Source organism: Phocoena phocoena, chromosome 16, assembly GCF_963924675.1.
Source record: "Phocoena phocoena chromosome 16, mPhoPho1.1, whole genome shotgun sequence".
Taxonomy (NCBI): domain Eukaryota; kingdom Metazoa; phylum Chordata; class Mammalia; order Artiodactyla; family Phocoenidae; genus Phocoena; species Phocoena phocoena.
The window spans coordinates 9,208,463-9,352,641 of NC_089234.1; the positions used below are offsets into that span (position 1 = coordinate 9,208,463).

Below are 144,179 nucleotides of genomic sequence, written 5' to 3' on the forward strand. Positions count from 1 at the left end.
GCCCGGGAAAGTTCCCGCAAATTGCAGAGTTGGGGACCCGCCCCGGCCGCGGGAGGGGCCGTTGCCCAGACCCCGGGCGGTGGCACCGCCTGCCCCGGTCACGCGCTCTAGAGGAGGAGGACGAGCACCACTCTGGAACTGACCCCTGTGCTCGGCACGCGCGACCGGGACCGTGGACCCTGTGCAGCCCTACGAAGAAGGCGGGGCCCGCGGCGCTGGCAGGAAGCCAGCGCCCAGATCCACGGTTAAGTGAAAAAAGCAAAGAGCATAAGTAATTAGAATATAATCGTTCGAGTCAGATTCTTTTCAAAAGTTGTTATGGGCAGGATGCGTGCTTGTACATGCACAGAACAGCTCCTGAAGGAGAAGCGAGAAGCTGCTAACGCGCGGGGTGGGGGGAGTCTTGGGTGGGAGAGAGGCTTTGTACTGTTTGAATTTTTCACCACATGCGTGATTCTCTCAAAACGTTGTTATTAAATAAAAGAGCTCGCCTTTGATCTTCCACTTGAGAGTCTAAGGTGAGCCATTTGGGACAGACGCCAGTCTAGGCGTCGTCAGGAGGAGCAGGGACGACCCTGAGGTGGGTCCCCGTGCCCTGGCGGTGCCAGGCCAGCAGGTGGGCAGAGCTTGAGCCGGAGGACCCTGTAAGAGGCGGGCTCACGCAGCCCTGGGCCCGGCCAGCCGGGCAGAGGCTCCCAAGGGCGGGTGGGTACGGGCCTGAGATGACCGGCCTTAGGGGGGCTTAGCGACTTTTCACTATTCTTCTGTGTTTGGGTTGTTCCCTTGGGCACGCGGTACTTTTCCAACAAAAATAGTTTAAACGTAAAATCCAAATATGTGTAACCTCCGCTCCAAGCACCTCCCAAAGGTGAGGCATGTTAGCGTCCAGGGTCCAGAGGGGTCCCTGGGACCAAGAGCCCGGAAGCAGGAGGTCCAGGAACCCGGGGCATGACAAAGATGTCTTGGTCTCCAGCCTGTGTCCCTAGACCCCATGGCAGTATTTCCTAAAACCAGAACCTCCTTCTTGTGGGAACGGAGGCCTTCACTCAGAATTCACTCAGCCCTGGATACCAAAGGAACGTGATACCTCTGCTGATTAGAGGCCCTGAGTGCCTGGCTGGCTGTGATTACCCAAAAAGGGGTTGGGCGGGGTGCAGGAGAGGAATAATTAGCAAAGTCCATCAGGAAATGAAAAGACTCTCCCCACTGCAGGCCAGTGAGCACATGAGATAAACAGGGCCTGCGGTAGTGGATAAATTGGTGAAAACTCCTTTTCATCCAATACTTGTATTTTACAGATGAGAAAACTGAAGGCCAGAAAGGGTAAGTGACTCCCCAGGTCACACCACAAGTTAAGAGTGATGGAGCCAGAGCACCTTCTAAACGGTCTGTGCCTGCAAGTTCCCATCCTCCACCCTCCAGCCAAGTGACCAGACTGCAGAGTGAACTAGATGATTCAAAACAAAACATGACCACAACTTATCCGAGCTCCCTTCTTGTCAGAGAATAAGTCCCTGAGGGTCCCACTGGGTCCCCATCACGCTCGCACCCCGTTCTCCACTCCGTCCCCCTACCACACACACTTTGCTCCCCCAGAGTTGAATAACTTGCATTTTCTGGAACATACCTTCCTGTTGAAGGTTTCTCTGCCTTTGCTCGTGCCCTCCTCTCTACCTGAAGTGCCTCCCCTCCAGTGTGAGTTAGTGTGACCTAGTGAAGCAGGCAGGAGCCATGTCATCTGATGGGCTTGGATTCAAAATCCCACTTCCAGCCCTTAATTCTGTGCTTTCTGTAAATCGCTTAAAGACCTCAGGGACCTTCACCAGGAAAATGGCCGTGACAACGGGTCTCCCTGGGGTAACTAACCTAAGAGCGTTTTTGGCAATGGAACCACTCCTGTGATGGTTCACAACCTAGAAGAGTTGTTTGTGACTGTGATGATCAGCAATGCAAGCCACATAGGCCACAGGGCTGTACTACTAGGGAAGGAAGAAAGCACCTCCCTGCTGTTGGAAGCCATGCTGGTGGTTTCCTCAGGAGGAGTCAACTGAGGGAGGAATGGAAGACGAAGCAGAATTGGAAATGCCCAAGGTTTCAGAAAGACCATGATCGCATCACGATCACCCCCCTGCTCTGAGGATAACGCGGATCGCCAAGGGGACAGCTTGATCCAGGGGCCCCAACAAGTCCACAGACTCTGAGTTAGAAAATTAAAGTCCCACTGAAAGGATTATGGGGGCCCTGAACCGTCCACTTGGGAGGGTGTTGTGTGTGTGCCATGTGTGTCCACGAGAGGGCACGTGTGGAAGAACACAGAATAAATCAGGTGAAACCTGGCCTCAGGGGCCCAGCATTGACCTTCCCTTTGTCCCGGCATCTCCATATCTAGAAATAATGCTTTTGAACTGAAAGGGTTACTCTTTCTCTCTTTTATTTCTTCCTCCTCTGCTGTCACTTATAAAGACAGTTTCTTAAAAGATGCATTTTTTGAATACATCATGAAAAGTCATTTCTCACTCACCAGGTCTTGGCATAGATTCCTAGAGAGGATTTTTCCAGAGAAAAGGGGGCAGTTCTGAAGCCACACAGGCGAGTTCCCTGCCATCCCCTCTGCAGGCCAGATCTGCAGCATGTAAGCTTTCATTTTGAACAAAGTCAAGCCTATTCATGAAGAATGAACAATGAAACACCATGGCTGCCAAAGCCTGGGTTTGGAAATGGGGCTTCTGAAGTGGAACCATGGCTGTGCTTCTCCGAAGGAGAAAGATCTCCCACGGGGTCTCCCAAGTGCATGAAGGACCCAGAGTGGTGAGAGCCCTATTGCCTTTCCTCATCCGCAGGACCAGAAGCTAGGGAGCAGTGGTAGTACTTTTGACTCTTCCTAAAGTCTTGTCAGTCCCCTACCCCCTAACTTCCCGGTCTCTCCGCACTTCACGCCCCATGCTCTCCCCCAAAATGCCCTCAAACCAGGCTGCCCTGTGGCCCCAGGGCGGCAGGTATCCTGAGTTATTCCCCCATAGCGCCCACTCTCACTCTCTCCGTAGTAACAGAACCCTGGCTGGCACAAGCCACCTCTGAGCTGGTTTGCGCTCCCTTCCTTCTGAGTACCAGGCACGCTCCCATCACCTCCCGCCACCCCACCGTCAGAAGGTGGTGACCTCCTGTGACAACAGGCACACCCTGGTCCTGCTTCTCTGAAGACAGTCTCACGTCCGATCGGTTTGGTTTGGTTCAGGAGAAACTTCCTGAGCATCTGCCATGGGGTGGCCATTCTACTGCCCACCGGAGATGTGGTGTTGAATGACGCAGCCCCTGCCCCGCAGGAGCTCAAAGTCTAGAATTTCCTGCCGTGATGGAGAGGCTCTCTCTACTTGTGCTGCCCCAGAAGGTCGCCACCAACTAAACGTGGCTGCTGAGCTTTTGAAATGCGGCAAGTGAGGAACTGAACTTTACTCGTCTTTCATTTTAATTCATCTAAGTGTAAACAGCCACGTGAACGCACTCTGTGAGGCGCAGGAAACTAGTGCCTGTTACTCCGGAGAGAGAGGGACAAGGAAACAAATGCAGGGGGGTTGAAGGACTTCCGTGAGGGGAAAATTGGGGCGTTAGAAAGGTGCTAACAGAGCTGCATCTTGAGGGACGGGGCACAGCAGGAAGCACATCATCCACGGGGGTGGGAGGGGGCGTGATATTACGAGTGCGCCTAGTTGGGAAAATTCTAGTGTGGCTACAGGCAGGAAAGGGGTCCCCGTGGGCAGGAGAGGCAGCAGGAGTAGGGGGCCAGGTTGAGAAGGGCTCCAGCTGTCCGTCTAAGGAAGTTGGGCTTACACTGATGCTGATAAGTTCCACTAGGCTTTTAAGGAGCTGTGTTTTGGCAAAATCACCCTGCTGCAGTATGGATGCTAGACTGAAAAAAAAAAAGTGGATTCGGTAACAGACATTTAAAACTATAGATACATTATTCGATTTTAGGTGAAGGAGAACTTTGAATCACATTGAAGATGCAGTTAGCATAACCCAATAGGATAAGAAGCCAAGAGATTCCATTAGCTTTGTAACAGTTAATTCATTTCAGCAACGACTTCTTCAGTGCAAACCCCTCCTTCAGAAATAGTGCAAACGGTATGGATGTCTAAAATATTTTGGAGAACTTCTGAAGCGCTTTAGGAATATTAGGATTTCTGATATCAAGTCACAAAACATTCACGGCTGTTAATTAAAGAAGGACCCCCTGGAGAAAACAATCCCAGACCTGGCTATTGCTCTGTTTCCTTTCAAGCCCTCAAGATCTCTAATTCAGACCTTTCATTAATTTAGACTAACCTGTCGCCTAAATCAACTGCAGAAGACCAACGGTCCACGTTTGCACTAATTAGCTCGTTCCAGTATATTTGCTTTAGAAAACTAAAAGGTGTGTGACCAGTTTTTCCCACTCTCAATGACCAAATAGCAGACAGACACAATTTCAAATAGACCCACAGGCAGGCACCAGATTGTAATGAATGACAGCTTGTCGGTTTTCTGTTATTCGGGAGCTGCATGAAAAGCTGGACAAGGTCACATGTAGAGCATGCCGCCTTTTAGGCAAGACTGTTCGCGTTTTTTCTTTTTTTTCTTTTTGAGGAGAGGAAGGGAACAAGCATTTATTGAGCATCGGCAGATTCCCAGCAGTTTGAATATACAAGCTTGACAACAACCCTGTAACGTAGGTATTATTATCACAACCTTGCTTTTGAAATAAGGAAACTGAGACTTGGAAAAATCCAGTAACTTATCGAGGTCGTGAGTGTTAGAGGTGAGATTTGGTACCCAGGTCACTCTGTCTCCTCCCAGTTGTGTGTGATTAACTCTCCTGGCCACATTGGAAAATGCTTCATGGAGGAAGTGACATTTGAAAGTAGGCACAAGAAGTATGTCTAAAGACACAGAACCAAGACAAGGCTGTTTAAAGAGCAATGAGGGGCTTCCCTGGTGGTGCAGTGGTTGAGAGTCCGCCTGCCGATGCAGGGGACACGGGTTCGTGCTCCGGTCGGGGAAGATCCCACGTGCCGCGGAGTGGCTGGGCCCATGAGCCGTGGCCGCTGAGCCTGCATGTCCGGAGCCTGTGCTCCGCAACGGGAGAGGCCACAACAGTGAGAGGCCCGCGTACCGCAAAAAAAAAAAAAAAAAAAAAAAAAAAAAGAGGAGCAGCGAGGAGCCCATTTTGTCTAGATAGGTAGGAAATAAGCATGGGAAGGGAGCTTGGGGCAAGACTGTGGAAGTTCATATGCCTTACTAAGGAGTTTGGATGAGTCAACACAAACCAGCACCACGTCACAGAAAACAAACCGAAATGCAAACCCTGTTGGTGGTGGTTTGATGATGTCATCTTTAGGTAGAGAAGGGCGCATCCTGCTACCCCCTTGGGTTAGTCACAAAACGAACCCTGGAAAATATCATTCAAAAATCAGTTGGAAAAAGCACTTACTGGGAAAAAAACCCAAAAAAACCTGCCTTCAGAAAAGGGTTTTTTGTTTTTTAAGAAAATATCTTTTAACATTTAAGAGGTTTTTCTAGAATGTGTAGTCTTTTTAAGGATATTTCATATTTTTATGGATATATTTATTTTGGACCTCAGGTACACAGGATTGAGTAAATCATACTTTTTATATTTTTCCATTCAAGGCCCCTCTCTTGTTTTCTGTATTTATTTGTTCTCTTTTACTCCTCACCTATCCACCTCTCCACCTCCATCCCACTCTCATTCATTCTGATGGTTCATTGTGTGTCTGTTCATTTGCACGTATTAGTGCAAACAGGCATTGGTTTGGAGGCATGCATTTTTACTGAGGTGTTATTGACATATAACATTACATTAGTTTCAGGTGTACAACATAATGATTCGGTATTTGTATATGTTATGAACCGATGGCCACAGTAAGTGCAGTTAACATCTGTCCATCCTCATGGATAGTTACAAAAATTTTTTCCTGTGATAAGAACTTTTAAGATTTATTCTCTTAGCAACTTTCAAATATGTAATACAATACTATTAACTGTAGACACCATGCTGTACATTACATCCCCAGGACTTATTTATCTTATAGCTGGAAGTTTGTACGTTTTGACCCCTTTCACCCATATGTGAACCATATGTGACCCCTTCACCTATATGGGAAAAAGTTCACATATAGAACATGCTGTCTTTTAGGAAAGATTGTTCAACTTTGACTCAAGGAAATTATAAGCCGGAATTTTAAAGGTACTCGTAAAAAGACTTTTTAAAAGGGAGGGGGTGCTTCAACCTTTGAGTTATCTCACCATCTAGTTATATAGACACTAAAGTATCCTCAAAGTGCCGAAGTTCTATAAGCGTTAAAAAGCATTCACTAAGTTTATTTACCAATAGGATCTCTAAGGTGCTTAGAAATCAAAGTTTAAACCAACTTGACCTAGAAGGCCCAGATTCTTCTTCTACAAACTTGAATTGTTTTCTTACATATACCGCCAAGTGTTTTTTCTTTTAGTTTTTTTTTTTAATCCTTAAATCAATGGGAACCATGAGATGTGTAAAGCTGTGAGAATATAAAAGAATTATGCAGCTTTCTCCATGTCTACTCTAAAAACCTGGACCAGAAGTTGCTGACAGCTGAGGTCTCTGCTCCCCTCAGTATAACCCCCCAAGACAAGGTTGCCACCAGCTCAAGGGGCCGCCCAGATGGCCTTCCACGGGCTTTGGGATTCCCGTCACCCAGTCACATTCTCCCACCCACGCCATCTTTCCTGTTTCCTTTGTCTGGCACAGAACATGTTCATTGGAAATATTTGTCAATATTCTTGATTCACCAGCTGTAAAGAACGTGTGCTTTGAGAAACTTGAACCAGAGAAGGGCTGGTCCTGCCTGGACCTCCCTGTGACCATAGCTACTAGGCCAGGGGGTCTCAAACCTGAGCGTGAATCAGAAGCTCCTGTACGGCTGCTAAAGACTCAGGTAGCTAGCTCCACACCCCGGGAGTTTCTATTTTGTAGACCTTAAACAAAGGCAGGGAAGAGCAGAGCAGAGATGGCCACTGCTCCCATTTATTGAGGATGGAGGAACTCAGGCTTCATCTAGGGATGGGGTTTTAATCAGGAATGGAATGTGGTCAGATTTGTGTGTTAGAAAGACCACCAGGACCAGGGTGGAAGCGGGCCTGAGGGATAGGGAAGTAGAGGGAGGGTTCTGGCAGGAGAGAAGAGCGTATGGTAAATAGAGTTCAGCTAGGATTTTAGCAGCTGGGCTCACGTTGTACCACAAAGAAAGAGTCTGCCGCTCTGCCTGCAGTCACTCTCTCTCCTCCCCTCTCAAATGTCAAGCGCAGACTCGCCAAGGGCGGAAATGAAGGGTACACATCCAACTAAGCAGAACAGACTGGCTGTCCCAGGCCCTCAGGAGGCGGGCCTCTCCCCCCACCCCCTCCTCCGTGGCTACAGCCAGTCCTGGATGGAGAATGCTCCGTGTGCTAGGTGCAGGGGGTGTAACGCTGTCTGCTCACCAGCCGGCTGCCCACCTGGGTCAGCTCTGGGAGAGGTGTCTTTTCCCAAGTCACACAAAGGTGCCCCAGAGGATGGGTACCCTGAAAACTCTTTCCTAAATCATTAATGACCTGAGGGAGGACATTCTCCTCCCTGGCTTTAATGGTCCTCCTCGGTGAGAGGAGGTGACAGAGATCCCTGTTGTCCAATAGAATCACCTGGGGAGCTTTAAAAAAAAAAATACTGGTACCCAGGAATTTGGCAAAAGTTGGATAAATTCAGTAACCGACAGTATTGAGTCTGTGCTGATTTCGATCATTTTACTGTGGTTGCAAAAGGGAAAGTTGTTTTTTGTTTTTGTTTTGTTTTAAGAGAATACACACTGAAATGTTTAGAAGTAAAGAACCTTCATGTCTGCAACTTAGTCTTAAATGTTTCAGAGATAGAGAATGATTAAGCACATGTGGTTAACACTTGGGGAATCTGGGCTAAGGGTAAATAAGAGTTTTGTCCTATTTTTGCAATTTTTTTCTAAACCTAAAATTATTTCCAAAAAAAACAATTTTTAAGGAAAAACAATAAGCACCAGCAAGCCCGTGAAAAATTCTCAACATCGCTAGTCATCAACAAATCAACACCGTAATGAGATGCCACTTCACATTCAGTAGGGTGACTAGAATCAAAAAGCCAGGTGAGGGCTTCCCTGGTGGCACAGTGGTTGAGAGTCCGCCTGCCGATGCAGGGGACACGGGTTCGTGCCCCGGTCCGGGAGGATCCCACATGCCACGGAGCGGCTGGGCCCGTGAGCCATGGCCGCTGAGCCTGGGCATCCGGAGCCTGTGCTCCGCCAACGGGAGAGGCCACAACAGTGAGAGGCCCACGCACCGCAAAAATAAATAAATAAATAAATAAATAAATACATACATACATACATACATACAAACCCCTCTAGGGGGTATGGTTGAGCATCCCTGGTGTCTTGTTTTAAGGGCTCTCCAGGGACTGCAATGGGTAGCCGGGCTGAGAACCACAGGCTGTTCCTATGTAGTGATGCTATGTGAACACGTTTAAACCATCCAGTTATTCTATAACCAGGGTAATGTCCTTAGAGATCCAAAATTTGGTGGCACTGGGAATTCCATTTGTCTAATCCACAGCCCTTATTTAGTCAACCAAACCGTGCTTGGATGGCTCACCCCATGCCACCCCCCAACAGCTTCAGCAGGCTGGGAGCTGCCTGGACCAGCCACCTGGCCTGCCCATTGAGCGAGACGGTGCCAGCCACAGAGCAGACACAAGTCGCACACTAGCTGAGTTAGCGATGCTCGCTTGCAGCAGAAGCCAGGAATTGCATTGAAGTAATACATTTTCATCTTGATTTTCATTTACTTTCTTCCCTTCAGCTTGGTTCCGTTTTTGATATGACCTCTGCTGTCACTGTCAGTACTCCCGGATGGTGACGGTGGGGCACCAGCAGCACGTTATCCGTGATGAGTCACGGCCGAGGTACTTTTCCACTGGGCTCACAGCCACAGCCCTTCTCCATCCTTCCATAGAATCACCGCACACCACGGACACTTGCCTCTCTCTCTCCTGCTGGACTCTACTTCTTAGCTTCTTAGGGACAGTTTCTGGGTGCTCAAGCCTATCTCAGTGCCTAGCACCCAGTTATTAAATTGACTCTCTATTCCTTTAAAAAAAAAAAAAAAAAGGAAGAACCACCACTTTTAGAAATCAGACTGAAAACTCAGTCTCTTGCATTTACACTAGCCTTCCTGACGTGAAGACCTGTAGCTTGATAGGAGTGGAGGGAGAAAAAACCAGAACCCTCAATTTCAGGAAGACTGAGCCCAACCCCTGTGATCATTCAAAGAGATTTCAGGAAATCCTCCACTAACGGCCCAATTTCCCTGGCTTGAGATTCGAGAGGAAACAGGAGAAAGACCCAGGGGGTTACTTATACACCGAACAAGAAATGCAGGATATAAAACTGTGCATGCTGTTTGCTCCTGATTGTTTAAAAAAATAATCATCAGACTTAAACCTGGAAGGAACAAAACCTGAGTGTTAACAGTGGTTCATTCTGCGGAGAGGGGTGATGGGTGATGGATGATAGTTTCTGCTGCTTTTTATTTTTTGCACTAACCATTAATACTAGGGGAGAGAGTATTAAAATGAAGGAAGGAAAGGTCAAGAAAGCCACAGCCCTGTTAGGGGGCAACCTCCCCAGTCGTGCTCTCCTTAAAGCCAAGGCCCCCTCGCCTAGGGCCCCTTAACCCTGGGCTGTGCTCCTTCCTGGGGTCACTCCTAGTCCCTTAGGCACTTCACACCCACCTCTTCCCTCCTCTGAGCTCAGCATCTGCTCCATCCATGACTGCCTTCTATTCACTGGGCACATGGCAGAGTGTGTACCAAGTACTTAGCACTGAATGAATACAAAAAGATTACAGATTGTTCCAAATCTATATTTTCTGACATTTTAAAATGAGGATGCTTTTCTATGTTTTTTAATCCACCAAGATATCTATACATCTTTAAAAAACAAAAAACCCTGAAGTCTTTAGATAAGCTCTTTTGGTATCTGGACGTGGCTTATCCACTCCCTTTCTGTTTTCCCTGTTTCACCGTCCCCATCCCTAGGGGCCAGTTCTCTGTGTCCTGGCACAAGGAAATGGCCTTGCAAACTCTACAGAGGTGGCAACTCTCAGGATACCCTTGAAGATGGTGTTTGGGAATCACAACGTAATTTAACAATAATCAGGACAGCTGGGTATTGGCATATGGATGAAAGTATAGATCAATGGAACAGGAAGGAGTCCAAGTCAGACTCATACAGACAAAAGTCACCTGATTTCACAAAGGCATAACTGCAATTAAATAGGGTCTTTTCAATAAATGGTGCTGGATTAATTGGCTATTCATATGGGGGGGGGGAAATGAACATAGGTCCCATACAGACATCAACTGTAATTAATTCAAAGTGGATCATAGACCTAAATTTGAAAAGTAAAAATGAAGAGTCCAGGGACCCTATGGCCTGCAGAGCCTAAAACGTTTACTATCTGGCCCTTTACAGAACAAGCTGCCAACCCCTCATTTAGACAATCAGTAAAAGAATAAATCAGGCCTTAATTTGTAACTTCCAATTTGCCAATTTCTGTGGTGTAAATGCTCCCCCTGTGGGCACGTCACACTGCCAATATAACATCACTGAACACTGAATTGGAAGGAGAGGCGGGGCGCACAGCATCACACAGTCCATCAACCACCCAGGTCCAGTAGACGTAAATAACCCCTAGAGCATGGGTAATAGTTAGATGCAGTAAAACAACTAGGAAGTGATGAGTTTTGAGTTTTTTTATTACCTTTGTTCCTAATGTAATTTATGTAATTGTAAGTTTATGTCTAATTTTCAATAATGGCTGTTTGACAACCAGCTTGCATGATTCCCCAAAATTCAACAGTTGACTCTCCTGAGCCAGCCCTCAGCACCTCACCAACTGAAGTGACCAATGGCCTGGCAGATGTCAGTTTTGTGGCTTGTGTCCACACCGGGTTCCACAGAACTGGGGGGAACACCCTTCTCTGTGCCCACTCTGCCACCTGGTCCTAAAGCAGGGGCACTTCTTATCATCCTATCTCCAAAGGCACGTTACTCACAGCCTTCTCTGTGTTCAGAGCCTCCACCCAGCCATCCTCTCCCTCCACGCACATGGCCTCCTCTCCGCAAATCTCCTTCCCCCAAATGCAAACAGCTACCAGGAAGATCCCCAGTGGGGAGACCCCCCTGCCCACAGAGTCACCTAACACAGCTACTATCACATCTCAGTTGTAACAGGAGCACCTCACAAAACTACAAACGACGTAATTCCAATTTTTAAAAAGTAAGATATTTTGGAACTCCAAGATAAAGATTCAGAGTTTCAAAAATTGAATAGAAAAACATTTCTGTGATATTAAAATATATTGTTAACTACAATTACTCATATTGTATGATTCTGGCAGAGAAATATCCATATTCATGTTATAAGAAGTTCAGAAATGGACTCCACTCTGAGTGATTACTGCCTGAGTGCTATAACCTTAATGTCTGTGTCTCCCCCCAGATTCATATCTTGAAACCTAACCCCCAAGGTGATTGTACTGGGAGGTAGGGCCTTGGCAAGGTGATAAGGCCGTGAGGGCTCCACTCTCACCCCATCAGAGACTCCCGAGAGCTCCCTTGCCCCTCCGCCACGTGAGGACAGAACGAGAAGGCAGCTGCCTAGAACCAGAAAAAGCGTTCTCACTAGACGCCGAACAGCTTGATCCTGGACTTCTCAGCCTCCAGAATGGTGAGAAAGACATTTCTGTTGTTTATAAGCCACTCAGCCTACGGCATTCTGTCGTAGCAGCCCAAGCTAAGACACTCATAAAAGTCTTATTTCAAGTCAGTCGGAAGAAATAAATTTTTAATACTAACAGCTTAGAGAAAACTGGACAGACTCCTGTGCTAGTGTTAAGGACGTTGATCCCATCTTACTCAGTGTCCCTTGTAACACATCCATACAACAGAAGCTTCTGAATATTCAATGCCAAAAAGGTTCTCTGGCTGAGTAAAGGTGACATGCTTCTTTGCATCAAACAACAGACTTACAGAACTCTACATCTGCTTCTTCCATTGCCAGGAGGCTCAGAGTTAAATGGTATAAGCACCTTTCCTAGATTCCTGATAAAATTCTGTCTCTATAGAAGATATCAAATAAAGAAAACTTTTTATTCTTATCTGAGTGTAATCTCTCAAAGCAGGTGGATGCAGGCAGCCTTTCTCAGTGGGGTTCCTCAACTGAACCCCAGAACACAGATGGTGATACGGGTGACCATTTTCTCAGCTCTCCTAAGGAGATGCATAGGAGAGAATTCATGACACGCAATGGATGCTTTAGGGCAGCGGGTCTCAGACTTTATGGGCACCGGAATCACTTAGAGGCGTTAAAACAGATTGCTGGTCTCATCCCCAGAGGCTCTGATTCAGTAGGACTGGGGAGGGGCCGATAACTTGCACGTCTAACAAGTTCTCAGATGACGGTGACACTGTTGGTCTCCGGACCACACTTTGAGAGCCACTGCTTTCGGGAATTAGAATTTACTTTCTCCCACTGCAGGCTCAGAAGAGCAATGGGGCAGTTATGGGTGCTCCAAACTTCAGTGTAAAATTGAATGTGATGAGCGTGAAAGGGACCCTGGACCTCCAACAGCTGTGAGTGACTGCTGAAACCACGCATTCTCGCAGTACTTTCACAGAGCGGCCAACACTACCAGGATCTGTTTAAATTTTGTTTTCTCTCTTATGTACTTCTCTTTTGGGCCAATCTAATCAACAAACTGCTAGACTGAGGCTGTTTCCATTTTCTAATCTCTTTCAAATTTTGAAGTCACTGGCTTTTTGAAAAGACTGCAGCGGTGAGAGAAGAAGCTATACAGTCAGCCCAGAGTTCAAGCACAAAATCTTAAAATGCATTCCAGTTCCAATTAACTGAGTTGAATGTTGGCACAGGAAGGGAGAGGGAATCGGGTATTTTGGGGCCATCGTGGCTTGTGTTGTGGGGAAGCTGAGAAAGCAAGTCCAACATCTCAAGGAGGAAGTTGCATCTTAGCGGAAATGGAAGGATGAGTGGGATTAAACAGCACAAGGGATCAGGAAAGTGGCATTCAGGCAGAAGGACCAGTGCGAATAATGACAGGGAGGTAGGAAAATCAGGAAACAAAAGAATGGTTCCCTGGAACTGGCACGTAGGATATACAAGGAGCACTGTGTGAGAAGGTGGAAATGTAAGCGCCTGGAGCTAAGAAGTTTAAACACTTTCCATAAGGAGACTGTTTCTCAAATGGGAAACCCAGACTTGTTCTCCTGGGATCACTGATTCTTTATGATAAATTATATATGTCACACTTGAATTTTAATGTTTAGACGACCCATACCTTTGGTTTAGATGGCCTCCTTATACCTGAATTGCAGCACTTTATTCTGGTGCCCACGTTCGTGTTTATAATCATCTTGGTGCCAAGGAAAAATCAGATATCACAACTTGCCATATAAACAAAGTGCTCATGTTAGTTCATCTGAGTCGAAGACAAAGTGAGTTCTTGCACAGTGTGTTTTGCTCAGCCCCATGCACATACATTTGAAAACTTAGAATGTATACTTTTCTAGGAATATAATTTATTGAAACTGATTCCAGGGACTTCCCTGGTGGCGCAGTGGTTAAGAATCATCCTGCCAATGCACGGGACACAGGTTCAAGCCCTGGTCCGGGAAGATCCCACATGCCACGGAGTAACTAAGGCCGTGCGCCACAACTACTGAGCCCACACGCCACAACTACTGAAGCCCATGCACCTAGAGCCCGCGCACCACAACATAGAGTAGCCCCCGCTCACCACAACTAGAGAGAAAGCCCGCGCAGAGCAACGAAGACCCAACGCAGCCAAAAGTAAATAAATGAAGAAATAAATATATACATACGTAAATAATTTTTTTAATTAAAAAAAAACTGATTCCAGAAAAGATAGAAAACCTAAGCGCATCAATTTTCATAGAGGACATGAGGAAATAAGTTGTTAAATGTAGCCCCGTAAAACAGGTCCAACAGGTTTCACAGGGAAAGTTCACCAACTCTTTAGAGGAATAATTCCAAGTCTTTTTCAGCTGTTCCAAAACAGCTTAAAAGAAGAAAACCTTCCAAGTTCTTTCCACGAAGCTAGGTATAACACCACAAAGTCTACAAAGACTAGATCCACACAGAAGAAAAATACAAACCAGTATCACTTGTATTTATGCCGAAAAACCCAAATAAAGTTATAGCAAACAGAATCAAGCAGTACATTTTTAAATAATGCATCCTGGGCTTCCCTGGTGGCGCAGTGGTTGAGAGTCCGCCTGCCGATGCAGGGGACGTGGGTTCGTGCCCCGGTCCGGGAAGATCCCACATGCCGCGGAGCGGCTGGGCCCCTGAGCCATGGCCGCTGAGCCTGCGGGTCCGGAGCCTGTGCTCCGCAATGGGAGAGGCCACAACACTGAGAGGCCCATGTACTGCAAAAAAATAATGATAAAATAAAATAAAACAAAATAATGCATCCTGACCAAATGGTACTTATTCCTGAAATGTAATGATAGATATTAGGAAATGGATTAATGTTATCCACCAAATTAATTGATCTAAGGAGGGAAACAAGATTATTTCCACAGATATTGAAGATATTTGATAAAATTCAACTACCCTTCTTCATTTAAAAAAAAAACTCAATGAAATACGAATAGTTGAATACTTCTTTAACCTGATAAAATATTCCCACCTCAGCCCAAAGGCCAGTACCATGCCCTTCAATGGGAACCACTAGAGGCCTTTCCACTAGTCAGGAGCATGACAAAAATGACTGCAGTTGCCTGTTATTTAAGACGGTAATTCATGATCACAGAGCTCAAGTGTTGCCAGGATGTCCTCTAGTTCCGTAGTCCATTCCTTTTCCACAGTCCGAGACAATTCACACTTTCTACTCTCTCCTCAAACCTCTAATACCGTCTTCCCCATCTCACCGTTGAGGATTGTTTCCTAAGTGCTGAGACTGAGGCAAGCAGACTTTCAGAGACTCCTTCCCTCCACATGCACCCACTTACTCTGCCCTCCCACCGACACATTGAATAAAGCCAAGCCCTCTACTGGTGTGCTAGATTCCATCTCATCTCCTCCCGGACTTGGTTCCAACAAGTCTCCCCACCTCCTACATCATCAATCCTCCTTTTGCTATTGGGTCATCCCATCAACGAAAGGCCACTATTTCTTCTATCTTAAAAAAACAACAAAAAATTCTTGAATCCGCTTTGGCTACCAGCAACCATCCCATTTCTCTGCTCCTGTTACAGCAAAACTCACAATAGTTCTGTTTGGTCCACTCCACCAAAACTGCTCCTATTAAGATTTCCAATGGCCTCCACACTGCCAAACCGAGCAGTCATTTCTCAGTCGGCCTCTTACTAGACCTGTGAGCATCGTTTGACACATCTGAGCCCCTCCTCCTTGACTCATTTTCTGTCCTTTGCTTCCAATTGACTTGTAGTCACAACTTCCCATTTTCCACTGCCAGCTCCTCTCCTGAGCTCTTAATGTTGGAGCACGCTGTCCGTTCCTTGGTCCTCTTTTCTCCTTTCTTCATCTCTATAATCCAGCCTCATAGCTTTGAAGAGCACCTAGTATGTTGAAGGCTCCCCAATTTTTATCTCCAATAAAGATTTCTCTCAATTCCAAATTTGTATATCCAACAGCCTTCCTGACCTTTCTCCTTGGTATCTAATAGGCATCTCAAGCCATCACACTCAATACTGCAATTGCAACCTTTGCCCTCCAACCTGCTTTACCTGCAACCTTTGCCACCTCAGCTCAAGGGCTCTCTGTTCTTCCAGTTGTCCAGGCCAAAAAACTTGCCGTTATCCTTGAAGCATCACTTCCCTTCACTCGCCATTTCTAATCCATTAGGGAATCTTCCACTCTGGAAATACAGACAGGCAAAAGGAGAGTGAGAAGAAAGGGTAACATGAGTGATAACATGAACCATGACAAGGAGCACAATGCATATGAAAGTCACAAAGGAAAAGATGTCACTGGGACCAATGGCCTCTACTTGGAAATAATAAGGTTCCACAGGGAAGAGATTAAGTCCACATCGTGAAGGTACCAAAGCCAGGCAAAAGTGAGTTTTGATGTGGTTAAGTTCCTAAATCATGGAAAGATCCCCACGTTTCCCACCCACTCTTTCTCTCCTGCCCCAATGCCGACCAATGCTGAAGAAAACCAGTATGACAGGTAAAAGTACTCTCATTTCGAAGGGAGAAAGAGGCAATGAAACTTCAAGAGAACAATTTAAATTTTATGCACGAATTTGGATACTTCAAATTCCAAATCATCATTTCCAAATTTATTGTCATGTCACATAGCTTTTACTTATAAGGACCTTTTTCTCTTCTGGGACCTTTCCAAATCCCCTCCATCACTATGCTTCTCTTATTACCCACTCCACCATTACCATCTCAGTCTCTGGATGTGTAGTTTTCCATGACCGATTTGATCACGTATTACACTTTATATTTCTTTTAGCAAATTCCTTGTGGGTGTCATCTTTTTCTTAGGTTTCCTGTGCACTGCATATTGTAACACTGGACACCCATTTGGCCCAAGACCTCATCAGAAGGTCAAAAGTTTCTTCACATGGAAAAACACCTCACTCTTACCCTATACCCAGTGTATAACCAGTTTCTGCAACTCCTTCCAATTCCAGAATCTGGCAACCTAAAATAAAGCTATTTTAAAATCCTTATTCTGATAACCTTATTCATTTACATGTCAAATGTCAGGGTTAAAAACCTCTCAGGGAGGTTACGATCAGGATATTTATCTACTATCGATTCTCAAATGTTAAATTTAAATGCATGTGTAAAGAATATCATTTAAAATATTATAGTTCTGAAAAATACTGAAAATAGATTGAATGAAAATTCAACTCATTTAATAATTTGGAGATGGTACAATATAAACAAAGAATGATTTTCAAGACTTCTACTGAGGCAGCAGTACCATAATGGTTAAGAGCCCAGACCCTGAAATAAAAAAGATTGGATTGTCAACCTAGTGTGATTTTAAACAACTGACTTTTATTTCCAAACCGGTAAAGTGGGAGGTAAATGTGATTCTAAAAGGGCCACAATGAGAGATCCTTGTGATGATGGAATTGTTGTTTCCTGACCATATCAGTATCAATATCCTGGTTATATTATTTTACTATAGTTTTTCAATGTTATCATTGGGTAAAACTGAGTAAAAAGGGTATACAAGAGCCCTGTATTATTTCTTAAAATTACATGGGAATCTACAGTTATCTCCAAGTAAAAGGTTTATTAAAGAAGTCATTCACAAATGTTGACTTAAGTTTTATATTAATTTCCAAACTATCCTACGCAATTACGTATCTTCTCTAATTTTCTGAGTGAAATAGTGAGATTTCAAATTTAACAATGATGTAACCAGAAGGTGGCGCTATTACTTCATGAATATACCATAGTAAGGCACTATTCACGTTGTCATAAAACGCTAGGATTTCGTCAGTCAAAATTGTAAATGTTAACTCCAATTCAGCAATATTTTCAATACATGTCTTACGTGAGGTCTGACAAAAATACAATTTTCGTTAAGTCATTAAAAAATAACATACACAAATAACCAATTCTGGATCTGCTTAACAGGGAAGTTTGCAAATGGAAAATACGAACCCATCTAAGTGTATTTTTCGCTGCGTCACATGTGGACTGTCAAACCTCCCATGACAAGGAAGATTCTTACCAAGTCTGGTACTAAGCTGGTATGTCATTCCAGTTTTATACAAACACTTCCTGCCTCACCAACTGTTAGAACTTCTGATAAAGACACAGCACTACTTTAACTAGAAGTAAAAAAATGGCTGAGAAAGGGATCTTTTTCTTTTTTTTTTTTTTTTTGGTGAAAGCAACAAAGTTTAGAACTTCCACACTTTTAAAAAAAAAAAAAATTTAAAATACTTTTCAGGGAAAGAAAATTAAGTTGCACCAGTTAATAAAAATTACCAACACAGATACCCAGTTGCATTATTACTAGATGCTGGATACACAGTAAGTGTGGACTACTTGTTACTAATAGTGGGTTTGCAAGAAGCAGCCTCTAATACTTAACAGGGCGTTTTTATGAGTGCAGGTCTACAGCTCACCTGGGGATCAGTATGTCCTCTGCACTCATCCTTATTTGTGTCATACTGATCTAACCAATAACCAAACACCGCAAAAGCAGCCTGGATGATTCAAACAATGCTTTGAAGCCAGAATAATTGATTTTGCTTTTGAGAACACGTTTTCTAATTAAGCAAAATAAGCTCTTTTTCCCAAAAAGACTCATGTTTCCTTGTGCAATTTCATATCAAGTTATACCCTTCCAAGTCTACCAAATAATCTGTCCTTAAATTCAAGTCAATTAACCAAACACATTTTGTACTTGTTCTGTTTACTTGTTCACACAAGAACTGAACCAGACCAAATGAGAAATAAGTTAGAATTAATTTTGAGCAATTTATTCTCAAGTCATTACAGTGTTCAACCAGTTTGATGTATAAAGATGTCAGACATAAAAGTAAACAATGGGAAGCACACATATATTCCCATTCTGAAAGAAGACATGTTATATACACAGAAAAAAATGCAGCAAATATTAAGGTATTCAAAGTAATTCTTTGACAATTCAGATGTGACATATTTACAGGAAAAGTATAAGTTTTAAAATAATTAAATAATTTTCATAGAATTATAAAAGTATTGAGATAAATATTAGGAGACTCTGACAATCACAAGACCATTTCCCTGTGCTATTTTATACAAGGGTAGTTCTATAAAAAGTCCCAAAATAGAGCTAATATTTTGCCACTATGGAATATATCAAATTACCAATACCAAAATATGAACATGCAATGTAAAAGCTGTACCAAAGAAAACAGCATTAGGCTCCTGAAATGGCCAACTGTCTACACAAGATTTCTTAGGTGTGTTCATGAAAAAAGAGCTTTCTAAAGGAGCTGCTGTAATGGATGTATCTGCAGAGAAAGTGATAACTACTTAAAACCTTTTCATTCTATCATTCTCAAATGTAGCTGCAAAAAAGGAAAAATCTAAATACAACTTCTAAAAATATTAGCTTATGAATAAAAATGTTGAGTGGTGCATTCTTGATGCATTCGGATTTTTAAAGTGATGCTATGATAATTCTAGTATAATAGTAACCTCTGGACCCCACCACTGTAATAAGAAATCCACCCTCCCCTCTCTTTCTCAAACAAGAAGTCATCTTAGAAAATGAAAAGGAGAAACAGTGACATTTACGAATTCAAAACAACACAGTACTGTAATAAGGCAAAATATCATAAAAATAGCAGCATGTGAAATTCAAGACTATTTTCTTAAAGCAAATGTTTAAGAATGAACGGTAGAAACAGTACTTGGTCAAACTGGTCTATTACTCAACACCTGAAACTAACGATCTTTTAGAGAGGTGCTTATATTTATGATAACCCCATGATTAAATGTAAAGTCAAACATGTGTTTTAAAACATATATTGCACAGATAGTAGAATAACAACATTCTGGTATCTCTAACACAAAATGGTATGTTATTTAGTACATTAACCTATGCTACTGAAAATTAATTTTACCCTAATTGTTTAAAACCAATCATGTAGGGGTTTTGAGCACATTAATCTCAAAATATTCCTAAACAAGATGAAAAAACACAGGCACTTGAATACAGGTTATTAGTGACAAAACACAGAGGTTACAATCGCATGACTAAGGGCAGTATGTCTTTACACATAAACTTGAGGTCTTTCACTGATCCAAATATAGAAATAAGAACCATTTTACAAAACTCTGACAAGAAAACCAGATCTCCAAGAAATTTCGTATCAAATAATTTTCACTGAATAAAGCAATGACTGCTGCACGTCTTGATTAAGCTTTTACAAATAAATGTCCGAGATACGGTTGTTTGAATTCTAATTCTCCCCTTTTCTCCACCCCAGTACAACACACGACCCTCACTAACTGTCCAATAATATCCTCTATGCAAAACTCACAGCTCACCTTGAGATCCAGAGCATCAAACATGGCTATCATTTCAAAACTGTCCACACTGCACTATAAATTTTACAGCACCACAGACGTCATGAGTTTAGATCCTTTTGTCTGGCAATATTCCATTCAATAATATTAACCGGTAAGAACGTGTAGAGATTGAACATTTAATTGGAAGTCACAGTAGCATTTTTAAAACAACCAAAATAATTAATAAGCATTTTTCATGTTTTAAATTGTGAAACATTTAAATTGTCAAATTCACCTGGAAAAAATGTCACACACACTTTTATCATCCCAATGAGAACAAAGCTTCAGACAGCTGATACTGAGATACTTCGGGCTTTTCTTTCTTTTTTTCTCCTTTTTAAAGAAACTGCATTGAGTTTGGCCACACCCTAGCTTCTTGGCTTACCAGCTTATAAAGAGAACATCGATGAGGCAGTATACTATATGCATTAAAGCCCCTTTCCCCTTTATCATCTTTGGCGAGAAGCCTCTTGAAAGGACACTGAGGGCGGATGAGGCGGGTCAGGCTCCACGTGCTTCCATCTCACACATCGCTGACTGGAAGGCTTGCGTCATCCAAGTCCACGGGGTCACAATCTTGTTCCTGAGGGCCATTTTCACTTTGAGGTTTTAGCAGAGCTTGTTCAGTCACTTTGGTAGCTGGTTCTCTTGGAGAGACAGTCTGGACCTTGAAGTTCCCTGGCTTGACCTTGGCAAGAGATTCGTAAAATCCTCGCTTCTCCATGGAAAAGCTTGAGACCAGAGAGTCGCTGCGAGAGGCTGTGGATCGCGGGGTGGCTGCTGTGGCACCGGCAGAGAGGAGAGCGTGTTTGGGTTCGGAAGGACAGCGGGAATGCTCCTGCAAAGAGGGGTGCTGATCAGACACGGGCAATCATTAACGGCAAGGCTAGTAACTCAGTGTGAGACTTTATTCTCTGAAAAACAAACAGAACAAAACACACACACACACAGAGCAGAAGCATGAGCCATGCAGCATACATGTGCAAGTTCCTTCCCAAAGCAATGCATTTTTAGGAGTGAGTTTAGAGCGATGACAGCCAACAACCACTCCCAGTAAGAACACCAGTTCTTTTTTCTGAAGCCAAAGTTCGCAGCTCTGACGCTGAAGACTCAGCCTAAATGGGAATGCAGTGTGCCAACTGCAACTGAACTGTGCTTAACAGGGGGCCTACCAGCTTTAACATTTTATTTAAGAGTTTATTCTCAATAAACACTAGGAATTATCCCCCACATTTTAGAAAGATTAAAAAGTGAAAATGCAGAATATAAAAATAAAAGGCCATTATCTCTTTAATAAGCAAAACTCAACATTTTTCAAACCTATTATTTTGGCTGGCAGCCTCCGAATTTAAGTTTTTGGTTCCCTGAATTTCACTGCAACCAATAATATCATAGTCTTTTCACTTCTTATTTAATTGCATTTATTTATTTTTGCATATGGCATACATTCATATGGTTTAAGATTTTAAAGGCAGAGAAGGGTACATATTTAAGCATTTATTAAAACTGTGGTGAAATAATTTCAGCTGTGAATATTAATTTCAATACGCTTCTAACTAAACCAAATCTGAAGACAGCCTGAAATATGACCATTCCAAATGCATTGCCATATAGTTCCTAGTATATTGTGTTCATTTGTGACATTAGTGGCTTTGAAAACAAAGTGCTACAAAACACTCCAGATTCCCATTAGATGGCTAAATTTCACCTGAGATTTAATACACCATGCACACTATACTAACGTAGAGTTTATCCAATGCATGTGCACCTGTGAGTTTGAGCAAACTGTTACCACAAAGGTGCATTTTAAGTGGTGTAGTATAAAAAATTTCAAAATACACGAAATACAGAAATTGTGGCAATTCAGTAAATTAAGCTTTAGTAGATATGACTTTTTAAATTAGTAAAGTTGTCTCTTTTTTTCATTATTTATTTATTAATATCCGTATCCAACTTGATGACTGTAGTGAAATAGTTTGCGTTAGTGTTGACAAAGTCAGTTATGATAACTGCAGAAGGCAGTTTAGTTAACTCAACTTTCCAGAATCAGTTGTTAAGTAGTGAGTAAGTCCGGGCCCTCTAGTAAGAAGGCACGTTTGCGTGAGAGCCCACATACGTGCTGCATTCCCCAGTTCTGGACGTATACCTCTGTATACAAGGATTCGACAGCCTTCTGGCCTGCCGCATCTGGAACACAGTGCAAAGCTAAGATTAGAGTTAACCTGTACTGGAGGAGGGGAAGAGAAAGTTCCGCTGATGGTTACAGCTTAGAGAGTCCAATCTGCCCCCACCACAAAGCACAAAACACAAACGCCCTTCTCCAACTTTTCCTCTTCCCAACAGACATTGTTTTTGCAGAGAGTCTCATACTTGACTGCTGAAAAGGTCACATAAAACACAGGCAGTTACAAAATTAACACCTATGAAAATAATTTCTGAGACATTCCAAACAGGATACAAGAAGAATAACTTTAAAAGTGAGGAAAATGGATTTGTATTTACTGATCTAGAGTCGTTTCTAACAAGAAACGATTAAAAGACAATATTACTGCAATACTAGAAATGCAGGAAAATACTGGAAGTGCAGACTACCCAGCATCAATGAGTCTAGATACTAAAGGCTCTCATGCTCCACGTTAGACCACCTTCTGCAGACCGATGTGCTGCATTTCAAGGCGCCTGAAAGTTTTTCATTCCTTAGTAGAATTTGTATTTTCAGATCAGAGATCAGTGACCAAAGTATTCCAAAGCTAAATCTTATTCCTGTGATGAACTTGTACATGATAAATTAAAAAGTAAAGACATTTTCCTTACTGAGAATGTTTAGCTGTTTTAATTTTATTATTATACTACCAAAAAGATAATTAAGATAGTAAAAAGCAGCCTTTTAAATTAACCTAGTAAAAAATGAGAATGAAATGGAAAATACTGACTGAGAACACTAGATAATATTTAAAGTTCCAGCTGCTCAACTGTCTTGCAGCACTAGTGAGGCAAAAACCTAAACTGAAATTATAGGAAGCAAAAAGGAAACTGAGACCTTCACAAAACTGTGTAATGCTACAACTAAAGGTGCCTTACACGATTAGGCCAAATACCATACTAAGAATTGGCAAAATTATACCAAATCTGGACCTACTGACAAGTAAGAACTCCTAAAACAAAACAAGGAAATGTTCATTCTTTAGTTGCCCTGCTTGTGCATTTAAGACAATACAATGCACAGAAAGTTATGTATACATAACACTACAGGAAGCATTAAATTAGAAATGCATTATTTTTTTTGCAAGTCCAATTGGTATGAAAGTCAACATGCAGATAAATCTCAAAACAGAAAGAAACTGAAAGGATTAGGGGGAGAGGAAGAAAAATAACTTGACAGGATCAGGGGACCCAAGGGAGTATCACCCCAGAGAACAGGAAACATACAGAAGACGCTGATCTGCCAGGTCCCCGCTGTGCTACAATGGCACCAGAGACTGCTTTAATCCAACTGTGCATCTCTTCAGGGCTATCAGCCTAAGGGGAAGGAAGGATTCATTCAATTTTTCCTCAAAATCAGCTCCTACGTCTATAAATCCAATGTATTCATTTTGGTAATTAACAGTGTCAACAACAAAATCATTCTACGGCAATGGTTTCCAAAAACTTTTAGAAATCACTTTTTTAAACCAGGTTTTGCTGGGTAACTCACAGAGATGTAAGTTGGGCATGTAATGTTTTAAGATGAGACACATCAAAAAGTGTCAATATGAATAATTATGGAGAGAAAACAAGAAGAGGAAGAAGTCAAAGAAAGACCTTCTCATTTCTACTGCTATATTGTTTGAATTTTCAAGATGAATATTTATGTAATCGTGCAGTTAAAAATCCACTGTGACATCATTTTATATGTTATTTTTCTAAAAATAATTTCTAGGGCTTCCCTGGTGGCGCAGTGGTTGAGAGTCCGCCTGCCGATGCAGGGGACACGGGTTCGTGCCCCAGTCCGGGAAGATCCCACGTGTCGCGGAGCAGCTGGGCCCGTGAGCCATGGCCGCTGAGCCTGCGCGTCCGGAGCCTGTGCTCCGCAACCGGAGAGGCCACAACAGTGAGAGGCCTGCGTACCTCAAATAAATAAATAAATAAATAATAATAATAATTTCTAACAGTACCCTAAATCGTCATATTCCAAAGCATCATCTTCCTTGATAGGACCATGACTTCCAATGTGAATTAAAAACCTTACTATGACTTTAATCCAATTAAACAAGGCCCTCAGAGGGGTGGAGAGGTACTCCCCTTTACTTCTGGATTCTACTATCTAGTAGTTTAAAAATTTTAAAGATACAAGTAATATTTTTGAACCAATGATATTAACAAAGAGTTTTTAAAAGGAAAAACTCAAAGTAGGCAAAGGTAGAGTATACTTTCATTCACTACAAACAGGAGCCCCAGTCTAGAAGTCAATTTGGCAAAATAAAGAGGTTTAAAAAAGCTCACGCTCTGATAGTTATCCTCGATCTAAAAACGTATTGTAAAGAAGTAAGAAATTCAGGCAAATTTATGCACAAAATGTGCACTACCACATTAAATCACAGTAAATGTACAAAAACTATGTAAATGAGTGATCAGTAACAGTACAGTAGAGAAACAGTTTAATTGTGAAACATTCATATAAGAGAGCATAGTTCTAAAAGGTTTTCAGAATTGGTTTTTTTTTGTGTGTGTGTGGTACGCGGGCCTCTCACTGTTGTGGCCTCTCCCACTGCGGAGCACAGGCTCTGGACGTGCAGGCTCAGCGGCCATGGCTCACGGGCCCAGCTGCTCTGCGGCATGTGGGATCTTCCCGGACCGGGGCACGAACCCGTGTCCCCTGCATCGGCAGGTGGACTCTCAACCACTGCGCCACCAGGGAAGCCCAAGAGAATTTTCAACGTAGAAAAAAATGACTATAATATAGTAAACAAATAGGATATAACACTATATTGATATCATATAATCCCATTTGTTATAAAAAGATATGCTCTAATAAAGGGGAAAAAAAAGAATGGTTGCCTGAATGTGGAATTCTATATGGTTTATAAAACATTTTTTCTTCCTATTTCTGTATTTTCTAAATTTTCTGCAATAAGCATATGTAATAACTTTTATAAAACAAAACCAAATGTTCTTTTAAAAAACTTCTAATCTAAATAAATGTGTTAAGTAAAAAGTGTATTTTAAACTTAAACATAGGATACTATCTACCATTAGTGAAATGATAAGATATACTGTGTACGTTTATTATGGATATTTGAGCCCCCCTTCTTATAAAATTACCAAAAGGTGACATAATTAAAATTCCAAAATATGTGCAAAAATAATCCAAATTGAAAGTACACTTAGCATCTAACTTAAATAGCATTTCCCTTCCTCCAAATAAAACTTAATTCCATCAAAGAATACCCCTATTGGCTGAACATATGACCTGCCAATAATCTTACATATAACATTTTTTATTAAATTGGCAATTGTATTTGTCATATTTTTTGCTTATTTTTATGAGCAACACATTTATTTATGTTTACTTCACCTCTAAAATTATTTATTTCTTGTTAGGAGGATCTATAATCTCCAAAGAAGTATCCTACCTGCACATAGAAAGTTCGAGACGATGTTACAATTTCAAAGAGGTTGTCTCTCATCATTATGTCACTGTTAACAAAAAAAATTTTCCAATTGTACTTTAATAGCAGTTGTTTGATAGTTTCCTTTCACTTCTTTACCCAGTACCAAATATGTGTCAATGAGAAAATAAATATGAGAGATAAAATACCGATTTAATTGAGAAATACTAAGTGATCGTTTTCCAATTTATTTTTGCATTAAGTTTTACATATTTTATATAGTTTTTGTATGTATTTTTAGAAAGGTTCATAAAACAACTTTAAAATTCAAAGTTTTCAACTGTGAAGAAATCAGTTTGCTCAAAGAAACAATGGCACAGTTAACATTCTTATAAAGCTCTATTCTGCAGCAACCCTGAAATACTAGAATTAATAATACATCAATTTGTCAAATATGATAGCTGTTCACTTTAAATTTTGTCCTTTCCATTAATAAGCTTGAGAACTGTTTCCTAATTTGTAGTTTTCAAACAAAAAAATCTCAATACTCTGTTTCATCTGAAGGTTCTGAAAGTTTTAGCATAACCCACTAGCAATAACACAGAAAAATATCATCTGTAAGTACATCAATTAAACTAAGGAATTATACATTGTGTAATAAGTTGTGCCAGGCACCGAGTCAGAGGTGGTGCTTACCTCTGCTTACATTCCTGGACTTTATGAACCTCTTTAAGTGGTATTACGCGGAGAGGTTCCTTTTCCTGTCAAAAAAAGCAAATAAACAGATACATGACATATATTCTTAAAATGCTTTTAAGCATTAGTTGTTTTATTTAGAGGTCTATGCGAAAATCATGCTTCTTTCCTGAAGCACATCTAAGACATAAATCTACCTTCTTGAACCATCCAGCATCAGAATAGCTCAAACACTATAATCTGATACACACTGTGATTTGAAACAAGGAAACTGGCATATAACCCATGTTCACAGTATTTATGTGCTAAATGACAGTGTAGCTTATGAAAAACCATTAACCACCAGGCTTTTCCTTGGTGAACCCCTATATACCCAGTAAGTGGAGTACTTCCTATTTTGGAATGTTATTTTCATACAGAGGGTACCAGAGTAGTGAATACCCAGCTTCTTTGAGTTAAATTTGTCATTTTAGGAATATCACTTTTATATGAACACATCATTTTAACAAGCACAATTTATTAAACATTTACTAAGTGCCAGGACATCTGCTATGTTTTAAATGTGTTATCTCACTTTCCACAACCCTAGAATACATGCACTATTACTCACCTGAGGAAACAGGATTAACCATATTAAGTACCTCACCTAAGGTTACAAAACTAGATATAAGGTTCACACATAAGATATAACTAGCTCCTAGTTAGCACAGTACTTACAGTAAACATTTCATGAAATACTATACACTGTATTTCACTGAAAACGACACCATGAGTTTAAGACATACCATTACTTTATGCAAGTACTAAGAAAATAATTAAACCATGGCTGAACACTTTTTTAAAACCAAAATCTATTGTTTAAGTTTTAGAAAATAACTCATTTACAGGTAAGCTCTAGGATGGCCTCTTCATCTGCGTGGCTCTGGCCGCCCACACTGGCTGCCACTCCAGACACTCCTTCCTGCTCCTGCACCACCACCAGGGACACCTGCACTGATGTGCCTCGCCTAGAAAATTTACATCTGAATTGTAAGGAACGGATGGGAGGAAAAGAGGGAAAACAGGGTGACGAAGGATCCCCCAATTTTTAAGTTTCTTTACATATTACAGATATTAATGTTTTATCTGTGATATGTTATTAAATATTTTCTCCAGTTTTTGTCTGCTGAAATCTTTTATACCTACTGAAAGAAACTTAAATTCTTATCTTTCAGAGAAACATACAAAAATATTTACAGATGAAATGATATGCCTAATATTTGCTTCAAAATAGGAAGGGAGAACTAGGTGGTGGTACAGAAGAAACAAAACTAGTCACGTGTTGATAATTATGAGATCTGGGTGATAGCTATATAGGGGTTCAGAATACTATTCTATTTACTTTATGTTCAAACTTTTCCATGATCAAAATGTTTTGTAAAAGAGCCCTTTTATACTTTATACATCAACTTTTATCATATATTATCCTTGAGCATATATAAAAATATATAGGCAAAATAAATGGGTTAAGGTTTTTTAAAACCTCACATTCAGATCCCAGCTCACTTTCTGACTAGAAGCCATCAATCGCAGTGTTTTTCACTCCATACTATTCTCTGGGCCAGAAAAAACACTGGTGATACTACAGCATCTCCTAAGAATCTCCCACTGTGTCCCTGAGATTTTCTTCCAGCTGCCAGCACCCTTTTCTGCAGGTTTTGATGCTGGTGTCTTCTGGTCTTACCCAAAGGTGCTGTGCACACACAGGCAATGACAACACAGCACAGCTGCTGCCTGGCTCCCTCACCTTCAGCATCCCTAAGAGACCTGAAGATTTCAGAAATGTTAAAATGGGGGGAGGGGATGTGCATCTTAGTAACTGATAAAGGTCAATAATTATATTTAAAGTGTTCAGCTTTATCTGTGTTTGCTAAATACTTAACATATTCCTGAATACACATAATTTCCCTACCTCCTATGATAGTTCAAGTATTCTTTCATCTCAAACTTTATAGCATAATATCCACATGCAGGTTTTCAAATTATAGTAAATATTTCTATAATAGTTCTTGTCTCATTATAACTACTGTGGATGACAAGGGGACATGTCAATTTCTCTGGTAAAACTGAACTCCTGAAGGCCAGACATCACTGACTGCCCTCTTTATTCCCAGTTCCCAGTGCACCAGGGCCATGGAGAGCTCAATGAACGTCTGGTGCAGGAAGGACTCCTCCCAGAGGACTGGCATTAACCGAAAACAACGAAATCAACCTGCCAACCAAGCACAAGGGTAGCTTCTGAGACACCAAGGCTGGTACTTTTTGAACCAAATAACTACTGCTTCCAACTGAGGCTCTTAGGTTTTGAAGTCTAAGAAAGGGTCCCATGCTAAAATGGCTATTCTTGTTATGCTATGTCATTTTTTTATTCATTCAAAAACACTTATTATTTTCTAAGTACCAGGTGCTGTGTTCATAAAAGGGTGCAAAAGAGAATCTTTGCTCTCAAGAAGCTCATGCAATTAACTGGTAAAGACAAGTATGCAAACAATTACAAAACGCAGTGGGAAGTATCATGACAGATGTGGGCATCAGCTTCCATGTATGTAAAGAGAAGCCGCGAAAGCCAGAGTCCAAAAGCCTTCCAGAAGAACAGACGCCAGAGATGAATCTGAAAATATTCCCTTCCTATTCTCCAGTGCTCTGTCGTCCAATAGAGTAGCCACTAGCTATGTGCAACTACTTGAATTTAAATTAACGAATACCAGATACAACCGGCTTTCATTTTAAAGTTAAATACAGTCAGGCTCCTCAGTCACACTAGCCATAGTTCCAGTGCTCAAGAGCCACATGTAACCAGCAGACGTGGCCAATGCAGATAATGGAACATTCCCGTCAGTGCAGAGTTCAGCTGGACAGTGCTGTTCTGGTACCGTCATTCAAATAAAACATATGGTTCCCCCCTCAAATGTCCCATAAAAAGAAGAGGTAGAATCGCACTCAATTTATCCAACAATCTATTGCAGAACTCAGTCACGACAGGAGTATTTTAAATAAGGATGTTACTCAAACAAGTGAAAGACGGACCTTCAATCTTTGATTCCACCTTCAGATAGGACAAAAATATCTTATATGAAGAAACTTAAAAGTCAATCTGAAATAGGAAAAGAAAATATCAAGAGAGGGCAGGGAAGAGAAGGCAGAAATCAGAGGGTCAAATGTTGACTTTCAGAGACTTAATTCTTTCTACCACCTCCTCCAATGCCGTCAGAGGAAATCTGGAGACTGAGGGGTTCTGATATGTTTAATTCTTTCAAGTTAGAATGCCTTTGAAGATACACTTTTATTCAAGATGTATTTAACAAAAGTGTCATCAACCAAAAGCATCACAACGAAATGAACTGAATTGCACATACCTCTCGAAAGCAGAGTTCAGTTATTTTAAAAATAGGAAACAGGACAAGAAATCATACAATCACCACAGTGTAACACTCGTCAAACACTTTTAAAGCAACATTCATGACTCAGCAACATACCAGTTCAGATTTGAAGTAGCCTATTGTGTTTTCATCCAATTGAAAATATCTTCTCTTCCAGTTTTTCATCTATCAGAGATGAACACAGACATAAAACTTCTGTTTCTAAGAATGTCAAATGTTAATAACAACTTAATTATTCTGATATGAACCCACAATCAGAAATGTCAAGCACTGGAAAACCTTACTACCATCCCTTAGTGAGGAGATACAGGAAATTTCATCTCTTTTGCTACTCAGGCCTTGAACTCCTAATTCAACTCTGGTGGCTGGCTTTCAGCTCTTACTGTATGATTTTATAATATGGTCTTATTTTTTTTATGCTCTAAAAGTTAAAAAAAAAAAAAAGCACTTCCCCATCCCCCACAAAGTAAATGCTACCAAGAGTTCAACAGCAAGCACAGGAAATGTTGTTAAACCACAGCAAGCTTCTCATCTGTAAAATGCATGAATCCTTCTACAGGTACTTTATAATACTAAGAAGGAAAGCAACACATATTTAATAAAGTGAATATGCTTTGTACAAATATCTTCTGTCAATGAAATACAGCTTTTGTGAAAGTACTTCAATATCTCTAAGGGTTAGTTAGTATTTTGGATTTAAGAGTAAAACAAAAAGAAAGGAATGTCTCTTTAAAAGCCCTAATTAACACTCGACCTGATGAGAATTCTGATTTTACCCGTAGACATGCTGGAATGAAAAACCTTCAGCCCTTACCTTCATTTCCCTTAGCCTAAAGAAGATCACACAATTAGGGCTGAAAGAACCTTCCTCTGTCTGACCTAAGCTAATCAGACTTGCCAGAAGCGATGTGAGGTCAAGCAGAACCGCCAGGAGACATTTAAGTACCTCTTTACTCACAGAAATTTTTAAAATTTTATTTTTAAACTTTGAAGTTTATTTTCTCATGAAAGTCTATAGATTTAGTTCACATTTTAGAAAGGTATTCTGGATTCATAAACACTGGTAAATTTACTTGCTCTTCCCACAATTCACCATTATGGATCTGGTTGTGTGAGAATATCTGGGCCAAGACGTAATAGCTCTTACTAAGGACCAGGTGCTATGCTAAGTGCTTTCTATTTATATCTTTCAAAAAAGACCTCTGGGTGGTAGGTTTTATAATTTTCCATAAAAAGAAACTGAGAGCCTGAGAGGTTAAGTAAGTAGCCCAAGGTCTCAGTGTTTTCAACTGGGGTCGCCCAACCCCGAATCAAGTAAGTGATCCTTCCACACCCTGCTCCCCTGGTCTCCCCTTTCCTGCCAATCTCCCTACTAGAGCTCCCTTTCCCTGACCTATTCCCAAGGGGGGTAAAAAAATCAACAGAAAAACTTTCTGGAATAAATTTAAGCTGTTAGGAAGCTCAGTTAAAATTGAAGGTTAGTGGTAATAAGCATTAACTTATCCAGCCACCCACAGACCAAGAAAATAATAGCACTGAGTTTTGAACACAGAATAACCCCTATTCTATCCGAGGACTCCTGGTCAGTAAGCTGGTCTTTCACTTTGGATCTTTCAAAAAACAAAGCAAACCCTAACCCTAACCCATTTTGAGAGTTTACTAATATATACTCATTTTTCATTACTTCACATATTTTGTTAAACTACTCACCACTGCTCCTTGTTTTACACAATATCCAGCTTTGATAACGGCACTATCTGAAGATGGTTTAGGAGTAAAGTAAGGAAGATGGCTTTGTGACCGCTTCAAATTATTTCTGTCAATACTTTCACCACATTCATTTACTTCTTCTTTCTAAAATGAAGCAAAATAAAGATATTCCTTTTTTGCTTGTTTACCTTCAAAGCATACTTGTAGTTCACGGTGTCATTCTAGTAGAATAATCTTAAAATCTATCTTAGTTCAGTTAGAAACACGGATCTTGGAGTAAAGAGTTTTCTAATTAATTTGAGATACTTAATCATAACTTTCAATACCACTGATTAAACCACAGATTTCTATTTCTCTTTTTCTGCAAAAGTCCTGCCACCAGTGTTTTTTGGTTTTTGTTTTGCTGGGGGGGGGGGCGCTGGATTGGGGGGGTATAACTTTTAATTTTGAAATAATTATAAAGATTCACAGGAAGTTGTAAAAAAACAATGTACAGGAGGTCCTATGTACCCTTCAACCAGTTTCCCTCAACAGGGAAACTGTATAACTATAGCACATTATCAAAACTGACACCGAAACATTTCGCAGACCTTATTCATATCTCACCCGTTTTACATGCATTCATTTTCTCTGTATATATCCTTCTATGCAATTTTATTGCCAGATCTGTGTAACCACCACCAGCGCCAATGTACAGAGTGTTCACGATATGCTCCCCTGGGCTACCCCTTTAGAGCTTCTATCCCCAGTTCCTTGGCAGCCGCTAATTTGTTCTCCATCTTTATTATTTTGACATTTAGAGAATTTAATATAAATGGAATCATACAGTAGGTGAGCTTTTGAGATGGTCTTTTTTCACTCTGCATTCACTTTGGAGCCAGGTTGGTCCTTGTACCAACCGTCTGACCCTTCTCATTGAGAGTAGTATTCATGGTTTGGACGTACCACTGGCTAATTCACCCCCTGAAATGGGACTTGGGCTGTTACCACATTTGGGCTATTAGGAATAAAGCTGCTGTGAACATTCATGCTGTTTCCGTGTGAACATAAGTCTTCATTTCTTTAGGATAAATGCCTAGGAGTGCAAATCCTAGGTTAATACACTGATTGCAAGTTTACTTTTATAAAAAACTGCTAAACTCTTTTCAGAGTGGCTGTACAATTCTACATTCCCACCAGTTATGTATGAGTGATTCAGTTTCTCCTCATCTTTGTCAGCATTTGTGTTATCATTAATTTTTAGTTGAGTCATTCTGATAGCTATATGGTGATATCTCATTGTGGTCTTAATTTGCATTTCCTTACTGGCTAATGATGGTGAATATCCTTCCTAGCACTTATTTGCCACCTGTGTATCTTTTATCTTTTTTTTTTTTTTTTTTTGCGGTACGCGGGCCTCTCACTGCTGTGGCCTCTCCCGCTGCGGAGCACAGGCTCCGGACGCGCAGGCTCAGCGGCCGTGGCTCACGGGCCCAGCCGCTCCGCGGCACGTGGGATCTCCCCAGACCGGGGCATGAACCTGTGTCCCCTGCATTGGCAGGCGGACTCCCAACCACTGCGCCACCAGGAAGCCCGTATCTTTTATCTCTTGATGAAATCTCTGTTCATGAATTTTGCCTATTTTCTAACTGGACTGTTTGGTATTTTTACTATTGAGTTTTGATATAGTTCTTTATATATTCTAGATACAAGTGCTTTGTTGTATATGTGATTTTGCAAATATTTTCTCCCAGCATGGTGCTTTTCTTTTCATCCTCAACAAACAAAACATTTTTAATTTTGATAAGGTTCAATTGATCAATTTTTCCCCTTTATATAGATTGTGCTTTTGATGTCAAGTCTAAAAACTCTTCACCTAGTCCTAGATCCTCAAGATTTTCTCCTTTGCTATTTTCTAAAAGTTTCGCAGTTTTAATTTTTTTTTTTTAACAATTCAGTCCAGTGCTTTTAAAAACCTAACTATACTCAGGTTTTCATGTTCCCCAAAGCATTAGCCTCCTGTTTATTTATAACGTACAACACAGGTGACAATCTATTCTACAAATCAACCAAAGGTGTATTTTCAAGAACTCCTAAATCTCGAGAGAAAAACTAAGTACTCAAGTCATATCTTAGGGAATTTTCAATCTGTTCTACCTTTAGACAGGTCAACAGCACTAATTATGTACTTAATTTTGTAATCCTAGCACTTAACCTGCTAAACCAATAGTTACTGAATAAATTAATCATGCAAATGAGATGTCATTTTGTTACTGTTATCTGAATACTTTTATAATGAGTAAATACTACTTTAAATAAACTATATTGTAAAATGATAAAGCAATACAATTCTTTGGGACCTTTTTAATATTGCACCTGCCATACGCTCTTAGAACCTACTGAATAATCGATACCAAAATTAAAACACAAATCTTAATTCTATACAAAATGAAGACAGCCACAGATACAAACAACTACAATATCTTAATACAACTAAAGACAAACTGTCTTAGCTCTTCTATCAACACAAGACATAATACAGGTGAAAGCAGCTTAGTCTAGCTCTATCTTAACCAGAAGTCTTACAGGTTAAAATCATTACTTTTTTAAAAAAGTAAATACACACACACACACACACAAATTCCTAGTTCATTTTTTATCCAACTTTGGTGAAAAATGTAACCTCCCATTAGGGCAGGGAATTTTTGCTCATTAATACATATATCCTCTGTCTAGCATAAAGAAAGCACTCAATAATTAATTAATAAGTCTTTTAAGTACAAAAAGGCACACAGGTAATGAAAATGCCTAACATTGGCAATATCAATTAATTACCTTAAAATTCTTAGTTTCTCAACTGCTAGTAATTTAATTTGCATTACAAACTCATTTACTTAAGAGCAACCCAAGAAATTTAAGTGCATACAAGTTTTAATTTCATCAAAAACTTTTAAATAAATTTATATTTTCCATAATACCCAAGAGTAAGAATTAACTCAGCATACCAGTACTTTGGGGATAGAACTGACTTAAAATTCCAGTCTTCTGTTTAGTTCATCTAGGCCAGGTTGTAAAACAACAGGTTTAAAAAATTACACATATTTACAAACACTTTGACGTGGCAATTTTCTCTCCAGGAGTTTATCCTTTAAAACATATTATCTATGGCTCTATAGTTTATGCTACAAGCATGTTCATCAAAGCATTTACGAGATAATGGAAAATATCTCATTGCCCCCACCTGCCCCACACTTCCTGGCACAGGGCTCCTAAAACCCTTGTAATTTCCTAAGTGATAAGAGCACTAGAAGCATCTTTTGTGCTAATATTTGGTCTTTGACCCTGCTTCCTGACAAAGAGTTCATAAATCCCTTGGAATTTCCTGGGTGACAGCATGTCTTTTGTTCTAATAAGGTGACTCTTGGTGGACTCCTGAATGGGGGATAGTCACCAGAAAGACCAAGTCATGATTAAAGGCTTGGAATTTTCAGCCCTATTCCCTACTCTCTAGAGAGGGGAGAGGGGCTGGAAATAGAGTGGATGATCAATCATGCCTACGTGATGACGCCTCCATAAAAATCCCTACAATATGGAATTCAGAAAGCTTCTGCGTTAGTGAATTAACGGAGGTACTGGGAGAATGGTGCACCCAAAGAAGGCATGGAAGCTCCACACCCCTTCCCACATACCTTGCCCTACACACCTCTTCTATCTGAATGTTCATCTGTATCCTTTATCATATCCTTTTACAATAAACAGGTATACAGTAATTAAACTGTTTTCCTAAGTTCTGTGAGCTGCTTTAGCAAACTAATTGAACCCAATAAGGGGGCCACAGGAACCTCGAATTTATAGCCCATCAGTCAGAAGCACAGGTAACAATGTGGACTTACGACTGACATCTGAAGGGGGTGGAGGGGCAGTCTTGTGGGACTGAGCCCTTCACCTGTGGGATCCAGATAGGCAGTGTCAGAATTGAGATAAATTGTCGGACACCCAGCTGGTGTCACAGCATTGCTTGTGTAGGGGGAAAACCCCACTCATTTCGTGTCAGAAGTGTTGTGAGTGTAGCAGTGTGAGAGTACAGGAGAAACACAGGAGGAAGAGTGGGTTTTTCCTACTTCTGTTAGGGGAGCCACAGACCAAAACCGCCCACTCTGGCCAGGCACGATAGTAACCACTTGCATGAGTTCTTACAACAGGAGGTCCTGGTATGGAACATAGAACTAACAAGCTACCACCAACCAGAAGAATTCAGGAAATGTCAAAAGGACAGAGGAGAAGCCAGTCCGTATACCCTACCAACCTCCCAGAATCCTTCTCACTGGAATTCATCTTGGCTGAGCGATGCACGCGCCTCCAGGAAGAACCCTGAGTCAGAGTGATTGTCCAGAGACCACCCCGAAAATAACCCCATCACCATAAACCCTGAGACCGCGAGCCACGTGCAGAGCAGTTCTCCTGGGTTCCGTTACCCTGCCACTCTCCGCCTGGGTGCCCCTTCCCAATAAAGCTTCTTGCTTTGTCAGCACGTGTGTCTCCTCAGACAATTCATTTCCGGGTGTTAGACAAGAGCCTACTCTTGGGCCCTGGAAGGGGTTCCCCTTCCTACCACACTTAACATTGTTTGTAAAAGAAAAAAGGGAAGAGAAAGGAAAAAGATCTCTGTCCAACAACAGAGGGTTTGTAATTTATAGTAAATTCATGGCAAAACTACTACACAGTCATGAAAAATGACATGAAATAATTTTTGATGACTTGGAAAATGTTTGAGATGTAAGTGAAAAAAGCTGTTTACAGAATATCCCCATTTCTAGGGGCAAAAGTACAAAGAAAGGCTCAGAAGAAAACATGAAAAGTGTTAAATGTTGTTTATCTATGCTTTCCAGATATTTTACAATAAAAACATACTTCTGAAATAAGAAATAAATATAAAATTTTTGTGTTAATTATTGCATTAATTCAGTAAAGATGTACTGTTTGACTTTTGATAGCAATACAAAAATCAATATGCAGTAGTTAAACCATCACACAATAGAAGAATTAATTTATTACCTGAGTTGGGGTAATGATGGGCACACCACCAACAATGTCAGTTCTGTAAGACACTTGCTTCTTCCCACATTCACCTTGGCGACTTGCGTTATCAGAATGAGGTTGTGAGTCTGACTGCTTTGGTACCTAAAATAATAAGTCAATGAGTCATTTTGCAACAAGCATTATATATGAGACCCTCTTTATCACAGAATTTCCAACTGATCATCAATTTATATATAATTAGCATATATAAAAATTATTTTTAGTATATGCATATACCCCTTTAAGTCCTCAGACTAACTCTTCTTTTACGGTATTACTTTATGACACAGCCATCATTTACTGAGTGCTTACTTGGACAGGTACTATTTCATATATTTTCCCATTTAACCCTCCTGTCAACCCTACGCATAGGGGGAGCATCGCCACCGTAGCAGTAAGAAAACAGGCTCAGGGGCATTAGGGAACATAAGTTTTTTTTTTTAATTAATTAATTTGGTTGCGCTGGGTCTTGGTTGCAGCAGGTGGGCTCCTTTGTGGCTTGCCAGCTCCTTAGCTGCAGGACGTGGGCTCCTTAGCTGCAAGACATGGGCTCCTTAGTTGCGGCACACAGGCTCCTTCGTTGTGGCATGCAAACTCTTATTTGCGGCATGCATGTGGGAATCTAGTTCCCTGACCAGGGATCAAACCCAGGCCCCCTGCATTGGGAGCACAGAGTGTCATCCACTGTGTCACCAGGGAAGTCCCAGGAACATCAGTTTAGATCCTGGCTGTTCCACTTTCTAGCTAAGTTCGTGTAACTCTCTTCCACACTTAACCACTATACTACATCCCTAGTTTATCAGAGCACTTGACATTGTATTACCTCTCTGTGCTGTTACCTTTCCCTTTCCTCCATTCCTGCCCAAGATTTTGCAACATCCCGAGGACAGGGGATCTTGTCCCGTTAGATGCTTCCCCTAATGACTCTCTCCCCCAGGCCTTAGGCCAACCCTCCACCCTCTCTCCCTATTTAAACTACAATACCAGTCGTGGGCAGAAACAAAAGAAAGGGGGCTTCCCTCGTGGCGCAGGGTTAAGAATCCGCCTGCCAATGCAGGGGACATGGGTTCAAGCCCTTGTCCGGGAAGATCCCACATGCTGCAGGGTGACTAAGCCTGTGCGCCACAACTACGGAGCCTGCGCGCCTAGAGCCCATGCTCTGCAACAAGAGAAGCCACCACAATGAGAAGCCTGTGCGCACCGCAACTAAGAGTAGCCCCCACTTACTGCAACTAGAGAAAGCCCATGGGCAGCAATGAAGACACAACGCAACCAAAAATAAAAAACAAATAAATAAAATTTAAAAATAAAAAAAACTTTAAGTTAAAAAAAAAAAAACGAAAGAAGGAAAAGAAAGGCAGAGAAGATAAATGAATTCTGGAGGGGAAAGCCTGAATTCTTCTAAGACTTTTTTTCTAAGAGGTTGCACATTCTGGAGTGCTTTTTAAAGGCAATATGATAATGGACAGAATTTTACTTGACGAGATTTGCAAAAATACTTTAGAATGAAAGGGCTATAAAGTTCACTGCCCCCAGAAACAACGTGCTAAGGAAGTCCCAGTGTTTTCTAATGAACAGCATCATGTATTTCAATTATTTTGACAATGTGGCCAAGTTATCCTTAAGAACAGAAAATGGCATTAAAGAATTTGAAACCAGAGACAGAATTATCTATTCAACTTATGTATTAGCTGAAATGTGCTGTTAAAAGGTGACCCATATAAAAAGTGGCTATTCTCTCTCAAGAAGTTGAGGACTTAATCATACATGAGAATATCCTAAAAAACACCTTTAATATCACCCTAAAAATATACTAAAATTTACATTGGTTTTTCCATTTTTCTTCTAGAAATGACAGTATATTAAAAATCCTTGGGCTTCCCTGGTGGCGCAGTGGTTGAGAGTCCGCCTGCCGATGCAGGGCACACGGGTTCGTGCCCCGGTCTGGGAAAATCCCACATGCCGCGGAGCGGCTGGGCCCCTGAGCCATGGCCGCTGAGCCTGCTCGTCCGGAGCCTGTGCTCCGCAACGGGAGAGGTCACAACAGTGAGAGGCCCACGTACCGCAAAAAAAAAAAAAAAAAAAAAAAAAAATCCTTCCCTATGCTGTTAAACCTACTGCTTCTCATTTGTCCTTATAATAAAATAAAATGCTAAGTATAGCGTAATTCCAATGTTACAGTTCAACAATTAACTTAGAATTGCATTTTTTTTTTTTAAAGTGACCTCCCTAGACAGATGGCAAATGTCAAAGACATTGAACATGCTTGGTTTCGTTGCCTATTGCCTTTTTCCCCTCTCCCTTGCTTCCCTATCCTTTATTGTTCTGACTGGTGTTTTGTGAGAGATTTGAATGTATTTTTGGCAAACATTTGCACATGATCCTAACAGTAGGAAATTCTAATAGTAGAAAAAAGAAAAGGTAAAGATGACTAGAGAACAGATGAGCAAAATGGAGAATAATGGCAGGGCTTAAAGACTGAAACATAAAGCATGCAAGAACAAACTCTTGGGTGTTAGGATCTTTCTGAGGGCTCTACCCATGACCTGCAGGCTTTGGGGCACACACTTCTGTTAGGACTAAAGTCCTGTATTCAGCTTATTCTGTCTACCCCCAGTTGTCAATTAAAAAAAAAAAAAGTTTAGAATTTTGGCCATAATTTAAAAACATTAATTTTTAGGTTAAAATCTAATATTGAGGGCTTCCCTGGTGGTGCAGTGGTTAAGAATCCACCTGCCAATGCAGGGGTCACGGGTTTGAGCCCTGGTCCAGGAAGATCTCACATGCCCTGGAGCAATTAAGCCCGTGTGCCACAGCTACTGAGCCTGTGCTCTAGAGCCATGAGCTACAACTACTGAGCCCGCGAGCCACAACTACTGAAGCCAGCACGCCTAGAGCCCGTGCTCTGCAACAAGAGAAGCCACCGCAATGAGGAGCCCGCACACCGCAACGAAGAGCAGCCCCCACTCGCCGCAACTAGAGAAAGCCCGCGCGCAGCAACAAAGACCCAACATAGCCAAAAATAAATAAATAAAATAAATAAATTTATTAAAAAAATTTTTTTGATTTTCCAAAGTCTAGTCAATACTTCCTTCAGGGTTGTTCCTCTACTATTGCTCTTCCTCTCTTTTTTTTAAATAGGGGGAAAATTTTTTAATGGTAGCCACCAACACACACTCAAAAAGACTTCATGAAAGTAAGGAAAGTCATAAACTATGGTGTTGGATGATGGTCCATTAAGACGGCATGGTACTATAATTAATAAGTAGATAAATAATCACCATTCCCTTACCCACTGCCCTCTAATCACCTCTGACCTACCTCCAAAATCTAATTTTGGATTTCCGAAACTTTAAAGTTTACATATTACATTGTACTCAGCAGACTACTAAATTATATAGGTTCACCAAAATGTCATTTGGAGTGACTCCACAAAAAGGTAAACGGCACATATATTAAAAATGTAAACTTGAAATATTCAAAGAAATCTACACGTAAATCACCAGCAATTTCCATAGTAAAGTATGACAAATTAAAGATTCTGCACTGAAATGTGTAAAATGCGTATGCAATTAAAACTGGTAAGATTTTTTAAAGAATAAAGTTAAAAATATATCTTATTAAAGCATGGGAAATTCTTTCATTGCTATTCTATGAGTTAGTGTGTATCTATATAAAACTGATTTTTAGTAAGTGCTATCAATTCTATACTCACTTTAATATAGTTATAATCACTTTGTTGACTGGCTACGGATTTCTATATCTTAAATATATATTCTCTAAATGTGAATTATAAAAACACAAATATCAACAGATTTATCTTAAAAACTATAAAAATTTCAACATGTAACAGCTGCAAGACCACAAAAGCTATTTAAAAGTCCACATACTTTGAAACATTACCCAGGTCCTAATCAGTTTCTCTTGCATTTGAATAAGCTTGAAGTGTCACTTGTATAAGATGGTTTCATACCATTAATAAATTAGATATAGCAATTCATGAATCTCCCAAATGGTAAAAAGCCTGAGACCATTCACTCCTTTTTCTCTTAAAGCTCTAAGAAACCACTGCTGCTTATCATTGCAAATGTAAAAAAAATAGATTAATTCAGTAAAGTTACTACATGTTGTCGTTCTAAAGAAATTTTCCAAATAGGGAATATTTATTTATTAAGAGTCAAAAACAATCAGTTAAAACCTTTTAAGAAAATGAACTTCCGAATCAGTTTAAAATTGCTTTCCTGAAACTGCACAAGCCTAAAATAACTGCTGCTCCACGTACAGATCAGATGCAGTGCGTGGCTGTTTTCTGTCATGTGGTAACAAGCTGTTCTGGTGCAAGATAAAAAATCGACTTAACTCTGAGAACAGCTTTAATTATATTAACTCTTTATTGTGTTGTGATATAAATATGGAATCACTTGTTTAAATGGAAACGAACATATGCTGTCAGGGCATATGTTTTTAAAGAGTAAGTCATTTAGGGTCAGTAAATAACCTCATTTTAGTAAAAATACACTTCAATTTACACAAATCTCACACAGGACCTCCTTGCCCACACTTCCCATGCGGGCCTGCTGTGTGTGTTTTCTCCACTAGTGTGTAAAGAGGAGAAAGGGAAGGAGAGGCTTCATCAGGGAACAGTTCCTGCCTACTTGCTCACCAGCAGCAGTAGTAAACTCTCCCCCAAGTTTGTTTTCTGCTTCAGGGTCAAAGAGTAAGGAAGGAGGCTCTTTTTTTTCAGGAAGCAGTGAGGTGCTGCACTTCAGGGTTAGGTTCCAGAGTCAAGCAGATGGGGTGGCTCATGGGTCCACAACTTACCAGCCATTTAACCCATAAAAGTTACTCAATCCTTCTAAGTCTCACTTTTCCAGATACTTTATGTAGAACCTTCAGTGCAAGGCCTGGCACACTATAAATAATCAAAACATATTGATTTCATCAGAAAACCAAGAAGAGAAGCCCAGGTTGGCAGCAGGAAGCTACAGCACAGGAGGAAAGTGCCCGGGAACTGGAGGGAAAGAAGCGATGCCTGAGACAAACCCCTCAAGGACCACGCAGGCAGGACCCTCTGGGTGCCACAGCTCTTCCGATCGTCTCTATCCTATCCCCATATGTCATTTCTAAGCCCTTTGTCTGCCTTGTCCCACTCCTATCTTCAACTCCTACCTACCTAACGCCAGTCCCAGTCACAGCTTAGAGGAGAGACGGAATGCCACTCCTATTCCCTGGGTAGGTGGCAGGAAGTCTCTTAATCTTCCCTGGGTGGTAAAAACATATCCTCAAGGTAAAACTCTACATGCATTTTCCCCTAGAAACACTACTGTAAACAGTGGTTAAAATCTACAGTAAGGGGCTTCCCTGGTGGCGCAGTGGTTGAGAGCCTGCCTGCTGATGCAGGGGACACGGGTTCGTGCCCCGGTCTGGGAAGATCCCACATGCCGCGGAGCGGCTGAGCTTGCGCGTCCGGAGCCTGTGCTCCGCAACAGTGAGAGGCCCGCGTACCGCCAAAAAAAAAAAAAAAAAAAAAAAAAAAAAATCTACAGTAAGGGACTTCCCTGGTGGTCCAGTGGTAAAGAATCTGCCTTCCAATGCAGGGGACACAGGTTCGATCCCTGGTCGGGGAACTAAGGTCCCACATGACGCGGGTTAACTAAGTCCAAGCGCCACAACTACTGAACTTGCGCGCCTCAAGCAGAGAGCCTGCATGCCGCAAACTACAGAGCCTACATGCTCTGGAACCCTCACGCCACAACTAGAGAGAAGCCCGTGCGCTGCAAGGAAAGATCCCACATGCCTAAACGAAGATCTGGCATGCTGCAACTAAGACCCGAAGCAGCCAAAAATAAATTTTTTAAAAGTTAAAAAAAAATAATAAAAGTATCATAAATAATTTTTTTTAAAAAACCTACAGTAATATAGACCCTTATTAGGTACACAATGGGTTAAAAAGGCATCTATGGGCTGATTTTAAGGGCCAATAGTTACCATGTACAAGAGAATTCATTCACATTATAACCTGTCTTTTAAACAAACTCTGAGTAACTCTGGGACAAACTGTTGGTAAGCTGAAGACACTCAGTAAGTATCATTACAGACAGTAAAGATCACATCCACACATTAAAATTTTTTCACACAAAAAGTACAAATACTTACTGTAATTTTTATAGCTTTGTTCAACACATTTACCCATTCTACTAGGTCCTGCTGATCATTGGCTTGTAGGAAATATTTCCTCATCCCTGCATTCATAACTGTTGAGAGACAGAACAAACTACAACATATGAAATTTTGCACTTGTTACCTCAAAATTTATGTCTGCAGCAGCTGAAAAACCTTGCAAGCTTCAGTATTGTGACTCTCGAATTTGACAAAATGTTAGACCATATATGATACTTCTTTTATCACTCAATAACATAGGTAAAACTCTCATTTTTAATGGCCACGTTTTTCAGTAAATGTAAAAATACCACAATTTATTTAGCCAATCCTCTGTCGATGGACATTTAGGCTATTTCTGATTTTTGAAACTATATAAAATACCCCAATGAAACATATACATATACTTCCCCGCGCCCGGGATAGCATTAGCACAGGATAAATTTCTTAACGTAGGCTTACTGGGTCAAAGAAAATTCACATTTAACATTTTTATCGATATTAGTAAATTGTCTTCTCCAAAGGCTGAATCCATTTACACTCCTACCAATAGTGTATCCAAAGGCCTATCTTGTCTAATAGTCCTCACCAGTACCTCTTGTTTTCAGCCCCAAGGCTCTGTGACATTATTTCCTAGACTTCCTCGCCAGCACGGGCCATGTTCTGCCGATGGGAGCTCCTGGCGGGAGCCTGGAAGGTGGGAGGGAGGTGGCGGAGGGGACTCCCATGCAGAGTCCTGCTCTTGCTGGTCTCCCTCCAGCAGCAGCCAACACACAACGGCCACTGCTCCAGGCTCTTCTGCCGCTCCCTCCCTCCATCAGCCTTGCAGTCCCCTCAGAAAGTCCTAGGTTCTGGTAAGACCAGCTCCTCCCTTTCCTCTCTCCAGCCCTGGGGATGGTAGCTGCTTCATGCAGGTTCTAATTTGTGGGTTACTTCAGCATTCCCTTTGTGCTCCTTCAGCCTTTCAACATCTGGTTATCCAATTCCCTGTAACAAATGCCCTGGGTTTGAAATGCCAAGTGTGGTGTGTTTTCCTGACTCTCTGTCAACCTAACTGGTGAAAAATTATACCTTGTTTAAATATGAATTTCTTTGATTAATGAGACAATTAGCTTTATATGTTTATTGGCCACCTGCATCTGTTTTGTGAGCTGTTTATTTTCTTTATCCATATTTCTCCCGAGTTGTTGATTTTTTTTTACTGATTTATAAGCACTTTTGTATTATTCCTTTGTTTTATCTCAAGTACTTTTCCCAGTCTATCATTTGTCTTTTCACTTAGTTCATGGTATCTCTGATCAATCAGAACCAGTCTATCAATCTTCTTCTTTTCCTTTTCCTTTAATGATTCTAGCTTTCACATCATATTAAGAAAGTCTCTCCAACTCAAGATTATAAAAATAAACAGCTTTATTTTTCCAGCACTTATGCATTTTCTTTATGTTTATAATCTTAACACATTTGGAACTTTTTATGCAATTTAATTTACATACACCCCTTTAGTGACTACCGACTTCTATAAAGCAAAGCACACCTGCATATAGTTGCTGACAAACCACTAGTCAATGTTCAAATTAAAGCTTATTAATTATACATCACACGATTTATTTTTAAAAACAAACATTATTCTAGGAGATAAGGCATCTGAATAGCTACAGTGTTGCAATTTTTTTTTTGTAAATATACAAATAACTTCCAAAAGTCTCCATCAAAATTTTAAATGGTATACTAACAGCTGAACGTGACTAAGGGAAGCGGGTAATGAAAACCCTCAAGGGAAAAAAGCTTATTTCTCAAATACACAAGATTATGAAATTGAGACTGAGACCAAGACACTAAACAAGAGCTTTCTTGTATTGATATGAGAGTCTTATCTTGTGAAGTGCTATAAAACAATTAGTTTGGACCTAAAGAAATTTAACACACTATAAATCTGTTCTTTTATACCTTACTAGAGATTGGAGAAATTATAAATGCCATAAATATAAATTAAGATAAATTAGTAACTCACTAGGCTATTATATATGTCAGTATATAGCTTCTGTTTTTAATTTCTAACAATCAGTAAAGCATCCTTTCACAACCTTTTTCCAGCTCTGGCTAAAGCTGAGCTCTCCTCATAACAGCTATTTTCCCCCTCAATGTTGTTTTGGCAGCTACCTAAAACATCTCAAGAGTTTAAAAATCTAAGCTCTTGGTAATACACTACACCTGCTATAAAGTGCTTAATACACATATTTTTGAATAAATAACATTTATATAAGGATCTCTTTGAAGGGAAAGAAGAGGGGCAAATACACCTCTAAAAAGACTCTCAGCACACTTTGCAGTCTCAATAAAAAATCATGTGATTTAAGCATTATTTAATGGCAGGAAAAGGCACAGCGATATGACAGGGGGGAGAATCAGAGCCTGGAGTTGGCAGACCTGACTAGCTCATGCACTTACTAGCAATACCATCTTATAAAATGTATTTAATCTCTGACTCTTGTTTTCCTCATCTATGAAGTGGAATGCCACCCATCCCTGCCTTGGGGGGTGGAGGTGATCTGTGTAAAGAAACGAGCACAGTGCCTGGGATAGAACAGATATTCTTGTTCACCATCTTCATCACCTTCATCATCTTCATCATCACCATCATCATCACTTGGAGGTTTCCAAGTAAAGCAGTATTGTGGGAAATGTAAAGCAAATTACGAAAAACTTATATTAGCAATGCTGGGGGAACAGTGGACAGGGAAAGGAAGGAAAAAACTTTTAATAATAATAATAATAATAATAATAACCTGTATGAAACCTGTAAGTTTCCATGCTTTTAAAGCAAGGGTTTCATTGTGTATAATGAATGCATAGCAGAGGCTTATGTGCTTACTATCTTTTCACTTAAGTACTCCCTTATTTCATTTCAAGTCTTTACCATCAAAGTGAATGTACCAAATGGATAAAACCTGAAGCATAAACATTAGCTTGACTCCAAACAAAAATCATTTCACAACCTAGGATCAACTGGTTACGGTTCAAATATGGTTATGGATCAAACGGTTATGAGACATTTTATTATATTTCTTTGCCAATTTTCTACCGTTTTCTCTATCTCCACTCTTTCTCCATCCTTTCCTTCTCTATTAGTCAGACGTTGGCTTTCTTAATGGAAACTCTAATTTTCTTATTTCTCTCCTACTATCTATCTTTGTTTTATTTTTAGCTTTCTTTGACTTCTTCTTCGGAGTTTTGCATTGTCTCATGTTCTTTTTCCTATGTGACAGTTCTTTCTTCTCAAATGTCACGCAATCCTGGACTGGCCAAGACCAGGATTGCATTTTGGTACCATATTTAAAAACAAGGTAACAAAAAACGGATTGGAAGCTCTCTTGAATATATGTAGGGTTTCTGACTGGTGGGCTTTGCTGTACAGCAAGCTCCTCTGGTAGAAATGCCCAGCTGTCAGTACCTATGGCTCTCTTCTCTGGGGTGTTCAGATTCTTGCCCCACCTCCACCTGGCTGCCTGGTGCTCTGGGCCTGGACACAGGAAAGAGTTGCATTCAGTGTGCAGACTTTTTCATTTAATCCTCCCATTTTCTGTTTCATGCCTCATCCCCCCACTTCTCTGAGACTACTGTCCCCATGCACACAGACTCACTGATTCTATTTCTGGAGATACTACACATGCCATTCCTCGCTGGGATGGGGGAAGGGTGGCTGCCTGCCGGAGCCAGATGGAGGTAGGGACTAGAGGTTGTTTCTATGTAGACATGCAAACAAAGTCCCTGTGTTGGGTACCTCCTCCCTGTTGCCTCCCCAGACCAGAGCCAACACCTAGTCTATCCAGAGCTGGCGTGGGGGCAGGACATGGAAATAGCTACCTTCCACTGGTCTCTTCTACTCTGTCAAGTCATTTATTCCTCCTCCATCCACTTTCCATCTTTATACACTGTGGATTACAGAAATCTGCTAGTTTCAGCAAAGATGGTTTGGATGTTTCTTGTTCTCACTGTTTGGGGGCAATCTGAGAGGAAACAGGGAAGGAAAGTCTTTATGTTGCCATTTTGAATGGAAGCTGTAGTTCCATTTTAGAAGCCAGTGCCTCTCTCTGAAGGCAAACATTTTATGAATCTTTACTCCCTCTTATAGTAAAGGACCAATAAACTGCTGGCAGACCAATAAATAACTGTTAATCTCTGATTTCAACTAAAATCACTCATTCTAAATACCCCAATAACTGAATAGCAAATCTTTTACTGTATATTGCTAGCCCTTCAAACTGTATGTTTGAGATTTTACATTAAAGACCTGTCAAGAGTATGCACATGATACACTCTAAAATATAAAGTTCTCTATCACTTGACTTGCCCCAGTAGCCTTCCATTCAACAAGGTTCTGAGGCATTTTCCTATTTAGCAACCAAAAATTATAAATTTGTAATAAATACATGACTTTTTATTAGTTTCTTAGTGGCAATAAAAGCATTATAGAGGATTTTCTGAACAGCTATACTACATCTTGCTGATATCACATTTTCTTACTGGATATATATGATTGCCATCAGATGCTATCCCTAACATACTGCCTACAGAAGAAACCTGCTCTTTTCAAGCAAAAGAAAACAAAGAAATTTAACACCAATTCTACCCCAAGAAGTATCTTTTTTACTTTAATGTAAAATAGTCCCTATTGATGTCAGCTGGAAACTCCTAATTTTCAACCCTTTCATCACTAATGTCCACTAACATACGCTCTAACAGCATATCGATCCTCCCAGCTTCAAGTACACCCACTATTTTAACAGATTCTAAAGTTTTCCATTCTTGATCTTCAAGCTCCATCTAGTCCTCAATTACTGTCACCAGAATATTTCCATTTGGACGTTTCCCCACCGTTCAAACTCCTTACCGAACATTTCACCCTATCTAATCTGCTCTCCTGGATCCCTCATTTCTTTCCCTGAAGCAAACCTACTGGACACCTCTCTCTTCCCTTCAACTCCCACATAGCCAGTCACCGAGTCTTTGTGCTTTTCCTTTTGATGTTCTTCATACCTCCTCTTTCCCCCTAATTCAGGATCTATGTTAGGAACAGCAGTTCAAAAGCCACTTAACTAATGTACTTGCATCAAGCTCTCCAATCCATAAGAAAAAAAAAAACTTCCTTCACCTTATATCTACTTTCTAGATGCTCTCTAATTTCTCTTCTCTCGTTTTCCAGAAAATAAAAGAAACAAACAAGAAAAATCACTTGTCGGGCTTCCCTGGTGGCGCAGTGGTTGAGAGTCCGCCTGCCGATGCAGGGGACACGGGTTTGTGCCCCGGTCCAGGAAGATCCCACATGCCACGGAGCGGCTGGGCCCGTGAGCCATGGCTGCTGAGCCTGCGCGTCCGGAGCCTGTGCTCCGCAGCGGGAGAGGCCACAACAGTGAGAGGCCTGCGTACCGCAAAAAAAAAAAAAAAAAAAAATCGCTTGTCAACACATTACACCCTGGCTCCTCTCTTTTTACTTTTCAGTCTCTCACCATTCTCTCCAGCTATACTGAGTGTTCAGTTCTCTGCACACACCTTGTTCTTCTCCCCTACACGCCTCTGTCCTCCCATCTTTTCTCCCCAGTGATAAAGGATGATCAGGTTAGTCTCATCCAGTGTGGCTCCCTTCACTCCCAAGATGTCCAAAAAGGATCTGAAGCTCTTCCTTGAATAGACTGTACATTGCTTTATCTACCGCCTGTGATAAATGCAACGATAACTCCCTGGTACGGTATCTGCCTGTGACACAGCCAGCCCGTGAGATTCTTAAGGGCGGCAATAGCTTCTTACTACTCTCATAGTCCCATGGCAAGCACAGTGCGTACACCGGACATTCATTACATGTTCACTGAGCACTTAATCCAATACCCTCAACTACCCTTGCTCCCAAACCGTAAACTTCTCATTACCCATAAGCTGCAAACTAAATCCTTTCTGTTATTTAAGTATTGAATATCAAATAATATCGGGTAGAGCGTTTAAAATTAATCTCGCTGGACGTGATCACTATAAATGTCTAGATAATGATTACACATGGGCTGAGTGGGAGGAGGTTGTGACTGGGATGGGACACAGGAAAGAGGCTTCAGGGGTTGGGGAGCAGTTTTATTTCTTCACCAGATGATAGCTTCAAGGGAATTTGCCTTAGAATAATTCATTACCCTGTAAGATTGTGTTGTGTGGTTTTCTGTGACTGTTTTTTCTTACAGTATGATGAAATGATATTAGCCTAACTTAAAATAACTAACGTATAAAATATGGCTACTCACCAAAACAGAACTCAGCCTTTGGCCTTAGCTTAGTTGCATCGCTAACCTAACAAGAAAGAGAGATGAATCACTCACTTCTTCATGTGCTACTATAACCAACCTTAAACACTACGTGAATTCCACATGTATGATTTCCCAGTAATCATACACATTTAGCACACAGATCTAAAATTAAACTTTAAGGCAACTGTAAAAGAACCGTAAATTAAATTTAGAATATGGGTCCCAACTTTAAGATGTTTAAAACAAATGATACTTCCATGCTCTCTTTGAACAAAATTGTTTTTTCTTCAAAGGAAGTGCAAAGAAATTGAAAATAAACCATTAAGTTTTATGTCACACATACACATATTTTTGGTTTAATGTACTTTCCAAAATACCCTCAATGAATACTCCACAGAAACTATGAATTCTTGCCAAATTGCATATTTCTAAATTAGCTGTGAACTGCATGAGGAAATGGTGGTGGGTAAGGGAGAGATTGTATATTTAATAAAGTCCAAAAATCCAGAAGGCATTAACCTGCAATGAGGAAATCAAAATGGCACTGGATTCCCACTTGTACATTAAAATACTCTAGGATAATGGGCCCCTCCTTTACTAAAAGCAGCACATGGTTCCGTTTAGAAGGTGAAGCAACTAGTTGCACCTGGTTGCTGCTAGCCCTTTAAATAAAGTAGCTCACATGGAAGCCCATTCATGCCTGTTGCCATGCTGTTGCCCAGTGTTAGAACTTACAACTGTAGCATCTGTTCTGTACCTTCAGAAGGAATTCTAAGTCTGGGGTTCCTGACTGATCTCAACTACAAATTGAGCACTGAGTCACAATGAAATTTGTTCCAGGAATAAATTCTGAGGAAAAAGTGGCATGTCTAAAGTAGAGTACAAGGTGTACAATTCAAACTTCAGTAAGCTATGGGACAGAGATGAAACCTAACAGAACTACACAGGGAAGGTTATATTTTAAAAAGGAAGCAATGGAGGAGGGGAATGCAGCCGGCCAGTCAGTCTGCCTGCTTTGCTGAGTTAATACCTTAATTTTTAAAAAGACCAGGCAACAAGCAATTGAAAAGATACAGGCACATGGGCAATTTCTACCTCAAATGCCTGTTCCAAGAAAACAGGCCTTTCCACATCACTTCATTAAGAGTCAAAGGTCCCTGGCAGCGTATTTACATTGTAGTATACCTTTACTGTAGGCAATCAAGTAAAGGGGAGGGGGGGGGCCAGAATTATCTACAATTTATTCTACAATGGAATTCTACACTTGCTTCCTAATGATAGTCTCTATAGAATTTAAGCTGTAAGATACCCTGAAGTATTACTAAATGTCTTAAATTAACAGGAACACTTGAGATATACTTCAACAATATTTGTCTTTTGCAAATTTACATAATATGGCTTTAACATAAAATGGTTCCCTTTAAATATGTAATTTTTTTGGTCAATGAGAATGAATAGCTCTATTATGATGCTGATAACAGCTTTTTTAAATCAAAATATCTTTCTTTTAAATAGAGGCACACTTGCAAATTGTTCTTCTGTTGAAGACCTTTGCTAACAAATCTCAGTGTATGCATAATAGTATGTATACATATTAATCATACTGAGTTGCTACTTTTCATATCTCATTTAAGTCATCATCAAGCTTATTACTTTGTGTAAAACAAAACTAGTTCCTCAGCATCTCTCTATCTCAGTTCCCAAAACACTAAGAAAAGACAATAAGAGGGAAAAAACTACCTAATACCAAATCTAAATTTCTGAAAAGAAAAGAAAAACAGTATTGCAAAAATTCCAGAAAAATCAACAAACAAGAAAACAAGTTAGTAGAGACAAAGTCAAATGAGGGAAAAAAACCCATCTTTTTTCATGAAGATGGTTCATATTTTCCTCAAAGTAAAACATAAAGGAACAAAGGTAATGAGATTAAAAATTACAGTTTAAATAAATAAATACAGACTTAGAAAAATCTTCTCCAGATTTCCCAAAGACAGAACCTAATTGTTAACATACGAATCTCCCCTTCTGACGTTCACATACCTGATCATAAAAGTTAATGTTAACTTTTCAATTTGCCACATCCTGTAATTTAACTCCATATTCTTCCTAATTTTATCAAAGAACTTCCTAAACATAGTAATCAGGTACTGTTTTCAATGTAATATGAACCAGAACATCATCTTAAATGGCAAAGAGAGGAGATGGCTCCTTTTATTCACACTCTCATTCTAAGGGATTTTAATTCATGCATGAATGTAAGACAATACAGAGAGACTACCTTTGAAATGTAGGTAAGTTTAATGGCTCCAACACGTGATGATCCAGAAGGCAGGTTCTATAAACAGATTATTAGTATATAATTATTATCCAACATTACAAATTTATTTCATATAAAATGTTCTACACACACCAAAAAAAGTTAAGAAATCAGATTTTTTTAAATGTCACACTTTACAAATTAACTTTCCAGTTCAAGTATTTACTAAGTCTGAAATCAAGTGGACAACATGGATAACAAAACTGAACTCTAGTCTGCTCCACCACAATGCATTTTATAACTAAAAGGCTATTTTGTTAGCACTGTATCTAAACTTTTCTTTTTCATAAACAAGATCAGATTTTACTCCAGAAAGCAATGGGGAAAAATATTTAGACATAAAACAAACACAAATGTAAGAAATTTCAAAAGAGTATACATGTAATTTTGTTTTATTAAAATTTTTAAATCAAATATATCTCTTGGGGCTTCCCTGGTGGCGCAGTGGTTGGGAGTCCGCCTGCCGATGCGGGGGACGCGGGTTCGTGCCCCGGTCCGGGAGGATCCCGCATGCCGCGGAGTGGCTGGGTCCGTGAGCCAATGCCGCTGAGCCTGTGCGTCTGGAGCCTGTGCTCCGCGACGGGAGAGGCCGCAACGGTGAGAGGCCCGCGTACCGCAAAAAAAAAAATATATATATATCTCTTGAAAAAGACTGAATTTTCCCTCATTTAAATTATATTAGTATTTATTACACCATAACTAATCTACATTTATACCATTTTTCCAAAAAATTATTGATACTTTAAAACCATATTCAGGGAATGTATATATTGGCACTTTCATAAAAACTATTTTTATTCTTCCCTTAACAAGTTTAAGATGTAGTTTGTGTCTTAAAAGAGCTAAGGGTAAATTAAGAAGAAGGAGAATCATTTCATGCTGAGGCTATCAGGAAAGACTCAGTGAAAGAATGAAGGGCTTTTAAGCTGTACTTTATTAAAGAAAAATTCTGAAACACAAAAAGCAGGAGACAGAATATTCCAGGCAGAGAAAACAGATGAGCTACATACAGCAAGCAGATGAGGATGTCCAGAGGCTCTCTACTGAAATGGGAAAAAGGCTGTGTTGGGCCGTAATATAGTCGTATAGGGCTGAAGAAAGAAACAGCAGTTTAGGAACTTGAACTAAGAACCTAATTATACAGGACCTAAATAAGAAACAAACTAGCAAGGAATTTATACTGTTAAGAATTTGAAAACATTAAAGAAGGCTTTGTGAGCAGTTCTGTAATCAAACTGTGTTTTAATTAATATATCTTATAACAAACTGGATGGATTATATAAAGGGGGAAGATGAAGGTGGGAAAATCAGATAAAAGAATCTGGAAAAAAGTAATAAACATAAAGACTGACAGATTTCAAAAGTAAAAGTAAAACAATCTTGATTTTGAATGTTTCCTCCACTGTAGATTAAGAATCAACCTTTTGGGACCTTCAAGATGGCAGAGGAGTAAGACATGGAGATCACCTTCCTCCCCACAAATACATCAAAAATACATCTACAGGTGGTACAACTCCTACAGAACACCAACTGAATGCTAGCAGAAGACCTCAGACTTCCCAAAATGCAAGAAACTCCCCACGTACCTGGGTAGGGTAAAAGAAAAAAGAAAAAACAGAGACAAAAGAATAGGGATGGGACCTGTACCTCTAGGAGGGAGCTGTGAAGGAGGAAAAGTTTCCACACACTAGGAAGCCCCTTCACTGGCAGAGATGGGGGTGGGAGGGGGGGTGGGCAGGGGGGAAGCTTCAGAGCCATGGAGGAGAGCACAGCAACAGGGGTGCAGAGGGCAAAGCGGAAAGATTCCCGCACAGAGAGGATCGGTGCCAACCAGCACTCACCAGCCGGAGAGGCTTGTGTGCTCACCTGCCGGGGCAGGTCAGGGCTGGGAGCTGAGGCTCGGGCTTCGGAGGTCAGATCCCAGAGACAGGACTGGGGTTGGCTGCGTGAACACAGCCTGAAGCGGGCTGCGCCACAGCTAGCTGGGAGGGAGTCCGGGAAAAAGTCTGTACCTGCCTAAGAGGCAAGAGACCATTGTTTCAGGGTGTGTGAGGAGAGGGGAATCCTTCCCTGTCTGCCCACAGAAGGCAGAGCACTGCCTTAATGAGCTCCAGAGACAGGCGCAAGCCACAGCTATCAGCTCAGACCCCAGAGATGGGCGTGAAACACTAATGCTGCTGCTGCAGCCCCAGGAACCCTGTGTGCGAGCACAGGTCACTATCCACACCCGTGCTCAGGAGCCTTTGCAGCCCGCCACTGCCAGGGTCCCACGATCCAGGGACAACTTCCCTGGGAGAACACACAGCACGCCTCAGGCTGTTGCAGTGTCACGCCAGCCTCTGCCGCTGCAGGTTCCTCCCACAGGTTCCTCCCACGTTCCAACTCTAACTACCGTACCCCTCCCACCCCCTAGCTTGAATGAGCCAGAGCTCCCTAATCAGCTGCTGCTTTAACCCCATCCTGTCTGGGTAGGAACAGAAGGCTGAGGGCAACCTACATGCAGAGGTGAGGACAAAACCAAAGCTGAACCCCAGAAGCTGTGCAAAGAATGAAGAGAAAGGGAAATCTCTCCCAGCAGCCTCAGGAGCAGCGGATTAAATCCCCACAATCAACCTGAGGTACCCTGCATCTGTGGAATACCTGAATAGACAACAAATCAAGCCAAAATTGAGGCGGTGGACTTTAGAAGCAACTGCAGACTTGGGGTTTGCTGTCTACGACTGACATGTTTCTGATCTTTATGTTTATCTTAGTATAGTTTTTAGTGCTTGTTATCATTGGTGGATTTGTTTATTGGTTTGGTTGCTCTCTTTTTTTTATTACTTTTTTATTTTAATAATATTTTAGAATTATTTTATTCATTTATTTACTTACTTTTTTTTCCCCTCCCTTTTCTTCTGAGCCATGTGGCTGACAGACTCTTGGTGCTCCGGCCTGGTGTCAGGCCTGAGCCTCTGAGGCGGGAGAGCCAAGTTCAGGACATTGGACCACCAGAGACCTCCCGGCCCTATGTAATATCAATCAGCAAGAGCTCTCCCAGAGATCTCTATCTCAACACTAAAACCCAGCTCCACCCAATGGCCAGCAAGCTCCAGTGTTGGACGCCCCATGCCAAACTAGCAAGACAGGAATACAACCCACCTATTAGCAGAGAGGCTGCCTAAAATGATACTAAGTTCACAGACACCCCAAAACACACCATTGGACATAGCCCTGCCCACCAGAAAGTCAAGATCCAGCCCCACCCACCAGAACATAGGCACCAGTCCCCTCCACCAGGAAGCCTACACAACCCTGAACCAACCTTACCCACTGGGGGCAGACACTAAAAACAACAGGAACTATGAACCTGCAGCCTACGAAATGGAGACCCTAAGCACAGCAAGTTAAGCAAAATGAGAAGACAGAGAAATATGCAGCAGATGAAGGAGCAAGATAAAAACCCACCAGACCTAACAAATGAAGAAGAAATAGGCAGTCTACCTGAAAAAGAATTCAGAGTAATGATAGTGAAGATGATCCAAATTCTTGGAAACAGAATGGAGAAAATACAAGAAACGTTTACCAAGGACCTAGAAGAACTAAAGAGCAAACAAACAATGATGAACGACACAATTAATGAAATTAAAAATTCTCTAGAAGGAATCAATAGCAGAATAACTGAGGCAGAGAAACAGATAAGTGAACTGGAAGATAAAATAGTGGAAATAACTACAGCAGAGCAGAATAAAGAAAAAAGAATGAAAAAATTGAGGACAATCTCAGAGACTTCTGGAACAACATTAAACGCACCAACATTTGAATTATAGGGGTCCCAGAAGAAGAGAAAAAGAAACGGACTGAGAAAATATTTGAAGACATTATAGTTGAAAACTTCCTTAACATGGGAAAGGAAACAGTCAATGAAGTCCAGGAAGCACAGAGAGTCCCATACAGGATAAATCCAAGGAGAAACACACCAAGACACATATTAATCAAACTATCAAAAATTAAATACAAAGAAAAAATATTAAAAGCAGCAAGGAAAAAGCAACAAATAACATACAAGGGAATCCCCATAAGGTTAACAGCTGATCTTTCAGCAGAAACTCTGCAAGCCAGAAAGGAGTGGCAGGACGTATTTAAAGCGATGAAAGGGAAAAAGCTACAACCAAGATTACTCTACCCAGCAAGGACCTCATTCAGATTCGATGGAGAAATTAAAACATTTACAGACAAGCAAAAGTTAAGAGAATTCAGCACCACCAAACCAGCTTTACAACAAATGCTAAAGGAACTTCTCTAGGCGGGAAACACAAGAGAAGGTAAACACCTACAAAAACAAACCCAAAACAATTGAGAAAATGGTAATAGGAACATATATATCGATAATTACCTTAAATGTAAATGGATTAAATGCTCCAACCAAAAGACACAGACTGGCTGAATGGATACAAAAACAAGACCTGTATATATGCTGTCTACAAGAGACCCACTTCAGACCTAGGGACACATACAGACTGAAAGTGAAGGGATGGAAAGAAGTATTCCATGCAAATGGAAATCAAAAGAAAGCTGGAGTAGCAATTCTCATATCAGATAAAATAGACTTTAAAATAAAGACTATTACAAGAGACAAAGAAGGACACTACCTAATGATCAAGGGATCAATCCAAGAAGAAGATATAACAACTGTAAATGTTTATGCACCCAACATAAGAGCACCTCCATACATAAGGCAAATGCTAACAGCCATAAAAGGGGAAATCGACAGTAACACAAGGGTAGGGGACTTTAATACCGCACTTTCACCAATGGACAGATCATCCAAAATGAAAATAAATAAGGAAACACAAGCTTTAAATGACATATTAGATAAGATGGACTTAACTGATATTTATAGGACATTCCATCCAAAAAAAACAGAACACACTTTCTTCTCAAGTGCTCATGGAACACTCTCCAGGATAGACCATATCTTGGGTCACAAATCAAGCCTTGGTAAATTTAAGAGAATTGAAATCGTATCAAATATCTTTTCCGACCACAACGCTATGAGACTAGATATCAATCACAGGGAAAAAACTGTAAAAAATACAAACACATGGAGACTAAACAATACACTACTAAATAACCAAGAGATCATGGAAGAAATCAAAGAGGAAATCAAAAAATACCTAGAAACAAATGACAATGAAAACACGACAACCCAAAACCTATGGGATACAGCAAAAGCGGTTCTAAGAGGGAAGTTTACAGCAATACAATCCTACCTCAAGAAAAAAGAAACATCTCAAATAAACTACCTAACCTTACACCTAAAGCAATTAGAGAAAGAAGAACAAAAAAACCCTAAAGGTAGGAGAAGGAAAGAAATCATAAAGATCAGATCAGAAATAAATGAAAAATATGAAGGAAACAATAGCAAGGATCAATAAAACTAAAAGCTGGTTCTTTGAGAAGATAAACAGAATTGAAACCAGTAGCCAGACTCATCAAGAAAAAAAGAGAGAAGACTCAAATCAACAGAATTAGAAAAGAAAAAGGAGAAGTAACAACTGACGCTGCAGAAATACAAAGAATCATGACAGATTACTACAAACAACTATATGCCCATAAAGCAGACAACCTAGAAGAAATGAACAAATTCTTAGAAAAGCACAACCTTCCAAGACTGAACCAGGAAGAAATAGAAAATATAAACAGACCAGTCACAAGCACTGAAATTGAAACTGTGATTAAAAATCTTCTAACAAACAAAAAGCAGCCCAGGACCAAATGGCTTCACAGGCAAATTCCAGCAAACATTTAGAGAGCAGCTAACACCTATCCTTCTCAAACTCTTCCAAAATACAGCAGAGAGAAGAACACTCCCAAACTCACTCTATGAGGCCACCATCACCCTGATACTAAAACCAAAGATGTCACAAAAAAAGAAAACTACAGACCAATATCACTGATGAACATGGATGCAAAAATCCTCAACAAGATACTAGAAAACAGAATCCAACAGCACATTAAAAGGATCATACACCATGATCAAGTGGGGTTTATCCCAGGAATGCAAGGACTCTTCAGTACACGCAAATCAATCAATGTCATAAACCATATTAACAAATTGAAGGAGAAAAACCATATGATCATCTCAATAGATGCAGAGAAAGCTTTCGACAAAATTCAACACCCATTTATGATAAAAACTCTCCAGAAAGTAGGCACAGAGGGAACTTACCTCAACATAATAAAGGCCATATATGACAAACCCACAGCCAACATCATTCTCAATGGTGAAAAACTGAAACCATTTCCTCTAAAATCAGGAACAAGACAATGATGCCCACCCTCACCACTATTATTCAACACAGTTTTGGAAGTTTTAGCCACAGCAATCAGAAAAGAAAAATAAATAAAAGGAATACAAATTGGAAAAGAAGTAAAAGTGTCACTGTCTGCAGATGACGTGATACTATACATAGAGAATCCTAAAGATGCTACCAGAAAACTACTAGAGCAAATCAATGAACTTGGTAAAGTAGCAGGACACAAAATTAATGCACAGAAATCTCTTGCATTCCTATACACTAGTGATGAAAAATCTGAAAGAGAAATTAAGGAAACACTCCCATTTACCACTGCAACAAAAAGAAGAAAATACTTAGGAATAAACCTACCTAAGGAGACGAAAGACCTGTATGCAGAGAACTATAAGAAACTGATGAAAGAAATTAAAGATGATACAAACAGATGGAGAGATATACCAAGTTCTTGGACTGGAAGAATCAACACTGTGAAAATGACTATACTACCCAAAGCAATCTACAGATTCAATGCAATCCCTATCAAACTACCAATGACATTTTTCACAGAACTAGAACAAAAAATCACACAATTTGTATGGAAACACAAAAGACCCCGAATAGCCAAAGCAATCTTGAGAAAGAAAAATGGAGCTGGAGGAATCAGGCTCCCTGACTTCAGACTATACTACAAAGCTACAGTAATCAAGACAGTATGGTACGGGCACAAAAACAGAAATATAGATCAATGGAACAGGATAGAAAGGCCAGAGATAAACCCACACACATATGGTCACCTTATCTTTGATAAAGGAGGCAAGAGTATACAATGGAGAAAAGACAGCCTCTTCAATAAGTGGTGCTGGGAAAACTAGACAGCTACATGTAAAAGAATGAAATTAGAACACTCCCTAACACCATACACAAAAATAAACTCAAAATGGATTGAAGACCTAAATTTAAGGCCAGACACTATAAAACTCTTAGAGGGTAACATAGGCAGAACACTCTATGACATAAACCACAGCAAGATCCTTTTTGACCCAGCTCCTAGAGAAATGGAAATAAAAACAAAAATAAACAAATGGGACCTAATGAAACTTAAAAGCTTTTGCACAGCAAAGGAAACCATAAACAAGACGAAAAGACAATCCTCAGAATGGGAGAATATATTTGCAAATGAAGCAAATGACAAAGGATTAATCTCCAAAATATACAAGCAGCACATGCAGCTCAATATCAAAAAAATCAAACAACCCAATCTAAAAATGGGCAGAAGACCTAAACAGACATTTCTACAAAGAAGATATGCAGATTGCCAACAAACACATGAAAGGATGCTCAACATCACTAATCATTAGAGAAATGCAAATCAAAACTACAATGAGGTATCACCTCACACCGGCAGAATGGCCATTATCAAAAAATCTACAAACAATAAGTGCAGGAGAAGGTGTGGAGAAAAGGGAACCCTCCTCTGGAGCCCATGCACCACAGCTAGAGAGAAGCCCAGATGTGGCAACAAAAGATCCCACATGCCGCATCTAAGACCCCGATGCAGCCACATAAATAAATAAATATTAAAAAAAAAAAAAATCTGTGGGCTTGTTTTCAGGAATGATTAGGAGGTACCTTTCTCAAACCTCTATAAGCTTAGCAGAAACAGTTAATTCTATGGAAGCCTAGACATTTAAAAGACTTAAGATTCACAAACATGAACTGATTATTGTTTACAGGGACAGGTCTTTTCAAAACCTCTAGTTTCTATGTAAACTACAACTCTATTATGTTCTGCTTTAAACTACAGACTATGTACAAGCTTCCAAATTTAAATCTCCATAAATATGTATATAAAATAAAATTATAATTTTTAATATATACCTTTAAATGGTTGTGTTTTTATATAAAATGTTTTATGTTTAAAGGTTTTTTTAAAAATTTTGGATAAGAAAATGAAATGTTAAAATATCTTCAAGATCTCCTAACCACTACCAATGTGATTTTTTTTCAAACACTGCTATCCTTCCATTCAAAATCATTATTTTTCTTTTAAGTCCTCCATAAGTTTATTATTTGAACTAGCTGAATACAGCTCTAACCCCGTGTGTGAGGAAGAGAAATGAGCAACTATGTCATCACTGCATGACATAAAGGGTCACAGATTAAATAGTGGCACATTAAAAGGAAATATAAGTAGCTGGGAGATAAAGTGATATTCAAAATACCTAGTTTCTAAGAACTGGTACGATTACTGCCAAGTTCAACCAGAAAAAATGTGGGTTTCAAAATTTGTTACTTGACAATGAACAAGAAATAATAAACCAATCTGACATTTAAGATAAAAAGGGAAAGAAACCGTTTGTTCTCATGAATTCCTGTACTCATTTTGCCAAAATACTCTCTCAAGTTTTCTCAAATTCACTTCCTAATAAAGCTACTGAGTTATTTAATTCTCCACCACTTCTCATTCCCTCAATAAAACACAGAAAGCGCCGGGACTTCCCTAGTGGCGCAAAAGTTAAGAATCCACCTGCCAACGCAGGAGACACGGGTTTGAGCCCTGGTCCGGGAAGATCCCACGTGCCGCGGAGCAACTAAGCCTGTGTGCCACAACTACTGAGCCTGTGCTCTAGAGCCCACAAGCCACAACTACTGAGCCCACGTGCCACAACTACTGAAGTCCGAGTGCCTAGAGCCCATGCTCCACAGCAAGAGAAGCCACCATGATGAGAAGCCCACTCACCACAACAAAGAGTAGCCTCTGCTCACAGCAACTAGAGAAAGCCTGCATGCAGCAGCAAAGACCCAACACAGCCATAAATAAATAAATAAATAAATAAATTTATTTTTTAAAAAACAACACAGAAAGCCCCAAATTGATCCCTAGCAATACACTACAATGGATTTTTAAACCAATGGTTAGTGGTAAAGAAAGCAGTGATCAGAGGAAGAACGGCTCCCTAAGGACAGGTGAGCCAACTAACTTCTTTCATCATCAGGGTTACTATGATCAGTAAAGCAGTGAGTGTTACAGCACTTAACATAGCAACCAGACTGAATCATATGAAATTGCCATTTTTTAGTAGATCAAAATGGTGGTATATTGGCAATTTCCTGTGGTTCAACCACAATAATCTTATCAAGACATTTTACTAAAGTTTTCATGAAGAGATGTGCCTTAATACATTTTAAAGTGACACAAAGCTGGTATTGATGGCTAATACACTGGATGGTAGAATGCAGATTGTAAAAGATTCTTATCAGTTGGAATGAAGAGATAAAATTATTAAGAACTGAATAAAAAGACAGATTTAAAATTCTATACTACATTCAAAAACACTAATGGGCTAATTACACCAATCTGGCTTTAAAAGAGTTCATGCGAAAAAGATCTAGCTGAGTCCAAACTTTAACATATACCTTCCCTGCTATAGCCAAAGTGAACTATTTTCCAAATACACTACAGGGTTTCTTACTTTAATTTCTTGCCCATGCTATTCTTTGAGCACCAGAATACCCACTTCTCCACCTCTTGGCCAAAATCACACCCATTCTTCTAGATCAATTTCAAATGTTACCACCTCCGTCAAGACTTTCACTCCCTCTGCTAGCTATAATCACACCTTCCCTCTGAAATCCAAGCTTATGGTTCCTTCAGTGTAATAAACATATTCTATTTTGTACTTTTCTTCTTTTAGCTCTGTTTAAGTGGGAAGTACCGACAAAAGGAGAAATTCTAAGAAGACTCTATTATATATAAAGACAGAAAAACAATCAAGGAGTTGTAAATAAAATTCAGGAGAAACTATATACGAGTCAGCCAGATCTTATGAAGACAAATGAGGGAGAGCTCACAGGCAGGACTGAGCAGTGGTCTGCATGGGGGAGGAAAACCGAAACTGGAATCTAATAAGCTGTAATCAGAGGGAGTCAAGGGGGGCTAAGTTACTTCCCACCTTGGGAAAAGGCGTTTGGGAAGGGATTATGCCACAGATAAAGGGATGGGTAGTAAAAGGGAGGAACTGGATTTATGTTTTTAAAAAAAGGAAAAAGAAGGTAAACATGAACTTTTGATTTCTGCTGACTTGTTCCTTCTCCCAGTGACTCTGGTCAAGTAAATAAAGGTATTAATCATGCAGTTGCATAGACAGGTTACTATCACCCAAGAAAGTTGGTCACACCCAGAGATAAGGGAGTAAAACAGGGTGTCAATAAACTCAATAAGGATAAGGAGAGAGAAAAGACAGTTCCAAGCAAAGAAAGTCTCATACAAAGTCAGCACTCAAATAATATAAACTGAATTAAAATACAAATTCTCTTCCAAAATTTGAAAGGCTGCATGTGGATAAAGGACTAAATTTATAGAGAATCAGAGGGCAAAAGTAGATCAATAAGTAGAAGATCCAAGGAACTAGCTTCTGGTGCACAAAAATAATAATTAAAAAGTGTCTCGAATATAATAAACACTTTTTTTTGGTTTTTTTTAGTAATATATAGTTCAAACAACAGTTAAAGTGAAGATCAGGGATAGATGGGTTTCTTGCATTAAGGAGGAGGTTGAATTAATACTAAGGACTAAGGTCCCTAACAACTCAAATTCTTTTTTTTTTTTGACGTTTATAATTTCTTTTAATTATCAGTAGAAGTGCGAGTTGTCAGTATATCTGGTGTAGGAAATGATAAATGTATAAACTCCAAATCCAAGATATATGACACTGTATTTTCTAAAATAATGGTTGATAATCAACTTCTTGTATTGTGTGACCTTGGGTATATTTTAAACCAGATCGCTGGAGGCTGCCCTGATCACCACCTTATTACCTTTTGTATAACAGAAGGAAAAAAAAACCTGTCACAGGACTTCCCTGGCGGTCCAGTGGTTAAGACTCTGCGCTTCCAATGCAGGGGGCGCGGGTTTGATCCCTGCTCCAGGAACTGGGATTCCCCATGCCGCATGGCGCGGCCAAAAAATGGAAAAAAGAAAAAACCTGTCAGAAGTCAAGCTCCAATTTATCATCTCTCCTTGGTCTGTCCCCATTACAGGACAGGATGAGGGGATGTTTGCTTCCTGACTGGACTTGCTTTTCACAAAGTCCTGCTGGGGGTTACTCAGTACCCTGTGGCCTTCAAGGGTATTGCCAATTGATTACTTTTTCAACTGTCTAGTATTTATCCTAGTTCTCTTTTTTTTCCTTTTTAAATTTTTTTACTGAAATATAGTTGATTTACAATTTTGTGTTAATTTCTGCTGCATATATATATGCCATATACACACATATACATACTCTTTTTTATATTCTTTTCCATTATGATTTATCTCAGGATATTGAATATAGTTCCTTACATCTCAAATTCTATATGAACAAATATAAATGCATTAGCACATATTTATTTTGTCTAACCTAAAATCAGTACTGGGGAGGAAAGAATACCAGACCAGTTGTTCGGGGATCTGGGTCCTGCTCTGTGACACAGAATGGAACCTCCTACCAGTCCCTGCTCTTCCCCAACTTTTCATTCCTCACCTGCACAAGTCATCCACTAGACCGAATCAGCTTAGAGGTTTGCTAGGGACTCATCTCTTGATTTGCACATGCTTCCTTGCAACATACTTCTCAATTTGAATAAAGAGTTTCACAGGCAGAGAAAATTTAAAACTACTCAACAGATGATCTCTAATCCAAGGCCACTCACAGATCTTAAAACTGGGATTCTAATTTTTAATATATGACATTTACCTCCAATAATTTGCAAAGCAACAATAAAATCAAATTCACGAGTGGCCAACACTCAAGTCTGACACTACAAGATGAAAGGACTATAAATGTGCAAGAGTATCAACTCGTTTAAGTAGTTTATTTACCAAAAGATAGTAGTCTCCATCTTAGAGACAGTATCTTAAATTTAAACGATTCAAAAATTTTCTACCAGAGTTAAGAGTTGCCCCTCCCAAGGAAGGGAAAACATAAATACATGCATAAATTTTTATCAAATAAACTGAGTTTCATCTTCTGAAATTTATTTAACACAGTAGGAGTTGAGGGTACAGGGCAAGGAGAATACAGTCAGTAGAAATAAATCTAAACATATTTTGTTTAGGAAGACAAATCCTAACACCTGCATAGTATATCAAATACTTTCATAATTAAAACTCTTGTATGCTTTTGAAGAGGTAACCCTTTGGATTTTACAAACCTGTGGATTATCCATGTACCATACAAAACTATCTTCTCTGGTATCCAGTATGAAGTACCTCCGAAGAAATTTCCCACTGTTTTCATTTTCTTCAATGTCTAGAAAACCACAAATGCGATTCTGACGATCCACATAAGGCATTTCTGTGCTTGAACATTACACTGTAAAATAAAAACATTAACAGTAAGTACTTCTCAGTGGACTTCAAGCATTAAATGTGCTATGGTATGGTTTATTCAACAAAGAGCCTACTTTCCAACATTATGTGGGGGCTGGTTAATGTGAATACATAAAGCATGGGCAAAAATCACTTGAAATTAAGCTTATTGTGAGTAGTTACTAAATGCAACTATACAGAACTGATGCGGACAAGGGACAGCTATTCATGTCAGCTGAATAATTTACTTAACTTTTCACTATGAGTCGGCATCGTCATCCCCATTTCATAGGTAAGAAATATAACACTGAGAAGGGGAAGTGCCTTTCCAAGATTAGTGAACTAGCAGGTAATGAATCAAAACATGAACCCAGATTCTTGGACTCCAGAGCTTATATCTGAACGTTTACATCATCCTGTCACTCTAAAATCCTTGGTATTATTAAAACCAAAATGAATCAAAATAAAGTAAGCTAACACCATGAAAAGAGAGATAAGCAGGTATTATGTGCCCCCCGAATGGAAGACACAAACATCACCAATAAAGAACATATAACAACAAAAAAAGGTTTATCTCAATCTGATCAAGTTTCTAGATTTCCCTAAGTCCAGCTTCCAGTTCACAGGAAACAAAGAACACAGAAGAACATATTAAACTTCACCACAGGTATTCAATCAGCAAAAGTGGACCGTGGGAAACATCAGGACCAAAAGCCCAGTTTCTTCAGCAAATAAACTACTACAGGGGGAAAAAAAAAAAGAAGAGAGAGAGAAAGAGAAGTCACAGATTAAAAGAGACTTCAGAGGCATATCATATTCTGATTCTGAAGTACTGAAATTAAATTTTTTAAATTTAAAGTTAAAAACCATGGCTTGGATAAAAAGCGGTGTTTCCATCCATTTTTCTCTAAAAACTGTAGATATGTGATTCCCTCCTGATGTGATGCAAATCTGCAGACTATTCCTACTCCAAAGGTACTTCTACAGCCAGCGCCATCATCTTTCGGCAGGTTGAATTATTTATGTAACTATTTTTTCGTTTAACTCACAGTGAAAATTCAATTAGAATACACCCTGATATACTGTTTATCTAAATCACTATTCTGTATACAGCCAGAGAAATGGTGAAACACGCCAAAAAGTTTTCTTTAATTATTTATTTATTTATTTTTGGCTGCATTGGTTCTTCACTGCTGCACATGAGCTTTCTCTAGTTGCGGCGTGCAGGCTTCTCACTGTGGTGGCTTCTCATCGCGGAGCACGGCTCTACGTGCGTGGGCTTCAGTAGTTGTGGCATGCGGGCTCAGTAGTTGTGGCTTGCGGGCTCTAGAGCACAGGCTCAGTAGTTGTGGTGCACGGGCTTAGCTGCTCCGTGGAATGTGGGATCTTCCCACACCAGGGATCGAACCCATGTCCCCTGCATTCGCTGTTGGATTCTTAACCACTGCGCCACCAAAAAAGTTTGAAACAAAAGTATAAATTAAGTTTGTATGTGTGTGTTATTACAGATCTGGCACTTGGAGACAATTTTTTAATGAACTTACCCAAAGTTCTAAAAAATTTCTAAAATGTAATCAAAGCTTGGAAAATTAATACACTATACTAACACATACTGCAGGTAAAAACTGTCAACTTGTGTGGTACGCCATGAGGAAAGACACAGGCCAAAGGAACAGAATTGAGAGCACAGAGACAAACCCATACATCTATGGCTAACTGATTTTCAACGACGGTGCCAACATCATGCAATAGGGAAAGAACAGCCTCTTTAACAAACAGTGCTGGGACACCTGGAGAGCCACGTGCTGAAGAATTAAACTGGACCGCTATCTTACACCATATACAAAAAATAACTCAAAATGAATTAATCTAAAAATAAGAGCTAGAACTATAAAACTTCAAGAAAACATAGAGGAAAATCTTCATGGCCCTGGAGTTGGCAGTGAATTCTTAGATGTGACACTGAAAGCACAAACAACAAAAGAAAAAATAAGACAAATTGGACTTCATAAAAATTAAAAACTTTTTTGCATCAAAGGACATCAAGAAAATGAAACTACAACCTACAGAATGGAAGGAAGTATTTGCAAATAAGGGTCTACTATCCAGAATATACAAATAACTCGTACAACTCAACAACGAAAAAACAAACCCAATTAAAAAATGGACAAAGGACTTGAGAAGACATTTCTCTCAAAGAAGATAAAACAAATGGCCAACCAGAACACAAAAAGTTGCCCAATATTATTTGTCATTAGGGAAATGTAAACCAAAACCACATTGAGATACCACTTCACACCCACCTGGATGGATATAATTAAGAGAGGAAAATAATAAAGAGTATAGGCAAGGATGTATAGAAATTGGAACCCACCTACATTGCTGGTGGGAATGTAAAATGGTACAACAGCTGTGTAAAACAGTTTGGTAGTTCTTCAAAAGTTAAACATAGAATTACCATATGACTCAGCATTTCCACTCCTAGGTATATATCCAAAAGAATTGAAAACAGGTACTCAAACACTTATACGTGAACATTCATAGCAGCACTATTCACAATAGCCCAAAACTGTAAACAACCCATATGTCCATCAACAGGTAAATGTACATACATACAATGGAATACTACCCAGACACAGAAAGGAATGAACTACTGATACAATACATCCAATCAAAATTCCAAGATATTTTATAAAAACTGACAAGGTGGTTCTATTATATATATTTAAATGCAAATAACCTAGAAAAGCTAAATCTATTTCCCAAAGAACAGACTGACATTACTTGATTTCAAGACTTACAACAGAGTTACAGCAATAAAGATAGTGTAGGACTGGTGAAAAGATATAATAAATCAATGGAACAGAACAGCATCCAGAAACAGACCCATACATATACTGTTAATTGATTTTCAACAAAGATGTCAAAGCAATTCCAAATACAGTCTTTCAACAAATGGTGCTGGAACAATTAACTATACATGTGGAAAAAAATTAACTTGAAATGGATCGGAAACCTAATGTACAATTAAGCTTCTCGAAAAAAAAATACACACACACACACACACACACACACACACACTGATATATTTTTAAAAGACATTTATATATACATATAAATAAAGTCTTCATGATCTTAGGGGTAGACAAAGATTTCTTAGATAAGACACAAAGAGCCTAAACCATATAATGGTTGATATAATGGACTTAATCAAAATTAAAAACTGCTCTTTGAAAGACACCAATAAATCAAAAGATGAGCCACAGAACAGGAGAAAATATTCAGTACACATATATCTATCAAGTATCTGATATCCAAAAATAGGCAAGGAATTATTACAACTCAATAAGACAAACAACCAAGTAAGAAAATAGGCAAAAAAATTTGAACAGACAAGTCAACAAAGAAGATATACATAGTTTTTTTAAATAATAAAAAAGAAAGAAAAAGGAAGACATACAAATAATAAATAAGCACAGAAAGATGCTCATCATTAGTAAGATGATACAAATAAAAACTGTGAGATACCACTACATACCTACTAGAATGGCTAAAACAAAAACAAACAAATAAAACCCTGACAATACCAAATGCTGGCAAGGATGTGAAACAAATGACGAGTCTCTCATGTTGCTGGTGGGAATGCGAAATGGCGCCGTAGCTTGGGAAGACAGTTTGGCAGTTTCTTAGAAAGTTAAACGTACCCTTAACGATATGACCCAGCAATGCCACTCCTAGGTATTTATCCAAGTGAATTGAAAGCTTATGTTTATACAAAACCTACATGCAAACGTTTAAAACGACATTATTCATAATTGGCAAAAAGCAGAAACAAACCAAGTGTCCTTTAACTGGTAAATGAAGAAACTGTGGTACATCCAATACAATGGAATACTACTTAGCAAGATAAAGGAACAAAGTATTGATACACACAATATGGGTATTTTGTTAAGTGAAAAAAGCCAGACCAAAAGGCTATAGGGACAGAGAACAGATCAGTGAGAGGGACTGACTTCAAAGGGTAATTTACGGAGTGATGGAACTGTTCTGTATCTTGATTGTAATAGGATACACAACTATGTATTTATCAAAAGTTGGCTCAAATACTACATACAGTGAGCAGTATTGCATACAAATTAAAAAAAAAAAACTACAGTGATAAAAACCAGATCAGAGTTGCTAGGGCTTGCGACAGAAGAACAAGAGAGAACAAGAACAAAAGAGAGAAAGAACAAGAGAGAAATTTTTTTGGCAACATAGCTGTTGCACATCCTGATTGTGGTAGAGTTTATACAATTACATGCATCCGTCAAAACTCATAGAACTATACACTAAAAGAGGTAAAATTTATTGTATGTAAAATTATACCTCAATAATGCCGAATTTCTCTTAAAAAAGATGCCATATATACTCACCAGACTGGCTAAAATTAAAACAGATTGACAACACCAAATGTTATTAAAGGTGTGGTGCATCCAGAATTTATGTACTGTTGATGGGAATGTAAGATGGTACAATCACTATGGGAAAAGTTCTGACAATAAAACCAAACATACACCTACCCTATGACCCAGCCATTCTATTCCTAAGTATTTACTCAAGAGAAATGAAAACATATATTCGTGCAAAGACTAATTCACAACCATTAGTAGTAGCAGCTTTATTCATAATAGCTACAAACTAGAAACAACCCAAATGTCCATCAAAAGGTGAAAAGATAAATAAAATGTAGTATGTTTATACAATGGAAAAGCAGTCTCCAATATAAAGGGACTCCTACTGCATGCAACAATATGGTCAAAACTCATCAAATTGTAAACTTTAAATGGATACAGTTTATTGTATGTAATTTAAACTCCAAAAAGTTTTAAAAATCCAGCATAATAAAAAATTCATTAAATAAATTTGGCTACAAATAACTTTTTAAAAAATATTTTGCATGGCAAATCCTGATCAGCAAGTCAAAACCAGTAGAAAATATCTGCAGCTTATATTACAAAGGGCTAATCTCCCTAACATTTAAAGAGTCTGCAAAAAATGTCAAGGGAAATATATCAAAACTTCAGTAGAAAAGTGGGCAAAAGACATGAACAGACTTTCCACAGAAAAAGACATAAAAATGACCCTCAAACATATTAAGAGATGCTCAATCACTCATGATAAGAAAATCCCAAAATGACACACGATACTGTAGGCATTGCTACTGACACCACAAACAAAAAAAGGCAACCAGACTTCATGTGCCTCCTTGTGGAATTTATACCATCTATAAAACACTTATGAAAAAAAAAGTACAAATACCTGAATCTAGATCTAACTACCAATTTATAGGAAATAGAGAAGACAGAGAAAGAATACGTTAACCTATATCACAGAGATTCAAATAGCAAAATTCAAACTATAATTAGTTTCTCAGGACAAACAACATGGCTTCTTCAGAAATAAATTCCAAGGGAGTAGGGGGAAAGGAACTGGAGGAAGAACTTATAAGTTAAAAGACCTAAGAAGACATAATCACAACATGTGGGCCTTATTTAAATCTTGTTAACAACAACAACACTGAGTTATCTAAGGAAACTGGAAATTTGAATACTGCCTCAGGATATTAAGGAAACATATGTATTTTTTTCAGTGTGGTGATGGTATTGTGGTTATGTTACTAAGAAAATGAATTCGCATCATTTAGAGATATTTATTCATACAGAGACAAAACATTATCTGAATACTCTGGAAGGAGGGCTGGATGAAGGAGGGATGGCCTGGGTGGGCAGTTGTCGGGGCTAGATGATGGGTACTGTAGTTACGCAATCCTGTCTACTTCTGTGGAAGTTCACAATTCTTCATTACAAAAAGAAAGGTTAATAAGAACTCTTTTTCATAAGAAAAGTTCAAAAAAAGTCTATAGTACACAGAGATACCATTTCTCATCTATGAGACTGGCAAAAATTCAGAAATCTGACAACCTACAATACTAGTAAGGCTGTAAGAAAACAGTAACTCTCTTATATTGCTGGTGGGAATGCAGAATGGTATGACCCTACTGAGATGAATCTGGCACTATTTAACATGTGCATTTACCCTATGACCAGCAATCCTACTTGCTACGGTAATTCTGCAACAATTTTACGCAAATGATAGTACTTCAGGTGCATCACAGGACAATGTAAACATACTGATGCTATGATTATATTTAAAGTAAAATAAAACAAACTTTGTTATTAGGAACCTAGATTTTCACAGTAAGGGAAAAAACGTACAAATACAAAACAAAAGGAAAAATTCTATACAATGCATCTGAATTAGAGTTAGTATGAACTCATGATCTTTGAAAATATGATAGTAATAGAAAATCACCACTTTGCAATTCCAATATAATCACTGATTTAAGCAAGAGTCTTCAATGAATACCAATACCACTAGAAAACAGGTTGTTAGGGAACAGAATATTCAGTCTCAAAATTTCACCCCAGTGTTCTTACCAATTACAAAGAGCAAAATGTATGGATATGTATCTTTACAGTGGTGAGATCTTATAGTCCCCACCTTTACCAAATGATTTAGCATCTAATGAATCTAGAAGCCAGGGATTAACGGATATCACTTCTCTCTAAATAGATCACAACATTATATGATTCCACTGATCTGAAATATCCAGAATGAGCAAATCTATGAAGATAGAAAGTAGATTAGTAGTTGCCTAGGAGGATGGGGGATGGGGAGGAATGAAGAGTTGCCTAGAGATGGGAGGGTTAGGGCTTCTCTTTAAGGTGACTGTGATAACAGCTGCACAGTTCTGCAAATATATTAAAACCACTGACCTGCACACTTTGAGTGAATTATTCCTCAACCAAGCTGTTTAAAAAAAAAAAAGAATCATAATTGTCTTTTATCTTTCATTCCAGAGCACATCAGAAACCTTAAAAAACATTTCCTCTCCCAGACCTCTGAATGTTGTGGTGTCCCAGGGGATGGTCCACGGACCTCTTCTCTATTTACACGCAATCTCTTGGTGAGCTCACTCATTCACATAAGTCTAAATACTACTATCTCCAGCCCTGGACACTCTGCTGGACTCCAGACTCATGTATACAACTGCCAACTCTATGGATCTACTTACTTACCTAACAGGCCTCTCACACTTAGCAAACTGAGCCCAGATATACCCCCTCAGCGATCTGTTCCCCTCTGTCCTTCCCATCTCAGTAAAGTCACTCCCTTCTTCCAGCTGTTCAGGCAAAATCTGGAGTCACACTTGATCAAGACTTGTTTCTCTCATTCCATGTCCAGTCCATAAGCAAATCCTACTGGCTCCATCTTCTAAGTATATCCAGAATCCCACCATTTGCATTGCTGCCACTCTGGTCCAAGCCACCATCACCTCTTAGCTGGACTGCTGCAAGGGCTTCCCTGCCCCCTTCACTCCATTTTCAATACAGCTGTCAGAGTGATCTCATTAAAACATATGTTCGAGTGTTTATTCAATATTTGCCAAGCAAATATTTAAAATTAATTTAATCCTTATAATAATTTTACAGATGAGAAAAACAAAGCACAGAAGATTTTAAAAATAACTTGTACAAGGTCACATGATTAGGAAGTGGCAGAGCCAGGATCCAAACCAGGGGAATCTGGCTCTAAAGCCCATGCTCTTCAGTACTATAAAATGTCACTCTGCTCAAATCTCTTCAACTTTGGCTGCTTATTAACATTACCTGGGAGTTTTTTTGAAAATCCTGATGCCTAGATTAGAGCATCCAGACCAATTAAATCAGAAACTCTGGAGATGGGACTAAGCATCAGTACATTTTTAAAGCTCCCCCAATAATTCCCACATTCAGCCAAGGTTAAGAACCACTGTTTTAATGCAATCCCATCTCATTCAAAGTAAAAACCAAAGCTCTTACAAAGACATACAGGCTTCACCTACCCCCCACCCCAACCTGTCCCAGTTCCCCCGCTTGATTACTCATCTAGTCACTGACGCCTACCACACTAGACAAGCTCCCCACTTGGAGCCTTTTAACTCAAATGTCACTTTCTCAGGGAAGCCTTCTTGACGCCCCATCTAAAATTGCAAATGCTCCAAACTGTCCTGCCACTTCCCATCTCCCTTCCCCACTTCATTTTTCTCCTTAGTATTTATAGCTAACAAACAATATCATTTACTTATTTCTTGTCTGTTTCCCCACACTGGAATGTAGGCTCCATGAGAGCAGGGACTTTTTTTCTATTTACTATTGTTTCTCCAATGCCTAAAACAGTGGCTGGAACATGGAAGGGACTCAATAACAATTTGTTGAATGAAAAATTAAGGAACCCATAATTATTGCATCAAATATTAATGTTTAAGTTTCCAGACAGAAAGCCACTTTTGCGTCATCTGATGAGAAATCATTTAGCAAACGATTTAATCGACTGGTTTGCTTAGATGATGGAAGGAAAAAGGTTCGATAGTATATTTCTGTTTGGATTTATACTTTCAGTAAAGCTAGTATGAGGTAAGAACAGATAAAACTGTGTAATTAAAACCTCTACAAAATCTATCCTTCAGCTTTACTTGTGCTCTAAGGGCATAGTTAGATCATACAAACATTCATAAATTAACACACACAGTTAACACTTCATCAGTCAGGAACCATGAAGCAAGTCAAAAAAATAAAAACAAAACAAAAATCAAAAAGAGAGAAAGAAAAGAAAAAGAAAAATTAAATTCTGCACAGTGAGACTTCATTAGGCCCACAGGACTTCACTGCTGAAGTGCTGATTAGATGCTGAATGAGACTACTCTTGTCCCAAAACTGTCGACAAACACAAAGCTTAAGATATACAGACATCAAGGATCAAATACCCGTGGAGTCTGGCCCTGACACCCCCCCACACACCTCAGGGCTATGGTACTCTAACCAACGTCTTACCGTCATTCCACTCTACACGAGCAGCTGACAGAAGAGAGGGAAAAACACGACAAGTATTCCAAGTGTTCAGGGAGAAGGAAGGTGATGGTCACCCAAAAGCAGTGGTAGGGGGCCCCAAGAGAATCATTCACCAAGATCAGAAGTGCTTACAAGAAGGACAAATTGTCATCTTTCTCCAGTTCAATGTCTGCTTATGAAGTAGACTGAGTGACTGACCCTGTGCCTATTTGAGCAGGGGGACAAAGAGAATTGATGAGAAACGGCAGGGCACAGAAAGGGAGCAGACTTAAGCAGGCAGCAGGCCACCATTTGACATCAAAAGGAAGTAAGTTTCCAGTGTATTAAGTGTAAATTACAGAAGGTAGCTGGACTTGAGCTGTCTTGCTGTTATCAAAAAATCTGGCTGCAGAGAGAAACCCACCTTACCCCCAAACACTCATAAGAACCAGCAAGTAGACTGAGAGGACAGAAATGAGGAGGGCGTGTAGATTGGTAAAGGTTTACCCACAGCAAATTTCATATCCAGGGACTGTGCAGTGGGGACTCTCCCTGCAAGATCTCACCAAAAATTCCAGTTTGGAAGCCTACCACTAGACATTAATGGCTCGCCACTGTTAATCAAGAAAAGGCTTTAATAACACCAGGTAAGAAAGAGTTGCCTTTTTTCATTTTTCTTCTAACTAGTCTCTATTCAAATACATCCACAAAGAGGGAAAAGAAAGAGGTATCCAGGGAGCATATCACAATCCCTCCCCACTCCAAGTGCTTCAGGGAATAAGTGGCCAGATACTGGGTTAAAGGAGGAGTAGAGCTTTAATAGGAGATTGAAGGTTTAAACTGAAATAGATTAGACTGGAGCTTTTAATAGCTGTAAATGATAGAAAAGCTACCATTTGCCCATGAAATCACGAGGAAGCAGGGAGAGGGAAGATCCAACAAAGCATAGTTGAAAGCAGTCAATGTGGAAAAGTATAACTGTCTTAAATCTGTTCTCACCAAGCTCAGACTGCTCAATAACGTACGACATACGGCACAGCATCACCGCCCTCAGTAATGACAGGAACACCTGATGTGGAGATTCCCATGGGGGATTTACGGGACCCAGCAAGATGCTACATTAGAAGTCCTCTGAGACCACTTCCAATTCTAAGTGCCTGTGATTGTCCTTTCTTCAAGAAGAGGTTAAACTAAATCCAGAATCCAGATTTCAAGGGTTAAACTATTAAAGGCTAGGTTACCCAAAGGAGTAAAACCACAACTTTCTGAAGAATAAAATTATCAGACTGATAAGTCTGATACGGGTTCCATGTAGGAAAAAATATTTAAGACTTCAATATTTTTAAGACTCTAAAGACTTAAGCATTAAAATAATATCCTAAATGACTTTGATTTTTCTTTTACATTCAACAGAAATTCCAGTTCAAAGAATGTTTATGATTTAAAATCCTCAAAATACCATCTTCCTAAATCAAAGCAATTCAACTAATCAAAGGCTTACCAAAATAAACAGCAAGCACATGTTTGCTTAAATATCTTCTAGGAATTACGAACTCATGTGTTCTTTATCATACAGCAACTACTGGGAAAAAATATCACTCAGAGTTCAAATGGTTTAATGTCACTCATCAAGCATAACAAAATCCTATTGCTGCAACAAATACCAACAATTTTTATTTTTAAATTAAAAAAAAAAATCCACACGTTTATGTTTCTAAAAACAATTAAGCATTGCAGACAAGCATCTAAAGCAACACAAAGTTTCTACCCTAGGAACTCTTTTCTGATACCAGTCAATAAATTTCCAAATGCTAGGTACTTACAAATGGCCAAAAGAATTAAAACTAAATGTTAATATTTATCTCCTAACAAAGCCATTTTATTGTATCATTGCAGATCTAAATGAGAGAATCACCTTGAAATTTAAAATCAAATTTTAATATTATCAAAAGTAAAATGCTCAAGCATGTGAGAAAGTAATAAAGCTGAGGCAGTTACTGCTACAGAACTTGAAATTTTCTAATAAAGGCAGAGTGTGAGTAACTACTGTCACATCTGAATAATTACTACATTTTATTCAGAAAACTATTTATCTTCCTCGTTCTTAAATGAGTTATTTAAACAAGAACAATTATTTAACATCAAACGGTACTTCAATGTCAAAGGCCGACTTAAATTATGCTAATAAATTACTTCATGGATTTCATTCTGGATTACAAATTATCATCGGTAGAAGTAACTGGGGGTTTTGCAGTAGGAATGTAAGAACTTTCAGGCTTAAATAAAAGTCTTTATTTTTTAAGCTGCATTAAATGTTTTTTGAGAAAAAGCCCTATAAAAAGATAAAATGTTTCCATCTTTCCCAAGTTATTCTCCTAGGGGTCTTCAATATCACAACCTATATATTAACAACCAACATGTGAGTGTTGCCCACAGTGACTTTTTAAAGAAAATAACTCTATGCTATTCTTAATGTCCTTAAACAATTCTAAAACGGTCCTTCCGGCTTATGAACTCATGGCAGTTTCCTAACAATTGTATACTTATCCTGTTTTACTGTCTCTCCTAGTCTATGACAAACTCACATTTACACACCACCTCTTTCCTATTTTGCTACATTGCTAAAACTAGGGGGGAGGGGGATACAAACCTGCTACTTCCCCCCTTTCTCAAAAGCAACAATAAAAATACTAATTAACAAGATAAAATGAGGTATGAAGCAGTTTCAATACATATAAATCACATCTCCTTAATGCCACAAAGTTATCCTCTGCTTACCACAAAGGACAAATGCATGGCCATATCCTTTGATACAGGTACACTCTTCAAGAGAATCTTGTCAATGGATACACTGTAGGGTTTACAGCACTATAAAATAAATTAATTATTAACTCAAATTCTGCTAAGCTTAAATACTCTTGTTTAAATACATAAATATTCTAAAATGTAATTTCCCCTGGGAAGATATGGCCAAATTAAGGATTTAAACTAACTCTACTTGGGAAAATATCTTTTGCCACAAAGGTGTTACTATGAAAATTTGAGTATGAAACGCAATAGGCTTTTTAGTCAGAATGAATCTTACTATTTTTTAAATAACAATTCTTCAAGTTCTTCTGTGAAAAAAACATTTAGTTTTACAAAATGATTTTTTCAAGTTTTTCTCTGAATCATATAAAGCTTACTCCAATTTTGCTGTAGAGTTTCAATGGCTTTAAACTAACATAGAAAGTATGTAAGCTGAGTGCCTGGGGGGAAATAAAGCAGACAGATGAGTAGTTCTCGGATAAAAGACTATGGTATAAACCGCATAGTGCGCTATTGGTTCCAGTCGTTAAGCACACAGGAAATAAGGTTTTCTAGTTAAAAAAACGAATTGACAAACGGCAACGACTCCGTTAAAGCTAAGAAAATCTTATCAAAACCAACAACGATCAATCATAAAATAAGAAAGCAAGCATTATAGGATTGTAAGGTGAAATCGGAGGGGGAAAAAAATGGCCCAAATTGCCTTACTATATCTTCTATAACCTCCTCTAGGACCTGCCCCCAACAGAGCGATCGAGTTTCATTATTCAGGTGGCCAGCCGCGCGCAGATGCTCTGCTGTTGGGCACAGCAAAACTAGAATTCTACCAAAGGCGGTAAACACGACTTTCATTATGACAACACTTTCTCCTCTGATGGTCTATCCAGGAGGGTCAATAGAAAGAATCTGAAATAAACCACAAACCACTCAAGACGGTCCCAAAGCGGTGAGACTGGCAGCTGGCCTCTAAGCTTAAAGACCTGGGTTCTGGTCGCCTCCTTGGTCCTACTTGCGTGACCCTGGACAAGTCACTTCCAACTTTCGCACTGGTCACTGCACCATTAAGGTGCTAGGGTAAAGCACTAATACTGAAGGATGCTAGGGCACAGGGCGGAGTCGACTTCTGACTCGGCGAGTCCTAAAGTGAAAGCGCATTAACATAATACAAGACGATGCCCCTAGGCAGCTGAGCCCCCATGAGCTCTGCCCTTAAGTCTAGCCATTCGACAGGCGTCGCCCGCCGGGAATCCCCCGACAGCTGGCCGGCCGTGCGTCCGGGAGGAGGGCGCGACGGTACTTTTTAGCAGAGCCACCGCACGGCTCCTCGGCGACAGCGACCGCCGCCGGGCTCCCTACCCTCCTCGGCCGGACGCCGCCGAGGGCCGAGGTCAGGAAAACAATAAAGGAAGGAGCCGCGGGAAGACGCCGCCGCCGCCGCCGCCGCCCCCTCCCGCCGCCCAGAACTCGGCGCGCGCAGGTGAGCCGGCCCCGCGGCCTCTACCAGGTGCAGCCGCGCGGGCCGACCGGCCAGGAGAGAGGCCTCGGGGCGCAGCCCGGGACCCCGCGCCCCCCACCGCCCGCGGGCCCGCACTTACCAGCGCCCGCCGGTCCCTCGAGCCTCCCAGCTCGCTTCAGCCGGCGCCGCGCTCCCGGAGCCCGGCCCTGCTCACCCCGCCCCGGCGCGGCCGCGCTCCTCACGCCGAACTTCACGGCGGCCCTCGCTCGGGAGCACCGGCGCCGCCGCGGCCCCTGGTCCCACAGGCACCGAGCTGCCGGGAGCGGCGCCCACGACGGCCCGCCCGCGCACTGCGCACGCGTGCCCGCGCTACCTCAGCCCCCAGACGGCGGCAGAGATTCCAGAGCGGGCACTCCCAGCCCGAGGAGACTACAAGTCCCGGCAGGCCCCGCGCGGGTCCTGGAGGCGTGGCGGGCCGGGTTAGGGGGCGTCTTCCTGGTTCAGGGGCGGCGACCTCGGGCGCGTTGGGGAGGACCGCGCGCGGAGCGCTGGGCCCTTGCGCTGCGGTGCATCCTGGGATTCGTAGTTTTCGAGGACCACGGGGCTTGGCTCGGGGTTGGAACTCAGGGTTCTCTTGTGTCAACGCCTAGAACTTCCAGGCACAGGGATCTTTAAAAATAGGCTTCATTCGTTTGCAGATAATTTGTTTGCAAGCTGTCCCATAATCAGTCCAGGAAGTATAAATTCACAGGCTGCTGTGTGACCTGGGGAAAAACGCTTTACAGCTCTTCGCGCCAATTCTAACAATTTCTCTCTCCCTAGAACTGTATCTGCACCTCCTACTTAATAGGACACGAGGCTTAGAGAAACTTAAAGAATGATTAGTCGAAATTCGATTAGTCGTTATTCGATTAGTCGAAAGGCTGGAACATAAATATATATTATCATAAATATTTATTCGTAAATATTTAACCTGTTTGTTGAGCACGTACCATGCCAAATCCCGTAAGAGGCATTAGACACACACTTGAGAACAAGATAGATGCCGTCCTGACCTCATGGAGTCTGCAGTCTGTAGCGGGAGCTAGTCCTTAAACTAGCAAGATAAATACAGATTTTAATGCAATGGAGAAACTAAGCAAGTTAAAGAGATAGTGGGGGAGGAGGGGCTCTTTAGAGAGGGTGGTCAGGGAAGGCAGTCTGACGAAGTGATTTTTGAGCTGAAACCTGAAAAAAAGAATCATTCAGATACGCAAAGAGCTGGGAAAGGACTATATGCCACGGCTTTGACAGTGCATGGCACACGCTAGGCTCGCAATAAATATTTCTTCCGTTTGTGTCCTTCCTTTCCTTCTCCATCAAAATCTTTAGGAACACCTTTCAGAACATCCTTCCTATGCAAAGATGTACAGGAGACAAATCAATGTCCAGCAGTAGCACAGGCTGTACGTGTACAGCTGCTAGGACAGAAAACACAAGGTGAATGCCTACGAGCCTGGCGACATGGCTGGAACCTTGACTACTTAACGCCTTCTTTATTTGTGAACTGGGTCAAAAGTCTCAGCACTCAGCCTGGCCTCCTGACTCACTTCTGTTTATGAGGTAGAGAATCGGATTTGGAGTTTACCTCCATTAGGATTCTAAAGGAAGCTTAGATATTATCTCATCAAAATCAGAGGTGGAGTGAAAAACAGCCCTAGACTTACCTGTGGACACTTACCTTTGTGACCTTAGGCAGAGGGTGACACTTTACCTTTCTGATGCTCAGTGACCTCAACTGCTCACCTTACAGAATGTTCTCAGAGTCTGATAAGCTGATAGAGGGGAAAACCGCTCTCCAGCCTGCGTGGAATGCTCCCACCCTGGTTCTTTCAGACTGCTTGTCTTCAACATTTCCAGGATGATTGTTCTGTTATCTTTTGAGAAACCTTAGCTGTGTAGCCCTGCTGACAACTGTCTTCCCGAGGCCTCATTTCCTCATCTTTACAATGCTTGAAAGGATTTGGCCTCATCATAGTTTATAAACTGGCCAGAGCTGTTTCCTTTTGTCCACACAGTGGGTTTTATTTTTAACTGAATGTGTAGCTAACAGTTAAAAATAGGGAGATTTCACATAAAAACCCAGGTGTCACCTGCCTGGTCTCTCTGGATATTTGAGCTTGTTGTCCCTGGCTAGGGGGTCTAGAAGGGTCTCCAGCTCCAGAATCCTAGAAGATTCTGGATGGGATATTTGCGACATATTTAAACTTAAAAAAAAAAAAAGATTTCCTTGTTTATCTGAAATTCAAATTCAACCTTAATGTCTTGTGTTTGATCTGAAAACCCTAGCTCAGAGATCAGACCACTGAAGCAGAGAGCTCTCACTCCCTCCAGATGGGACCCAGAGGGAATCTTTCTCCTGAGTGTTATTATCATTAGACATTACTGACTGAGTGGTTTTAAATTATTCCTTTGCTGTTTTTGCCTAACAAGCCCCAAAGGGTGTTTGATTTTGACAGTCACATTTACAGACAATGAGGAAAGCCAGAGAAGTGACTCAAGTTGCCCAAGGACACACACCAAGGTAAGGGCTACTTTGAGGTTGCAGTGTAACCAGAACCTGTTAGCATCCCTCTGTGTGGAAGGCTCTGGATGGGCCAATGAACACAATGAGAAAAACAAGCAAATAAACAGAAACGGAAAAAAGAAAAAACAAACAGAACAAAACAAAAAAAACACTCCCTGCTTTTCCTCTGGTCTTTTTTTGGATGGAGAAGTTTATTACATAACAGTACTTTCACTGTTATTTAACAAAAAAAAAAAGTATGTGGAATATTCCCTTATTGAAATGACAGTCTGGGAGCAAACCAAGAACGTTCAGGACCCACAGACGGCATTGAGGAATGCTGGAATATTCCATGGATACTTGTCATCCGAAGAAAAGGGAGAGGACTCTGAATTCAAGAATCTGCAGTTTACCTTTCAAACATCCTTGTCATCATCATCATCCTGCCTTGCATGTGCAAAGCACTTGTATGTTTCCAGCAAAAATATTTATTGAGCCCCTTCTGTATGCTTACATGCTGGGCCCTGGATCCTCCAGACAGGCGTTAGCCTCTTTGACAACACAAATTAGAACAGGGAAATCAGGAGGATGAGCCAAAGTCACAGAAAGGGACTGAGCACTTGACCTTCCCTCCCCTCACAGGCACTTCCTAGCTCCTTCCCTGCTCTGTTTTTCCTCAGCAATGATCACGTTCCCACACATCATATATTTTACTTATTTATCTGGTTTATTTTCTGCGTGTCGCATTAGAATGTCACGTCCACACCCACGGGGATTTTATCTGTTTTGTATCCTCAGTGCCTAGAACAGAAATATTTGTTGAATGATGGATGCCACCAGCCCCCTTTATGAACAGAGTCAGAATCAGAAGTCAACAGAAGGAGCAACTCCAGCAGTAAACTCCTGTTTTTACTAGAAATCAGAACGCAGAGAGAACAAGAATCAAACATTCTCTGAACCCAGATTTCTTCCTTTCTTATTCCCTCCAGAAACTGGGTAGCCGAGAGTTAAAGACAGCTCTTTCCTATTTTTCAGTGTGAAAATGAAACTCACACCCTGGGAAGGGAGTTGGTGGGGTTGCTTTTGAGGTTAAGGAGTCAGAAGAGTGGCCCTCCCATGTACCTGGCCTTAGCCAAGCCATAGGAAGGGTGATTCTCAGTCATTACCCAGGATGGGGTGGGATTAGGTGACCTGCCCAGAATACAGATCAGGTGACTGATTCTCCTTCTGGAGAATTCTCGTGTCCCAGGACTGGAACACAATCCTCCTTCAGGGAGGAGCTCTGAGGGACCGTCCATATGCCATGCTTACTGAGATACAAGAACAGGATTTCCAAACAGGTCAGCAACCAATCTCGAATTCCAGGCTCACACAGGAAAAAAAATCGAGGGTCAGGGGAGATGATTTCCTCCAAGACCTTTAGAGAACAGGACCACCTGCCCTAGGTGCACTTTCCTGCCTTAGGACGAACAGGCAACAAAAAAGGGAACCTGGCACTGAATATCGCCTGATACCACAAGACCCCTAAAGGTCCCCAGCAACCCACGTGATCTCTGGGATCTGGTGAGGTTCCAGCCCCATCAGACACCCCAGTTAGGTCATACATTAATTATCCTGACTACATGTGGCAGGTCTGGGATTCTGGGAAGCCCTAAAATTGTGGAGCACACAATGCCTGCATCTTCCAAGCACGTGGACTCTTGCTCCAGCGTGGCGAGAAAACTTGAAAAGGAAGATTTTCTGAAGCCAAGGTGCATGTCCAGGGCCACAGCCGGGTAGCTAATTGCCATACTGAAGTGGGGAACACTCATGAGGGTGAAGGGCTCTTTCCAGACAAAGCTGGGGGAGGATCTGGGCATGAGTCCGTCTTGGGCTCTGGGAATTCCTCCTCAGTCCCCGGCAACTCACCTGTCTAATGCTAGCCAAGTTCCTCCTCAAGTCAGAGGCCAGTGGTTTCTCTCATCCATCTTGCCGTTTGTCAGAAGTGTTTGTTTACATTCGACAAGAACCAGTGCCTCAAGTGCTCGGGAAGGCTGACGTGTGCCGTGCTGTGACCCGCAGGGGAAGGGAAGCAGAGGTGACAGCTTCCACCAGCTGACCCTATGGACACAAGCAAAAAGCCTGGTCTCCGGAGTCCATATGAGCTGACTAGCCATGACCTTGGGCTTGTTACCTTGTTTCTCTGAGCCTCAACATTTCCCCATCGGTAAAATGGAGTTGATAACAATTCCTACTTCACAGCCTCTGCATACGTCTTAAATGAAATAATGCACGTAAAGCTCTTAGCCAAGTGCCTGGCACACATTACTGGCTCCATCAATAGTACCTTGTTTAGCCCAATTCCTGAGCCCACCTGAGCAAGGTGGATGACACATTCAGAGTCTCTCACCTGGGCAGTGGGTATGCTGTGGACCGCCCACATATCTGGATGACCAGGATAGAAGTACTCACTGTGGTCTAGGACCTTGGGAAATTTGATATGGCTTGGGAGCAGGGCCATGTGGATATGGTGCTGGGCAATAAGGGGCCTGATTTGGAAGGACCCAGGATGCCAGTCTTGGGGGAATGTGATGACTGATTTTATGTTTCAACTTGACTGGGTTAAGGGATGCCCAAATAGCTGGTAAAACGTTATTTCTGGGTGTGTTGATGAAGGTGTCTCTGGAAGAGATGAACATTTGGATCAGTAAACAGAGTAAAGAAGATCACCCTCTCCAATAAGGGGGGGGGGCACTATCCAATCCGTTTAAGGCCTGAGTAGAATGGAAAGGCAGGGGTAGGGTGAATTCACTCTCTCTACTTGAGCTGAGACATCCATCTTCTCCTGCCCTCAAATATTGGACCCCTGATTCTCAGGCCTTTGGACTCATTCTGAATTACACCACTGGTTTCCTGGCTCTCCAGCTTGTAGACAGCAGGTAATGGGACTTCTCTATAACTATGCAAGACAGTTCCTATAATAAACATGCTACCATAACTCTACCTATCTATCTACCCATCTCCTAGTTGTCTTTCTCTGGAGATCCCTGACTAATACAGGGGGACTTCAATTTGCTTTCCCAAGTACCCCCCACCCCCTTCTGCTGGCCACAAAAATACATAAATATAAATAGATTAGAGGAGGATTGTGAAAACTTCTTCATCATTTTCAATCATCTTGGCTCCTTCAGAAACATTTCACTTTCACCTGGAACCACCTCCCCTGGCCCCTCCCCCATCAGCAGACCTAACAGCAGGGCAGCTCTAAAAATAGCTTGCCTTCCAGACCCCCTGGCAAGTAAATACATCTTTGTTCTCCGCTGGCATTTAATAACTGTACTTTATGGTGAAACAAAAGCTGTAATCAGAGTCCAACAATGGAAGCTGCAGCCAGCTCTGAACAGTACTCAGCATTCCCATGGTGATCCCCGCCCCCAGTCCGCAGCTGTGAGAACCAGAAGTCTTAAGCATGAATTCCATTCACAATTATTTGCCTGGTCCTAGTCCCACTGCGGCTTATTCGAATCCACAGCTTTCCTGCCTCCTCAGCGGGGGTTTTGGGGCTTTTGAGAAGCTGAAAAGGGATGCCAAGCTTGAGCCCCTGCCAAATGCAGCCCGTGCAGGTGTGCGCGAGGGGGCTGGCCCTGAGAAGTCTGCACGGTTGCTCGGTGACAGGGTCAGACTGCCCCGAGGCTGGAGGCTTCAGCAGCTGTCTCAGAACCAGCAATTCATGCAAGACTTCCTTCAGATTAAAAAGAGCTTTGCACTGATTTTCTTATCCAGCACTGCAGTCTGTGCGTTCCAGAATAAGTCCAGCAGCTGGCTTCTCCTGCCAGGTTCAAGTCCTAGAACCTCGGAGAGAGAAGGTCTTTAAGAGGGACTATTGTTGCATGTTAGGATCATTGCGAGCGCTTTAAATAACGTTCTTAGGACAAGACCCCATCCCAGACCAATTGAATCAGAATCTCTGGCAATGAGGAATTGACCTTAGTATTATTTATTTCTTTTTTCTTTTGTTTTGTTTTGAACTATAACTTAAGAATGTGTCCCCCCCAAATTATATGTCGAAGCCCCCATTCCCAATGTGACTATATTTGGAGATAGGGTTTTTGTAGAGGTAATTAAGATTAAATGAGGTCATAGAAATGGGGCCCTGATCCAATAGCATTAGTGCCCATACAAGAAGAGACACCAGAGATCCCACCTCCCCAAAATGTGAAGACTCGGCACAAAGGTGGCCATCTGCAAGTCAGGTAGAGGGCCATCACTAGGAATGGAATCAGCCAGCACCTTGATCTTGGACTTGCAGCATCCAGATCTGAGAGAAATAAACTTCTGTTTAAGCCACCCAGTCTGTGTGGTATTTTGTTACAGCAGCCGGAGCTGACTAAGACACATAGTAAAGTCTACAGCTCTTAGATATAAAGGCCAATAAACTATGTAAGCACGATCCACATCAAGATACATGTCTCACACCCCAGAAGTCTTCCTATGCCAGCCAGAGGTAGCCACTGCTCGATTTCTATCACCATAGATTAGTTTTGCCTGTTCTTGAATTTCACGTAATTGTAATTACACACCATATTGTATACTCTTTGGGGTCTAACGTCTTCTGGTCAACATTGTGTTTGTGAGCTTTATCTATGTCATTGGGTGCTGTAACAATTTGTTCTTTTATTGCTGTGTAACATTTCATTTTGCGAATAAAGCACAATTTACCTATTCTATAGGTGGCCATTTTGGTTGTTTCCCCTCCTGTTTCTTTTTCCATGTTTGCTGCCTGTGCCCAGAGTGGCTTTTCCCTCCAGCTCCATCCGGCCCGCTGATCTCTTACAAATAAAACCTGCCCACCACTAAGACCCCAGTCGAAACTCATTGTCTCTTAGAACCTTTCTGACCTTTCATAGAGAAATGATCCTCTCTCCTCTGTGACCCCACTGCTCCCCAGGTTGAAATTACAGGGGCATCTCTGTCAAGGGACCATGTTTCCTCAAGTGCAGGGACCACGTCTTAATTATCTCTATAGTCTCAGCGCAGCGCCCTGGATATAGGAGGGGTTCAAGAAATAATGGCTGACATAACATTGGAAATTAATTAAAAATTAAATTAATTTAAGGAAGAAAGAAAGAAGGCAGAAAGAAAGAGTGGCTGGTTTCTGGGAGGCAGGCCCCCTACTAGGGACGGGACGGTGGGGACACCTGGGGGCAGATCTGGCTTTGGGAAGGGAGGCCGGCAGAAACTAAGCAGGTTCCAGGCCTAGAAATGGCCCAGAGACCACGAAAGACACCTGCCAGGAAGTCCAGTGGGACAGACTGGTTGTGAGCACAGCGTGCGGCTGCCCAGGGCTCACACCCAGTAGCAGCCCCAGTGTCCTAATTCCAAGCCCCAGGCTTAGCCCCGGATGCTGAGCCCCCTGCGGCACCTGTGGAGATGGGCTCAGGAGGTTGGGAGAATGGAGCCCTCAGACAGGGTATCAGTGGGCCCAGCCAGCCCCAAGGGACTGGGAGCTCCTAAGTCCTGACATGGCCCGGAACTCTGTCTTAAGAACTGCCACGTGGCCCTTGATCCCTCATGATTGCCACTCCCCTTCCAGTGGGACATGTGGAGTTACCCAGGAAGCTGGGTTAGAGGAGCTGAGTTAATGGGATTCACTGGATTTGCTGCTGCAGGATTCCTTTTTCTGATTTCTCTCTTGTCCTTCATTTAAGTCACTTACATAAGGCCACCGATATAGTTCTCAATCCAGTATGGCAACCCAACAGCACTACTTAGAAAGCTCAGTCTCTGAATGAACAGCTCTTCAACAATTCACGCTGTTTGTCACAGAAAGATGATTAGCATTGTTTAGAAAATCTGCTTTCACAGAGACTTAAATGATTGCATGTCTTAGAATGATTAGCTCACTAATGGTTTATAATTTCATGTGCTTCACATTCTGTGATCTAAGGTTTTGACCCACGATGCTGTGGCAAAGGGATGCTGTTGGTGCCGGAGAGACCTGAGTTCAAATCTACCACTTGCTGGCTGTGTAACTGAGCCACTCAGTTGCATGTTCTGAGCTTCAGTTTCCTGTTTTCCAGATGATCCCTCTGCTGTGTAGCGGTTGTGAGGATGGGGCTTAGTGCATGGCAGGTGCTCAGCAACAGCTACCATGATGGTGTCCACCTGGCCATTGAAGAAGGCTCACGCCCCTCCCCTCCTCAGCCCCATCCCTGGATTCGTCGTCTTTATTTCCTAACAACAAACAAGCTTTGCTCTGGAAGCTTTCCTGGTTATCCTGAAATGCTCTCCCCCATTTCATTCTCCTGCCCACATGCTGCCCGCCAGACTGTTTGTTTTGGATGCAGGAGGCCAGCCAGGGAGTGGCAGGCCTGCCCATGCAGTTCCTTGAAACCAAAGTTGCTCCCTGAGTCATTGCTGGGAGAAGCCAGTACATCCAAGCACCTACACAGGCATGTCAGAGGTAGGATACCCTGTGGGTGCACAGGCAGAGTTACGGGGTACAGAGGGCCTATAAGCCAAGCACATGGTATAGGCTTTATCTTGGGGGGTTTGGAGAAGGGGCATTGAAAGTTTTTAAATAAGAAAGGGACATGATCAGATTTGTGGGTTAGAAAAGTCCTCCGAACTCTCTGATGAAAACCCCACCTATATTCTAGCATCTTCTTCCTTTGCCCAGTACAGGTTTTCTGCTCTAGCCAACCCCCTACACAGACTCTCTGCACCTCTGCCCCACTGGAGTGCTCTCCACATGGCAACGTTTTCCCTGTACTTCAAGGCCTGGCTTGGTTCTTCCGCCTCCAGAAATCCTTTCCTGCCCCTCAGCACATGTTCATTGCTCCCTTCCCAGAACCTAGGGCTCTTTCCCACACACCCAGCAGCCAGGGCCACTCAGAACTTGCTACTCTATGTGGCTAATTCTTGGAGCACACAACGCTGTGGAAAGAACAAAACTTTGCAGTCAGAAAATCCAAGTTCAAGTTCAGATTCTGTCCTTAGCAGTTTGTGATCTTCGGCCTCTCACTCGGCTTCCCTGAGCCACACTTTGCTCATTTGCTCGACAGACGCCTCCCAGGACTGGGGTAAGTGTCAAAAGAACGTAAAAGCAGTCTGGGAGCAGTGATTTAAAAAAGAAAGAAAGAAAGAAAGTGATCTTTATTCCTAGATAACATGATGTCTGTCCACAAAATCCAAAGAAATCTACAAAAAAAGCTAGTAAAATGAATTTAAGGTGGCAGAATACAAGAGCAATACACAAAACCAATTTTATTTCTATATATTAGCAAGTGAGAGAAGCCAGACCCGTACGCAAGGAAGACATAAAGAGGAAGACAACATCACTCTCCCATGAAAATTCCCTGGCGGTCCAGTGGTCAGGACTCCACACTTTCACTGCCGAGGGCCCAGGTTCAATTCTTGGTTGGGGAACTAAGATTCCATAAGCCGCGCAGAGTGGCCGAGAAAAAACAAACAAACAAACAAACAAAACACTACTCTCCCTCCAAAAAACACTCCATGATTCCTGTTCTACTGTATAAACTGTAGAAAATGCAAACGAATTTATAGTTACAGAGAAATCAGAGGATGGAAAAGTAAAGAGGGGCAAGAGGGGGCACTACACAGTTTGGGGGACAATTAAAATGTTTACTATTGTGATTGTGTTGTTGCATAAACAGAGATGTTAAACAAAAAGGCAAAAAGGCATGGGCTGTAGAGCCAGGGAGACCCGGGGTGGGACCTAGGCTCTGTCTCCCACTGGTTGACTGTCTCTAGGCAGGCCACCCAGTGTCTCTGGGCTAACTTTTCTCCTCTGTAGGTGGGAAGCTTAGTACTCGCCTCCGGGATTAATGTGAGGATCAAATATGTTAAGAGGCCGGCACCTTGCCAGGCACATAGTAGCCCGGCGGTGGATGTTAGCGCCCTGCCCTCCCCTGTCCAGGGCTTTGGACGTGGGAGTACGTATATGTGCACTGACTGCCTAGCTGATTTAATTACCGACCAACCAAATAAAGGGATGGATGTGTTGGTGGATAGATGGGTGGGTAGATGGATAGATGAGTGGACTGGGAGACAAATGTCTAACTGAATCAACAAATAAATCCACGGGTGGATGACCAAATGGATAGCTGAAAACATCAAGGAGCAAACGAATGTCTGAATGAATGACCAACGAATGGAGTGAGCACATCACTAAATGAGTGACAACGGGGACACGGCAGTAAATGACTGTCCTCCTTCAGCCCAGAGGCCCACCCTCCCCCAGGCCTTCGTGCTGTGCGTGAGGCACCAGTTACCTTGCAGGCTCTCTCTTAGCGGCAGGCGGATGCCCTGCCAGGTAACCAGGGTAACCTGGTACCCGAAGAGAAGCAGCATCTAGCTCCTTGGAAGTCCCGTCTCGGCCTATCTTGGCAACAAGGACAAACGTTCTGGGACTGCACAGACTGGAGACAGTGCCCCTTCTGAGCGGCCAGTGGCCAAGCTCAGGCCAGGTGCTTGCCCACCTTGGGCTGGGGTGGTGTCCTTGGTGGTTACCGACCTCCTGCTGAGGAAGGGGGCATCACTAGTTCCACTAGAGAAGATGCAATGGCCTGAGCAAGCTAGGGAGGCGGGTTGGACCCCCAGGAAGGGGGGATCTGCAGAGAGCTAGGGCCTGGCCCCACCCTGCTGATGGTGAGCTTGTGGGTCAGGAGACGGCTCCGTCAGTCACAGCATCGCCCTTGGGGCAAGGAGCAAAGACCCATCTGTGAAGGCACCCTGACTGAGAGCCATTCACAGCGCGGGCCTCTTTCTTATAACCTCACTGGGAGGCAGCTGGGCAGTGCTTGCCTCTCCGTCAACCCACTTATAGATAAAGAGGCCCAGATAGGAGAAAAGGCTTGCCCAGTGTGCGAGAGAAACAGCAGAGAATGAAAAAAATTCCAGTCTCTCGATACCTCCACCCTTCTCTACAGGCTACAGGGGACTCAGTTACAAAGCGGGAGGATGACACCCTCTGGCCACCCCCAAAGAGGTTGCTTTTTGTTGCTGTTCCTCTAAAATTGTACTGAACCTGTTGCCTGGGTCACTTCCCCAACTAGCTGAGAGGAATCTGTCTCTGAAGTCTCAGGTCACTGTTCAAGTCCCTCTTTCCTCCTCCCTGAGTTGCAGTTATTTAAGTCCTGTCTTCTCCGTGCTGCTGGGGGTGATCACCTCAGTGGAGAGCCCGGCCTCTTCGCCTCCCCTGTCCTCCCCCCACGCCTGGCACATGTAACACGGTCCGCAGTAGCCAGCAAAGGTTCCACAGCAAGTTAGGGAAAGAGCTGGGTGGCCCGAAGATACGCAGCCCAATAAGACATAGTCCGTTTTGTCAGGAGGTGAAAACAGAAGACTTCTAGAAACAAGTGTCTTAACCCAAAAGTACAGATTTCTTTTCTTTTCTTTTTTTACTTTTACTTGCATTTATTTTTTGTGGCATTTATTCCCAGGCCATAAGTTTTTGTTTCTTCTGGGATATCTTTTTCTTCTGGGCAACCTCTACTTCTGGTTTAGGAACAATCTGTTCTTTTTCAGTAAGGAGCATCTCAGTGTGTCAGGGAGAGCTCATGTATGGGTTGACCTGACCATGAGCTCTGTAAGTCCTGCACGGCACCTTGGGGGCTTTGTTCACCTGGATGTGCTCCATGACCAGAGTATCTACATCTAAGCCCTGAAGTTGACCGTTACTCTCTGCATTTCTGAGCATGTGAAGTAAAACATTCAGCACTCTTTTTGGGCCACTGACCCTGCGTCCAGCCCCACTGTTTGGCCTGGGCACGCCTACCAACGCCACCATTGCAACGACAGAACGGCACACACTGCTTCTTTAAAGTGACATCCTTCAGATACTTGGTGGCTTTTCGGATATGCATACCCTTAATGGCCTGAGCAGTTTCACGAGCGATCTTAAAGTGAACACGAAGATTTGAACCTCTTGACTTGCATGATTTTGTGGGGTTTTCTGGGTCAAGTGAATAGCGAACCATTTTTAGAGGTCACCTCAGGCCACTTACCGGGAAAGCCAGACTTCTAAAGGTGGGATTCTAGGCAGTTGGATGGGCCTGGGGACAGATAATTAGGCCACAGGCTCTTTTCAGAGGTTTCATCACATGGTCATTACTAATTCCGTCCAGGCATAATTCTCCCTCAAGTGTATCACTTTTCATTTTTCTTAGGACAAACGTGCTCTTTTCTGTGCTCTATTGGCTTTTCATTCAGGAAGAGAGGGCAAAAATATCCTTTAATTTACCAAAATTGCTTTTTAAATGCATCAACCAACTCAGGACTATCGGGAAGATAATGGTTCTTTCCCCTCATAATGATGGAGTAAATTTCAGCCAAAATGAATTTAAACATTGTTCGTGGGCTATAGTTTTTTATTAATTTCATCAATCATGAGTAAGCCATTGACCTTCCATGGCTCCAAGCTGTTCTTAGAGCATCTCTTGCCTTGTTCAAAGCCAGCCTCAAACACAGTTTTCAGCTGGATAACAAGAGGTGGGTCTTTTTCTCCAGCAGGGCAGTGGCTGAGAGCTCTGGAGTCTGACAGTCCCAGGCTCATGTCCTGGCTCTGCCGCTTCTTGGCTCTGTGACTTAGAGATTGCTCTGTGCCTCTCTCCTTCCCTTATTTGTCAAGTGAAGATAAAGATGTTATCTGGAACTTTGCAGGGTTGTTTAAAGATTAAGTGAAATGATGTATGTGAGGCACTTATCAAGGGGTCTGTCACATAGTAAACTCAATGAACCTTAGGTTATTATTCTAATACAAACATGGCATTATGTTTATTCTGTTGTCACTAGGTCTCATGGTGTATCTCTCCATCCTTTATCCCTTTATCAAGCCTTTATCTCTTACGGTTTGGCTACTCCCTCCCCACTCTTCCGGTGGTGGTTGGGTTGCTACTGAGGGCAGGAGAACCAGGCAATGTTCCCTGTTGCATGGCATAGGAGGTGCAGCTGGAAGATGGGCTATGGGCCCTGCCTGTGGGCTAAACGGGTGTCCAGCATATCCTGGTGGCAATATTGGCAATATTGGCAAAATGGCAATATTGGAATTAATAAACATTTAATTATATGCCCACCCATGATGTAACATTTTGTCAACTTCCCTAATTGCTGAGTTCCTTAACGGAGTGGTCGAACATCTTGACATTTGAAGATAACAGAGATTAGATTTCTTTCACTTCCCCAAACGTTCCCAAACATATATGACTACTAAGAAATCATAGACATTATACACTAAATACTTATCACATCTAAATAATTTCAAAAGCAAAATGATAAAAGCTCTTTCAAAATCTGTAGCAAAACAGCTTAGCTTTGATGTGGAACGGGCTGAGTTCTAATATATTTGATGTGATAAGGAGCAGAGCCTCTGAAAGTAAGATTAGGTCCAAGATGATCTTAAAACTGTCCTGCACTAATGTTGGCATGATCCCACAAGAGCAGGTCACCTTTCAGGCTGGTCAGAGTCCGCTGCCCAGCCACAGGCAGCGTGCACCCCCTGCATGCGGAATGGGGATCCAGTGCATCGAGTGACTGAATTGAGGCAGTGCCGAGCTGACTACCTGATTTTCTTGCATAAAATTTCCGTTTCCATATGGAATCTCATTTTCTGACTGCCTTCCTTGTCATCTCTGGGCTGGGTTTGTACATCTCCCAATTCTGAAGATACTTAAAAGGGGATTGGGGAGGAGGAAAGTATTATCGGCTCTTCCTCCCACCTGGGCAATATACTGGAATTCACAGGAGAGATTCTCATTGGAGAGAATCTACCGGAGCATTTAGCAAACACCTACTAAAGACTCAGATCAAGAACGTTTGGAATTTTGACGACTGGCTCCCAACTTCCAGAAGGAGATGACCTCGTATAAAAAAAAGGAGTTCTCAGGCTCGCTCCCCTCCCCCTGGCCTCTCATGGCACCACAAATTTTGAAATTCTAGAATCGCTCAGGACGCCCTGTTCTGAGAATGGTGTTCAGAGGAAAACGCATAGTGATGTTAAGACCCTTTGGTGAGACCTTCCTAAACACCGACTGACCAGGAGGAACTTTCCAGAGTCTCCTTAACATTTGACTAGAGGAGGCAGCCCAGCTTGAGAAGAGAGAACAGGCAGAGTGGTGGTGAGGACAGAAAGATGCCATTCGTGACCATGCTACAAAACCAGGCCGCGGAGGAAGTGGGGAGAGAAAGACCCTGAAGGAGACACACTTCCCTCTCCCGCCCCGGTCTCTCCAGCTCCTCGGGGAAGAGGAAACTGTAGTGTGGCAGGAGTACCAGGCCGACTCTTGCAGAGCGTTCCGCTGACCCTGGCTCAGGCCATCCTGATGGAAAATCACTTGCCGGGTTTCCTGTGCCTTTTCCACTTGGCTAGTTTCTGAGATTTTCCAGCCCACTGAGCAGTGGATTTAGATGTGCAACGAGAAGAAAATATGGGGCAGAGAGAGCCTGGAGGGATTCAGGGAAGCCACCCTGGGGGTGACCCGGAGCTGAGACCTGAGAAGTAGAGGCCAGCTGTGTGAGCACCCGGGGAAGAATGTTCTAGGCAGAGAACAGAAAGCGCAAGGGCTCAGAGCAGGGATTCAATGTTCAAGCAGCAGGAAGAAACATGGGGTGGTGGGAGGTATGGAGAGCAGGTGAGGGCATAACGTGAATCCACCAGGATGGTGAAGCGGGCCCCCCAGGATCGCGGCGGCCGAGGCAAGGAGTTGAGATCATATTCTTCGTATTCGATAAGGGTTGCCAGATAAAATATAGGACACCCAGTTAAATTTGAATTTCAGATAAGTTTTATACTAAACAATTATTCATGTGTTATCTGGAATTCAAATTTAACTGGCATCCTGTATTTTTACTTGGGAAATGTATTTCCAAGTCCTATTTGAAAGGCAGTAGAGGGTTTTAAAGCAATGAAATGACAACCTGATCCAATTTATAGCCTAGTTGGGTTGTTGGACCTGCCATGTGGACCGTGGGCTGTGGTGGGGCAGATGGAGAAGTAGGAATTGCAGACAGGGAGGGAGAAGAGGCTGCCTGAGAAGGCGCCTTGACCCAAGGAACACAGGTGAGGTGAGTGTACGCTCGCGAGGAAGAGGCCCGAGGCCACCCACTTGGGCTTTGTTGACTGAATAATTAAGCAGAGGGGACCCCGATCCTTAGTCCGGCCCCTGGATGGCAGGGCGCCCTGGCCATCAGCTGCAGTGCTGCTGGGTTAACAAAACTGTCCGAGGCACCTGGAGCACGAGAAGCCGGTGACATCCAGCGTCCCGCTCTGCCGCCGTGGCTGATGGTTCTCCGAGTGGACTCAGAATGCGTGTGGCCAAGAGGAGGAGGAACTCCCAGAGACTCACACATGAGTTCCAGGGAATAAGCCACGTTATGAAATGTTAGGTGTGGTCACACCTGTGCAGGGCGTGGAGGGGTGGCCGTGAAACAGGTCAGTGGAGCTTCCAAGGAACAGGTGTCCTGGAGAGAAACTCTGATGGGTGACAGGAAGGCCAGACAGTAGCCTGAGGGTCCTAAGGCCTCATCAGTGGCACCATCGCACGCTGTCCAAATGCCAAGGGCTGGTGTTCACCACCCCCGCAGGGTTCACTTCATTATTTCTTTGAGGAACTTTCACGGGAAATTTGTGTCTTCTGGCTCAAACATCTTAGTGATGGCTGCGGCCCGCAAGGCCCCAAGGGGGACGTTTCTCCACTGCCCCCGGACAGTGACCCAGGTCGAGGTTGAGATCAGCCAGCAGTCTTGAGCTGCAGGCTTCAGGCTGCAGGACGTGCCAGGCAGTGTCTCCTGCACTGCAGCCAGGCCGTGGTGCGTCTAGAAATGGGGCCAATGCTCCCTACTTCCTCTGTGTCCTGCCTTGTCGCTGGGCCTCAGAGCAGCACAGCCGGTCCCATGCAAATAGACACCTGCAGGCTGCCACCCTGCTGGCTTATCAGCCACACCCACTGACCTTGGCCTCACCTGCTCTGGCAACATTACAGCAAATCCTTCCATTTGTGGAGGACTTAATATTTACACATCATCCCGCATTCATTTCCTGTGGCTGCTGTAATGGATTACCACAATCTCAGTGACATAAAACAACACACATTTATCCTCTTACAGTTATGATGGCCAGTGTCACTGGGGTAAAGTCGAGGTGTCAGCAGGGCTGGTTCTTCCTGAGGGCTCCTCACCTCCTCTACCTTCTAGAGTCTGCTGGCATTCCCTGGCTTGTGGCCGCATCACTCCAATCTCTTCCTTCCACAGTCTCCTCACCTTCCACCTCTCCGACCTGCTGCCTCCCTCCTATAAAGACCCCGATGCCTACTTCAGACCCACCTGGATAATCCAGGATAACCTCACCAGCTCAAAATCCTTAATTTAATCACACCTGCGAAGTTCATTTTGCCATGTAAGGTAACATTCAGAGGTCCTGGGGATTAGGACATGGATATCTCTGAGCCATTATTCTGCCTACCACACACCTCCATTCATCATATCATCTCATCTTCGCAGTGGCTCTGGGAGGATGAAAAACTCAGGCTCAGAAAGGTTAGGTGAGTTGCTGAAAGTCACACAGCTAGAAAGTTGTAGGAAAGGGGAGGTGGAATCCAGGTCTTTGTGATTCTAACTGAATTTAACAGATTATATCATCATGTAAGAGGAAAACAAGGCACTTCAACATGAAAGAGGTCTTCGGCTTTTCCCTCTGAGATTTCTGCTCCTCAACGTGCCCGGGCAGGCCTTTGTCCCTCCTTCTTTTTTCAGGGGTTAAGAGTTGAGTGTCTGTCTGAGCACAAAGGGAACACCTGCAGCCTGTCCTAGTTCAGGGAGTGACCCACATTTGAAGAAAGAGCTCAGCAAGCCACAGCTGGGTCTCTGGTCTTTATGGCAGTTTGAGGGTTTCGCACATGCACGCTCACATGTGGTTTGGTAAATGATTTTCTCAATTAACCCATGAGTTAATAAGCTTCCTGTTAATTAAGGAGATGTCCCAGACCCCAGGGACCTTCAGCCTTGATTCAACGGCCAGGAGAAGGGGGAAAAATAGTGACTCATCTCTTGGGTACTGAACCGGCAGAAAGAAAAGACTCGGGGGCAATATTATTTTGTTTTAAGTAAGGCATTATAGATTCAATATTTAGTTGGTGTTAGAAGGGGGGACAGCAAGTATTATTCACTCCTTGGGTATCTCAAGGGCGCATAAAGGAACAGTTGCACCTGCCTGCCAGGAAACATGCTCAGCTCACAGTAAGACACTGGGTGACTCATGCAGAGCTTGCTGGGGAAGCCAAGCAGTTGGCCATGCTGTTCAGTGATGCAGAGATAAAGAGAAGTTCATCACTGTGTTCGAGACTCGCTGAGCCCTTTCTGGTGTTCTGGGTGGACACATGACAGCTCCCCTGCCGCCAGCTGCCATCCCATCCCACGCCCATGGAGCCTGGCTTCCTGCCGGTTTTGTGGGATGCTGGGCCTGATGGGTCCCTCTCCTTAAGGGAGTCCAGGAGCCTATCAGGCCCCTTTGTTCGGGTGAGAAATGGGTCCGGGGAAGATGTCTCTGAGTGGCCAGGAAACCAGGAAATCTTGTTCAGTGAAATACATGTTGAAGCTATCTTTGCTTTATGTCACATCAGCTCCGAGAATGGACTGGCCTGCCTCTCAAACGTGGCTGGCAGGAAGGGACTGGGACACAGAGAAGCAGGAAAGCTCATCGCTGCCGGCAGGAAGAAACCCTGTGGTGTCCACTGTAGAGAGCGATTTTATGCGATCGAACTGAAGTTGCACACGTGCTTGGACCCACCGATTTCATATTAAAATATACTTAAAATATGCATATTTTAAGGGGATCACACACGCTTTTAGACTTTTTGTTTTTCCAGTTATTGGTATATTCTGGAAATCTTGCCGCTAGAATGCTTCAACAATAGCTTCTCAATGATTGCATAGTGTACAGTATTCTAATTCCTACTGTTGGACAGCTAAGGTCATGCTGACGCTCTGCACTATAAACAATGCTGCAAGGAACACCTTCGTAACTAAATCATTGGCTCTTTTCTGGATTTTGCTTTCACCAGTATAAATGCCTGAAGTGTATTTGTTCAATCAAAAGAGCATGTTTTTCAGTATTATTGCTGGGTAATAAGCTGCCCCCAAACTTAGTGGCTTAAAAAAACAATTATTGGGCTTCCCTGGTGGCACAGTGGTTGAGAGTCCGCCTGCCGATGCAGGGGACACGGGTTCGTGCCCCGGTCCGGGAGGATCCCACATGCCGCGGAGCGGCTGGGCCCGTGAGCCATGGCCGCTGAGCCTGCGTGTCCGGAGCCTGTGCTCCGCAATGGGAAAGGCCACAACAGTGAGAGGCCCGCGTATCGATAAAAAAAAAAAAAAAACAAAAAAAAAACAATTATTTCTCAAGGGATAGAGCGGGAGGTTGGGGTGAGCAGATGTAAGCTATTATATATGGAATGGATAAACAACAAGGTCCTACTGTATAGCATAGAGAACCATATTCAATATCCTATGATAAACCGTAATGGAAAAGAATAGTTAAGAAAAAGAATGTATATATATATATACATATCTGAATCACTTTGCTGTATAGCAGAAATTAACACAACATTGTAAATCAACTATACTTCAATTTTTTTAAATTGATTAAAAAATTAATTATTTCTCATGATTCTGAGGGTTGGCTGGAGAAGTCCTTTTCGGTGGAATTTCCTTCTGGGGTCACTCACGTGGCTGTGCTCCTCTGGAGGGGGCACTAGGCTCCTTCTGGGGTCACTCACGTGGCTGTATTCCCCTGGAGGGGGCACTAGGCTCCTTCTGGGGTCACTCATGTGGCTGTGTTCCTCTGGAGGGGGCACTAGGCTCCTTCTGGGGTCACTCACGTGGCTGTGCTCCTCTGGAGGGGCCACTAGGCTGGAAGGTTTCAGGTGGCCTCAGTCACAGGTCTGGCTGTTGGTGCTGGTAGTTGGCCGAAAACTCAGTTCTCCACGTGGCCTCTCAGTCTCCAGCAGGCTAGCCCGGGCTGCAACATGGTGTGGTCCCGGGGCTCCCAGAGGACAAGGGTGGTGGTGCAAGCCCCTTATGGTCCAGACTCCTGAACCATAAGGGGTTCATGATGTTACTTCTGCCACATTCTATTGGCCAAAGCAAGGCCCAGGGCCAGCCCAGATTCAAGAGGGTGGAGAAATGGTCTCCATCTCTTGATGAGTGGAGCAGCGAAGCCAAGGGGCACAGACACAGGGAGGTGGGATTCACTGGGGCCGTTATTATAATGATATACCACAGTCGCTTACATCCTAAGCCCTTTGCTAAAGTGTTCCAAATTGCCCTCAGAAAGACAGTACCAATTTATACTGCCACCAGCCAGCATCCTTTGGGAATATTTATTTTTTAAAAAACTGGGGCAACCACTTCTGGAAGAATGCACACAATCTGTGATAGAAGAGGAGGTTTCTGTCTCCTGAGTGGACACAGTCATACCCCTGGGTGGTCACCTGGGGACCTGGCAGCACAGCCAACATTCACGCAGGGCAGTTGAGGGATGGTCATTCCCTTTGGGCAGAGCAGGAGCTGAGCTCCGTCTCTCCCCGTCTGTCTGTTCGGCCACCATCTCCACGGCTGTCATTCCTGCCCAAGCCCCCTCACCTCTCCCAGATCACCACAAAAGCCTCTTAAACGTTAAGCCTCATTTCCACTCTGCCAGCCCCCCACTCCTTTGCCATGCATCGCTCAGAATGACTTTTTCAAAACACAGATTTGGTTCGCAAGTCCCCCCAGTGTCCAATCCACCATGACTCCAGCTGTTTCTGCCTGCTCCCCTGCCTCTGGCCACTTGGCCTTCTTCCTCATCTTCTAAAGGAGTCGGCTCCCCAGCTCATGTTCTAGTCTGGACCGAATCGTCTCCTGACCCCCAACTTTTCCTTTTTTAAAAAACAGCTTTGGGACTTCCCTGGTGGTACAGTGGTTAAGAATCCGCCTGCCAATGCAGAGGACACGGGTTCGAGCCCTGGTCCGGGAAGATACCACATGCCACGGAGCAACTAAGCCCGTGCGCCACAACTACTGAGACTGCGCTCTAGAGCCCGTGATCCACAACTACTGAGCCCGAGTGCTGCAACTACTGAAGCCCACATGCCTGGAGCCCATGCTCCGCAACAAGAGAAGCCACCGCAATGAGAAGCCCCCGCCGCAACTAGAGAAAGGCCACGTGCAGCAACGAAGACCCAACACAGGCAAAAATAAATAAATAAAGTAAATAAATGAAAAAAAAGCAAAAACAGCTTTGCTGAGACATAATTCATGTATCATACAATTCACCCATTTAAATGTCCAGTTCAATCGTTTTTTAGCATATTTACAGTTTTGCAACCATCACCATCAGTCAATTTAGAACATTTTCATCATCTCAGACCGAAACCCTGTACCCTTTAGCTGTCACCCTCCCTCTCTCCCCAGCCTCTTCCTCCCTCCAGCCCTAAGCAACCACTAATCTACTTTCTGTCTCTGCATATTTTCCTGTTCTGGACATTTCACATGAAAGGGATCATATAATATGTGGCTTTTTTGTGACTGGTTTCTTTCACTTAACATCATGTTTTCAAGGTTCATCCACCTTATGGCATGTATTGTACTTCATTCCCTTTTACAGCTGAATAATATTCCATCGTATGGATCTACCACATTTTTTTAAACCATCTGTCAGCTGATAGACATTTGGGTTCTTTTCACCTTTTGGCTACTATGAATAGTGAACATTTGTGCCCAAGTTTCTGTATAGACATATGTCTTCATGCGTCTTGGGTATATACTTGGTGGAATTGCTGGATCATATGGCAACTCTATGTTTAATCATTTGAGGAACTGCCAGACTGTTTTCCAAAGTGGCTGTACCATTTCACAGCATATGAGGGTTCCGATTTCTCCATCCAAACCCATTTTAATTCCACTCATGAGAATTCCCTGGTGGTCCAGTGGTTAGGACTCTGCACTTCCATTGCAGGGGGCACAGGTACAATCCCTGGTTGAGGAACTAAGATTCCACAAGCCACGTGGCACAGCGGGAAAAAAAAAAAAAATCTCACTCATACTTCAGGTCTCAGCTTAAGGGCTACTTCCGTGCAGAGACCCCTCCCTGGGCCTCGCATGCCCTCCTGGGGTCTAGGTCAGCTTCTTTGCTTTAAGCTTTCAAAGAACTGGGCTTCCTCGCTTCGGGGCGCTGAAGCATTGCTTAGTGCAATGATTCCATCAACACCTGTCTCTCCCCACACTGTGGGCTCCACGAGGGCAGAGGCTGTCTGTGTTGTTCACCTTTGAAGTCCTAACCCACGCCTGGCCCACAGCAGCCAGCCGCCCACGAGAAATCTGTAGAATGAATGTCAGGGGCCGAAAGCGCAAAGGGCACGTAACTCATTCAGAGTCACCAAGTAGAGCCGTGGGAGCCTTGCGTCCTATTCCACCCTGTCCAATACGGTAGCCACCAGCCAAATGTGGCCACCGAACACTTGAAATGTGGCCAATGCCACTGAGAAATTAAGTTGTTGATTTTATTTCACTTTAATAAATTGAAATTTAAATAACTGTCAGTGCAGGTAGGAGTGGGGTAACACTGGGACTCCTGATACAGAGCTGAGTTCTGCTTCCCTGGCATTAGAACCTTCCCTTCCCCCAACATGCTTCTCCCTGCCCCTGAGGAGGTAGCCTTCGCCCAGCAGTCCAGACAAATATCTGTGGTGAGCCTGAGCCTCAGGCATGGCCACTGATGCTTCCTTCTCCGGGCCTTGGGGAGAGACTAAAAGACTCAGTACTCTGGAGGGTCTCTAGAAATTGGAAGGTCCCAGTCCTGTTCCGTGGTTGGTACCTTTGCTACCCTGTTCCTTCTACTTGCATTTATGGTGATTTAAATGTAAATACATTAAGATGAAATAAACTTAAAATCTCAATTTCCTAGTCACACTAGCCACAGTTCAGTGCTCTGTGGTTACATGGGGCTAGTGGCCACCATATCGGACAGGGTGGATATAGGACATTTCCATCATTGCCGAAAGTTCTACTGGATAGCACTGCCCTAGAGGTTTCCCTACAGAGGGTTCTCTCCTCTCTGTCTCCCACAGGATACTCTGTCCTCACTGGTTCTCAGCTCTCAAGGCCTCAGATCCTGTGGGCCAGCCTCCAACACATCCTATGCCATCCTCCTGTGTGCACATGGGGCTGGGACTTCCCCCACCCAGTTCCTGGGGAGCCCGTCCTTCTCCCCAGCAGCTTGGCAGGCCCCAGCACATCCCCTTCTCATCTTAGGCTTACAAGAGCAAAAATGTCCTCTCTCATCTGGTACTCTAGCCTCCAGGATACCAAACCCTCTAAAGAAGAGTGAGGATAAAAGCCCTTCTTGCTCTTCCCGATGAGCTCATAGGAAAATAAGACAGTTCATTTCTTCCCCCGGTCCTACTTTTCCTGGTCATAGGCACAGCCATTCACTTCTGTTCTTCTGCTCTCCTGGAATCAGAGGACTCAATGAATGATTGCAGCTGGGAAAGTCTACCAAGAGTGCCTAGCTCGACCTTTCATTTTGCATAAAGGGAAGAAGGCCCAGAAGAGAAAAAGGACTTGCCCAAGATCACAGAGCAACCATCTTGACCTAATAAATACTGAATGACTCCAAATAATGAGGAGGAACAGAGATAAATTGTATCAACCTCCTACTATGTGTTGGGTGCTTTACCAATCACACATCGACTTAACACTGCAGGTCTTATGGCCCACTTCAGATTAGACTCTGAGGTTCAGAGAGGTTAGGTGACTTGCCTAAAGCAACACAGCTAGTAAGGGACAGAGCTAGGACTCAAACCCTTGTCTTGCTACTTCATGACCTAAAAGAGTTGCTGGGCCATCTTTGTTGGAGGGGAGGGTCTGGGGAGGTGAGCCAGATGGTGGGTGATAGGAGAAGCAAACACAGAGAAGGTCATGGACATGGCACATAATATGTTAGGCTGACCAACACTCATGGTCGCTGCTTTTGGCCTGGTGACTGTGGACTTTTTAAATTCTAGTCTAAGAAGTTCTCACTTGTAAGGAGGGCTTGTAAGATCATCTTAAGAATTTTTGTCTCAAGACTTCTACTTCCCAGGTTCAGAGATTTTGTGATGTGAACACTGTAGACGTTTGAATGACCACAGTCTCATCTGGGATGTAAAAAAAGTTCACTTTGAACCACTAAGCAAGGAAGACCCTGCAAGATGAGCTTTTAAGTTGCAAATTTCTGCCACTGAAATTCTGGTTCCCACTTTTGAGGCAGACCTCGCCCCCTAGTGGAAAGGGGTGGACACTGCATTATAGTAAATGGTCCACCCACAGGAGGGTGCCTCCTTAAAGTTCTATATTTCATAATACAGGAAATTTGGTTTTAAAAATAAAATCAGCCAGTGTGGTGAAATAGATTCACAGCTTTGTTGTTGTTATTGGATTTTTTTTCCCACTGGAGAAGAAAGACAGTCGGGTATGTGGGGGTACGGTGGGGAACCCTGCTATGGAATCAACATTTTCAAATCGATCTGAGTTGTTTCTGGGAGTGATCCCAGACCTCCCGCATCAGGACTTCCTCAAAGCCTGGGAGTTAAAGTGAAGTTTCCTGGGTGTCTCCTAGGAGCCAAATAAATAAATAAACTTTTCCCCTCTTCTCAGTGGCCTGTGGAGGGAAATGGAAACAGGTGAGCCCTGTGGCCAGGTCCGTGGTGGCCCCGGCTCTGCCACTCTGAGGAATCTGGATGTACAACTGCCTACTCTCTGAAGCTCAGCTACCACTCTTTTTAAAAATTTAATTAATTAATTATTTTTGGCCATGTTGGGTCTTTGTTGCTGAGTGCGGGCTTTCTCTACTTGCGGCAAGAGGGGGCTACTCTTCGTTGCAGTGCGCAGGCTTTTCATTGCGGTGGCTTCTCTTGTTGTGGAGCACGGGCTCTAGGCGCGTGGGCTTCATTCGTTGTGGCACATGGGCTCAGTAGTTGTGGCTCACGGGCTGTAGAGTGCAGGTTCAGTAGTTGTGGCTCACGGGCTTAGTTGCTCTATGGCATGTGGGATCTTCCCGGACCAGGGCTCGAACCCATGTCCTCTGCATTGGCCAGCGGATTCTCAACCACTGCACCACCAGGGAAGCCCTCAGCTGCCACTCTTACTGACATGGAAAATACACCTACATCATGGCGGGGGGGGGCAGTTGGGAGGATTCAGTGAGAGGGTGGGCGTCAAGTGTAACATCTTCAAACCAGAACTGTCACTCCAGCTCCCTGGGCCTGATTCCCTGCTCTTACAGTGAGGAGGTAGAAATGACATCATCTCCTGTCCCTGACGCCCCGAGTCCTTCTGCCTCGGGTGCCTCCATTCTCTGGCCCTCGAGGCAGGGGACGCAGCCCGGCCCGTCAGGCCCTTACCCAATCCTTTCTGGGGTTGCCTTTCTCCTACATCCCTGCATTTTGGACCCTCACAGTGTGACTGGTCACCTTAGGGAGGCCTTTTTGGAATTGCTGTTCCGTGAGGTTTTCCCAATCCTGCAGACTCCGGGAGCTTGACATTGCATATTCCAAATAGCTGAGCCAGGACAGTGGTTTCCCATAGAAAGTGGACAGTCATTCATGTTTCAGCAGCGCTTCCAGACAGCCTCTTCTCTCTTGGACATCTACGGACTTGCTTTCCAGAAGTTTTCCATTCTTATCCTCCCCATTATCCCCCAGGACCCTGGTGAAATGTCACGAGGCTGATTTCTCCAGAGCCAGTGAGTCGAGCCGCACCCCGACATCTGCCCAGGGGCTGCTTACCGAGGGGCTGTTACACAAGTCGTGGCCGCAGGGATCATAGCCCCGAGGGAGGCTGAGGGGCTGCCTTATCCCCTTTTTATAGACAAGGAAGCACAGTTCACAGAGGGGAAATGACAAGTGACTTTTCCAACTTAGCACCATTAGTTTGGAGGCAAGGCAAATTCATCATCGCCTTCTTCTCCCAAGGCTGTGTTTCTCGGTTAAAGAAATCATATATCTGGAGAGAGAAAAAAAAATCAGCTTCTGAGGAAAAACACATTGCATAATCCCATTTTGAATGGGAAGAAAACTCCAAGTGCATCTAAAGGTAATTCGGGAAGGTCACCTGCCAAACTTCTGAATGATGGGAGTCCCACTGGATTTTATTGTCTTCTTTGAATTTTCTCATTTTTCTTCAACAAGCTTGTTATTGTATAGAAGTAACATTTCGTGTTATAAAAGGGGAAACGATCCTGCTTATTTGAAAACAAACTACTGCTCCCTATGAAGACGTGGATGAATCTCTTAAACGTGATGTTGAACCAAAGGATGCAGGCATGGAAGAGAGCAGGCTGCAGGACTCTCTTCATTCAATATTCAAACCAACTGGCCATTGTAACGAATGTGATAGTCAGATAGCGTTTACCTTCGAGGAACAGTGACTGGAGGAAGTACAAGGAGGGAGGGGGGCACCTGGGGTGGTGATCATGCACTTTCCGGTTTTGATCTGGGTGCTGGAATATGGGGATGTTCATCTGTGGTAATTCATCAACTTACGTCACAGATTTTTGGCACTGATTTTGATTTTTTTAAGATAGTCCACTAAAATACTATTAATCTGAATGACGGTGTATTTTGACACAAGGAGAGTGTCTCACTTGCCTTGCCCTGTCCCGGCCCTGCAGGGGTGGCAGGGATAATCGAGGCTGTGGGTCACACCTGCCAACCCCTCAGAACCCTTTATATCAGGGACTTGTCTGGAAAGTCTACAATACTCCAGGGATTTCAAACAGAATAAATATAATACAGAGAACAGATCACACAGATGAAGGAAGACCTGAGAAGGCAAACAGGAGAATGAGACACCCAGAGACCGGCAGGAAGTCTTCACCGGCCTGGAGCTGCAGGGGTACACAGATGAGGAGGTGTCACCAGAGCAGAAGCAGAAGCAGGGCCATCTGATGGATCTGGAACCACGACAGGAGGCTGCCAGGTAGGAGCTGGGACAGCAGAGCAGAGTTGGAGCCATAGGGGAGACACAGCCACTGCTGGAAAATGCCCTCTGCAGCCGAGAGAGTGAGAAGTCCCCTGGCTTCCCTCAGTCTCTTATTCTCCAAGCTCCCATCACCATTTCCTGTTGCCTGGGCCTGGCCAGATGCAAGCCAGGGAACAGAACTTACAGGACGGGGGCTAGGACAGACCCAACTCCCAGTTCGTCTGTCCAATTCTTCCACCAGTTCCCCTTCTCACCTTCCCACCAGTCTTCCTCTCTGCCAGCTCACTCTGCCCAGGGCATCAGTCCTCTGCTGGGAAGGCGGCTCCCTTAGTGCATGTCTGATTCTAAGGTGATCACCAGACTAAATTTACCCACCTTGTGGTCTATACGGCATCAGCTGACGCTCCAGCACTTTCCCAAAGACACCGGTTAGCAGGCTGTGGTGGACACACCCTAAATAATCACACACCTTGTGTAATCCTCTCCCCTTGAGTGTGGGTAGAACATATGACTTACTTCTAGCCCCGAGAACATGGCCAAGGTGACGATATGTCACTCCCAAGATTACCTTGCGGTATGCGTGGCTCTGTCTTAGCAGACGACAGTGAGAGAGACTCTCCTGCTGCCCTCGAAGGACAAACAGCCATGCTTTGAAATGTCTGTAGAGGGCACCATGTGGCAGGGAACTACAGGGGCCTGTAGAACCTGGGCGGTCTTCTCTCAACATCCAGTAAGCAGTCAGGCCCTCAGTCATGCAGCTGCAAGGAAATGAATCTGCCAGCAACCTCATGAGCTTGGGCGTGGGTTCTCCCCACTTGTGTCTTCAGATGAGAACACAGCCAGCTGCCACTGGACTGTAGACTTGACCCTGGGCAGGGGACCCAGCAAGGCTGCTTGGACTCCTGACCCACAACAACTGTGAAATAATAAGTATGTGTTGTTTAAGCCACTAAACTTTTGGTACTCTGCTACACTGCAATAGAAAACTAATCCACCCGGTGGGAAAAAAGACTATCTTGCCTTGCTTTTTCCAAAACCTAAAGTTCCATTTAAAAAGGTGGGACAGTAAATAAGTCATGCCATACCTCATAACTGTTTACTTCCCTTCCTACCTCTTGTTCCGGCTGACCCAAACCTGCCAGGGACAACGGCAAGGTGTGTTGTTCTGTGTGGCAAGCAGAGATGTATCACAAAAAGGGGAGCCTCGGCGCTTCCCGTTGGAGTATGTTGTTACTGTTGACGCCCCCATAGGAGTGCTTCCGAGAGTGCATCAAGTTAGGGCTGGACTCAGGGAGCTTTGGGGTCAATGATGGCAATGGACTCATGGCTCTGATACTTTCCATCCTCCAGCGATACAAATGGGAGTGCTATGGTCTGCATGTGTCTCCCCAGACTTCATATGTTGAATTCTAACCCCCAAAGGTAATGTCATTAGGAGGTGGGGCCTTTGGGAGGTGATTAGGTCATGAGGGAAAGGCAGGGCCTTCGTAAAATGGATTAGTGCCCTTATTAAAAGAGGCCCCAGAGAGCTCCCTGCCCCCTCCACCGTGTGAGGACACAGCGAGAAGAAGCCGTCTATGAACTAGAAAGCAGGTTCTCATCAGACACCACGTGGAATCTGCTGGCATCTTGATCTTGGACTTCCAGCTTCCAGAACTGTGAGTAACAAATTTCTGTTGTTTATAAGCCCCCAGTCTGTGGTGTTTTGTTATAGCAGCCCAACAGACCAAGACAGTGGGCCAAAGTTCTGAGACCACTACTAACTCGGAGAGTCAGCTGAATACTTGAGCAGTCCCTTTCATGTCGTTTTATTTCCTTTTACATGGACCAATGGAAGAAAAAAAAATCCCATAGATTCTTCTGAAAACCGTTAAGATAATGAGAAGACGAATGAAAAACTTGCATAGATTGGGATGCCCACAGTTTGGATTTTCAAGGCCTAAAAGACGAAACAAAACAAAGCAAACGGGACTTTCAGGATAAACGCAATCATCCTCTAGAAGGGGAAAGGGAAGGCCTAGCAACTGTATAAGATGCTGGTTCTCAACTCTGGATGTACATTAAGAATCACGTAGGGAAGGTTTTTAAAATAAACCTTAAAAAAATTAAGTATAACTTAAATACAATAAAGTGCCCCAATCTTAAGGATACAGCTTGATGGATTTTCACAAGTAAGCACTCCTGTGTGACCACCACCCTGATCACGATAAAGAACATTTCAGGTACCTCTGAAATCTCCTTCCCATCCCCTCCTGGTCAATATCCCAGCCTCCCGCACTCCCACCTCCACAAGGAAATTGCTATTCTGATTTCTAACACCATAGAGAATAACTAGAGGAGCTTTTAAAAATACTGATGCCTGGGTCCCACCATGGAATATCTGGTCTCATCTGGGTGGCTCTCAGGCCTGGGGAGTTTGCAAAGGGCCAGGTGATTCTGATGTGCAGACAGGACTGAGAATTACTCACTGGTTTAAGGTCAAGTCCCATTTCCTGCAGGGCAGCGAGGACTTAAATTCACAGACCAAAGAGCTCCTCCCAGCACTGCAGACAGGCTCTCTAGCAATTTCTGGATTGTAGCCGTCAGGAGCCAAGCCAGGTACTGAATCCACCGGGACGCCGCGGTGGCCCACTGAGGCAGATGACCTCAGTTCTCCTTGGACGAGCCAGGGGTGGGTGGGCTGGGCCATGGATTTTGGTGGAAGGTCATGTCCCAGCAAGAAAGGTGGTGTTGGCAGCAAATACGCTCCACCAGACATTCCACCTCTCCCTAAAAGTCCCCTTCGATATTTATAAAATGATTCGGGTGTGACCCAAATCAGGCAGTCTGGTTTGGCTTATCGTTTTCAGTATGCCCAGATTTCATCCTACAAGGTTTTTCTTTAGCATTATTTGGGGCTGTGAAAATCCTTAAGAAACTGAGCAAATTTCCCCCCGTAGATCGGTGGAGCTATAAAGCCAGTGATCCCCAAAAATGTGTGGAGGAGAGAACGAGCAAAAGAGCAATCAAAGAGAAAAGAAAAGATAAGCACTCACGTGGCTTTTGCAGGACGACTTGACCAACCCAAACTTTTGCTTGATCTGGTTCGTCGTGAACTCTTGCCACTTGCCGTCCACCAGGGTCTGGGCTCTGATCTCGTACGTCACCAAGCGCTCTGCTCTCAGGCTGATGGGGCTGTGCTCATAGACGGAGGAGGCAAATTCCAAGTCGGTGTGCCTTATTCTCTGCAAGGAGGGTGACCCACCTTAGGTGGAACTGAAACCAGGGTGACCCGGAGTTAGCGAAACGTGGTCCCTGCCACATCGGCCCTCCTGTCTGATGTGTACAGGGCAGGAGCGTTTCCCCATGGCCCCATTTCCTACATGCAGCTGCTGCCGAATCGGTTGGCATTTGAACCCTCACCATGAGCAAACCACTGGCCAACGGACTGGGGTTTGGCCAACGCAGGAAAGCACCACGAAGTCAATCTATATTGAACGGGAAGGTCTTCACATCGCTTTGCCAGAGTTTAAAAAACCAACATAGTATTCATATGAGCACTTCGACTCCTGTTGTTACATAATTCATCTCTTCCATCCAGTAAAATCCATTATGTAGGGAAATGCGTGAGTCACTGAAGACCGAGGACTGGCCCAAAGAAGAGAGGTGACTCGCTTAAGGACACATAAAGAGGTAGTGGCCAAGCTGGATGAAACCCCAGGTTTCTCATTCATGCATTCATTCATTTATCCACTCATAATACAAACATACCACCCCTACGTTCCTGTTCTGTGATTGGCAGTGGTAATAAAAAGATATGGTGATATTAAAGATATGGTTTCTCACGGAGCTTAAAGTTTTGGAGACTTACAATGAAACCCTAAGTGGAAGGTAGGGGTCCACCATCATAGCTGTCACCATCATCAGGGCCCCGTTCCAAGCCCTTTGCACAATTTAACACATTTGATACTCACAGCAACCTAGGAAGGTAGGTCGTATTACCCTGTCCAACTTAAAGGTCAGAAAGTGGACACAGGGAGGTTCCTGGGCTCACCAAGATCAAACGGCTCACCAGATGGTTTGAATTCAGACTCTACTCTGAAACCCAGCTCTCCTGCCTCTCCTGAAAGTCCAGCAGGAGCATGGAGGTGAAGGCATCCACCCTCCTGACTCTTCCAGCGTCCTGTTCACAGCCTCCGCTTTGCCCCCCTAGAGAACACCATTCCCTCTGCCTTTATGGGCACATGCGTTACCTCCACAGAAGAACGGCCCCCTGTAAAGCATCCCCCAGCATGTACAAACTGAAAATGAATTGAGCCCCACACGAGGTTCCAGAGGACTATCATTTAACCTTGGCCTTACCAGCAGAGGCCATACAAACATGAAGACACTCCATTTTGAGATCCTCATCTATCGAACGGGTCAGCAGCAACCTCACAATGTTGGCGCAAAAATCAAATGACATCACGACCGTGAGAACGGTCAGCACCGGGCTTACATTTTACAAATGAATTCGTAATTAATGTTTAATCAATTATTGTTAATTATTATTAATCAATTATTATTAATTCCGTATGAACTGATTCTGAATCTCAAAGGCTGTTTCAGAGACATAGCTCTCCTGTGCTCTCTGTCCTTCTTACCTGCATATGAAAACTATACGAAGTAGGATCCTGTTTGATTCCCTTTATCTCAAAGAAGAATCCATATATGGCAATCACTTTTGAATGTGTAGTATACTCCTAAATGGGGAGAGATATGCAACAAAGTGACAGGGGTAAAAACCTTCAGTATTCAAAGGCAAGAAAACATAGCAAGACCAAGTCCAGCTACAACTACTGAAGTGATTAATGTGTGATTTGAAACACAACAGCAATGTTAGCCTGGGAAACAGAAGAAGAGACAGACTGTAGCGACTTTACAAATCCTTACAGGTTGGCACTCAGTGGCAATACTATTTGCTCTGCATGCCCCCCTTAGTGGGGAGAAGAATGAGTTAGGCATATTCTTAGATGACCCGTGGTCTGCAGACCTTTGAAACAAAGCATTTTGCTCCAATCTGATGGGCCTAAGAGACCCTCCATGCCCACGGTATTGCAGGGTGTCGTGGCCACTGTGGTCTGCAATCTGTCCACTTGGGCAGGTCCCTGCAAGCACAGCCCATCCAGGCCTGATCCAGAGGGGAGTCTCTGATGATAGACTCAGGGCCCCAAACCTGTAAAACACGAATTCTTTTGAGATCACTACTGGGGCGGCTTTAGTGATGTTGGAGGATCGCAGCCATTGCTTGGAGAGTTGTACCTATCGAGGGAGCCCGAGACAAAGGGCAGCCACCAGCCACTCAGGCTCCCCTGGTGACTGAGCGCCCAGAGGCTTTGCAGCCGAGCTCCCTAACTCATTGTCGCTTTGATTCTGGGCTCCATCTAAAGAGCTGCTCAGAACAGTCACCCTTGCAACCTTAACCACGGGCTCAGAGTGGAATCTCTTCTTGGGCAGTTGGCAGCTCACCATGTTTGTGGGGAAAAGGATGACCAATTCATCCCAGTTTGCCCAGGCCTTTCCTGGTTTTAGAACAGAAAGGTCCTGCACCCCCAGGAAACACCTCCAACCCTGGAAAGCTGGGGCAGTTGGTCACCCTCATGGGAACCGTAGATGTGCCCATCAAGTGACTGAATGGCCTGTCCCAGGGCCCTGTCTTGTGCATTTTCCTTCTAAGAGGGTGGCAAGTGTGCAGGAGAGACCCCTATGATTCCCTCTTCTGCCCCGGTCTTCCTACCAGAGGGCGGAAGTGAGCATGGCCATTGTACAAAGGTCTCTAACCAAGCACGGGAAGGGATGTTTCTTCCCCTGGCTCGGGCCCAGCAGTCAGTACCTGGTTAAAGAGCAGCCCGAATCTCACCCCCTGGGTGGTAAGATCTTTCACGTGGGCCATGTCGCCCCCATTCTCCAGCTGAAAGGAAAACACACACCACTTACCAGCAGCCCGATCCCCCAACATCATCTTCACTACATTGATCCCTACAACCCCCATCGTGCTCGAAAGAGTTCTGTCTCTGGAGCCTACGTTCACCCATGAATCCAGTCCACAGTATTTACTGAAAACCTACTAGCCAGGTACCATGCTCAATGCTCTCAGAAGATGCAAAGATGAGGACAAGAAAAATGTCCCAGCATTTTTTTCTTACTTGAGAAATAAAATGTGTACATCAGGATCCCGATTACAAGGCACAGAACATTCATGGCTGTAAAGTCAAGAGCAAGTACGGCCCCATAGGGCAGGCTCCACGTGAGGGCGGGGGCCGGGAGGGAGCAAATTTCAGGAGGATGACATTGGTGGCGGGGGGCAAAAGGAAGGAGGTGGGCAGGGCCAGAAGGACATGAAAAGGGAGGTGGGGGACTTCCTGAGGTGTCCAGCCCCAGCCCCGAGACTATCCCCTCTCTCTCTGTTGCCCCTTCCACCCTCTGCTCTGTTAGAACACAATTTTGAGTTATGTCCCAGGGAAGCACGGTTCCACGGAGCGGTTATCTACTGCGTACGGGGCACTGAGCCCTGTGGTTTGCACATTACAGTAGGTATTTGTTGAGCTGAATTTAATTTCAACCAGTGACTCATAAATCTTCAGAACTCAAACACTGCCCCACTTCATCTCTGAAAATGCATGATTGGAAACACACAAGAAGCACAACCGTTTGCACAGACAATTCACAAAGGGGGAAATGCCACGTGGAAAAATATTCATATTTACTAGTAATAAAGGGAATGCATATTCAACAATGAGATGCCATGTTCACTTCACAATTGACACAAGTGATCTGAAAGGAAAATGCTCTATGTTGCTGAGCTTGTTCAAAGAAAGGCACCTCGGGGCTTCCCTGGTGGCGCAGTGGTTGAGAGTCCGCCTGCCGATGCAGGGGACGCGGGTTCGTGCCCCGGTCCAGGAACATCCCACATGCTGCGGAGCGGCTGGGCCCGTGAGCCATGGCCGCTGAGCCTGCGCGTCCGGAGCCTGTGCTCCACAACGGGAGAGGCCACAACAGGGAGAGGCCCGCGTACCGCAAAAAAAAAAAAAAAAAAAAAAAAAGAAAGGCACCTCATTGATCGCTGGGGAAGGAGTAATTTGGTCCAAATTTTGCTGATATGTATCAAGAACAAAAGTGCACATTCCTTTTGGGGCCAGTATTTTCTACTCTTCAGATTCTCCTATGAGAAAATAATTCTAAGTATAGTAAAATAAACCATTACGTGCAAATGCATTCACCATGCAGCCTACTTATAATAGACAGCAGTTAGAAACACCACGACTTTTCTACAATAAAGGAAAGGCCAAGTAGCACTGTTTGTAGCATATCCTCTTGGTGGAAGAGTTTGCAGCCAGTAAAAATGGTGATAAGAAACACATTTCATTGAGTGTATTTTTTAAAAAAAGACCTGAAGGCAATAAAATGCAATAAGATGTTTGCGATGGTTGTTTTGGGAGTGATGGGTCTGAGAGTATGTGTCTTCTTTCTTTCAGTTTCTCTGAATTTTGAAAAATTTCAATAATAAGCACATGACATTTGTATCTGTGAGGGGACTCTGTTTGCAGGGCCCTGTGGCCAATTGTCCCCGACTCTCCGGGTCAACAGGACAGATGTTCTAAACACCTGGGCTCCAAGGCGGGGCCTCCTCTCTCCTCCCCTCCAGGCTTGGCTCTTCCCACTTCCCCTGGGGAAGGATCCAGATACTTCCCCACCTCAGAGGCCCAGAGGTTTCAAATGCAAAACACATCTCCAGAAAAAGCAAAGGCAATACATTTCGATAACTGTTTCCGTGCTGAGCTGGCGACTCACCGCGAGGTAATGGTTGGCTATAACCCGGACGAGCCAGGATTCAGGGAAGAAGTTAATGTGCCTTAGCTCCTCCAGACCCTTGCCTGGAAGAAGCACAAAGGGGACATTCTTATGGATTTATTCATAAGAGAACTGCAAAAACCTCATTTACGGAAGGACAAAGGAGGAAGTTGGGAGCTGAGGACTGGCGGGCATTCCCGGGCCCCAGGAATCGTTAGATGTGTGGAACCCAAGTGAGAGGTCCCATGGCCCTTTCCCCCAAAGGGTCCACAGCCCCCGGCCACAATCCTGCCCAAGGAGGGAGGGTTGAGATCTGATAAACAGTGTCTTTGGAGTGTCTAGAAGCAATGTGGACAAACTCTCTGGGCTCCATCAACCATTTGTGGGTTTTGGAGCTACTCATTCTATCTGGATAACTGGAAATGGCTTGGAAAAAGTTCTCAAATATCCTTTCAGATGCAAAGCTCTCACTGGTGGCCACCTGGGCTGCCCCAAACACACTCCCCAAGAGTCCCCTCTCTTTCCAAGTCACAGCTGCCTTGTTCTGGGCCCAGAGCATGAGGAAACTCAAGCCTGGAGCACAGACCCACAGTTTTCTCCCAAACTGCCGAGTAAGCGAGCGACCCAGAGGGGACGCCACTCTAAGAGGCAGGGCATGTGGTTAGATGGCGACACGCAGCCCTGGGCGCTGAGTACACTTTCATAATCGGTAAGCCCCTTCCATTCACCATCATGTTTTACAGGAGCTCTGATTATCCTCATTTTACAGACAAGGAAACTGAGACCGGGCAGCCAACTGACTTTCCTAAAGTCACACACCTTGGAAATAACAAAGCCAGATCTCAGCTGATTCCTTTGGAAACGTCTGGTGGGGCTTCCTCAGGAGTGGCTGAGGGGTGTGGCAGGTCCCCAACAGCCTCCCCTGGATGCGCTCCCACGGGCTGGGGCTTACCTTTGGTGATGCCGTGCAGACGTAGGCAAAGGAAGAGCGGCATCCAGTTCTGTCCCACATCCCGGTCCAGAAAGCAACACTTCTTGGGGAAGCTTAGCAGAGGTGCAAAGAGGAATAAAAGGCCTTCAGAACACTCCTTTCTGGAATTGGCTGGGGCTCGTGAAAGTCATGTCAGAGACTAGCAGTTTCACCAGCCAGGGGTAGATGGAGCCTGGTTCTCTCTGGATGGGTGGGGAGTGTGGAAGCAGAGGGGGGCTGCCCCCCGAGATTGTAATGAGACAAAGGGTTATATTCCCCTTGCATCTACCGCATAGTAGGTGCCCAACAAATACTCATTAAATGATGTGGGAACACATAACTGTACAGAGGATTTCAGGATACGTTTTCTCACTTGAGTCTCACAAACTTCTCAAGGGGCAGACAGGACAAGTACATCAGCTCCATTTTACAGATGAAAAAACAACGGCTCAGCCAGGACTTGAACCCAGGGTTTCTGATTCCCCCTCTACACATGCTGCCCTTTGAGTAAGTGGCCAGTTTAGGCACTTCCGAAGCACTTTCTGGTAGAATCAAGAAGAAAGAAAGGTCGGATGAGTGGGTAACTCGTTTTAGCAGCTGGTTCCAGGATCAGTTCTGGACAGTGTTAATACTAAACTCTGGTTAATTTCCACACGTGGCTGAGGTCAGGGCTGGGCTGAAATCACACTCCCCTTGAGAAGACGTGTACACACAGGCACGCATCCAGTCTTGTTTTGAAACAACTTGCTGCATAAAATGGTCACTTTTGACAAATGGGGACGACAGGGGATAATTTTTCCAATGACTTTGGAAACACAAAGTCATTCCCTCAAGTCAGATCCTGTATGAGACCGGCCAAAGGCACTTTTAGAATATTTTTCCATGAATCAAGAGTGATGTCCAAATCACACCCTGTCCCAGCCAGACTGAACACTCCATTGGCCCCTTGTCCCGCCTCTGCTGGGGGTGCCCACCAACCTGCCTGGGGGTCATTTGTTTTCACAAGATCTGGGAATTCCTGAGACTCTCCAACTCTTCCTCGCGGCAGTGGTCCCAGGAGAGAAGTTTAAGGATTCTGAGGCGTTGTGAGAGGGGAGAGGAACGCGAAGACAAATGAGCGAATTCAAATTCAATGATTATTTATTAGAATCCACTGGGGGGCTCTCTCTGGGGGTGGACGGACCAGGCGTAAATAAAGGAGGGCTGATACTTCCAGGAGTGCAGGGCTATTGATCCTGGATCCAGCCCTCCATTACCCAGGGCAGGTGGAGCTGGGCTAGTGTGGGCCGTGCCAGTGCCCTGAGAAACACGGATCTCTTAGCTGGACAAATAACACTTGCTTGACTCCTTTCCCAGACGTGAACGCCTCCTCCTTCCCTGCCTCTCTCTCACCACTTAATGGAAGAATCGGCTAGGTGGCATCACGGCGGGCGCAGGCGTCAAGGAAGAAAGAAGGGGCTGAGCTGACGCAGAACCCCCAGCCCAGCTGCGCGCTGGGGAACGAGCCCGGACCCTCAGCAAGGGCTCCCACAGCCCGGAGTGGCCCCTGAGGAGAGAGAACTTGCTGGAGCTGCAGGTTAATACAATTTCAGCCCAGGAGGGAAAGGACCATCTAGAGGACAGATTTCCCCTCCAGCTCAGAAGCCCCCAGGCGCCAACTCCACAGCTTTGTGGGAAGGATGCTGGGAGAGTAGGAGGGACCCAAGGCCCCCGAGTCTCCCTATGAGAGGCACTCAGCCAGATGACCGTCAGCCAGGACCTCTCCAGACAGACATTCTCCCCGAGAAGATTCTGAATGAGCTTTGCTGAGGCAGGTGATTGGACTTTATGACCCCTTTGGATCACAGGAAGCGGCACTGATGGTGGCTGATTTGGACAGGTCACAAGTCAGCTCATGCACTGCCCAACCATGCTTGGGGTCCCTGAGCTTGGGCCTGGAGTCAGACGGACCAGGCTCCAGTCCTGGGCCAGCCAGCCGTCAGCCGTGTGACCCAGCCTCCCCAAGCTTCCTTTTCTGTCCGGGGGCACAACAGCCACACGTGCTTCCCTGGGTAGTCGGGAGAAGTAAAGGTGACAGAGCTTGTGATATGTCGGGCACAGCTGCTGGTCCTAGCGGTGCTCTGGGCTTCATGATTGCCACCGTTGTCCCCTCACCCCAAGGAAAGTGACCTGAACTTGAGCCGGTCAAGTTGCACGGCCGTGTTCTTGCTGGCGTTCATTATTGCTGCTACCCTCTAACTCGCCGGAGCCACGGGCCACCTCAAAGGAAGTAAATGGTGGCCTCAGCCGCTGATTTTCTAAAATCCCAAAGCATCTGAGCAGTGTGGTCCAGCCCCTTGAACCAATGGGTGTAACCCTGCCCCTGGAGCCGGGCGGGTGGATGGCTGCAGAGCTGGGACGCTGCCTGGGGCCTCCAGAGAACAGCCCACGTGTTTCCATCTAACCCGGCTCAACTCCGTGCTGGGCCGCGGCATCTGGATTCTCTGGGCCAAGGAAGGAATGCTCACCTGATGTAACATAAAGTGGGGGAAGCTGGTTGCTGTGTCGGGACCTCTCTGCATGGCTGTTTGGTGGAAACAAAGGCTGGCATGGCTTCCCCAGGCGCTGAGCTCTGTCTCTGCGAAGACTTTGGGTTGAGCACTGACTATTACGGGACAAGCTTCTGGCCATGGTGTCTGCCTCCTAAAGTTCATGGGAAACCCTTGGGGCATGACCCCCTTAGGGAGGACAGTTCATAGGTCCTTGATACTGAAAGATACACCCAGGTCGGCTCTGGGTTCTGCTTGCAAGACCCTGGGGACAAATCCTCCCTTCTGACCTCCTGAAAAGCAGGAGGAACAAGTCTCTGTCAGACTGACACAGGTTGGCATTTTAGATCAGCCACGACCTTCTTGCCTCCTCCAGCCTGTCATCTGTCAGAGTCCTTTACCCTTTCAGACTCAGAGCCCCATTAGCCCAGCACTTCACATTTTTGCCTTTTAAATGCATACTCTAGAATTCTGACACGCGCTACAGCACAGATGAACCTTGAAGACATTGTGCTAAGTGAATTAAGCCAAACACAAAAGAACAAATACTGCATGATTCCACTTATGTGAGGTTCCTAGACGAGTCAAATTCACAGAGGTGGAGGTAGAATGGCGGTTGCCAGGGGCGGCGGGGAGGGGCAGAGGGGAAAGGGGACTCATTGTTTAATTTGCATGGAGTTTCAGTTTAGGAAGATGAACAAGTTCTGGAGATGGATGATGGTGATTGTTGTACAACAGCGCGAATGTACTTAATGCCCCTGAGCTGTACCCATAAAAATGGTTAAAATGGTCATTTTTATGTTATGTATATTTTACCACAATAAAAAAATTAGAGTTAAAATTTACTTAGTTTCTATGAAAAATATCTGAAAGAATAGTTTATATTTTAAAGTGAAGTTTGAAAAAAATTACACACTTGGGGGAAGGGAACACGGCGTTTTTCAAAAGGTAACTCGGTGTGGAAGACCTAGACGCCTTCTGAAACCCAAGAAGCAGGAAATGGTCCTCTTGGCTCCTGACGCCAAAGTGTGGTAAGGAAACAACAATTCTGAATGTCGCTGCCACCACCATCACCTAGCGAATGTCACTGCCATTCAGGACGTCCTGCCAAGTGCTGTGCTGGGCCTTTTCTTTGAGTCAGAACGAACCTACATCAGACCCGACGAGGGGGTATCGTTAACCTCTGCAGCCAGTAAATGGCAACAGTGGGACTCAGACTCAGGGCCACTACCTGCTAACATACACCTCATTTACTGAATGTGTTGTTTGTCTCTGCTTCCTAGATTGTAAACTCTGTGAAGATGGAGATTTTTGTCTGTTTTGTCTACTCTTGTATTCACAGCACCCTTTGCAGTGCCTGGTTCTCAGGCAAGTCAGCTTGCAATAATGTTAAGTGAATTAATTGGATGAATGAGCTGGTCCCTGCCAACTCACCAGGCTCAATCCTACCATCCCATCCCTCTGCTCACCCATACTTCACCTTCTAGGAATGCAGTTCCAGCCCAGTGCATGTGTGGGCATGCACACACACACACACACACACACACCACACACACACAGACCAGGCTATTCTATGCCAATTTTCCTATGCTCACAGGGTCCTGTCTGTTGTTACCACGATTATTTGTCAGGCCAAGTCCTCTGGGTCATTTGTCGAGACCCAGTCAATGTCATCTTGACTATGAAGATGAAGATGGTCCTGATCTTTGCCCAAAGGCAGAACTGCGTCTAGAAACTCTGTGTAATGATGATGCTACCTGCCCTTTGCAAGATCCTCCTGCACCCAGACACTTATATTCCTTGTGTTCCTCCAAAGTCTCCACTCTTACCATTGAAGAAGACGTCTTGGGGCCACCCAGTTTGGGTGAAAAGCCAAGAAGCCACATGAGGGAAGTGCAAAAGTAGTAAGGAATTGGAATCGATAATATTTAGGGACCTTGAAAGGAGGGAGATTCAGCTTCCAGGGAGCCAAGCTAAGGCAGATAGGAGCACCGCTGGTCAGAGACACAGAAGAAATGAAAACGGCAAGAAACACAAACACAAAAGAAATATATCAACCTCCCTGCACAGGGCTTGGTGGAGAGATTCTGACAGAGAACAACTGAACCACCCTCATGTCCATGACTCATGGACTCATTCAAAAGGAATGTTCTGGTAAAGAGATCAGAGTTGTCACACCAGGGGTGCCCAGTTTCATGATGACTCCGTGGTTATATATCTGCAAATGCCATCCATTAATCACAAGAGACACATGGCTGTGTGCCCGCCCTGGCACACAGCATCACAGCTCATTTCCTTCAGACACCTGTGGGCTGGGATGCTCGGAGTGCAGGGCATGGCTGGGCCGCTCTCCTCGGAGGCTCCCCTCCTTTTGTATATGGGAAAGTGGTGCTGGGTTTGTCGGGGCGGTGCTCACCCACACAGCCGGTACATGCTCTTGTTCTCTCTCCAAGAAGCTCAGAGAAGGAATCTGTCCAGTGCACAGGTGAGATCCAGGAAGGCTTCCTGGAGGAGTCTTTGGCCAGCTCCATAAAAGCTGGGTCAGATTTGGACAGGGCATAGGAGGGAGGAGACTCTGCTGCAGAGGTCAGGGAAATCTGATAGTTGGGATGGTGTGGAAACTGGATTCACTGACTGCTTTCAATGACCTCCTTCTGGTGAGGTTGCTGGAATCCACCCTTGCAGTGTCTGAAAGGGACCCATTTAGGGATTAACAGATCAGCTAAGGACTAGAATTACAGGTCCCTTCATGACTTGCCCTTAACCCGAAGACCTCAAAGTAAAAGGATGTGTCTGATGATCTAGGAGCCCCAGGTCCACCCAGCTCCACCACCAATTTGCAAAAGGCGCCCAAGTAAGCCCCTTACCATCCCTGCATGGATTTTACAGACACACTGTTGAGTGAAAAAAATCCAGACCTTTAAAAGTCTATGCTATAAGATTCTATTTAAAATTCAGAAGCAGCCAAGACATCTCCATAGTAAAAGAAGCCAGGATACCCGTTCACCTTGGTGTGCGAGAGGTAGTGACCGAAATAAGGCACATTAGGGGGCTGGTCAGGTTCTGCTTCTTGGTGTGGGTGCTGGTTATACAGGTGTGTGCGCTTTGTGGAAATTCATTGAGCTGTTCACTTAAGGTTTGTGCACTTTGCTGTACGTATTTTATATTTTGATGAAAAATGTACTTAAAAAAAAAAGTGCCGGATCTTCCCTGGCGGTCCAGCGGGTAAGACTCTGCCTTCCAATGCAGGGGGTGCAGGTTCGATCCCTGGTCGGGGAGCTAAGATCCCACATGCCTCGGGGCCAAAAACACAAAACATAAAAAACAGAAGCAATATTGTACCAAATTCAATAAAGACTTTTAAAATGGTCCACATAAAAAACAAACTTTACAAAAAAGTGGAAAATTTGCCTGTCTCTGGCTCTTCTCCAATTGATGAATTTTTACAGCCCCCCTGGACTTCTCAGACTGCTAAGTGGGACGAAATGATGACTTCCTCTGTGGACGAATGAAGGCAGTGGTTTTGCGTACAGTTTTTGTTTTTCTCACAAGGAAATGTTAAGTTAAATTCTGGACAGCCGATTTGTATTTCTAAATTAACCACTGCCAGGAAAACAGCTGTGTGTGTGTGTGTGTGTGTGTGTGTGTATACACACATGCGTGTTCCCTTTCTATATTGATGTATTTAGACAACAAGGAAAATAAGCTTTGAAGATGTTCTTAAACATGGAGCTAGGCAGAGAAACTGCCCCTTTCACTGTCCATCGGTGCCCCTGGCATAGAGCACATGTTCAATAACTATTTGTTGAATGAATGAAAAAAAATCAATGAATAGAAGAGTACAGATGAGTAGAAAAGGCTTGGACATATGTCTTTATTTGCAGGTACAGCGGTGCTGAAGGGGTTAACTATTCAAATACCTTCCCTCCTAGCTCAAGACGTTGCTAAGACAGCTGGGAAAAGGAGTATTTGATCTATTTCACTCAATTGCTGCCCTAAACCCTCCTTTCTGGATACTGGGCCAGCCAAGGCCACACCCAGAGTTGCAGCTCTGCCTCATTCCTGGTCAGTCTAACATTCGGGCAGGTTGTCCCGCTGCCTCCACATTATGAAAACAATCCCATTTTGGAGGTCCCCACATTGTGATGGTCCACTCTGACCTCTGCTCCCCGACCTGGGAGATACTTTATAAACCACTCTGCCATTTCAATTATTTCATCAACAGATGGAACTTTAAAAATTGGGCCAAACAGCCAACTTCCTTGGCTCTCATACACAAGCCTGTGTACCGTCTCCCAGGGTCTGCTCAGCTGCCCCACCTTCTAATGCTCCTGGAATGTCCCTGTCAGTGGCTGTGGAAACTTCCTTGACGAGCTGTTCCCTCTGTCTTCACTGAACTGTGGGGCTCAGCTCCTCTGGTGACTCAGTTCCGGCCCAGGCTGACCGTGACTTCCCACGCTTCCACCACTTCCACCCCTTCCACCACTGGCGCAGAGGTGCCTTCCTGCAGCCCAAGCCCTCAGGCCAGCAGCTCTGAGGCTCAGCCCCAGGGATCCTCAGGCCAGCACAGAGCCTGGGCACCACCGCTGCCCCCTCCCATGTCTAGGGTAGGCATCACCAAACTATCGAGACATTATTTCTCGCTGAGCCTCGAGAAAGCCTTAGAACTCTTCCTAGTCTCGTCCACCAAACAGGCCCTACCCATCAGTAAAAATGGAAACTTGTCTGCCAGCCCTCCTATTTCGAGCTGCCGCAGACATGGTGTTCTCTGAATCTGGCATTGGCATGGTCATACCCATTTCTCAGCTGGGGCAACCCAGCTCTGTAGAAATGTTTGATGGCATTTCATCATTCCATAAGCTGTTATATGCTCGGTGCCAGGTGAGCTGAGGATGCAATAAAGGATTGTAAACCCTTCCTACAAGCTGCTCACAACCTACCCAGGGAGACAGGACGTATGCACCCACCAAGGTGTTCGTAAGGGCCTGGCTGGCAAGGCTCCTAGGGAGGCCCCGCCGGGATGGACTCAGAAGAGGAAGCAGAGCAGGCTGGGGTCAGGGGAGCTGGGGCAGCAAGTGCTGACCCCTCGGCTAAGGAGTCCCTCGGGGACTCAGGGGACAAGCACTTGGGAGGTGGAGGCCATTGACCAGGGAGCACCTTATGGGTGCCAAAGACTGAGCTGGGACGGGAGGCGAACCACCCGCAATCCTAAAAATGGACCACGGTCCTTAAAGTCGGAGGTGAGCCTGGGTGACCACGGAGTGGAAGAGCATCTGAGTTCCAGACTGTCTCATCTTTTCTCCCAAGGGGACACCAAGCCTGCTGGAGGGAGGGAGAGGGAGTGAGGGAAGAAGGGATGTAGGGCAGGAGTCAGAGAACACGGCTCCAGGTAGAGGACAGCATCCCAGCTTGGGCAGCGAGAACATTTGGAGACACAAGAATGGTTTCCAACAAGGGAAACCTTGCAGGCTCAGGGGGGCTTGGGGAAATGCGTGTGGAGGGCTGAGGTCTGGGGTCAAAATGGAATCGATGTCGATTCAGGAGTAATGCAGAAGCTATACTGGTAAGGAACACCCGAGGACGGGGGGAGCCTTGGAGACCCCAGCTCAGGCAGGCCACATGCCTTCGCTCTCTCACTCCCACTTGTTTCTCTCACGGTAAAAACACAGTTCCAATGAATCACCCACATTCTAGCTCATTTCCTATCTCCCGGTTCTAGACATTTCCAGTAGGAGAGCTAACCTGGTGCCAAACAGCGACTTTTCCTGGTGTGCATGACTCATCAGGAAAAGTGTCTCTTGGGCTATTAAAGGAGTGGGAGAGGGTGTATCTAAGACACTTGGGTTCAAAGCAAATTCTACAGAAACTAAGCAAGGACATGTCATTCTGGCAATGAACACTGCTTTCCCCAAATAACGAGACGGGAAAAAGGGGCTCTTTACTTGACATGGTGCACAGATGTTCCAGAAAAGGATTAACTGCTTCAGAACAATACAAGCAAAACTTGGCTTAAACAGGTTGATGTGCTGACAAACACGTGGAAGATGTGTTTATCCGCTAAAGTCACATGTGCAAAAGAAAAGGAATCTCTTGACTCCCTTGAATGCACCTTATCTTGCTCGGAAGCCCCCGTCCCTGCTGATATGGGGAAGAGAACGTAAACCTGATCATGAAGGTAAGCCTGCCCGTCTAGGGCGGATCCTCCTGGCGCTGTCTTTGGCTACAGGGCCATCACACTCTGCAACCAGCCTGGCTGATGCGAGTGTTTTTACAAAGTTTCAATAGAAGCTAAAGAGACACCAGATGGATTACTGCTTTCGCCCTCACCCCCACCCTGTCCCCCTGTCCCATGCTGCCACAGCTGATGTTGCCAGTGGGGTTGAAGAGACAGAAAACACAGGCAGAGGAGGACACAGGGAGGGGAAGAAGGTGCACTGCCGGGCAATTTTAGAAGTAATTGGCTAACAACAACACTGAACCTCGAGGCAGCCTCAGGATCTTTCTAGACACCATGGCCAGGGATTCACGACTGAACCAGCTGCAGCGGGCACAAGAGAGAAACCCTCCCTGCCACCCTAGGAATGGGCAGCAAAATGTCTTGGGATTTGGCAGGTCTGGGTTCAAGTCAGGCTCCATCCCTTATCACTTGTATGACCTCTGACAAGGTATTCATCTCTACTTCAATTTCCTCATCTGTAACATGGGAATAATAAAACCAGCCCCTGAGTACTAGGTAGATTAAATGAGACTACAAATAGGAAGTGTTTATCAGAATTATTGCATTTAGTAAGCATAATGAAATGGTGCCCATTCTTATACTATAATTGTTATTTTTCACTTAAATGTTGAGATATATAACTTTTAGAATTTATAAATTTAGAGATTCTAAGAGACTGGATTAATGCTATGAAATCTTTGTACATTCAAATGCTTTTTCATTTGTCCAGAAAATTCAGAATGTTATAGGCTAACTAGTGAAATATAAATGAGAATGATCTGGTCTGATTTAGGTACATTTTAAGTATGAAATTTTTAAGGCCAGTACGGTATGGTAACTTTCCTGAATAAAATGTGTACCGTTTGCATCATGTCTTTTATTGGACACAGAACACGTGCTCAAAGGCACAGGACTATCTCATATTATAACACCTATTGTTCACTTTTTCAAGTAATCTAGTGGTTCAAAGTTATCCCATAATCTTAGATCCCATAAGAAAACTGCCTGCTATGCACTCTGAATGATGCTATGAAAAATAATATCACTGATGCTTTCCCCCATGATATTATGAGCAAACAAACAGTGTATGTTCTATTCATCAATCAATACTAAGTCACGTTACCTGCTAAAAAATGAGAGCACAGTTTCGTACGTCGGCATTGTCTGAGTTTTGCTGTTTAGTTGCAAGTAGACCCACAAAAGAAGTGTTTTCAGAAGGCGAAACTCGCTAAAAGTAAACAACCTGGCCAAAATAAAAGATTGAGAAGTAATTTTAGGAACAGCCAAAACCACACTGTGTGTAAAAAACTGAAAAATTAAAAGTGAGTTTAGGAAGGAGGCAATACCACCCCGAGTCTGTAGGTGGACTCACATATCGAGTTACTTGCTCAGGGTCACTCAGCCGGTAACCTGCATGGCTGGACCCTGAACCTCAAGTCACCTGTCACCACCAGAGCCTGTGTTTTCACCCACTGGCTGTGCTGCTGTTAAACAATGGCTATCACTGAATGAGCTCCTACCAGGAGACAGTGTTCCCAAGGCGCTTCCGTACTTTTTAAACTTAATTCCACACGGCAACCCTGCAGAGTTGGGATATATTCCTTACTTTTATAGATGTGGAAATTGGACTGACCCTATGTTCATTTAAAAATTTAATGTTTTCTTCATCATGGGGGTTTTTTTGGCATTAATTCTCACTGTAAAATATTGCATTAAAATACATTTTATCTCAATGACTGAGGTCTTTACGTGCCCCTTAAATTTTGCACCTGAGGTGAGCGCCTCACTGGTCATATTCCAGTCCCGGCCCTGACTGAGGGCTGGAATGTGAATAACTTATCCAAAGTCACACAATTCTATGGTCAGACCTGGGCAGGGGTCAGTTCTGCCCCAGACTGGCTGTGGAACCTCCTGCAGGCTAACTGGCCCTGCAGCTGCAATTCCCTCATCTGTAACGCAGTGATTATAGCAGTTGCTCAGAGGATACTTGTGAGGGCTATGTGAGGTGACACGTCATATGAGTTTCCTATTGCTGCTGTAACAAATTGCCACAAAGCGAGTGGCTTAAAACAACACGAATTTATTATCTTATTGCTCCAGAAGTCCTAAGTACAAAATGGATCTCACTGGGCTAACATCAAGGTGCGGGCAGGGCCCCGCTCCTTCCTGACGGTCCAGGGGAGAATCATTGCTTTGCCTTTTCCAGCTTCTAGAAGCCACTGGCATCCCTTGGCTCGTGGCCCCTTCCTTCGTCTTTGAGCCAGCGGCACAGCATCTTCAAATCTCTCTCTGGTTCTGACTCTTTCTCCTGCCTCTCCCACATTGAAGAATCCTGTGATGACATTGGGCCCACCCGGATTATCCAAGATAACTTCCCCATGCCAAGCTCATTCAATTAGCAACCTTAGTTCCATCTGTAAACTCAATTCCCCTTTGCCACGCAACCTAACATATTCGCAGGTTCCAGGGCTTGGGATGTCGACATCTTTGGGGGACCATTATTGAGCTGACCACACATAGAGCAGTGCCTGGGCACAGTAATGGGCTCAGGGGGCAGCAGCTCTGACTCCTGGGTGGCAGGGCTCCGAGTGGCCCACCGAGAGGTTTGGGTCCTGGCTCCAGAGCCCACACTGTGCCTGCAGCCGCACGAGGCATCTCATCAGGAAGAAGGGAGAAGGAGAACTGGGTGCTGCTCTCCATGGAATCAGCTCTGTAAAGGATGTTTCCCAAATGGCTCCTCTAAGAGCCGCCGCCGACTTGCTTCTCTGAATCATTTCAATGTTTCTTAAACCCACTGATATTTTCTGTCTCTGACCACGGAGATGCACCCTGGCTTCAAAATATATCATAGCCTCTTCAACCACCACTTTAGTGGTCATGGTGGGTGGAAGCCAAGCTAAACCGTGACTCTAAAGAGCAATGGGAATGTCACTCTTCCGCCCCTCTCGCTATTTCTGGACACAGTGGAATGGTCTCTTTCCTCTTACTTTTTTTAGGCACCTACAATGTGTGGGCTTTGACTCTGGCCAGACAGTGACCAAATTTGTCACTGTCTGGGCAATAACGGTGAGCCAAGAGGGGAGACATCACAGAATCACTTGGTATGATGTCCCCACAAGGAACTCTTCGACCACTGCTGGGCTGGGGAGCTACGTGTCTTCTGGTGCAGAACCCACGCTTGAGGTCCTCAAGCCCAGAAAGTTCTTTGAGATCTTACCAAAGAGGAGCTTACCAACACAAGGGGAGTAATTGGGAGCTCCATGAATCAGGACCCTGGTTTTCCTTTTATGATGAAGGGTAATTATTGAAATAAAGCCCTCTGTCTTTAGGCCAAGTATTAGTACCCTAAAGTACTAGTTCCTACAGGAAATAATCACGCTGAGGACATTCAAACATATTTTCATTTACCTAAGAGCTCTGATGATCTGAATCAAGACGGAACTCACAGAGATCCTAAACTTCCCCCCAACACAGGCGACCGTCTGGGCTGTTCTACATGTTCTTATTGGGGCTCACAAGTAGCCATTGGGATGTAACTGGTGTAAAAATGCCTTTAACAGGACATTGTCCTCTATTTTTATTGAGAAAACTGTGTATAAACAATAAAGATCTCCTTCTGAACACAGACCATAGAGAAAGCCGTGCCCAAGTGAACAAGAAAATATGAACAAGGATGTCCACTGCAGCTCTGACTGTCATCACAAAAATGAAGCAAAATAAAACAAAAGGCCGTTAGGAAGGGAATGAAAATACTGTTGTCTATTCATCCAGAGCCCTGTACAACAATTAACATTTAAAATGCGAATTAGGTACATACATATCAATACGGCGAGAACACGTCGTGTGATGTTAGTGAAAGAGTAAGTTGCAGGAGGTCACAATCACTGCAATCACTATGAGGAAGCTGATTTGAAATTTAAACCTTTGCAAAACCATACTGTGCATTATTTTCGCATGTACACATATGTAACAAGAATATAATCTCGTGGACTGGATTCACACAAATCCTCCACTTTAGGGAGGGAGGGAGGCCAAGAGGAAGGAAGGGGAATAGGGCTGGGTGGGGAGTGGGGCGGAGCACACAGCGGACTTCTGCTTTCCTGGTCATGTTTTATTTCTTAACTTACGACAAAATGCGACCATCTGTTCATTTGGGGAGGTGGGTCCAATTGTGTTTTGCATTATCCTCCTACCTCTGTAACTTTTTTTATAATCAAAAATATGACCTTCCATGTCCTTATTGATCTTGACCATCAATAAGGAATAAGAAAGCCTGGAGCAGAGCACACCAGTAGGCTGGTAATGACCACGGGCATTGAGGCCACTCAGACCTGGGTTCAATTCCCAACCCTCTTGCTGCATGGCAGGAGCAATCCTTTCACGTCCTATAACCTCCATTCTGCAGGGGAAAAGACGAGGAATACCCGCCTGGGTTGCCGTAAGAATTAGACCCGAAAACCCACTCTGCGTGTTCTGTACACCCCACGTGCTTCATCATTGGTAGGTATTGCTGTTATTAGCCAGAGAAGCATTAGCTGCAGGAAGTACTGTTTGAGAGGGCTTCCCAGTGGTGTTCCAAATGCCGTGGAGGACACGGTGGCTTTTCTCAGGGAATTCCTGAGCCCTCAAGACTCTTTGCATCACAGACAGGAAGTCTGGGGGTGGGGTGGTGGGACACGTGCCCCCCTGGTTGCAGGGCAGCCTTTCGTGCAGGTAGAACTAGACAGCCCTCTGAGTCCTCCATTCTCCTAAGTCTACAAGGAGCTTGGCTTCCAGAAAAACAGAATTCAGAATGAAGTTTTCATAATATTAGAGTGAGTGAAGAAACAGGGTCACCGAGTGGTGACCGTTAAGGAGAAAACTGACTGAAAACCAGAGGCCCAGGAGGTCAGGGAAACTGTGTGTTTTACCACAGGTCATTTACAAGATGGAAAAAAACTCAAAGGAAGATGAGGTCAAAGGGACTTCGGATGGGGAAGGTGAATGGCCTTGAAGTTGAAGCATCTGCTGAGACAGATGTTGTTCCCAAAAGGCTTAGAGACCCAAGCACCAGGAGCGAGGGATGGGTCACAGTCTACGCTAAGTGGGGCTGAGGGACTCTCCATCCCTGACACCCGGCTGGCCTTTCCACACAGATGCCCTGGGGCCATGTGACTTCCCAGGACAACCCAGTGCTTGCTGAGTTCTGTTTGCTGGGAAACCTGGCCTCTGTTACAAATGAGGAGACGGTGCAGCAGTGAGGGTGGGACCTGGACCTTGGAAACCGGAGCCCTGAGCTCGAGCCTAGCCCTGTCTTTTATCATCCCTCTTATCTTAGGGACAATAATTGTACCTACCGCACAGCACTGTGGGGATTAAAAGGGACAGTGCACACAGCACAGCACACACCCAGAAGTGCTCAGTAAAAGTTAATTCACCCGAAGCTCCTTTCTTAAGCAGGTGTGGTCCGTGGTGTCAGGCCCACCAGCCACTAAGATGAGAAGCCTGGTAAATTTCTAACCATCTCCCCGGGCGCTGGGTGTGGCCCAAGGCCCCTCTTTCCATGCCCTCTGTTCCCCACCTCCCTCCAGCTTCAAGGCAGCTGGACATCAACCAGGCAAGGAGAGTTCACCTCGGAAGACAAGACGGCAGCATGAGGTCCAGGAGCTGAGGGCCTGGTCCCTCCAGGGCACACATGCTGACGAAATGCCTGAGGCCTCACAGGCTCTTCCCTCCCTCCAGGTAGCCCGGCACTGTCTGTGAAGACAGTCAGCTCCTGGGGTGAAGCCAGAGGAGCAGGACCCAGTGTCCACATCAGTCATGTCTCCCCAAACTTGTGAGTCTAGACGCCTGACACGTAATGTTCTTGACCTCTTTTCCTGCCCAGCCAGCCTTTTCTAGGGCGTATCCCATCGCTAACATTCTGGTTGTGGTCAGACATTCTTTTTCCCTTCCTTGGTTAAATGTTACCGGGGTGAGACAGCTCAGGCTTTCCAAGGGAGGGACAGTGTCATGAAAAGTCTAAGGGCTGTCATGTTTATCATTTCTTCAAGGGTTGCACAACCTTTGCTCCATGGAGGGTGGGGAGAATGCGCTTGTGGAAAAGCCATGGAGAGCAGGGCAAAATGACCCTGGGAGCCCCCGGCTCCCCCCTGTCAGGGCCTGGCATTGCTCTTGGGGCCCAAGTTCCTGAGGTCTTCTTAGATAATACAGAGATTAGAGGTCTCCTTCAACACCAGAACCCAGAACGTTGTTCTATCAACCTCATTTCCCTGTAAGTCTGAGGGCATTGCCAGCTACTGAGTCAATTCAAACCAACAGGAGAACAAATCCTTCCAGGTCTAATTCCTGAAATCGGAACGCTTTCCACCACACATGCATGAGGAAACATTTATTTCCTAATATACCATCATAATTTTTCGTAGAATTTTGTCTTCAGTTTTGTAATTCACCCAAAGGGAATACCATCTTGGTAACTTGGCAGTGGGTATCAAGAACCTTTTAAAAAGTCCCCCAAAGACACAACAACTAAATGCAATACATGTTCCTAACCTGATCCTGCATTGGAGGAAAAAAGATGCTATAAAGGACAGTGCATCACATTGTGTAAGGTATCACATCGATGTCAAATTTCCTGAAGTTGTTAACTGCACTGGGATTATAACAGAAAAATTCTCTTTATTAGAAAGTATACATTGAAGCATTCAGGGGTAAGGGAACATGATATGTGCAACTTTCCCTCAAAGGGTTAAAAAATGTGTGTTAATAGATACACACACAGATGCAAATGATAAAGCAAACAGGACAGAGATTGAACGAAGCAGGGTAAAGGGTACTGAGATATTCTTTGTACTTTTCTTGTTATCTAATTTGTTTGAAGTTATTTTCAAATAAAATATTTTTAAAAATACTAATATAAACAAAGCCCTTTTGGCTTGGTAATTTCACTTTTAGGAATTCTCTGTGGGAAAATAATATGAGATGAAAATAAATGTACGTTGAAGGATGTCACGAAGGTACTATTTATATCAGTGAAACACTGGAAATAACCTAAAAGGCCAGGCGCTGGCCGGCGTCTAAGGAAAGCCCTGTGGTTGCCACATGGGTAACACAGAGCAGCCGGATAGGCAGAGCCAAAGCCCCCTGGGTTAAAGATGCGACTGGAAGGGGGTCAGGAGCAGACCAAGACCCTGAGGTAGAGGTCCCTGTGCTGGTTCAGATGAGAGACCTGGAAGGTTGGCCTCCGGCTGGTGCCCACGCAGAGGCCCACAGAGATGGGTTGCACTTGTGCGGGAGGATGAAGTGGTCTCCCAGGGGCTTGAGCAGCTCGTCAAGGAACACTGGGCTGGGGGTGCAGTAAAGGGCAGGGCACCAAGAGTTGGGTTTTAGCCTTAATTGTCAGAGAGGTCATACCGGCAGTGGTATGTCTGAGTCTAGAGCTGTTCAGGGCTGGAGATAGAAACTGATTTCGGGGTGAGAGCTTTTTCCTTTTTCCCTTTTCCCTGGTTTCCAAAGTTTCCACAATAAATGTGTCTTAATATTGACAGAGTTTAAAAAAATTATTTAGGCAATTAATTAATTACCAGGTGGGTAATGAGACAGCGGGCACCCCGAGGGTTCCTTGTCTGATGAATAGCACCCCTCCCCATGCCCGAGCACAGTACCCACGTTTGGGCCCCCCCCCCCCCCCCGAGGCCAGGCTGTCCAGGAGGGAGGGACGTTTGGGATGGAGAAGGCACTGCACACTGGGCATGTCCAGCAGGGGTGTGGGCGCAGGCCCCCCTAACACCTCCCTCCCCCCATCCCAGGGGCAGCTTGCCGGGAGCCAGCTCTCACCTGGGGGACCTCAGCACTTTGTGGAGCAGCTCCTGCGGGATTTTCCGGAGGTGGATCTCTGTCCCCACCAGAGGGACCAAGTTCATCTCCATCCACTTCTCGCAGGCAGTGGTGAGCGGCTCTTCCTTGTACTGCGAAGGCAAGAAAAGCGCAAGGAGAAAGGAGTCCCTGAACTTTCAGCGCCCTCTGCTGGAAGGCGACGATGCTACACGCGTGCTCTCGGGAAGGCCGCGCTGCAGCCCTGCTCAAAGCGCTTCTTCAAAACATAAATTGCAGCAGATAACCCACGTTATCTGAGTGTTTGCTATGCTCAAGGCACTGCACTAGGTTGATTCGAATCAATCCTCACTGCTACCCTATGAGGTCGGTTCATTATTATTCCTATTTTACCGAGGGAAAAACTGAGGCTCCAAAATTCCTGCTCTTGCCTGAGGTCACACAGCTAGGTAAGTGGTTTGACCACAGGGCTTGCAAGCTGAAATCTCTGAACTGAGGTCTGTGACTGATCACACACGCCCCCCCCGCCCCCCCACCCTTGGGTCTCAGTTTTCTCCTCTGATAATCAGAGTGTTAGATTACATCATTTACTGCCAACCCTGACACCCTGACTGAGCCCAGGGGGCGACACATTTCCCTCAACCCCACCAAGATGTCCTGGAATGTTGTCTGCTGTTTTGGCAAGAAACGCTGGCTTTCCCCTCCCCACCCCCTCACCCCCCAGATTAAAGCTTTTCTACTTTTTGGAGTGTTAAAATATTCTTTTAAACATAAAATGATTTTTAAAGATTGTTCACTTGGCACTGTTAGGTTGGTGCCATCAGATTTTTTGGAGCTGGGCCTGGTGCATGAAATCCCAGAGTCTGGGTGCTCCTGAGGGCCCCCCAGGTGCCGCGTGCCCCGTCCAGGTTGCTCTCACCTTGCAGCCGGCCAGGTAGAAGTTCTTGATGGTGCTCGGCGTCAGTCCGTTCATCATCACGGTCACACACCTGCAGAGAGACAACTGCTGTTCCTGGAGGCCCCCAGGCTGCTTTTAGGGAAGTGGGCAGCCCCAGAGGTTTTACCTCAACTCCGCGCCAGCAGTAGAGACCTTTCAGGGAAGGGAAGGAGAAGAGCCTCATTTTAGGCATGTGGACATCTGGCTAGAGGACAAGACCGGCAAGGCTTGTTGCAAAGAGCTCTGGGCCGAGGGAGGTGAGGCCTAAGGTCAAATCCTTCTGAAGGAAACAACGTAGCCTTGGCACCAGGGAGAAGTATTACTGTTTAGAGATTAAGCACCTAAACGTGCCTTACTGAGTTTTAATTTTAGCCAGGGTGACCATCTGTTTGTCCCCCTGCTGGAGGTATTTTCTTCCTGTACAGACCATTGTGGAGCTGTAGAGGGGTTTCCGGTCCTGTTCCTCTCTGTACGAGAGTAGACTCAAAAAGCAAGTTTCTGATGAAAATCTCCGTCCTTTTCACGACTAGGCCTCATTTACTTGCTTCACTTACTCATCAAAGATCTATTTACTGAGCAGGTACTGTGTGCCTGGCACCCTGCGAGGCCCTTGGGTTACAAAGAATAAAGCCAGTGGGCCCAACACATGTTAAATAAACATTTAGACATGTAACCACATTATCACAGTTGTGTTAAGGGTTAAAAAGTCAAAGAACAAGGTGCCATAGGAATGTGAAAAAGGGGGAATCTGACCTGGTGGGGGCATGATCAGAAAAGTGACATTTAAACCTTGAAGGAGGAGAACAAAGAACTGTTCAGACCAGGAATTGGGAGACCAGCATTCCAAGAAGAGGAAACAGGATGTGCAAAGGCCCTGAGGCAGGGACAGGGGCCGTTCTTTGAAGGAACATCAAGGAGATCCCAGATGCAGTGCAGTGAGGGGAGTAAGACTAGGAGATGAGCTGGGGCGGGCAGGGTGTGTGGTGGGGTGGATATGCTGCGCGAGAGTTTCAGTGACTCACCTGTCACAGCTGAGACTAGTCTCCAGCACAATTTTCTTAAGGCATGTTCGCGTCATCAAACAGGGCACCAGAGAATAGCTACTGAGCTCTCATACAGAAGCAAAATCTTGAACTCATTATTACTCAATGGTTATCCTAAACTCAGTTGAGATACATGTTGCTCTTGGACAAAGGCTTAAAGGATATCTGGTAAGTCTTGCACATATTCTGAAATGTATTCTTCAATTAAGCCAGGTCAGCAGAGAGCTGGGGAGCTCATTACCACCAACACCCACACCCCTGAAGAATAGCTTTTACTCAGTGGCACTTTGAAGTGAAGACTTTGCCAATATCAAGAAAGAACATTATTAACTTTATCGTTGCTTTTACTCTGTGGATATAGTTGAGGACATTGACCATCACATCACTCAATGTCATCTGATGAAGACACCCCGGGTTCTACCTCCCAAGTCAGTTTTTGGTTTCTTTGTTTTATCTAATGTCATTGATCAGGTTTCCCTTTTCATATTAGCTGCTAGGGAGCTCACAGTAAAAAGTATTGTCCACTTATAGAGTGTAGGTTTGGTTATGTAATTTTGGCTTCTCCAGCCTTGTTTTCCTTTCTCCTTTTTCTTTTCTTTTCTTTTTGAACAATTTGTGCCCTGTTATTTTATGTATTCTTTTAAGCCACCAAAAACTTTTACTAGAACAAGGCAAGAAATACTGAATGAAAAACAATCTGGACATGGTTAAGGCACTTTAAGCCCCACCCTCCTTGGATCCTAGGATGGCCCCTTCACCACAGTGAGACTGATCATACCTATTATAAGGAATTGTCCTGAGTATTGGAAAAGTCTGTGCTGGGTAAACACCAGACTCTGCTGTCATCTCTCAGGCACGCTGGCAGGTGAGATTGCTGAGTCCCGTCAATTCTACATCTTCACCATCTCCTGGAAGACCTGCCCCCTCCTCTCCCTTCCCACTTCCCCTGCCTAGTTCAGACCCTCCTCTCTCTCATCCGGGCCTCTGCACAGGTCTCCCTGCCCACACCATCCTCCCGCGTCCCCACCGCATCCTGAAGGTCTCAGCCAAAAACACAGAGGGGCTCTGGTCACTCTCCCCGCCCAAGCTTCAGGCTCTCCTCTGCTGGCAGAACCAGGTAGAACCTGCTCACATGGCCTTTGAGGTCTGCATGACCTGGACTCCCGCTAACTTCCCCACCCACCTTTCCCTTCATCTTTCCACACCCCTCCCCAACTCCAGCTGCATTGGGTTTTAGTGGCCAAGCACGTTCCAGTTTCTATGCTCTCCTCTGCCTGAAGTCCTCTTCTCTCTCACTCTTTGACAACTGGCATCCTTTCAGGCTCAGCTCAAGTGCCACCTCCTCTTGGAAGTCTCCCTGATTGCTTCTCCTCACATGCTCCCTCTGCTTTGATTTCCATGACCTCCTTCTGCCTGGTACCTCTGCCTCCTCCCAACACTCTCCCCTTGAAACTAGAGACTGCCAGGAAGCAGCCCTCCCAGCATAAATCCATCCCCTGAGGGTCTCCTCTGTGCCAGCCTCTGTGGCTGTTTCTGGAAATACCTGCCATGTACAGACAAAACTCCTCTCCTCCTGGGGCTCCTGGCCTCACTGTGAGCTGAGCTCACCAATCAGCAAGGGGCAGACCAGGTGCGAAAGGGGCTGTGTGCGAGGTTCAGGTCCCATACCTCACCAGGCATGGTGTTCTTCAGGAGTGGGTTTTTGCCAGTAGAGACGCACGGGCGGAATTAGCTGCGTTTGAAGTTGGGATACAGAAATCAGTGCTCCAGGAGGCTGGCACCTTCACCTGTGCTCCCCCCTTCTCACTGTGAGACTCACTGGCTGGGCTTCCCAGACTGGAGGACACAGAGCAAGCCCTGGGGCCACCCAGGCCACTTGCTTCTGGGCTCAGGGAGGGTGGGAATTTCCACTTGCAGAAGTTCTAAGGGCACCAAGCAGTTGCCCACAGATGGAGTTCAGCCCTGCATGGAAGGAAATGCCCTTTCAGCCCTGTGAGCCTGGAGGGACCCAAGTGACCCTCAGGGAGGTTGTGTGTGTGTGTGTGTGTGTGAGTGTGTGTGTGTGTGTGTTTTCGTGTGTGTGTGTGTGCAGGCAACAACCAACAACCATGATCCCAGTTGTGCCAAAGCAGACATTGATGCATGCGTCTAACAAACAGCACCCTGTGTAACCCGCACGCACACACTTCATCCCCTAGAGATGGGCGGCCTCAAGTGTGCGTGATTCAGACTCAAGCAGCCATCTGGGTGATTTTGCATTGGCTGGGGGTTCAGCCAAGATGACCTTTGGGATCCCATCCAGCACCTGGATTTGTGATGCTATCAGAGTGATCCGGGGCATTTCTGTTCACACACACACACACACACACTGAGGCTTGTGCTGCCACACCCCTGCCAACTGTACCATCAGCCTCTCAAAGGCAGGCGAGACCCAGCCCAGCTGTGTGCCAGACCCGCCTGGCTCTGGCCTCGGATTCCAGCCCCACCACAGTTATCTGTAGCATCTCGGGCAGGGCCCATCAGCCCCAGGCAGCCTAGGTTTGCTCATCCGTGGAATGATAGGCTTGGCTCAGTATCCAGAGCCCTCCCTGTTCCGGCATTCAAGACAAGGCATGTGAAGGAGGAAGGAAATGAGGAATCTGCCATTCTCGGTCCCACCCCAGATAAGCCAGGGCTACGGTTCCGGAAGGAAGATGGGGCTTTGAATCTGGGCCTCCCCGTAGGGCAGTTGAGGCTCACAGACAGAAGGTGGCCAGATGCCCCACTCCAAGAGGGAAGCTGGCCTTCCAGGTTTGGGGCCAGAGTTCTCTTCCTGCACAGCACCAGGAAATAGCTGCTCAGAAATGCACGCAGAGGCTGTGATTTAGTAGTGATTATCAGCCACAAGGTTACGCGGAGCTGAAGTCATGTGACACACAATGGAAGGGGAGTGGGGATTCTCAGGAAAACCCAGACTTTATCCCACCACCTGCAGGGTCAAGGCCAGACTCCTGGGTTCTCCCCGAGATGCTACACGACCTGTCCCTGCCTGTGACGGCGGGCCTCCCATCTCTCACAGCCAGCCACCCACCCCACAGTCTGGCCAGGCCGACACACCGGAGTGCCTTTTCAAGACTGGTCCCCTCCGCGTGTCTTCTGTGGCCACGTCCAGGCCTCTGGAAGCCTGCGTCCCTGGGTTCACGGGGCATCTGCATCCCCAGCGAGGCTTCGAGATGCTCCAGACTGAGGATCTGGCCCGAGTCATTTCAGGTGCCCCCAGGAATGCGGTACCAACTCAGAAACCTCTCTGGGATTGAACGTGGCTGCATGGATTCTACAGAAAGTGAGCTGAGACCTGCAGGGCCCCTGGAAGACATCCTGCCCCTGCCTTTTAGAGAGCAGCTGCTGTCCTCTCTGCGCTAAGATGGGACGTTCGTTCACTCATTTATTCATTCATTCATTCCCTCAAATGAAGAAACTGAGGCTTAGGGTGGTGAAACAAGCCAGGCAGAGCATCCCGGCCCTAAATCTCCTCTCTGTTGAATTGCGTCAGGAGTTTGGAACTCGAACAGCGATAAGATACCACCTCTGTGCTCAGGACGTGAGTGCAGTAAGCACACATCCCTGAAAAAGCCTAAGAGAAGGGACAGAATACTCTAGAAAAATGAATCCCATCAGTGCTTTTCCATTTGGTTCATTTACCTTCCATCAGCATTGATGGCCGACTCAAACTTGTGTTCTATGCGAAGAAACCCCAGATGTCCCAGCCCGCGGAAGAGGCCTGCTCCATGAGCTGGGCCGGGAGGGCCCCTTTGGATCCCACCTGGGGCTGGCCCTGGCCGCGCCTTGCCACGGTTCCTTACCTTTGGAACAGGCTGCGGAACTGAAGAATGTGGGCTGCAGCCAGCACGCCCAGCACGTCGTCCACGTTCACCCTTACCTCGCTCAGGTAGAGATTCTGCAGGGCCATGGCGAAGGCTGGGGAGGCAGCATCGAGGGCCAGCCGTCAGCGTGGGGCTCTGCAGCCCCGCATCCCTCATGCACAGGCGCCCTCCCTGCTGGATGAGGGTCCCTGAGCTGGGGGTCAGAGACGCATTAGACAAAACGCAACGGCTCTGACCTGGGCGCAGATGCTGCCTGGGCTCCCAGCCCCCCAAAGGAGCTGAGGATGGAGCTCCTGTGAAAGAATCTTCTGTGAGCCTGTCCCGAGCCTGTGCCTCAGGGGTTCTGTCCTAACTGGGGGCCTGTGGCCTGTGCCGGGAGCTGGCCACCCCAAGGCGTGCACAATGCTGTATGCATGATGTGTTTTGTGTTCTCTGGAGATGACATCGTCACAGCGGGTTTTCCCCAGAGTCTGGGCTCTTCAACAAGGTTAAGGACTCCCGGGACGAGCCGGGATCAATTTGCCAGTCCGTGGGCCCAGCCTATTCCAAGTTCTACCTGATCCCCAGCAGCGCTGTAGTGCAGTCCCATGGGCTCCGAGGACAGCTGGTGTGGATAATTATTATGTGGATAATCTCCTGATGGCACGTGACAGCACGGTGCATTCACACCTGTTAACAGGTGTGTCTAGGTGGCCGGGATGGGATGGGGAGGGGCTGAGCCCAAGGGAGGCCCCTGGGGGAGGTCTCTGCTGTCAGCAGCCAGCCAGGGAGGGGCCCTGGTGGGAAGGGGCGGGTCAGTGTTGCCTACGGACAAGGGTGGGCCTGAGGGCTTCGCTGGGCATCTGCGCCCAGAAAAGCAGTGACATCTTCCCTGGGTCTGTCTGGGTAGCCTGCCTCTTCCTCCCTCCTCTGCATTCCTCACTCCTCTTTACAAGGACGGGGACCTCTCTTTAGCAGAAGTCCCCCTTCTTTTACTTCCCCACATTGTGCCAGCCTCCTTCCCCTCCGCCCTGCGCTGCTCAGCTCTTTTTAATAAGGAAGCACTGAACACTGTGTGCCTCCACTTTGGGGTGTTTTGTTTGTTTTTCAAATCTGAGAGGCAGTTTGTTCAACGACACTCTCAGAATTCGAGGACAGGTGCACGTTACCAGCTTCGGTGACCAGAGGGTCATTGATCTTCAAGGAAACGATCATCTTCCTTACAGGGCGTTGTTCTTTCATCTTCCCGGGCAGCTGAGCTAGCGAAGGGAACAGGATGAGGACGCACAGGTGTGACAGCCACAGTGACCCGTGCAGGTACAGCGTGAGGCCCCACAACTACTCGCACAGCGTGATCTTGGCGTGGATCACACTGTATTTTGTTCATCTTTGTTTGCTTGTTGGTTTAGTGGATGCACTGATGAAATGATTATTTATCTTGAAATAGTTGAAGACTCACAAGAAGTTACAAAAATAGTACAGAGAGTTCCCGTGTCCCCCCTGGGCCAGCTTCCCCGACGATCTAACACAGCCACTGTGACTGCAAGACCGGGACACTGATGCTCACACTGATACAGACCCCCTCCCCCTCCTCTCCCTCCCTCCCCACTTCCTCTCCTTAGGCTGTGAGCAGCGAGAGGGCCAGGGGTGGGCCTCCATCACCTCTGCGCCCTGAGCACCCAGCTCAGACCGGGCACCAGGCGAGAGCGCAAAAGGACCATTAGCTGAAGGATGAGTGTGGGACCAAGGCGTCCTCCCAGCGGCTCCTGAGACTTTGCCCCACGGAGCTCCAAACAAAGGACCCCCGCCACGGAGGGTTTCCAGGGGGAAGCAGAGGGGCAGCCCGCATCACCGCCAGCCTCCACAATCCACTCAGGGTTACTCTGAAATGTGAGTTACGACACACGGTGCCCTCAGGTCTCCAGCGGGCGTCCCGTGCCTTTGGCATGAAGCCAGAGCCCCTCCAGCGGCCCCAAGACCCTCCCACTAGTCTCCAGTTCACCAGGTCCCAAACCTGCCTCTTCGTGGTTTGTTGCCCAGGAGATTTGTGGAGCTCCCTGTCTTCCCCATCAGGGGCCCGCCTGACCCCCTGCTATGGAAGGGAGCTCCACACCACCACCTCCCCCCAAACTGGCTTTATGTTCCCTCCTGGACCAATCACCTGCCAAGACACCGAGTATCTGTTGGTTTATGATCGGCCGGGCAGGCACACTGGACGGTGAACCTGCCATCCCACCCCAGGCCCCGCACAGTCTTGCACACACTGGTGCTCAGTAAGTATTGGCCGAATCGATGGATGAATGGATTCCGTGGCCAGCGAGCTCAGGCTGCCAGGTCACGCAAGCGACACAAGTCCGGAGCCCAAAGTATGTCACAATTTGCAGCTACAAAGAATGCAGAAAAAAGAGAACAAAGGTCCACTTCCCTCGGGCAAACAAGGCTGCCGAGCCTTCCCTCACCACGTTCTCGGCACCTGGCTCTGTTCAGGCTCGCATTTGGCCAGTGTTTATTGAGCACCTACTAAGTGCCAGGCCCTGTTCCTGGCTCTGGCTCACTTTCCTCCCCTGGATATCTGCACAGCCTCCCCTCTGCCCGCTCCATTCTGTCACTCACCCCCACTGGGGGCAGTAAACAAGCGGATGCTGGCAAGTGCCTGACACGTAGCGGGTGTTCATGAGGCATCGTTAGGGTCATCACGAATCACACGATTTCTCATGTTTTATCATCACTTCAGGCGGGCTCGTCTGTCCCCCACCCCCCGACATTAAGTTCCTAGCACAATGCCTGGCACAAGTTAAGTACTGAACATCTCTTGAAGGGAAGAAGGAACCTTATCGGCTAGGTCAGAGTACGTGGAAGACAGTTTCTGTAAGTAAAACTTCGCAATCTGATAGGCAAGTGATAATTTGATCATACGCGTCTGAGGTGCCCCCGAAGTGGTTTGTTTTTAGTAAGAGAGGGTCGTTTGCTTTCGGGTCCTCCTAGAGAATAAACACATGCTGCTGTGGTTCCGCTGATCCTGGACTCTGGGTGGAATGAACGTGAACGTGAGTGGCTGGGACAGCCCCGTGTGGCCAGCACAGGGTTGCCCCAGGGGAGCTGTGTCTCCTCAGCGCCCACCACTCCAGGGCTTGGTCAGAAACTTCCTCTGCTGCTAACTCCAGAAGAAGGATGCTCACGTTCTCAGGAATAGAAAAGCAGTAACTGTGAGATGCGTATAGAAACCATCATTGAAGGCACATGAAGGGCTGGGACCGTCCCCACTGAAAGCCTTGGAGACACGAGTCCCAGGGTCTGACGCAGTTGGTGGTGCTTGCAGGGGAGACCCCGGGAAGCTGTGACAGCCCAGGCACTGAGGTTTCACTCCTGCACGTGACCTGACGTCCCCCAGCCGGGCCCAGCCTCCAGCAGGGGGCTTGGATTACAGCAGCTGTTTTAGGAGGGCCAAATCTGAGTGGGACCATTCTAGACTCACGAAAAACATAACAACTCCATTTTTCCCTTCCATATTCTCTTGATTTTCATTGTACTCACTGTCTGAACCCCAGTGGCCTTCCACTGGTTGCCCAGGAAGGGCTGTGATCTGGGCATAGGGGCCATGGGAGAAAGAGCTCAGTCCCAGGTTTGAAGACACTGGGACAAAGGCTCAGGAAGATCATATGTGTGAAGGCTGTTACAGTTCTGTGGGGACGCCACGGCCTGCTCTTGGCTCCCAGCTTGGCCGGGAAGGGCTGAGTCAGAAGCTTTGTGGCCGGGAAGATGCCGGCAGGCAGCCAGGCTCCGTCTCCCGACTGGGGGCTCCGGCAGCCCGTCTGGCTCCAGAATGTCAGAGCTTTACTGCCACGTCCTGGAAATGCAATCCCATCCCGACTGGCATGCTGGCTGCTTGGGAGACCTTGAATTTTCCATGGCACCTGCTTATGAGTTGTCCGGAGGCGATGCCAACTATATTACCTGAGAAGAAGTTGGCAAGGCTGCAGGAGAGGAACTTATGGGACAGATAAGGGGCAGCTGGGGATTATTAGGGTTCAAAAAAGAGAAAAAGAAAGACGTGACCTAAATACTTTCGGGTATGAGGTGGCGTTAAGAAAAGAGAAAGAAAAGGAAAAGAAAAAGTGAAATTGATGTACACTTGTAAACCTCCAACCAGCACTTAGAGCCAAACAAGCCACAGATGTCAGAACTATGCGATCTTTCTAGAAAGCCCATCAGAAGCCTCAACACAACCCACTTTCTCTTCTCAAAGAAGTAGGGAGGGCCTCCCTCATAGCCGGTGGACAAGAATGGGTTATTATGAGAACAGAACTGACATTTACTGACTACTCACTATGTGCCAGGCGTTGTTCTAGAACTTCACACCTGTTACCTCCTCCACAAGGAAACACAATAAGAACCATTATCCCATTTTATAGCCGAGGAGACTGAGGTTAATCCTGTAATGAGATCACACACCATGAGCCTTGGTCTTAACTGCCAGAGTGACCGCGGTCCCCAAACAGATAACCGAACGCCAAGCTGGGGCCTCTCTAACCAGAGAGCCCTTGGGGGTCCTGCTCTGGGTGAGAACGTACCTTGCAGAAGCTTCTCCAGCTCCTTCTCAGGGTTTGCGTTGCCCCGGGCCAGGGCCATCATGTAAAGCTTGGTCAGGGTCTCGGACTGAAAAAGCTGGGGCTGATGGAGCTCCCATCTGAAGCCGAGGCATTCGAGAATCACACCTGAGGAGAGGAAAGGATGCTGAGCAAACATTTTAACGACACCCCGACCTGAAGATGCTTTCACTCTTTCTCCCACGTACTCTCTGTCCATCCCGTTATCGGGCAAACGAGTGGGCAGGCGGCTTCGCTAGGAACGAAGTACCAGCCACGGGGGGCTTCCTGGCTCCCAAGCGGATACGATGGGCACAAGGTAACTTAGAAAGCGGTACACGTCCCCCAGAGCTGCAGAGGCACACAAGCTGCCCTCCAACCTGGGGACTGGAAAAAGCTTCGTGGGGCAGGGACGCTGGCTGCGACACTCTTGGAGGGGGCCTCACCTTGCCTCCCCCATTGCAGTGTTTCTTAGCCTTGGCACTGTTCATATCTGGAGCCAGATAACTCTCTGTGGAGGGGTCTGTCCTGTGCTGTAGGATGTTTAGCAGCATCCCTGGCCTCCACCCACTGGATGCCAGTATCACCCGCCCCACCCAGGAGCTGTGACAACCCAAAATGTCTCCAGACATTGCCAAATGTCCTCTGGGGAGCAAAATTGCTACCTGGGCTGTTAGTGTCTAATTATTACCCACCTGAATGTCATAGAAAAAACCCCATCACCAGGGAGCGGGGTTCTCATCAGCATTGCTTTTCTCGAGGGAATGGAGATCATCAGAAAGCCCAGCTCCCAGGCATGAAATGGGATTACAGTGTGAGGAGGGTTCCTTGCAAACTGTAAAGGACTTTATGCTGGGGAGTCTCACCCGGGGTGGCACAGATGATAAGAAAAAAAGAAGAGACTTGAATAGGAAGGTAGATGGAGGATCCGGGTGAGACATGAGAGGCTATGGGCAAGGGGGGCTCTGCAGGCTGGACCCCTGAATTAGCACAGAGCTGGGGGGAAGGGAGCCATGCTCGGGGTGATTCCCCCCGAACCCTAAATCCCAGCGCTGGACAGAACCTCGAGGTTCACTAGCCCCATCTACGTATTTCTTGGCTTTGCTATTCTTTTGACTGCATGACTTTGGGTACCTGTTTCCTCTCCTGTTATTATCATCGTCATTCACCCACTTTATGATATTGTTTGGTGCTGGGAGTTGAGAACCTGGGTTTTCATCTCAAATCTCCGGTCACCTCAGGTGACAGTCTGGCTATGCCAGATTAAAAGGAATCTTGCCCCGTAATGGCGATTTTAGGCAAGGGCAGAATTGCGGATAAAGTGTGTCCCCCGCGCCCCCTTCCGCTTTCAGGATGGCAGTGCAGGGCAGACATCGCAACCAGTCTGGAACTCTTTCTCCTGAGCCCGGAGGCAGCCTCACACTGCTTCTGCCCCCGCTGCTCCCACCGTCAACCAGAGCCGACGGGCGATTAGTCTCTGCCAGGGAAGGAGGCTGGCTCTGACCTCAGACAGCCACACCGTAGGGTGGGGTTTATCCGAAAACGCGCCATCAAGAAGCTGATCTGGCCAGGCTCCTCGTGGGGCTCAGTGAGCCTTTCCCAGCTGGACGGTCTGACTCCTCACGCTACCTCAGATAAGTCTTCTTGGATGAGTGCAGAGGTGGACATCCAAGTCACGACTGATTAAAGCCCAGAGGGACACAGAACAGCTGCCCCGGGCCTGATGGGCTTCTGCTGAGTCTTCCAAGCCAAAGCCTATTTATTAACGTCGGCAGGTCTGTATTTATCATGGCCATTAGCATATGAAAATGTGTTTGCCAGGCAGTTTCATCCAGTGTGCATTTGGGAAATACTTACAGTCACCTATTGCACGAGGGACACTGTGCAGTGGGGGCAGGAACAGAACTTACAGACTCGTGACCAGGCCTCTGGTCTGGTTTTCCTTCCATAAAGACCATAAGCCACCCCTGAGGTCAGCAACATTCTGACGAATCCATTGGTGACAAGAACTCACCTGCCTCCCCGCTTTGGACGGCCTTGTTCTTCAAATTCTCAGGGAAATTGTCCTGAATCTGCGAAACGCATAACCTCGAGAAAAAATACAAACAAAAAATCCAGGCGTTAATACTGACATTTTTTTTTCTTCATCTGCAACATGTATGATTCCAGTGTAAGCATCCCTAAAGCATAAATGAATCAGTCTTATCGTATCTCTCCCTTTGGGACAGTTTCCTCAGGTCACTATGTGTCTGCCAATTCGACAAACTGTAAGCTCTGTCTGATGACCGGCTCAAAACATTAATTCCTGTTTTCAGTTTGCGGGTAGATCTTACCAAGGAGGTGTTTGAGGCTACATCTGGCTGCCTAAATGACACCTCTTTGTCATTTAGTGTCTAAAACAGTGCCTAGCATATAGTAGGTACTCAATAAATAACAGTGCCTAGCATATAGTAGGTACTCAATAAATAACTGCTGGAGAAAGGGAGAGAGAGTCCTGGCATGTCTGGAAAGTTAACTCAGCAAAACTTCTGGTTAGGGTCATGCATGTCCCAGTCTCAGTGTGCCCACAATCTAAACACAGAATCTACTCTGAGGGAGTTTCCTGGTGGTCTAGTGGCTAGGAGTCTGGGCTTTCACTGCCGTGGCCCTGGGTTGAATCCCTGGTCAGGGGACTGAGATCCTGCAAGCCCTGCAGTATGGCCAAAAAAAAAGAATCTACCCTCAACTGAGCCCCAATCCTCTGCCTGGAAATGGCATCACCAGCCTCCAGTTGCCCAGACCAGCATCCTGAATGCTGCCTCACCTGATCGCTTGCCCAGATCTAATGAAATGCCTTTTGAATGCATCCATCTCTCCTTGGGTGAATCCTTGCCCTCATTGCTATCACCTTCATCCAAGCCACCATTTTCTGCCCCCAGTCACTGCCAGTCTCCGGGCCTCCATGTGGTCCCCTCTGATGCACACCTCACACTGCAGCCTGAGGAGCCACCTGAAATGCAAATCTGGTCTTGCCTCTCCCCTGCGGAGAATCCTTCCTTGTCTCCCCAGTGCTCCTGGGGGAAAGCCAACCTCCCTCACATGGCTAGCAGGCTTCTGCCTGTCTCTGCAATCTCATCCCTCTACACTCCCTGCTCCAGCCCTTTTCAACAGCCTGAACCATCACCTCTTGCTTCCAATCTCTTGGACACGCAGCTCCCTCACCTTTTCACTGGATGACCTCCTACGCATCCTTCCAGATAAGCTTAGTTGTTGTTTCCTCTGGGGAGGCTGGGCTGGCGGCCCTCCCCAGCCCGCCCTGGGATTGCCCCTGTTAAAACTCCTTCCCCAGCGTCTTCTGGTCGCCCGTTTCCTCACGGGCCCTCTGCACCAGGCTCTGCACCCCACAGAGTCGGCGTTCATTTACCCCGGCAGCCCTAGCACAGCCATCATGCAAGTGCTCGATAAATATCAATGGATGATGACAAAGATAAGACGCTTTCCCATAAACACTATATTCACCCTGCTAAGCAAGGAACTGAAACAAAACCGGAGTCACATATTCACAGCTTGAAGACAGTCATCCCAACAAAGCCAACCAGCCAGGGGACACTTTACCACACCAGCCACTGTCACATTTGCCATGCTGTTTTCCAGTGATGCCAGAAATCCTTATGGGCCAGAGTGTATGCAGGAGGGCTTGGGTCGGAGAGCCTGTGTCCAGAATAATACTGACCACATGCTGCGCTTTCCAAGCAGAGATGGTGATTACAAGTGACTCAGCCTCAGGAAGGTTGTGGGCGCTTGAGTTGTTTATCCCACAGGAGCAGTGGACCTGACCCAAGCCAGACTCAATCCCCCTGGTGGCTTGGGTCACACATCTGGACAGAGCTGACTAAGGTCAGGAGTTCAGACTGTGACCTTAAAATGGAACGACAGACTCTGTCCTGTTGGGGCAACAGCCATGACCTCAACTACCCTCACAAACCTCACCGTCATCAGTTGAGCCAGGAGATGCCGGGCAACACAAGTAACCAACCACATTGCCTCCTCCTGGTGTACTGGCCGCTTGCCAAGATATACCATGTATCCTGTGGACTCTGTAGCTCCCAAAGCTGAGGCTCATTTCAGGACCATTGGAAAAGCTAATGCAACACATGGCATCTGGGAGCTGTCCTCTTCACCCTGTGGGACCAAGTGGCCTGGGATAAAGTGGGGATGCTGGGAACGTGCCGTTAGTCTGGGGCTCACGACCTTGATGGGGAAACAGAGGGTAAAAGGGAAAGTCCATAAGTTTCTCATGGACATATGGACTTCCTGCAGCAGACCATCGAAACAAAGGGCTTTCGACTTGATACCTTCAACATGCAAAGCTCCAATGTGGTTTACCGGGAAGAGTCATGCAGACCTTGGGCCTGCCTCTGGGTCTTGGTTCTTTCCTCTGTAGGAGGGAAATGAGGACCACGTGGAAGTCACTGGGGGAGTAAAAGAGCTAATGCTCGGGATGCCTGGCACGGAGCAGACACTCTGTTCTCCTATGAGCTCTACACCGTGGGTCATGGGTCTCCGGTCCCAGCTCTCCTGAAACTGCTCTCTGATGAAAATCTAGGGGTCCCTTCTTTGCATCCTTGCCTCTTAGCATGACCTCCTTCCAACCTCACAGTGGACTTGGCACTGCCGTCAGA

General features: G+C 44.4%; 2 protein-coding genes across 13 annotated transcripts in view; both read right to left on the reverse strand.

Annotated features, from left to right (window-relative positions):
• Positions 1 to 20,262: 20,262 nt before the first annotated feature.
• Positions 20,263 to 77,589, reverse strand: PLEKHA1 (pleckstrin homology domain containing A1). Of its 12 annotated transcripts, XM_065893986.1 has the most exons (13): positions 77,388 to 77,486; positions 63,906 to 64,066; positions 51,397 to 51,453; positions 49,116 to 49,161; positions 42,829 to 42,926; positions 36,649 to 36,774; positions 31,615 to 31,758; positions 30,001 to 30,069; positions 26,486 to 26,550; positions 25,814 to 25,877; positions 23,631 to 23,720; positions 22,348 to 22,388; positions 20,529 to 21,039 (listed from the first exon to the last, which is right to left on the reverse strand). In XM_065893986.1, exons 2-13 carry the CDS (start codon positions 64,044 to 64,046, stop codon positions 20,829 to 20,831), a joined length of 1,152 nt encoding a protein of 383 aa, XP_065750058.1. In that variant the 5' UTR covers positions 64,047 to 64,066; positions 77,388 to 77,486; the 3' UTR covers positions 20,529 to 20,828. The 12 variants fall into 12 exon arrangements, with proteins under 12 accessions (XP_065750062.1, XP_065750058.1, XP_065750054.1 ...); XM_065893990.1 differs by lacking the exon at positions 22,348 to 22,388 and having other exon boundaries at positions 20,263 to 21,039; positions 77,378 to 77,589; XM_065893989.1 differs by lacking the exon at positions 77,388 to 77,486 and having other exon boundaries at positions 20,829 to 21,039; positions 42,862 to 42,926; positions 63,906 to 64,046.
• A 28,055-nt stretch (positions 77,590 to 105,644) lies between these two features.
• The window catches only part of BTBD16 (BTB domain containing 16), a 45,479-nt gene continuing 6,944 nt past the window's right edge, over positions 105,645 to 144,179 (reverse strand). The window contains exons 3-15 of the mRNA XM_065894784.1: positions 141,533 to 141,606; positions 139,504 to 139,647; positions 136,102 to 136,191; positions 134,933 to 135,047; positions 130,030 to 130,099; positions 129,114 to 129,244; positions 122,422 to 122,541; positions 112,536 to 112,627; positions 111,584 to 111,666; positions 109,626 to 109,703; positions 108,397 to 108,495; positions 106,810 to 106,998; positions 105,645 to 105,713 (exon numbers count right to left, since the gene is read on the reverse strand). Of these exons, the coding sequence (XP_065750856.1) occupies positions 105,645 to 105,713; positions 106,810 to 106,998; positions 108,397 to 108,495; positions 109,626 to 109,703; positions 111,584 to 111,666; positions 112,536 to 112,627; positions 122,422 to 122,541; positions 129,114 to 129,244; positions 130,030 to 130,099; positions 134,933 to 135,047; positions 136,102 to 136,191; positions 139,504 to 139,647; positions 141,533 to 141,606 (1,354 nt within the window). The remainder of the gene's footprint in view (positions 105,714 to 106,809; positions 106,999 to 108,396; positions 108,496 to 109,625; positions 109,704 to 111,583; positions 111,667 to 112,535; positions 112,628 to 122,421; positions 122,542 to 129,113; positions 129,245 to 130,029; positions 130,100 to 134,932; positions 135,048 to 136,101; positions 136,192 to 139,503; positions 139,648 to 141,532; positions 141,607 to 144,179) is intronic.

Excerpts from the sequence above, each read along its gene's own strand:
- PLEKHA1 (XM_065893990.1), bottom strand. The coding sequence starts at position 64,046 with ATGCCTTATGTGGATCGTCAGAATCGCATTTGTGGTTTTCTAGACATT. Across the intron at positions 31,759-36,648 it reads CCATCATTACCCCAACTCAG|AAAGAAGAAGTAAATGAATG; the intron begins GTAATAAATTAA and ends GCTTCATTTTAG. Across the intron at positions 26,551-30,000 it reads GCTACTTCAAATCTGAACTG|GAAAAGGAACCTCTCCGCGT; the intron begins GTATGTTGCTGA and ends TTTTTTTGACAG.